The 140,012-nt window shown below is 47.1% G+C and overlaps 7 protein-coding genes, 1 long non-coding RNA gene and 1 other non-coding gene across 25 annotated transcripts; 6 read left to right on the top strand and 3 right to left on the bottom strand.

Annotated features, from left to right (window-relative positions):
• The first annotated feature begins 22,937 nt into the window (after positions 1–22,937).
• Positions 22,938–23,010, top strand: TRNAG-ACC (transfer RNA glycine (anticodon ACC)). The gene has a single exon. It is a non-coding gene; the product is annotated as a tRNA-Gly (tRNA).
• A 36,268-nt stretch (positions 23,011–59,278) lies between these two features.
• On the top strand, positions 59,279–71,110 carry ALOX12 (arachidonate 12-lipoxygenase, 12S type). Of its 4 annotated transcripts, XM_060133002.1 has the most exons (14): positions 59,448–59,682; positions 60,279–60,480; positions 61,776–61,857; positions 61,944–62,066; positions 62,183–62,286; positions 62,540–62,700; positions 63,574–63,717; positions 64,507–64,716; positions 67,158–67,244; positions 67,466–67,635; positions 68,127–68,248; positions 70,093–70,193; positions 70,316–70,486; positions 70,602–71,109. In XM_060133002.1, the coding sequence occupies exons 1-14, from the start codon at positions 59,548–59,550 to the stop codon at positions 70,779–70,781; spliced, it is 1,992 nt and encodes a 663-aa protein (XP_059988985.1). In that variant the 5' UTR covers positions 59,448–59,547; the 3' UTR covers positions 70,782–71,109. The 4 variants fall into 4 exon arrangements, with proteins under 4 accessions (XP_059988983.1, XP_059988985.1, XP_059988984.1 ...); XM_060133001.1 differs by having other exon boundaries at positions 59,539–60,480; XM_060133000.1 differs by lacking the exon at positions 60,279–60,480 and having other exon boundaries at positions 59,279–59,682; positions 61,776–62,066; positions 70,602–71,110.
• A 1,886-nt stretch (positions 71,111–72,996) lies between these two features.
• RNASEK (ribonuclease K) lies at positions 72,997–74,711 on the top strand. Its single transcript, XM_060134368.1, has 3 exons — positions 72,997–73,200; positions 73,868–73,944; positions 74,323–74,711. The coding sequence occupies exons 1-3, from the start codon at positions 73,123–73,125 to the stop codon at positions 74,462–74,464; spliced, it is 297 nt and encodes a 98-aa protein (XP_059990351.1). The 5' UTR covers positions 72,997–73,122; the 3' UTR covers positions 74,465–74,711.
• Positions 74,712–74,858: 147 nt separating this feature from the next.
• C20H17orf49 (chromosome 20 C17orf49 homolog) lies at positions 74,859–77,741 on the top strand. Of its 3 annotated transcripts, none has more exons than XM_060134365.1 (6): positions 74,859–75,035; positions 75,223–75,317; positions 75,957–76,058; positions 76,740–76,930; positions 77,173–77,277; positions 77,476–77,741. In XM_060134365.1, exons 1-6 carry the CDS (start codon positions 75,015–75,017, stop codon positions 77,538–77,540), a joined length of 579 nt encoding a protein of 192 aa, XP_059990348.1. In that variant the 5' UTR covers positions 74,859–75,014; the 3' UTR covers positions 77,541–77,741. The 3 variants fall into 3 exon arrangements, with proteins under 3 accessions (XP_059990348.1, XP_059990350.1, XP_059990349.1); XM_060134366.1 differs by having other exon boundaries at positions 74,886–75,035; positions 77,480–77,741; XM_060134367.1 differs by lacking the exon at positions 75,957–76,058.
• LOC132511291 (uncharacterized) lies at positions 75,125–79,853 on the bottom strand. Of its 2 annotated transcripts, none has more exons than XR_009537575.1 (3): positions 79,604–79,853; positions 76,457–76,590; positions 75,125–76,204 (listed from the first exon to the last, which is right to left on the bottom strand). It is a non-coding gene; the product is annotated as an uncharacterized LOC132511291 (long non-coding RNA). The 2 variants fall into 2 exon arrangements; XR_009537576.1 differs by lacking the exon at positions 79,604–79,853 and adding an exon at positions 77,433–77,744.
• A 3,453-nt stretch (positions 79,854–83,306) lies between these two features.
• Positions 83,307–89,160, top strand: BCL6B (BCL6B transcription repressor). 5 transcript variants are annotated; one of them, XM_060135903.1, is made up of 9 exons: positions 83,354–83,455; positions 83,940–84,130; positions 84,351–84,572; positions 84,682–85,029; positions 85,350–85,474; positions 86,035–86,199; positions 86,290–86,420; positions 86,538–86,675; positions 87,067–89,160. In XM_060135903.1, the coding sequence occupies exons 1-9, from the start codon at positions 83,453–83,455 to the stop codon at positions 87,181–87,183; spliced, it is 1,440 nt and encodes a 479-aa protein (XP_059991886.1). In that variant the 5' UTR covers positions 83,354–83,452; the 3' UTR covers positions 87,184–89,160. The 5 variants fall into 5 exon arrangements, with proteins under 5 accessions (XP_059991885.1, XP_059991886.1, XP_059991887.1 ...); XM_060135902.1 differs by having other exon boundaries at positions 83,307–83,389; positions 86,035–86,420; XM_060135904.1 differs by lacking the exon at positions 86,035–86,199.
• Positions 89,161–90,590: 1,430 nt separating this feature from the next.
• SLC16A13 (solute carrier family 16 member 13) lies at positions 90,591–95,448 on the top strand. The gene is made up of 5 exons (XM_060135912.1): positions 90,591–90,913; positions 91,025–91,925; positions 92,076–92,219; positions 93,205–93,942; positions 94,588–95,448. Exons 2-5 carry the CDS (start codon positions 91,727–91,729, stop codon positions 94,785–94,787), a joined length of 1,281 nt encoding a protein of 426 aa, XP_059991895.1. The 5' UTR covers positions 90,591–90,913; positions 91,025–91,726; the 3' UTR covers positions 94,788–95,448.
• Positions 95,449–95,783: 335 nt separating this feature from the next.
• Positions 95,784–98,060, bottom strand: SLC16A11 (solute carrier family 16 member 11). Of its 5 annotated transcripts, none has more exons than XM_060135907.1 (5): positions 97,942–98,060; positions 97,492–97,699; positions 97,080–97,223; positions 96,148–96,915; positions 95,784–96,060 (listed from the first exon to the last, which is right to left on the bottom strand). In XM_060135907.1, the coding sequence occupies exons 2-5, from the start codon at positions 97,691–97,693 to the stop codon at positions 95,831–95,833; spliced, it is 1,344 nt and encodes a 447-aa protein (XP_059991890.1). In that variant the 5' UTR covers positions 97,694–97,699; positions 97,942–98,060; the 3' UTR covers positions 95,784–95,830. The 5 variants fall into 5 exon arrangements, with proteins under 5 accessions (XP_059991890.1, XP_059991891.1, XP_059991889.1 ...); XM_060135908.1 differs by having other exon boundaries at positions 97,492–97,717; positions 97,942–98,052; XM_060135906.1 differs by having other exon boundaries at positions 97,492–98,026.
• Positions 98,061–98,999: 939 nt separating this feature from the next.
• Positions 99,000–136,769, bottom strand: LOC132510852 (C-type lectin domain family 10 member A-like). 3 transcript variants are annotated; one of them, XR_009537446.1, is made up of 11 exons: positions 136,147–136,769; positions 135,145–135,333; positions 133,719–133,835; positions 133,305–133,409; positions 133,146–133,217; positions 132,970–133,041; positions 132,723–132,809; positions 132,483–132,634; positions 131,889–131,995; positions 100,084–100,195; positions 99,000–99,141 (listed from the first exon to the last, which is right to left on the bottom strand). XR_009537446.1 is itself a non-coding variant. In XM_060133299.1 (10 exons), exons 2-10 carry the CDS (start codon positions 135,209–135,211, stop codon positions 131,604–131,606), a joined length of 936 nt encoding a protein of 311 aa, XP_059989282.1. In that variant the 5' UTR covers positions 135,212–135,333; positions 136,147–136,769; the 3' UTR covers positions 131,487–131,603. The 3 variants fall into 3 exon arrangements, 2 of the variants coding, with proteins under 2 accessions (XP_059989282.1, XP_059989283.1); XM_060133299.1 differs by lacking the exons at positions 99,000–99,141; positions 100,084–100,195 and adding an exon at positions 131,487–131,760; XM_060133300.1 differs by lacking the exons at positions 99,000–99,141; positions 100,084–100,195 and adding an exon at positions 131,487–131,760 and having other exon boundaries at positions 133,314–133,409.
• Positions 136,770–140,012: the final 3,243 nt, after the last annotated feature.

Here is a 140,012-nt window from a genome sequence, read left to right as displayed (position 1 = left end):
TGACATGAAAGGAAAGAGAGATTGCGAGGGAAACAAATATTTTCCTTTTCCTTAGTTCTTAGTCATTCTTAGTTCTCTAATAAAATGAGTGGATTTTATTGCATTTCATTAGAACTTATTTTGTTGTTCCTAAGATTAAGGTTTATTCTATATAATTTAAAATGTGTTCCCCTCCCCCCTTATTATTAGGACTGTAAGCTTCTGATCATTGGGACCTTTAATCACAAAGATGTCCTTTAGAGATGAAAATACTTAATTCTTTCAGCAACTTCATTCAATCTGCCTCAGGAACACAACTGATGCTGGTTTGGGAAATGAAAATGTCTTGGTCTGTTCAGGCTGCTATAACAAATAACACCAGTAGTATTAGCTGACACCTCCACCACGTCACGTCGTTATCATTTCTTTTACGTGGTGAGAACATTTAAGACCTGCTCATTTAGCAGCTTTCACGTATATATATAGTACAGTATGATTATCTATAATCACAGTGCTGTGCATTACGTCCCCAGAACCTATTCATCTTCTAACTAGAAGTTTGTACATTTGACCAACATCTCCCCATCCCCCCCCACCCTTGGTAACCACCATTCTACTCTTTGTTTCTACAAGTTCAGCTTTTTTAGATTTCACATATAAGTGAAATCATACAGCATTTGTTTTTCTCTGACTTATTTCACTTAGCATAACACCCTCTAGGACCATCCATGTTGTCACAAATGGCAGAATTTCATTCCTTCTCATGGCTGAATAATATTCCTGTGTGTGTGTGTGTGTGTGTGTGTGTGTGTGTGTGTGTGTGTGTGTGTGTGTACTCTTCTTATATTTTTGTGTTCCTATTTGGAAACATTCCTTACTGCTTAAAAAACTCCTTTTAGTATTTGTTTTTGAGCAGATATGACAGTGATGAATTCTCTGTTTTTTGTTTGTCTAAAAATATCTTTACTTTGTATTTTTGAAGGATATTTTGAAAGTTATTTTCTCCTAGCACTTTAAAAATATCATTCTGGGGGGCTTCCCTGGTGGCGCAGTGGTTGAGAGTCTGCCTGCCAATGCAGGGGACACGGGTTCGAGCCCTGGTCTGGGAAGATTCCACATGCCGCGGAGTGTCTGGGCCCGTGAGCCACAATTACTGAGCCTGCACGTCTGGAGCCTGTGCTCCGCAGCAAGAAAGGCCGCGATAGTGAGAGGCCCGCACACCGCGATGAGGACTGGCCCCCGCTTGCCACAGCTGGAGAAAGCCCTCGCACAGAAACGAAGACCCAACACAGCCATAAATACATAAATAAATAAATTTTAAAAATATAGCATTCTGTTGTCTTCTGGTTCCCTCATTTTTGTTGGGAAATGGAGATGACACCTCAGCTATTGTTCCTTTTGTTATCTTTTTTCCCCCTCTGGCTGCATTTATAGTTTTCTATTTTTTGTTTGTTTTAGCACTTTTGCTATTATAAGCCTGGCAGTAGTTTTCTTTGTACTTATTCTGCTTGGGGGCTTGGGGTTCACAGAGATTCTTGAATCTCTGGGTTGATATCTTTACTCAGTTTTGAGAAATTTTTGGCCATTATCTCTTCAAATTGCTTTTGCCTAATTCTCTTTTCTTCTAGAATTCCACATGTTAGAACATGTGTTCTAATTGTGTTCAACATACCTATGCTCTTTATTTTCTATTTTTCCTTCTTTCTCTACTATGTTATTTTCTATTGACCTGTTTTCTGGTTTATTAATCCAATTTTTTAAAACATCTTTATTGGAGTATAATTGCTTTACATATTAATCCAATTTTATGCTCGGTTTATGTGCTATAAATCTACCTAATTGAAATCGTTATCTCAGCTGTTGCATCATTCAGCTCTAGAGTTGCCATTTGATTCATTTTTATTGATTACAGTTCTCTGGTGAAATTTTTTATCATTTCACCTATTTTCTTCAACACATGAATCCATTATTTTACAGTCTTTGTTTTGCTAACTCTAATGTCTGCGATTCTCTTTCTTTGACTTTTTTCCTCTTGTACTTTTGAATCCAGTCCCGTCTCTTGGCTTGACTAGTACTTTAAAAAAAAAAAGATTTAATTTTGGCTGCATTGGGTCTTCGTTGCTGTGCGCGGGCTTTCTCTAGTTGCACGGTGAGCGGGGTCTACTCTTTGTTGCGGTGTGTGGGCTTCTCATCGCGGTGGCTTCCCTTGTTGCGGAGCATGGGCTCTAGGCGTGCGGGCTTCAGGAGCTGTGGCATGCGGGCTCAGTAGCTGTGGCGCACGGGTTTAGTTCCTCCACGGCATGTGGGATCTTCCCAGACCAGGGATCGAACCCATGCCCCTGCATTGGCAAGCGGATTCTTAACCACTGCACCACCAGGGAGGTCCCACCCTGGGAGTCTTATCTGTTGCTCTGACAAGCATTTAGTCGACCCCGGATGTTGAATTGTCACCTGTTTGCTATGACTTAGATATTTAAATTTTAGTGCTTTATAGTTTGTGTGTTTGTGTTAACAAAGCAATTCTTTGTTTAAAAACAAAAACAAAAACAAAACCCAAGCCTCCTACCTTTTAACCTAAGGAGGAATACAATCTAAAATTATAAGTGTTTCTTTTAAGAATGTTGCAAAACGTGTATCTTGCTTCCTGGCAAGATTACATATTAAAGGAAAAAAATTAATTTCAAAGCAAATATATTTCTCGGTTCCTCGGTATAAAAAGCATTTTTTTTCTTTTAGGAAGAGAATACTTTTTCTAATATCAGAATAATATTAAAAAAGTAATAGTTTACTCTTTTCTTCATGGACATTAAGGAGCCTCTGTTAGTTGTTTCAGATTAATGACATTTAAAGATGTGTATCAATCAATGTAAAAACACCCGACAGTAAGCTTATTCAGCTTTTCTTAACGGGGCTTTGTTTGTTTTCAAATCTCATAACAGCCCAGTTTGTCTTGAAGGTTTAAGATGAACAATTTAAGATTCAGCTTCCCCTTTCAGTAGAAATAAAAAGTGATTCTGATGGTGTTGAAAATATTAAATACAGTGCATAAGCTTGTTTGCTTAGTTGTTAACTCTGCCAGAGATATCCCTCCACCCTTTTCCCTTTCCCAGTCCCAGTGTATCCTTAGGGTTTTCCCTTCAGGCTGGGAGTGGAGCTCCCTGGGCAGTGCTCAGCCTCTCAATGCTTCCCTGGCACTGGGCAGGCTTCGATTACCGCTAGCATCAGGGACTGCTAAAGGCAATGCCTGGGGGAATTGGAGCAATGGCTATAGCACACCTGGATCAGCGCACTTGGGTTCCCTGGCTATACTTCAATCCACTTCCTCTTGGCAATTCAGAGGAGGAGGCGGAGGGTCACTCAAAATTCGCAGCCCTCACTGGGGAAGCAGGCTGCTTAGAGATAAAGCTGGACCATTCTGAAGCACCAGTGCTTCCAGAAGGGTGAGAATTAGTCCAGGCTGGCGGAAAACATTCAGACATTCCTTCTTCCATCCAGGATCCGACCTCCTGACCTAAACTGTTAGAACCTATGTCAAAGAACCAAGCCAAGATACTCATGACACTGGCCATGGTGGTCCAGCTCCAGCTGTGGCCCCAGAATAGATGCTGGTGCTCTGGGCGCCCAGCTTGGCTCTGGTGGGCGTGATCTCCTGGCCACAGTGGTAGAAACACAGCTCTCTGGGGACGACGCTCAGAGCAAAGCCAAGAAGCGGAGGCTGGGAGCCAGAGAAATATGGCGCCGCTCCAGCGCCAGGATCTGAGAAGGAGAGAGGAAGCCATTGGACATCGCTGATCAGAGACACGTCATCCAAGTGTACAATGCTGGTCCCTGCAGAGGCAGATCCACCCTTAACTAGGGAGCTGAAGAGAGGCATTTGTGACTGGGGAGGAATAATAAAGGCAAGAAAAAGGGCAAAGACCTCTCTACCCAATCTATCCTGCTCACCCTGACCTTGGGCCATAGACACACACACTCCTGATGCCTGAATTTCCACCATTATCTGGACTTGAGCCGCCTTCTTCTCAGTTAAGAAACAATTCCTCCGAGACCGACGGACATTGTGCCTCATCTGTGAGGAGTGAATCGCTTGAGTAGGGCACTTAACCATCCTGGAATTATTTGCCCTGTATCATCCCATCCCCACCTCCCACCCTCCAGCAAACATTCTCACACTTCTTTCTCTTTGTACTTGCTGTTCCGTCCGTCCCTGGGAACAAAACCAGGTTGTGGGTCTCCTCCATGTGCAACACTCCCCGGACGTGACAAACAGAAGTAACCTGAGTATTCCATACCTCGAGCCCTCCTATGTCTGTACCTGAGGTTGACTTTTCCACACACATGACAGTTCAGAAGGCATGTCTTAATTCACTTTTTTTGCTCCCTCCCCATTCCTCCACCCCCATCACGTAAGGCTTAGAGAAGGGCCAGGCATGTGATTGGTACTCAGTAAATTTAAAAAAATGTATTTATTCATTTATTTGGCTGCGCTGAGCCTTAGTTGCAGCACGCGGGATCTTCATTGCCCTGTGCAGGATCTTTAGTTGCGGGGGACTAAAGATGCATGTGAGATCTAGTTCCCTGACCAGGGATCAAACCCAGGCCCCCTGCATTGGGAGTGCGAAGTCTTAACCGCTGGACCACCACGGAAGTCCCGGTACTCAGTAAATATTAAATGAGTGAGGTAAGGAAGGAAAAGATGTCTTTTTCTCCGTGCATCTGGATGATCTCCAGCCAGCCCCTTAACTCTGCTCCCCAGCTCTCTGGGCAGGCATCTGTAGGTTGTAGGTTGCAGCCCACACACAGGGAAAGGCCCCTCTGAGTCTAGGCTCTCTAGGGAGCAAAGGGCCTGGCAAACTCTGGGCAGAACGTGAGAGGAAGGGAGGGATGCCAGGTGTCACTGGGAGCTTCTCACCCGGGCTGTGGTCGCTGCCCTAGCAGGGTTCATTTATAACCCAGCTGCTGGCCCTGCCCTCCAAACAGCCCTGCTCCTGGCTGCACCCTTCCTCTTTCCCTTCTCCCCCCCCCACCCCTCTGAGTCCACCCTCTATCCTGCTTGCCCACCCAGGGTGGCTGGCAGCACTTAGAATGGACAGAAGGAGAGTGCTGGCTACAAGGGCACAGGCATTTAGGGTTCAACGGGGCTTTAGTAGAGCACCCTCTCTGGGTGTGTTCTGGCCTTGGACACTGGAGGCCACCCTAAAGGCACCCTCTTCATCTCCCTGCAGCCTTGGGATGGGCTCTGGGGTCAGCAGTCCTGACACTGGGGCAAGGCTTGCCTCAGCCTAACCTATTTACATAGTAGCGATTTTTTCATCAGCTCAAAAGTGTTTGTACTCCAAGATTCCAACTCAATGGCCTGGTTATATTTACACGGACTGACCCTCTGTACCTAGCAATGGGGGTTGGGGAAAGGGAGGGAGATGGAGTGGGGGACGGGTAGGAATGGAACCGACCTCTTCTTGGTTATTTGTTCTCTATCTTCATAAGGTAACTGGCAAATCCAGGAAGGCTTTTTAGCCTACTTTGACCTTTGAGCGCCACCTGCTGGCTACCAAGCAGTACTAGATGGGGGAGCCTCCCGGTACTCATAAAGCCAAGAGAAACAGGCAAGCTGTGGAAACCTCAGAGCTGGCGGAAGAACTCTGGAACACTTTGTCTGCCTGTGAATAAAACGAGAGTGTCCAAAAGGGCCTGTATTTTCCTTCTGCTGGTTACAGATGGGCTGCACATGGTGTCTTACGTATGATGAGAGGTCCATGAATACTTAATTTCTCTTTTTCCCAGATCCAGCCTCCCAGCCCCAGCTCCCAGACCTCATGACTGTTCCTGCCCTCAGATCCTCCACTTGCCTGGCTCCTGGCAAAGTCCTGGGTCCAAAATTCAGATTTCCAACTGCACCAGCTCCGATGTCATCTGCCGAACACCCATCTGCTGGCTGAGGTCACCGCTGAGGCCACCATGAGGTGCTTCCCGGGGCTGCATCCTGTCTTCAAGGTACAACCTCTACCCTCCACGTCCCCCTTCACTCAGACCCCAGAGAAAGGAAACAGCCCAACAGTTGTTTAGGATTTTAAAAGCCTAAGCCATCTGGCTGGAACGATGTAAACAAAGATGCTTCAAATTCAACAAGCATTCGTACGTTATTGTAGCAAAGAATCTTTACAGCAATTTGTGAATGGAGGAGAGGAAGTGTGACGGATGATTGCGTCAAAATCTTGAGCCTTGCGTTTTTATTTTCAATGTTAAACTCTTTTTATGTTGAGCTAATTACAGATTCACATGCAGCTTTAAGAAATAAGACAGATGGGCTTCCCTGGTGGCTCAGTGGTTGAGAGTCCCCCTGCTGATGCAGGGGACGTGGGTTCGTGCCCCGGTCTGGGAAGATTCCACATGCCGCGGAGTGGCTGGGCCCGTGAGCCATGGCCGCTGAGCCTGCGCGTCCGGAGCCTGTGCTCCGCAACGGGAGAGGCCACAGCAGAGAGAGGCCCGCGTACCACGAAAAAAAAGAAGTAAGACAGAGAGGTCCCATCTGTCCTATTAAGTCAAGTTACTTTGCATTTATTCAGTACATGTTGCAGGGCAGCTCTCCAGAATTCTCTAGCAATCAGTATGAAGTAGAGTAGGAATATAATTTCTTAAACAAAAGTGTTGGTTCTGCTTTTGGAGAGTTACCATTTTGCTGGGAAGAAATGTGGTACATATGGGGGGGAAGAAAACAACCAACAACAGCAACCAGAGAACAATATTTGGAAACAGAGTTGAAATCAAGAGAGATCACCATAGACACTATAGGATCGCTGTAGAATGTTCCACAACAACTGAGAAATCTTTAATAAAGTAGGGCAAAGAGAACAGCCCAGATTATTCGTGCCTACCCAAGGAGAGAGGTGGCTAAAGTCCTGCATGAGGGTGACAGGAGTGGAAGAGAGAAATCAAAAGTCTGGTGATGGAGGAAAATCACTGCAGCATGCCTGAGTGCAAGAATGAGAAAGCTAGAACAGAGGTCTAAGCTTCTGCAACACACAGGGGCACACAGGAATGGGTACTGTTGTACTGACATAGAAATACTAACATTTTATAAAAGTGAGTCCAGTATGTATTGCTAGGTGGAAGGTAGCAAAATAAAACTTACTCTTGCCTAGAAAATATTCTCAAAATCTTGAGACTTTAGATATGGAAGAGAAGGGGGAAAAAAGGATACAAGCTGATGAACCGAAGCAACTGTCAGCAACAGTAACGGCAGGAGAAGAAGCCAGCTTGGGAACAAAGATGAGGTGCTCAGTTTTAGATACAAGGAGTTTAAAGTGTTGGTAGGATGTGCAAGTTAGTGTTCGGCAGGCAGAACAACTGAGTTGTATTTCTTTTGCCAGTCCCCACCTCCACTCCCGAACCTGGCCATGAGTAGCAGTGGCCCCTCTGGGGCCATAGTTCCATAGTTCCTATATGGTTGCAAAACGTTCCATAGTACCTCAGAGTTCCAAGATTCATTCCGTGTCGACAAACATTCAAATACCCGCTATGAATGAGCCACGTAATCCAAAGGCCAGGACCCCCAGGACTCCATTCCCTCTGTGTTTATACACATTTCTGGTCTTTCTATCCCTTTTACTGTCTAACCTCTGGTCTCTCAGCCTCTAAGTCTTCTGATTTCCCCATATCCTTAGAGAGCCCTAGCTCAGCCATGTTGCCTCCATGTACATCTTGATATGCACTAGTCGGTGTGTTTCTGCCAATCTGGGCCAGGTAACCTGTAATAGGGCATCCCTCGGAACACAGAATAGGAGGATCAAATGCAAAGGTCAGCAGCCTGAATCCCTAAGTGGGTGCAGCTAGACTAGCACTCCTGGAACCCATGTACCATGTGGAAGCTCCCATTTTTCTCCAAGAACACAACAAAAAGGGACATTGTAGATTTACTGCTGTTTCCACCAGGCCCATGTGCTTAGAAGGGTTAAAAAAAAAAAAAAGCATAACATATAACCAAATCTAACAAGATCAAGGGCCAGTTGAGAGGAAGAATCAAAGCTAGGATTAAGAGCATATGAGCAAAACAGTGTATAAAAAGATAACTCTTAAAACGTAGAGACCAAAGGCCCAATCTGGAAATTATTGGTGTCATCTCAACGTGAGGAGCCTGCCCTGGCCTGGGGTACGGGCTGTGGGATGGCAAGGACATGACAGATACAGAGAGTCTGAATCCTTGAAACATCTTACACATTTAGTTTATCTATGCCCCACAGCTTTCCACAAATATTTGAGGAAATTTAAATAAGGTTAACATAATACAGTTAATAAAGCAGAAACAGACACGTATGATCCATTAAAAATCACCTCCTGCCGCCAACCTTTCAGCAACCCACTCACTACCTCACCAAGCAAGAGGTGGAGTTTTAGCTTAGAACTTGCCGTGTCAGATGGGTAATAAAAGACAGTCTCGAGAAATCATAAACTCTCATAATTTTTGCACTGGCCACTTAGAAGTTTTTCTGGAGAAACTTTGTGAGGTACAGATTGAAACAACCTGAAGACTGACTCAGTTTCAGAAGAGGAGTGAATGAGGGACATTAAAAGACTGAGTCTGAGGTTATGAGTATTAGCATGATTGGGCTAGAGAGAAGAAAAATTGTTTAAATTAGAGTAACAGTGGGACACTTATGGGAAGCAATTAAGCAGACAATTGAAAAAGGGGTCACTGACATCCAAATTAAACTATCAAGACTGAATGTGGGGGACTTCCCTGGTGGCACAGTGGTTAAGAATCTGCCTGCCAATGCAGGTGACACGGATTCCAGCCCTGGTTCGGGAAGATCCCACATGTCGGAGGAACTAAGCCCGTGCACCACAACTACTGAACCTGTGTTCTAGAGCCCGCGAGCCACAACTACTGAGCCAGTGCTCTAGAGCCCATGCTCGGCAATAAGAGAAGCCCCCGCGATGAGAAGCCCACACACCACAACGAAGAGTAGCCCCTGCTCACCACAACTAGAGAAAGCCCACACACAGCAACGAAGACCCAATGCAGCCAAAAATACTAAATAAATAACAAAATTAAAAACAAAAAAAGACTGAATGTGGGTGGGCCAAGGACTCACTCCAGTCTTCAAATCATTCCACCATAATAAACAACAAGGTCCCACTGTATACCACAGAGAACTATATTCAGTATCCTATTATAAACCATAATGAAAAAGAATATATTAAAAAAAAGATATATATATGTATAACTGAAGCACTTTGCTGTACAGTGGAAATTAACACATTATAAATCAACTATACTTCAATAAAAAATAATTCCACCCTAATCTACCAGGAGAGTCTGGTGCAACGAGTCTTCTTTTACTGGGACAATCTGCCCAGGAATCACTGCATATAAGAGGCTTACTATTGCCTCTAAATCTTTAATGGTGATTCCCATTTGGACTACACACCCCTAATTTTCCCATCAATCCTCTCTCTCCCTTCTTTTTACACCAGGCTCAAAATACCTTTGGGGGGTTTCCCTGGTGGCGCAGTGGTTGAGGGTCCGCCTGCCGATGCAGGGAACACGGGTTCGTACCCCGGTCCGGGAGGATCCCACATGCCACGGAGCGGCTGGGCCCGTGGGCCATGGCCGCTGGGCCTGCGCGTCCGTAGCCTGTGCTCCGCGACGGGAGGGGCCACAGCGGTGAGAGGCCCGCGTACCGCAAAAAAGAAAAAACACCTTTGGGAATCTTGGTCACATTCCTTTGATCTGACTTTGATCACTTCTTACCCCTCACTCCATCTGTACTCTTGTAGGGCTGCACTGCTGCACAACTCCAGGTGGGCACTCACATTGGATCCTCTGTGAATGGTTTCCACTGCAGTGTGTGACATGGTGGCCATCTGTAAACAGTAAGAGAAAGGATCAAGAGTTCTAATGCCAAGTCTTCTCTTTTACCTAGAAGCTCTGGTCTAGAGGTCACCATTTTGTCTCTCCCTCTTCTCCACAATATCCAAACAGCAGCTCCTGTCATTCCACTGCTGCCCCCTAGAGGGCTCTCTATTTAAACCATGAGGAATAAACTGAGGAATTAAAATGTGTGGTTTTAGTGTCTCATCTTCAGACCAGGTGGGTTATATTTTCTACTTTGTGGACTAGCTGAAATCAAAGCAACAATAACTACTTAAAAAGAGGACCGTTGACACTTAACTGAATAAAATGTTACAGCATGGAGAATTCCCTGGTGGTCCAGTGTTTAGGATTTGGCACTTTCACTGCAGGGGCCTGGGTTCGATCCCTGGCCAGGGAACTAAGGTCCCGCAAGCCACGGCATGGCCAAGAAAACCAAACCAAAACAAACAAACAAAAGAAACAAACCAAAAAACCCCTAGATGTGTCAGGTAATGATGAGGTTCAAACAACAGGCTTTGTAAATTACCAGGGACTCCTAGAGCACTCCCTCCTGTCTATCCCTGCTGCAGAGTTACTACTTTTTTTTTTTTAAGCCTATACTGTATAAGTAGTGTTTCTTTCATTCCTTCTCATGGTTTATTCCTACTCTCTCACTTTGTGAAAAAAATAAAGCTCGCTTGAGATTTGCTTATTTTACTGGTTTATTTTTTAAATGTTTTATGTGTATTCTTGTTTCTCCACTTCCTACATTATCAATTTGTGTTATTTGTTTCCTCTCACTCTCTTCACGTTTAAAGCTTTATACTAACGTAAGATGTTAACAATAGAGGAAACTAGGTGTGGAGTATATGAAAACTCTCAGTACAACCTTCAATTTTGTACACTTTTTCTGTAAATCTCAGTACAATTTTTCTGTAAATCTAGAACCACTCTTAAAGTTTATTTTAAAGATTAAAACATTGGCAAGGGTATACAACAAGTTTTTTAAAGCAGAAGTCATGATTTTAATAATTGACAAGGTGGAATTCGAGCCAAGGCAGCAAGGTTACTTTATAAAGCTAAAGGGTACAACTGGAGAAAATCAATTACAGGAAAAAAACTGTAACAAACACAAATACATGGAGGCTAAACAGTGTGTTACTAAATAACCAAGAGATCACTGAAGAAATCGAAGAAGAAATCAAAATATACATAGAAACAAATGACAATGAAAACACGATGACCCAAAACCTATGGGAAGCAGCAAAAGCAGTTCTAAACAAAAAATCTTAAAATCTGTATGGAGACACAAAAGACCCCGAATAGCCAAAGCAGTCTTGAGGGAAAAAAATGGAGCTGGAGGAATCAGACTCTCTGACTTCAGACTATACTACAAAGCTACAGTAATCAAAACAATATGGTACTGGCACAAAAACAGAAATATAGATCAATGGAACAGGATAGAAAGCCCAGAGATAAACCCATGCACCTATGGTCAACTAATCTATGACAAAGGAGGCAAGGATATACAATGGAGAAAAGACAGTCTCTTCAATAAGTGCTGCTGGGAAAACTGGACAGTTACATGTAAAAGAATGAAATTAGAACACTCCATAACACCATACACAAAAATAAACTCAAAATGGATTAAAGACCTAAATGTAAGACTGGACACTATAAAACTCTTAGAGGAAAACATAGGAAGAACACTCTTAGACATAAATCACAGCAAGATTTTTTTTTTTTTTTTTTTTTTTTTGCGGTATGCGGTCCTCTCACCGTTGTGGCCTCTCCCACTGCAGTGCACAGGCTCTGGACGCACAGGCTCAGCGGCCATTGCCCAAGGGCCCAGCCGCTGCGCGGCATGCGGGACCCCCCCCAGACTGGGGCACGAACCCATGTCCCCTGCATCGGCAGGTGGACTCTCAACCACTGCGCCACCAGGGAAGCCCCAGCAAGATCTTTTTTGATCCACCTCCTAGAGTAATGGAAATAAAAACAAAAATAAACAAATGGGACCTAATGAAACTTAAAAGCTTTTGCAAAGCAAAGGAAACTACAAACAAGACAAAAAGACAACCCTCAGAATGGGAGAAAATATTTGCAAACGAATCAACGGACAAAGGATTAATCTCCAAAATATATAAACAGCTCATGCAGCTCAATATTAAAAAAACAAACAACCCAATCAAAAACTGGGCGGAAGACCTAAATAGACATTTCTCCAAAGAAGACATACAGATGGCCAAGAAGCACATGAAAAGTGCTCAACATCACTAATTATTAGAGAAATGCAAATCAAAACTACAGTGAGGTATCACCGCACACTGGTCAGAATGGGCATCATCAGAAAATCTACAAACAACAAATGCTGGAGAGCATGTAGAGAAAAGGAAACCCTCTTGCAGTGTTGGTGGGAATGTAAATTGATACAGCCAATATGCAGAACAGTATGAAGTTCCTTAAAAAACTAAAAATCGGGGCTTCCCTGGTGGCTCAGTGGTTGAGAGTCCACCTGCTGATGCAGGGGACATGGGTTCATGCCCCAGTTCGGGAAGATCCCACATGCTGCGGAGCGGCTGGGCCCGTGAGCCATGGCTGCTGAGCCTGTGCGTCTGGAGCCTGTGCTCCGCAGCGGGAGAGGCCACAGCAGTGAGAGGACCGCATACCGCAAAAAAAAAAAAACAACTAAAAATCAAATTACCAGGGCTTCCCTGGTGGCGCAGTGGTTGAGAATCTGCCTGCTAATGCAGGAGACATGGGTTCGAGCCCTGATCTGGGAGGATCCCACATGCTGCGGAGCAACTAGGCCTGTCAGCCACAACTACTGAGCCTGCGCGTCTGGAGCCTGTGCTCCGCAACAAGAGAGGCTGCAATAGTGAGAGGCCCGCGCACCGCGATGAAGAGTGGCCCCCGCTCGCCACAACTAGAGAAAGCCCTCGCACAGAAACAAAGACCCAACACAGCAAAAAAAAGTAAAATTATATTAAATTTTTAAAAAGATCTTAAAAAAAAAAATCGAATTACCATATGACCCAGCAATCCCACTACTGGGCATATACCCAAAGAAAACCATAATTCAAAAAGACACATGCAGCTCAATGTTCACTGCAGCACTATTTACAATAGCCAGGTCATGGAAGCAACCTAAATGTCCATCGACAGATGAATGGATAAAGAAGATGTGGCACATATATACAATGGAATATTACTCAGCCATAAAAAGGAATGAAATTGGGTCTTTTTTTTTTTTTATGCGGTACGCGGGCCTCTCACTGTTGTGGCCTCTCCCGTTGTGGGGCACAGGCTCCGGACGCGCAGGCTCAGCGGCCATGGTTCACGGGCCCAGCCGCTCCGCGGCATGTGGGATCCTCCCGGACCGGGGCACGAACCCGTGTCCCCTGCATCGGCAGGCAGACTGTCAACCACTGCGCCACCAGGGAAGCCCGAAATTGGGTCATTTGTAGAGACGTGGATGGACCTAGAGACTGTCATACAGAGTGAAGTAAGTCAGAAAGAGAAAAACAAATACCATACACTAACGCATATATATGGAATAAAAATGGTACTGATGAACCTAGTGTCAGGGCAGGAATATAGACGTAGACATGGAGAATGGACTTGAGGACACGGCAGGGAGGGGAAAGCTGGGGCAAAGTGAGAGTGGCATTGACATATATACACTACCAAATAAAATAGTTAGCTAGTGGGAAGCAGCAGCATAGCACAGGGAGATCAGCTCCGTGCTTTGTGATGACCTAGAGGGGTGGGATAGGGAGGGTGGGAGGGAGGCTCAAGAGGGAGGGGATATGGGGTTATATGTATGCATATGGCTGAGTCACTTTGTTATACAACAGAAACTAACACAGTAATGTGAAGCAATTATACTCCAATAAAGATCTATTAAAAAAAAGGGTACAATTGGCAATGAAAATGTAACGATTATGATTATCAATGTACCAAACAACATAAAAGTAACCTTCACAAAGCAGAAATTACAAAATAAGCAAGAAGAAGGAAACAGAAACGTGCTAATAAAAAAGAGGCTTTAAATTACTTGTTTCATCCAATCAAAAACAAATAATAATTTTTTTTAAAACTAAAAATAGGGAAGTTCCCTGGCGGTCTAGTGGTTAGGACTCAGCACTTTCACTGCTGGGGCCCAGGTTCAACCCCTGGTTGGGTAACTAAGATCCTGCAAGCTGTGCAGTGAGGCCATAAAAAAAAAAATAGTTAAAATAAAAACCCTAAAAATAGAGTTGACCTAAACAATATAATTAACAAAGCAGACCTTACTGATATATATCAAACTCTGCATCCTAAAAGCAGAGGATACTTCATCCTTTCAATTGTCCAATAATATTTATTAAAATTAATCATATTTAAGTCTTTAAGAAATATTTCAAACACCCCCAAAACAGAAATAATGCAGAAAATATCCTATAATCATATTGCAACAAATGAATTTAATAAGAAAATCAAAGAGTCCTCTCTGTCCTGGAAGTTAAAAATAAAGCTCTCTTTCATATAATTGGGTCAAAATGGAAACATAACCCAAAACAAAAGAATTAATGGAAATAATAAAAATAATAATGTAAAGAATATATACCAGAATCTATGAAATGTGGCTCAAGTAGTACTCAGAGGAATACTTAATCACCTTAAATACATATTTCAAAACAAAATGGAGAAATAAGCATCTTTTTTAAAAGATAGAAAATAATAACAAAATAAACCAAAGGAAAGCTGCAGAAAGGAACAAACGAAGAAAACCAAATTATAATAAATTAGAAAACAAGAAAAACAGAACTACTATATAAATCTAAAATACTTTTTTTAAAGGTAAATAACTCATTAGCCCAATCAAAAATGAGGAAGTAAGAAAGTGCAAATATACAAAAGAACAAATAATGGAAGGAAATAAAGAGACTCTGAAAAGTGGTACTAGCATGTGGATTGAGGAGTTAAGACCAGAGTGCAAACTGGCAGTGAGTTTACTATTTTTTTTTCCCTTCCAGTAGCCCCTAAACTGACTTCAAGGCAGCCTAAAAACTGGAAGTGTAAATCAGCATGGACAGAGAGAGCTTCAGGGGAAGCTCTCAGGTCCGGCTTAGATCGTGGGAAAGGGATCACCTGGGAATGACAACGGTAGCAGCAAGGACCTATAGGTACTCACAACTCTGAAGAAGTGGAACTTTCCTCTCCAATTAGAAGAGGTGTGGTCCCAAGAGGATGGGAAAAACCCCACGGACTTTTTTTCCTCTCTGTCCTCTTGCTGCTTGAACCCAGACGAGGGCACAATTGTAATAAATGTACAGCAAAGTGGGGTAAATTAAGCCCTAATTTTCTGGCTGGAGGACCGAAAAGGGAAATCCCAGGGAACTTGAAAGCACTGGGGTTACCACAGAGAGGGAAGATCTTAGGAAAGAAACCCCAAAATGTTGTATATGAACTCCTGGGCTCACTCCTGAACTGCACAAGTAAGGATCAGATCACAAACAGGAGAACTGAACAAAGTCAACAGACTTTGAGAACTGAATTAAATGACAGGCTACCACTGGCCACTGGGTGGCACAAACGTGGGACAGATCCAAATAGCATTGCAAAGGCCTGGAAAATAGAACTGTCATTGAAACCACAACCACAGAACACTGATTGGAATTTGTGACCTGAATCCAACCAGTTCAATTGCCTGAGAAAACAAAAATACTAGCATGCTCTATAGGACTTAAACAAGATTGAGTCTTATAACATAATATTCAAAATATCCAGATTACACTCCAAAATTACTCGTACCAGGAATATCTCAACTCACATGAGAAGAGACAATAGATATCAATGTGAAGATATTGGGACAGATGTTGGGATTATTTGACAAAGACTTTGAAGGAATGATTATAAAATACTCCAACAAGTAAGGGCAAACACTGTTGAAATGAATGAAGAGATGGAAAAATCTCAGGAAAATAAATAGAAAATATAAAGAAGAACCAAATGAATATTCTAGAACTGAAAATTACAATAAGTAAAATTTTTTTTAAAATTCATCAAATGAACTCAATGACAGAAAGGAACTGATGAAAGAAAGATTCAGTGAACTTGAATACAGATAACAGGGATTTCCCTGGTGGTCCAGCGGTTGAGAATCTGCCTTCCAATGCAGGGGACGTGGGTTTGATCCCTGATCGGGGAACTAAGATCCCACATGCTGCAGGGCAACTAGGCTGAGCCTGTGCACCACAACTAAAGAGCCTGAGTGCCACAACTACTGAGCCCACATGCTCACACAACTACTGAGCCTGCATGCCACAACTAGAGAACCTGCACGCCACAACTAGAGAGAAGCCCACACACTGCAACTAAGACCTGATGTAGCCAAAAATAAATAAATAAAATAAAAAGTATACATATATTTATAGAAACTATGCAATTTGAATAACATAGAGGAAAAGAGATTGAAAAAAGTAAACAGTGCCTCAAGGATATGTAGGACAAAACCAAAAGGTCTAACATTCATGTCATCAGAGTCAAAGAAGCACAGGAAAGAGAGTGTGGTATAGGAAAAAACTTCTTAAAAAGAAATAATGGCTTAACAAAGCTTCTCAAATTTTATAAAAGACATAGACCTATAGATTCCAAAAGCTCACCAAATTACCAACAGGATAAAAAACCAACCAAACAAAAAATCGTCACCCAGGCATATCACAAGCAAACCACTGAAAACTAAAAACAAAGAAAAAATCTTGAAAGCAGAGAAAAGAAACACACTTCTATAGAGAAACAATGATCCAAATGAGTGTGGAGTTCTCATTAGAAACAATGGAGGCCAGAATAAAGTAGAATAATATTTTTTAAGTGCTGAGAGGAAAAAAACCCTGTTAACTCAGAATTCTATATCCAGCAAAAATATGCTGGAGAAATGATGATGAAATAAAGACATTCTCAGATGAAGAAAAACTAAGAGAATCCATTGCCAGCAGACCTGCTCCAAAAGAATTGCTAAAAGAAGTTATTCAAACAGAAATGATATGAGCAGGAAACTTGGGTCACTGGGAATAAAGGAAGAACAACAGAAATTTCAAATATCCTCTCCTAATGAATTATTAAATATGTTTGATGGTGGACAGCAAGTATTCTAACATTACTAATGGGTTTTAATATATGTAGATGGTGATCTAACTGGATGACCTCTGATTCCATCTGCTTCTCACTCTGAAAACAACTGCTGCTTCTCCCTCTGCTCAGCATGTCTTTTTTCTGCCATGTGGCGTCTACTTTTTTTGTAACTTCTGTTTCCTATGGCCAGCTTGGCCTCTCTGGCTTCTCTCCATCTTTGAAGGTATGGCTAACTGCCCGATTCTCTCTGGTTTCCCATACCACCACCATCATCACCACCACACACAGAGACATACTCACATCACAGTGAGCAAAATGGCCCTGCTCCTTCTGGTTTTGACAGTGGCTCCGCTCAAGTATACCTCTTAGGCTGCTAGACAGCGTATGATTTGTCTCTTTTGGGGTGAGTGGCCACCTGTGGCTGAACAGCAGTTTCATTTTGTGTAAAGCAAGAACACTCAGAGCTTTCCCTCAGCAAGGGATGTGGATGTGGAATATTTCCTTATAAGGGGATGGCAGGCATGATGATTGCCATGTGGAGTACAGCTGCACTAAACTGTTAGTCTGAGAACCATGTCAGACACTTTCACCCTTCTAGGCCTTTATTTGGTCTGTTCCTTCCTTCTGGAATGTCTTTTCCTCTTCTCTGCCTAGAAAACTGTAAAACCCAGCACAAGGACTGAGTAAGTCACTCCCTCTCCCCCGAGTCCTTATTGCCCTTACATCCAACTTCTATTCAAGCGTTAATATGCTGTTTGACACTGTTTGTGCATGCATTTGTCTCCCCAACCAGACAGTAAGTTCCGAAGGGAGGGATTCAGGAGCTATTCATTGCTGTATTCTCGTTACCAAACATGTTCGTTCATACATTCAGTTATTCATTCAACAAATATTAATTAAATGTCCACTGTGTGTCAGTCACTGTACCAGGCACTGGGATGCAAATGTGAACAAGGCAGATAGAGTCCCCTTGGAGATGAGTGTGTGTTGCAGTGTGGCACATAGTAAATGTTCAAGAACTTATTCTGAATTGGATTGCACTTGCTTATAGTCACTCTACCAAGGATTCTTTTGACCTTTCTCAGACATCAAAGCTTTACATATGCAAAGCAGTGGACAGTGAAGTGGGCCATGAGGTACTCTTCTACAACTCCAAGAGGTGCTTCAAACTTGATTTGCCAAAAGCCAAGTTTATCGTATTTCCCAATCCTTCCACTCCTTATGTGTCCCGCATCTCAGTAAATGATACCATCATACACCTACTTGCCTCAGCCAGGAACCAGGAAGTCCTACTGGATCAGCCTCTCTTGCCTTCTCTCCCCCTTTTCCACACTCTCTCTCACATCCTTCTCTCCATTCTCTCCCTACCATCACCAGTGGAATAAGTCTTGACAATTCCACTTCCTTAGCATCTCTTTCACCCTCTCCTACCTCTATTCCTGCTAACCCCGCCTTGTTGCTGGCCCTTATCATCTCTCACCAGCACTCCAAAGAACTCTTCTCATGAGTCTCCTGTTTCCTTTCCAACCACATCACTTATCTCTTCCTGATCCCAACCTCATGAATTTCCCTGAAATTACACCAGCTCCCTGGAACTCTTGTTGCCTATTTGCCCAGAGTGCCTCCCCTCTCCCCAGCTCTCCTCTGTTCCCACCAACCTGGCAGATGCCTACTCAGATTTCAAGGTTCAGTTCAAGTTGTTCCCCTGAGAAGTCTTTTCTGTCTCCACAAGGTAAACTGACCCATCCCTGCTTTGTGCTCCACACCCTATATAGAATTCATTCTTATAGTAACATACGGTTGCATTTTTTTAAATCATTTTGTTTCCCCCACCAGACTAGGAACTGCTTGAGGACAAAAATCTCTGTATTCTTGGTGCCTGGTATATAATAGGTGCTCAACAAACATTTTGTGAATGAATCCAGTAAACAAAATACTTTCCTATCTTTACCCTTCCTTTTCTGTGAAACAAGTAACCAGGCCTTCTAGAAGGTGCTTCTTTGAGTCTCTGTAAGAGTTAAATAATTCATTGGCTGCCTGCCACAGTAGAGCTGAGAGAGCCAACTTCACCTAATTCTCCCTAGCCCGAGGCCCATCACACAACCGCCTCATGACCACATCTTGATAGGGCCTCTATTCCTGGGCCCTACCAAAGACAGGTGGGAGCACGATCTTCACTCAATCTCATGTTTATATCCTTCATTCCCAAACACCCATTTCTGCCCCTCCTTCAACCTCTTCTCTTTGTCCTCTGCCACAGTTTTATTCCTCAACTCTTCCCATAATATCCCTCTTTTTCATCCCCCAAACTTTATCTCCTTTGTCTCCACACCATCGACATTCTATCCCCAAGCATAATCGTTTCATAAAAGCTACTGAACATCTGTGATGCCCAGGCCCTGTGCCAGGCACTGAAGGTAAACAGAGGAATGGAGTATAGTCGCTATACATGGGAAACTCAAAGAGGCCAAACAAGTATCTAACGAGATAATATAGAAAGACCAATCTAGTCTCTCAATAATCAGTGTCCTTAGGTTCTGGAAGGGATGGTACCACCGACAGTGGAGATGGTCAGAAAATTCTTCTTGGAGGAGACAAGGCTTGACTTGGTTTTGAACTAGGGTTCTTGGACAAGTTCAGAAAAATGGAATCAGAATTTAAGCTGAGTTAGCAGTTTGAACAAAGATCCAGGAGTCAACAGGTAAAAGGCGTTTTCAGAGAACAGTGATTAAATTATTTGGGCTGGAATGGAAAGGAGGTATAGAAGAGTCATGGTGATGAGATTAGAAAGATAATTTGGTGCTAGACTGTGAGAGGTATCATCACCAGGTTGAGGAATTGGGACAGTGGCAGCTAAGCAAGAAGGTGAGGAATTCTATGTTGAGGAGGAATAGAAGATTAAGATGTAAATAGTGTTTTATAGGTTGGTGTGCAGCTATGAGGATATGGATAAGGGCAGGGAGGGATCTGCGGCAGGATGACTGTCATGGTGTAGGTGGTGAAAAGAGGGAATGAAAAGATGATATGGGGACTTCCCTGGTGGCACAGTGGTTAAGAATCTGCCTGCCAATGCAGGGGACATGGGTTCGAGCCCTGGTCAGGGAAGATGCCACATGCTGCGGAGCAACTAAGCCCGTGCGCCACAACTACTGAGCCTGCTCTTCAGAGCTCGCGAGTCACAACCACTGAAGCCCATGTGCCACAACTACTGAAGCCTGTGCGCCTAGAGCCCGTGCTCTGCAACAAGAGAAGCCACCGCAATGAGAAGCCCTCGGCAACTAGAGAAAGCCCGTGCACAGCGATGGAAAACCCAACACAGCCAATAAATAAATAAATAAATAAATAAATAAATAAATAAATAAAATCTATTTAAAAAAAAGATGATATGAGGAGAAAGATATTGAGAGAAGAAACAATTGGACCAAAGCCAGGGTTCTGAGCACATGAATTTAGGGGAATATAAATGACAAAAACAGGAAATCTGGAAGAAGGAGCCCTTTTGAGACAAATGGCTGACCTTGGTTGTAGACAAGGTCCAAGTGAGAGGGGTGGGTAAGAGATCAAGGAAGAGATGTCCAGCAGGTTGTAGGAGATACAGACTCGAAACTCTTGAGATAAGTCAGGTATTGAAGAGGAAACTGGGGAAGTCATCTGCTTGGAAGTGATCTTCAAGAGCAAAGAATGTAGAGGGAAGAGCGGGTAGCCAAGGACTGAGCCTTGAGGTTTATTTCCTGTTAGGGGTGAGGAAGAAAAAGCAAGAAAGCTAATGTGGGGGTTAGGAAGAGAATTAGCACAGGGCCTAAGAAGGCAATGGTAGAGAAGGATTCTAGGTTTAGGGAGGTAACTGTTGTTTGCTGTGAATTTAAGTTTGTACTATATGTGTTATGTATGCATTGGGAAAAGTGTGAAAGGACATACACCAAATTATTAGGATCAGTCACCTCTCCAAAGTGAAAAAGAGTTGAGGGCTTTCCCTTCTGTTATGCATGAATTTCTACAATTAGTTGACATTACTTTTATAATTACCATTCACTCCCACTCTACCCAAAGAATAGTGAGAAAACCACTTTTCTCTCCCACATCTTTCTATCTCTCTTTCCAGCCATCCCTCTTAGCTTCTTCTCAGCCAGTGTCCTCACCTCTCCCCCAGCACACCCCTAAAATCCCCACTCCAGCCTTTAAACTCTCCGCTCTGATTTCCTCAAAGTGTTGATCACCTATTCTTTGCAGGGGGAGGGTAAACTGTCCCAGGTGGTAACATAAAAAGAGAGCTTGTTTCTGCCTCTGAAGTTTTGTTTATGGTGGTTCCCATGACAGTTCCTTCCCACCTAGCTATTGTTTCTATCTTTAATGACACCTTCTACAGGAAGCACTCCAAGATTACAACTATCTGGCTTTGACTGAAGCTTTACTCTGATCTTCCACATCTTGATACTTACTAGGCAAAACAGTAACAATCATACAGTGATATCTTACCTGTGGATGATGTAAGTGATTTACAAAGCACTCTCACTTGCATTATTTCATTTGAGCCTCACCTGGGAGGTAAGCATGACATGTTTTTCCCATGGAACAAACAAAGAAACTAAGGCTCAGATGACTACAGGCTACAGAGCCTGTAAATGATAGAATGGGAACTAAAATGCAGAATTTCTGACTCACAGTTTAGTGCTTTTTATATAACATCTCATTGTTTATATAGTGTGACTTCTTTAATATTGTCATGTCTTCTTTGGATACGCACCTTCATCTTCTTACTCAAGTTGCAAAAAATAGTAATAATAAGTGACATTACCTCAGGATGAGGACATCTTCTCATTTGACTGAAGCTTTATTTTCAGACTGAAGCAATACCATTTTTATTATAACTTTAGGTCATCTTTAATGTCTTGTTATTCTTACATACCACACCCCCATGTGCAATGACTAGATTCTAACACTTGTTCCTATTACAGTATCTCTTAAATTCACTCTTCCATCCTCACTACTAAACCCACCTCTTCTTTCTTTGAAAGAAGGGTTTATTCAAAGGTGGGTTTATTATATTTCTAAGAGGATAATTATGTTCTCAGATTTGTATAATAGAAAGAATCACAAAGAAAATAACAAGTAAAAAGCTGAAAACTTGGTAACTACTATGGGACTTGCCCTCCTGACATTAAAAAAAAAACCCGGAATTTATGCAAAAACAAACATTTTCAAACACAGAAAAACGGGTAGTACGGGACTGTGAAGGGAAACTAATGAGATGAAAGCTACAATTGCCCAGGCTTTCTGCCTGCAGGAAGTTTCTGGACTGCAACATAGGAGGGGAATCTCAAAAGAGCTTCACTGAACTGAGGAAACAGAGATCAGAGTTCAGGGAGGTCGAGGGGGCAGAACGCCAGACAGGAGGAATATACACAGAGAAAGAGCTTCAGAAACCTGCACGGGGGTCTCCTTGAGTGTTGGGCTCAAAACCAATCTGACCAAGGGTGCAATTCCATGAGGCTAGGCAAACAATTGCCAGAAAGAGGACAATTACTTGCGGATTTGTAAGTCAACATTTCTGCCCAAAATGGAGTTGCTTATGCTAAGTTCCATGTCAAACCGAGACTTGATCATAGTTTCAGCTTCCTCAGAAATGGAATTAATGCAGTCAGTCTAAGATCACTTGATCAGCATTAGTTAGATAACCTGCCTGATAGACCCCTGCCATCCCTTAAAGGAAAGTAACTGCAATAACCAACCCGATTTTTCGCCTAGTCTAGTTTCCTTGTTCCCACTCCTCTCTGCCTACAAACATCCTTCATTTTGTACAGCTCCTCAGAGCGCCTTTCTTTCTGCTAGATTGGATGCTACCTGATTTGAATAGATTTTTGCCCAAATAAACTTTAAAAATTTTAATATGTATCAGTTTATCTTTTCACACAACAAAATCAAGCATCCAACAGCATAAAATTCACAATATCTGGAATCCAGTCAAAAATTACTAGCAATGCATGGGACTTCCCTGGTGGTCCAGTGGGTAAGACTCTGCACTACCAATGTAGGGGATCCGGGTTTGATCCCTGGTCAGGGAACTAGATCCTGCATGCTGCAACTAAGAAACCACATGCTGCAACTAAGAAGTCCTCATGCCACAACAAAGTTCCTGCATGCCACAACTAAGACCTGGCGCAGCCTAAATAAATAAATAAGTAAATATTTAAAGAAAAAAAGTAAGAGACAACCTAATAATAACTAGGCAAAACACTTGGACAGGCAATTCACAAAAGAAGAGATCCAGGGACTTCCCTGGTGGCACAGTGGTTAAGAATCCGCCTACCAATGCGGGGGACACGGGTTCGATCCCTAGTCCAGGAAGATCCCACATGCCGCAGAGCAACTAAGCCCGTGCACCACAACTACTGAGCCTGCACTCTAGAGACTGTGAGCCACAACTACTGAGCCTGTGCATCACAACTACTGAAACCTGTGTGTCCTAGAGCCCACACGCCACAACTACTGAGCCCACATGCTCTAGGGCCCGTGTGCTGCAACAAGAGTAGCCACCGAAAAGAGAAGCCCACGCACTGCAACAAAGAGTAGCCCCCGCTCGCTACAACTAGAGAAAGCTCACATGCAGCAACGAAGACCCAACGCAGCCAAAAATAAATAATAAAAAAAGAAGAGATTCAAATAGTAATAAGTATATTTTTAAATTCCCAACCTCATTAATAATCAGAAAAATACAACTTAAAACTTCAATGAGATACAACTACATGCTTCTGGAATAGCTAAAATAAAAACACTCATAACACCAACGATTACTGAGGATGTGGAACAATTCCCATTTACTGCTCATGAGAACTTAAATTCCTAGAGCCACTTTGGAAAATCATTGGCATTTTCTAAATAAAGTTGAATTTGCTCATATCCTACAAACTAGCAATTCCAATTCTAGGTACACACTCATGAGAAACTCTTGCCCATACACAGCACATACATGAAAAAGATGACATTATTCTTTCTTTTCTTTTAAATTAATTTATTTTTTATTTATTTATTTTTGGCTGCCTTGGGTCTTCGTTGCTGCGCGTGGGCTTTCTCTAGTTGCGGCAAGCAGGGGCTACTCTTCTTTGCGGTGCACGTGCTTCTCATCGTGGTGGCTTCTCTTGCTGCGGAGCACGGGCTCTAGGTGCGCAGGCTTCAGTAGTTGTGGCACGCTGGCTCTAGAGTGCAGGCTCAGTAGTTGTGGCACACGGGCTTAGCTGCTCCACAGCATGTGGGATCTTCCCGGACCAGGGATCGAACCTGTGTCCACTGCATTGCCAGGGGGATTCTTAACCACTGTGCCACCAGGGAAGTCCAAGATGACGTTATTCTTAACAGCTATTAATAGGTAATCATCCATTGTCCATCAACAGTGAAATAGATATATTAATTGTGGTATATTCATACAAAAGACACTGCAAAGCAATAAAAATGAATGAACTACAGCTATATGCAGCAACATGAATTAATATTACAAATACTGAGCTAAGAAAGCAAGATAAAAATAATTTACTATGATTCCATTTATATAAAGTTCAAAAACAGTCAGAACTAAATAATGCATATCTACATGGAAAAGCTATAAAGATAGGCAAGGAAATGGTTATCACAAGATTAGAAGAGTGGTTATTTCTGGGAGAGGTTTTCTTTGGGGGGAGGGTGGTATAGATAATAGGATACTGGCAATATTATAATTCTTGAACTGGGTTATGGTGACCTGGTGCTTTTTTTTAAACTAATTTGTTTATTTTTGGCTGCGTTGGGTCTTCGTTGCTGTGCGCGGACTTTCTCTAGTTGCAGTGAGCGGGGACTACTCTTTGTTGCTGTGCGCAGACTTCTCATCGTGGTGGCTTCTCTTGTTGTGGAGCATGGGCTCTAGGTGCGCAGGCTTCAGTAGTTGTGGCACGCAGGCTCAGTAGTTGTGGCTTGCGGGCTCTAGAGCACAGGCTCAGTAGTTGTGGCCCATGGGCTTTGTTGCTCTGCAGCATGTGGGATCTTCCCGGACCAGGGCTCAAACCCTTGTCCCCTGTATTGGCAGGCGGATTCCCAACCACTGCGCCACCAGGGAAGTCCCCCCCTGGTGCTTTTTAATTGCTTTAATTTTCTTCTTTAAATTTCACATGTGCTCTTTTGGATTTTTAAAAAATATTTATTTATTTATTTATTTTGGCTGCACGGGTCTTAGTTGCGGCACACAAGATCTTTGTTGCGGCATGCGGGCTTCTTAGTTGCAGCATGCATGTGGGACCTAGTTCCCTGACCAGGGATCAAACCGGGCCCCCTGCATTGGGAGCATAGAGTCTTACCCACTGGACCGCCAGGGAAGTCCCTCTTTTGGATGTTTATACAGTCCATACTAAAATAGTTTAAGAAAAGAAAAAGTCATGACATATTTAAGGATCACCAACATAAGTTAAATCATTGAGGAACTTAAAGCTCACAAGAAAGATTTAAAAGAATATCCAGAAATTGGTTGTCCAACCAGAAAAATGTGTAACCAAAAAGAACAAAAGTGGGCTTCCCTGGTGGCGCAGTGGTTGAGAGTCTGCCTGCCAATGCAGGGGACATGGGTTCGTGCCCCGGTCAGGGAAGATCCCACATGCTGCGGAGCGGCTGGGCCCGTGAGCCATGGCCGCTGAGTCTGCGCGTCCGGAGCCTGTGCTCCGCAACGGGAGAGACCACAACAGTGAGAGGCCCGCGTAACGCAAAAAAAAAAAAAAAAAAAAAAAAGAACAAAAGTAACAGAGAGACACACAGAATGGTAGGAAATGTTAAGGCCTTGGCAAAATCAATTCATACTCTACTGGTTAGAAATACAAACAAGGAACCGTGTGTATCAAGTTAGATCAAGGTCAGAGACAGGACAGACCAGTGGCTCTTAGCCTTTTAGGGACACCCATTTCTGAAGAATCTGATGAAAGTTAAGAACTCTTTCTCCAGAAAAATCACATTTATGGAAATTTATTTGCAATTTCAAGGGATTCACAGACACACTAAAACTCAACCATGAACAGAGGGTGTTTGGACCCCAGGTTAAAAACCTTTGCTGTAAAGGATTAATCTCCAAAATTTACAAGCAGCTCATGCAGCTCAATATCAAAAAAACAAAAAACCCAATCCAAAAATGGGCAGAAGACCTAAACAGACATTTCTCGAAAGAAGATATACAGATTGCGAACAAACACATGAAAGAATGCTCAACATCATTAATCATTAGAGAAATGCAAATCAAAACTACAATGAGATATCACCTCACACCAGTCAGAATGGCCATCAAAAAATCTACAAACAATAAATGCTGGAGAGGGTGTGGAGAAAAGGGAACCCTCTTGCACTGCTGGTGGGAATGTAAATTGATATAGCCACTATGGAGAACAGTATGGAGGTGCCTTAAAAAACTAAAAATAGAACTATCATATGACCCAGCAATCCCACTACTGGGCATATACCCTGAGAAAACCATAATTCAAAAAGAGTCTACCAAAATGTTCATTGCAGTTCTATTTACAATAGCCAGGAGATGGAAACAACCTAAGTGTCCATCAATGGATGAATGGATAAAGAAGATGTGGCACATATATACAATAGAATATTACTCAGCCATTAAAAGAAACGAAACTGAGTTATTTGTAGTGAGGTGGATGGACCTAGAGTCTGTCATACAGAGTGAAGTAAGTCAGAAAAAGAAAAACAAATACCGTATGCTAACACATATATATGGAATCTAAAAAAAATGGTCATGAAGAACCTAGGGGCAAGAAGGGAATAAAGACACAGACCTACTAGAGAATGGACTTGAGGATATGGGGAGGGGGAAGGGTAAGCTGTGACAAAGTGAGAGGGAGGCATGGACATATATACACTACCAAACGTAAAATAGATAGCTAGTGGGAAGCAGCCACATAGCACAGGGAGATCAGCTCGGTGCTTTGTGACCACCTAGAGGGGTGGGATAGGGAGGGTGGGAGGGAGGGAGATGCAAGAGGGAAGAGATACGGGGACATATGTATATGTATAACTGATTCACTTTGTTATAAAGCAGAAACTAACACACCATTGTAAAGCAATTATACTCCAATAAAGATGTTTAAAAAATAAATTAAATAAATAAATAAAATGATATCATGGAGATAAGTTAAAAAAAAAAAACCTTTGCTGTAGAATCTAAGTTTAAAGTCCCCATTCTAAGGGAAGACTTCACAAGAACATGGGCCTGGAAACCAGCAGTTTCTCTCAGGCCCACAGTGGTAATACAGCAGCCTCCTAGGCCACAGGAGGGCCCTCCGTGAGGGACAGTCACCCAAAACCAGTCTTCTGAAACCAGAAATAGGATAGAAAAGACTAGGGACTACCTCAGAAACCTTCCTGTAAGTGATGGACTGACAGGTACTCACACACCATTTTCGGGAAACTTGGTAGTAAAGAAATTCTGCTTGTGAATTTGGAGAGAATGAAATCCTTTGGTCAGACCCTGAGGATGGCTGCCAAGCCATTCAGTAGCTCATCAATGAAATCCAAGGGGCTGTCAAGCCCTGCTGATTTCAAAGGGCACCGATTGTGTCACTTTGGTTTGCACTGTCCTTAAAGAGAAGAAGTGATGGTGAGCTCAGTGTGAACAGTTCCTAAGTCATGCTTTAAGGATGCCCAAAGTAATACGGACATTTTTTAGAGATACTGTATTGAAAACAACAGCAACTGTGGTGTGGAAATGGCAGAGTAAAAGATACAGGTATATAAAACCTGTAATTTACAGCCTTATGATTTAAAGCAAAATATATCACTCATGGACTTTTGATGGATACTAATTTACACTTGGTTATAGGCTACTGGCTTATTGGTTATATTGAACTTATTACCACAAGTTCATTGGAACAGGAGCCCAGCTACCGTGAAGCCCTGGAACTTCGTGAGCTCTTAAGAATTTCTGTTCAAAAAACAGATTCCTACTTTCCACTCAATGTGGAAATCTACAGATTTAATGCAATCCCTATCAAACTACCCATGACATTTTTCACAGAACTAGAACAAATAATTCTAACATTTATATGGAACCACAAAAGGCCCAGAATTGCCAAAGCAAATCCTGAGGGAAAAGAACAAAGCTGGAAGCATAGCCTTTCAGACTTCAGACAAAACTACAAAGCCACACTAATAAAAACAGTGTGCTGGGCTTCCCTGGTGGCGCAGTGGTTGAGAGTCCGCCTGCCGATGCAAGGGATGCGGGTTCGTGCCCCAGTCCGGGAAGATCCCACATGCCGCGGAGCGGCTGGGCCCGTGAACCATGGCCGCTGAGCCTGCGCGTCCGGAGCCTGTGCTCCGCAACGGGAGAGGCCACAGCAGTGAGAGGCCCGCGTACCGCAAAAAAAAAACCCAAAAAACCCCCAAAAAAACAGTGTGCTATTGGCACAAACACAGACATATAGGTCAATGGAACAGAATAGAGAACCCAGAAATAAACTCAAACATCTATGGTCAATTAATCTCTGACAAAGAAGTTAAGAATATACAATGGAGAAAAGACAGTTTCTTCAACAAGTGGTGTTGGGAAAGCTGGAGAGCCACGTGTAAATCAATGAAATTAGAACACTCCCCTACACCATATACAAAAATAAACTCAAAATGGTTTATTTTGACCTCAATATAAGACATGACACCACAAAACTTCTAAAAGAGAACACAGACAAAACATTCTTGGATATAACTCATAGCAATATTTTCTTAGATCAGTCTCCTAAGGCAGAAGTAAAACCAAAAATGAACAAATGGGATTGAAGCAAACTTAAAAGCTTTTGCACAGCAAAGGAAATCATCAACAAAATGAAAAGACAACCTACAGAATGGGAGAAAATATTTGCAAATCATGTGACCAACAAGGGGTTAATATCCAAAATATACTAACAGCTCATACAACTCAATACCAAAAAAACGAATAACCCAATCGAAAAGTGGGCAGAGGACCTAAACAGACATTTTTCCAAGGAAGAACTACAGATGGCCAACAGGCACATGAAAAGATGCTCAACATTGCTAATTATTAAAGGAATGCAAATCAAAACCACAATGAGGTATCGCCTCACACCGGTCAGAATGGCTATCTTTAAAAAGTCTACAAATAATAAATGCTGGAGAAGGTGTGGACAAAAGGAACCCTCCTACACCGTTGGTGGGAATGCAAATTGGTGTAGCCACTATGGAAAAAAGTATAGACGTTCCTTAAAAAACTAAAAGTAGAGCTACCATATGATCCAGCAATCCTACTTCTGGGTATATACCCAGAAAAAACAAAATCTCTAATTCAAAAATATAGATGTGGGCTTCCCTAGTGGCGCAGTGGTTGAGAATCCGCCTGCCAGTGCAGGGGACATGGGTTTGAGCCCTGGTCCGAGAAGATCTCACATGCTGCAGAGAAACTAAGCCCATGTGCCACGACTACTGAGCCCACGAGCCACAACTACTGAGCCCACAAGCCACAACCGCTGAAGCCCGTGCGCCTAGAGCCCGTGCTCCACAACAAGAGAAGCCATCGCAATGAGAGGCCCGTGCACCGCAACGAGGAGTAGCCCCTGCTCGAGGGAACTAGAGAAAGTCTGCAGGCAGCAACGAAGACCCAACGCAGCCAAAAATACATAAATAAATATATAAAACTTCTAAAACAAAACCAAACAAACAAAAATATAGATGCAACCCAATGTTCATAGCAGCACTATTTACAATAGCCAAGACGTGGAAACAACCCAAGTGCCCAACGACAGATGATGGGCTTAAGAAGATGTAGTATATGCATACAATGCAATACTATTCAGCCATAGAAAGGAATGAAATACTGCCATTTGCAGGAACACGGATGGACCTAGAGAATATTTTACTTAGTGAAATAAGTCAGAAAGAGAAAGACAAATACTATATGATATCACTCATATGTGGAATCTAAAAAATAATACAAATGAATCCCTATACACAACAGAAACAGACCTATGGATATAGAAAACAAACTGATGGTTACCAAAGGGGAGAGGGAGGGAAGGAGGGACAAATTAGGAGCATGGGATTAACAGATACAAACTATTATACATAAAACAGATAAGCAACAGGGATTTACTGTATAGCATAGGGAATTATATTCAATATTTTGTAATATTCTATAATGGAATAGAACCCTTAAAAATAGATATAGATATAGATATATCTGAGTCACTTTGCTGTACACCTAAAACTAACACAATATTGTAAATCAACTATACTTCAATTTTAAAAAAAAGTTGAACTCATAGAAACAAAGAATAGAATGGTGTTTGCTAGGGGCTGGGGGTTGCAACAAAAGGGGAGATGTTAGTAAAAGGGTGCACACTTTCAGTTATACGGTGAATAAGGTCTGAAGATCTAATGTATAACATGGTGACTATAGTTGATAACGCTGCACTGTATAATTGAAATTTACTAAGAGAATAGAACTTAAGTATTTGTACCAAAATAAATAAATAAATGGTAAATATGTGAGACGATGGAAGTGTTAACTCAATTGTGGGAATCACTTCACAATGTACATGCATAGTCAAATCATCACAGTGTACACTTTAAATCTATTACAACTTTATTCATCAATTATACTTCAATAAAGCTGAAAAAAATATTTGGGAGCCAAAGTACTCTTATGGGGGTTAGCCACTTCCATATCCTCTGATATATCTTATTGAGCACAACATCCTCTCATTTGTTTACTAAATATGGCATGCTAGATTTTTTCTTCATGCCAAAAACAATCCATGTCTGTTGCAGAAAACATAAGTAATGTGGATAAACAAAAAAGAAGAAAAATAATATGAAAATCTCCCAAAATTCTACCACCCAGAGATGTTACCTTTTTGTACATTTCCTTTCTATGTAACCAGGGAGGAGACCTACAGTGCGTACTCCTCCTTCTAAAGGAATTTCCCCTCTTATAGCCTCTGTTGCTAATGCTGCCTTAGTTTATACCATGTAACCCCATCCCATAGGTCACTGGGATTAGACACCCTGCCTGTATTAGTCAGGGTTTAGTCAGGAAAGCAGAGGCCAGCCTGGGTTTTTCAAACCAAATAAAGGAAATTGGTTCCACAGGAAATGGAAAAGCTGAGAAGCCAAACACAGGATGGTAAGGCAACTGGAGGTTAGCAACAGCCAGAAGTTAAGTGCTGCCCTAGGGCTGAAGGGATGGCAGGAGAAGGAGGTTTTATCAGAGCACAGAGGTTGGGGCCAGTCAGAAGGAGCCAGAACCAAGGAGGGGGATTTCCAGGGAGCTGGAACCACAGAGGCAGGGTCTGTTTGGGGTGGGGGGGAACAAGAGACTTCATAGGAGAGAAGGAAACGAGAAAGAGAGGGAAATATCCCAGCCTTTCCACTTCTCCTATTCTCCAATCATCTGTCACTGTCTCCCCTTGGCCAAACTTACACAGAAGGTTCTGGGCTAAGGAGACTGGGGAATGATGGGGGACAGGATAAGAGAAGGGGGATGGGAGTGAGCACAAATAGGCAACTGGCCAGCAATTGTCTAAGAGCAACCAATCAACTGGCTAGCCACACTACATCACCTATGTAGTATTCTCACCAAAAGGTTTAAGCTGAATCTGCTCATGAGGAAATAATCAGGCAAATCCAAACTGAAAGACATTGTGCAAAACAACTGGCCTAGACTCTCCAAAAAGTCAATGTCATAAAGATGAAATACAGGGACTTCCCTGGTGGTTCGGTGGGTAAGAATCCATGCTCCCAATGCAGGAGGCCAGGGTTCGCTCCCTAGTTGGGGAACTAGATCTCGCATGCCGCAACTAAGAGTTCACATGCCACAACTAAGAGTCTGCATACTGCAACTAAAAGATCCCGTGTGCTGCAACGAAGAGCCGGTGCAGGAAAATAAATAAATAAATATTTTTTAAAAATATATGAAAAACAGCCAGAGAACTTGTCTAAATTAAAGGGCACTAGGGAGACATGACAACAAATTTCTACGTGTGATCATAATTGGAATATTGGATCCAAAAAAGTCATATATAAAGAACAATATTGGGGCAATTGTGGAAATATTAACATGGACAGTACATTAGATTATAGCTGTATATAATTGTTCAATTTCTTGAGTATGCTCATTTGATTGTGGTTATGTAAGAGAATGCCCTTGTTCTCAGAAGATATATCCCAAAGTATTTAAAGACAAAATGCTATGATGTCTTCAACTAACTGCATACGTTCATGCATAGAGAAAGTGTGATCAAGCAAATGTGGCAAATGTTAAAATTGGTGACTCTAAGTGAAGGGTATATAGGCATTCAGTGTACTAGTCATGCAACTATTCTGAAACAATGTTTTTCAAACTAAGAACTTGAGAAAAAAAATAGGCTTGGACCAGTGGCATGAGGTGAAAAGATGAACTGAACCAAACAGTTCTTATGAATTTGAACTTAAAAACACAAAACGAGCCTGCTAGTTGGCAATAAAGTTGTAGGTGACAGAAAAACATGGGTGGAGTTAAGGCAACAACAAACTAAAATTATACGCAAATCAAAATTATGTGGTGGGAGGAAAACTATCGTTTGCAAAAACAGCTGCCAAGTGTTCTTCCCACCTCTGTAAGCCACGTCCCCCATCAGGAGGTGAAGCCTATCTCTCCTCCCCATGTGTTCTTCCCACCTCTGTAAGCCACGTCCCCCATCAGGAGGTGAAGCCTATTTCTCCTCCCCATGACATGAACTTTCTTCGACCAACAAAATGTAACAGAAATGACATGGTGCCAGTTCTGGACCTAGTGCTTAAGGGGCCTGACAGCTTCTGCTTTACTTCTTCTGGAGCCTTAAGTCACCATGTAAAGAAGCCCTGCTGGAGAGATTGGTCCAGCCAGCCCCTCGCTGTTCTGGACGCCTTAGCTGAGAAGCCACACATGTGAGTGAAGCCATCAGCACCCTCCAGCCCCAGTCAAGCTGACCCGGCCAACACTTGATGGAGCAGGGATGAGCTGTTCCTGCCAATCCCTTCCCAAATCACAGCATCATGAGCCAATAAATAAATGGTGATTTGTTGTTTTAAGCCAAAGAATTTGGGGGAGGTTTACTATATAGCCAATAGGGAGCAGAACAAACAGACAGGGACACAGAGATGCCTGTAGAGAGAGTGAAAAACTACCTGAGTTTTATCATTCCAGTTCATTCCACACGTAGACTCAAAACAACCCCAACTCCTTTCTTGAGTTAAATTAAGCAGGGGTGGGGGAGAGATGGATTGGGAGTTTCGGATTAGCAGATGCAAACTGTTATATAGAGAATGGTCCTACTGTATAGCACAGGGAACTATATTCAATATCCTGTGATAAACCATAATGAAAAAGAATGTATATATACATATAACTGAATCATTTTGCTGTACAGCAGAAATTAACAATATAAATCAACTGTACTTCAATAAAATAAATTTTTAAAAAAATGAATAAATTAAGCAGGTCTCTGTTCCCTGTAAAAGAAAGAGCCAGACACAAGTGTCCCCTCCTGTTTTTTCTCTTTGCAGGTGTTTTCGTTTTTCAAAGATTCTAGAAGAACATTTCTTAGTTCTGCTTGTCTGCATTCATTTCCTTATTTATTGAGTAACAGCACCTGATTTTTTTCAATGGTTTGCTGTGAAATGTATCATACAAACAAAAAGGGGAATAAAATCATTTGTGCAACTTAAATGTAATAATAGGATAAACAGTGATCCACTGTACCATTTTTCTAGATTCCATATATATGTGTTAATATACGATATTTGTTTTTCTCTTTCTGACTTCACGCTGTACAGATGAACCGGTTTGCAAGGCAGAAACAGAGACATAGATGTAGAGAACAAATGTTGGACACCAAGGGGGAAGGGGGGGTGGGATGAATTGGGAGATTGGGATTGACATACATACACTAATATGTACAAAATAGATAACTAATAAGAACCTGCTGTATAAAAAAATAATACAATAAAATTCAAAAACAAAAAAAGCAATCATCCACTAATTTTGAGATATAAAACACAGCCAGTCCTTCCAAGGCCTCTGTTTACACCTCAGTTGCAGTCTTTTCTCTACCCCCCAGCGCTAACCACTGTGATGACTTTCGTGTTGATTTTCACTTTTCACTGTTGACTTTCACTTTTCCTTTTTAGTTTTCCACCTAGATATGCCTCCCTAAATATTACTGAGTTTTGAAAATCTGAGTAGTAAGCACCAAACAAGGAGGGTAAGGAAAGGGTGACACTGGCACTGTAGAAGGAAAAGATAAGCTGAACTGTCTCTGGGTCACTGCCTGGCTTCAGCTTCCCTGAGTATTTATAAGAGCCTTTTATGGGAAAATCACTGAGTAACATGATGAGTAACACTGGGCATTGGGCTCAGCGCAGCTGAGACATGTGGCAGCACCACAGCATGGGCCAGCTTTTAGGTGTTTGGCCAGGATACAGTCAGAGGGAGAGGCTGTTCTGTATTTTCTGTTCACCAGGACTTGCCCTCCAGCTCCTAGAAGAGGTCTAAGCGGAGCATTGCGAGACACTATCCACAGCAGATCAGGCAGCAGGTCATCCAGGAGTGATGAGCATATTGACAAACTTCAGAGGAAAATGTGGGTCAGACTCTCTGGACATTTTATCCTTGATTTAAAAGTCTGCATGATGGTGGTGGGGCGAATGGTGGTGTCAGTCCTCAATTCATCTCTCTCTCGGGTCGCACTGCTTCAGTCTGAATTTGTTTCCTTCTGCATCCAGTGCACAGCTGTCATCCTGGAATCTCCCATTACCCTCGCCCTGAGGATTCCCTTCACCTTTCTCCTGTGTCAGATTCCTATTTATTGTATGTCATGCCTTCCTCTTGGTTTATTCTCTTGTTCAGAAAGCACAGTAAGGGGCTTCCCTGGTGGCGCAGTGGTTAAGAATCCGCCTGCCAATGTAGGAGACACAGGTTCGAGCCCCGGTCCGGGAAGATCGCACAAGCCGCGGAGCAACTAAGCCTGTGCACCACAGCTACAGAGCCTGCGCTCTAGAGCCCGCAAACCACAACTACTGAGCCCACGCGCCACAACTACTGAAGCCCGTGCACCTAGAGCCCATGCTCCGCAACAAGGGAAGCCACCGCAATGAGAAGCCCGTGCACCGCAACAAAGAGTAGCCCCCGCTCGCCGCAACTAGAGAAAGCCCGTGCGCAGCAACAAAGACCCAATGCAGCCAAAAATAAATAAATAAATTAATTTTTAAAAAAAAGGTACAGTAAGGACTTCCCTGGTGGTGCAGTGGTTAAGAATCCGCCTGCCAATGCAGAGGACACAGGTTTGATCCTTGGTCTGGGAAGATCCCATGTGCCGCAGAGCAACTAAGTCCGTGAGCCACAACTACTGAGCCTGTGCTCTAGAGCCCACGAGCCACAACTACTGAGCCCACGTGCCACAACTACTGAAGCCCACATGTCTAGAGACCGTGCTCCACAACAAAAAAAGCCACCACAATAAGAAGCCCATGCACTGCAATAAAAAGTAGACCCCGCTCACCACAACTAGAGGAAACCCGCAGGCAGCAACGAAGACCCAACGTAGCCAAAAATTAATTTATAAAAATAGCACAGCCTTCAGTAGCTTCTTCAGAAAGGATGCATAGGAGGGAAATGCTTTGAAATGTTGCATACTTGAAAATGTCTTTATTTACCCTCAGAGTTGATTGATAATTTAGCTGGGTGGAGAATTCTAGGTTGGAAATCATGCTGCTTCAGAATTTTGAGGGCATTGCTCTGTTGTCTTCTTGCTTCCAGTGTTATTCACTGAAGAATGAAAAGTCAAATCTGATTCCTAATCTCCATCTCTCTTTTTCTCTCTCAAAGATTTTTTAAATCTCTTTGCCCCCATGTTCTGAAATTTCATGATGATGTGTCTTGGTGGGTCTCTTTTCATCCTTTTTTCTGGGCATTTGAAGGACCCCTCAATCTGGAAACTCATGTCCTTGAGCTTGGTAAATGTTTCTGTATTGTTTCACTGATGACTGCTTCCCCTAAATCTTCTCTGTTCTCTCTGTCTGGAACTCTATTATTCAGATATTGAACCTCTCAGACTTATTGTTTTAATCTTCTCATCTTTTCTCTCCTATTTTCCATCTCTTCATCTTCTTCAGGATTTCCTCAAGTTTACCTTCCAACTCTTCTATTACATTTTTTGGGCCTACTATCCTGCTTTAACTTTTAAGGGCTTTCTTTTTTCTCTTAATATTTATAATTATATCATCCTGTTCTTATAACACGAGTGCAATATATTCTCTTACCTTTATGAGTATATTAGTGATAGATTTTTTAAGTCTTCACATCCCTGTATCCTGAGTGGTTGTTTGTTTTGTTTCATTTTGTTTTTCTTTTGTTTTGGGCTCTGTCTTCAATGTCAGAAGCAGCATCTGATTCTTTTGGGAGGAAACTGCCTCCACCCATATTTTCAGTCCATGCAGGTGGACTCACCATTTGCTAATTCTTTTGTCATGCATAATATACGTAACCTGCCTGGGCTTCAGTTTCTTCATCAGTTAAATGAGGATGATGATAGAATCCATTTTATTGGAGTTGTCAGGAGGATTAAGTGAAATAACACAGAGGACACTGATGTTGAGTCCTTTTCAGGCTTGGGGAGGCTAAATTGCCCAAGGTTACACATCTAATCACAGAAAATTTAGACTCAGATTCATGATTTACACATAATTAGTACTCAATAAATTTTAGCTATCTAAACTACTATTAAGGTGGCACTCACACCACCTCTCAGCTGAAGAAGAGGAGCACGTGACCCAAGCCTGGCCAAAGAGATGCAGCATTGGGATTTTTGCTGGAATGATTTGAAAGGAAAGACTCTATTTTTGTTAGACTTTCGCATTGGTAAAACATAATCCCAGAGCTGCTACTAGCCCTCTGTGATGGTTAATTTTACATGTCAACTTGACTTGGGCCACAGGATGCCTGGATAGCTGGTTGACCCTTATTTCTAGGTAGTCTGTGAAAGTGTTTCCAGAAGAAACTAGCATTTGAATCAGTGGGCTGAGTAAAGCAGATGGCCCTCCCCACTGTGGGTGGGCCTTATCCAATCCGTTGAGGCTGAATAGAGCAAAAAGGTGCAAAGAGGTTGAATTTGCTCTCTGCCTATTTAAAGTCCTGTCCTCAAGCACTCCTACTTCTCAAGCCTTCAGACTCAGACTAGAATCTACGCCATCTGCTCTCCAGCTCTCAGGCCTCTGATACACCATCAGTTCTCTTTGGTTTCCAGCTTACAGATGGCAGATCATGGGACTTCTCAGCCTCAATAATCATAGAAGCCAATACCTTATAATAAATCTCTTTTTAGTATTTATATTCATATATAATTTATAACAATATATAACTTAAGGTTTCCTAATTTACACAGACAGAGATCTGGGGAACGTGGAGGAATGGACACTAAGGGTGTGGGATAATGGTAGAAGGAACATAAAATTGGATCAGGCCAAATTTACTGATACGGGCTCACTAGGCAGAGATTCTGCATTTAGTTTGCAGCTTGGGAAGTTAGAACAGTTTGGTTGGTTGGTTGGTTGGCTGAAACATGGGCCAAAAGGCGGCCCACAGTGAGTAAACTGGAAATGATGAACCTGCCTTGGTTTAATGTCGAGGAAAGGATTCAAAGGATTAGGGAGATTGGAATGTTACAGGGCATTTGTCATTTAAGGCCTACTCACCCACTCTGGGAGGGTCTGGAAGACAGTGAGAAGGAAGTTTGTGAGGGGAGCCCCAGCAGCCTGGAGGAGCTCTGAGATTGCTCTTCTCTGTAGGCCAGATCTCCCAGTGGGAACTGCAGCCACTGAATTGGGAACCCTAAATGTGATGGGAGTAACTGGATCCCAGGATGGTGGAGGCCAAGTGGTAGCACTCAACCACCCAAAGGCGAGATGGGCTTGGCTACCATAATGGATAGCAGAGTCAAAGTATTAATAGAACAGTCTGACTCTCATAGACCTAGGTGGCTAGTTGATGGTGGTGTTCCAGAAGTGAAATAGATAGGAAGCCTACTAAATGCTTACTTGATCTATATGAGCAAAAAAATTCCAGGTCTGGTGAACAAAAGTCTAACTGGAATAATGGTCCCACAGTCAATTCCCAGACTTGAGCCAGTTTACAGACCCAGAACCCGTTGAATGAAGGGGAGGCCAGTCCCCTTGAGGAAGGACCCTCGTAAGCTACCAAAAATTTATGCTGTTGATCTTTCTCTCAGCCTTCCCCCAAAGGGACCTTCAGCCTTTGCCAGAGTAATTGTGCGTTGGTGGAAAGGAAATAATCAGACCTTTCAGGGACTTCTGGACACTGGCTCTGAACTGAAATTAATTCCAGGAGACCCAAAATGTCACTGTGATCCACCAGTCAGAGGAGAGCTTGATTTAAGTCAGGAGATCAATGGAGTTTTAGCTCAGGTCTGTCTCATAGAGGGCCCAGTGGGTCCTTGAACCCACCTTGTAGCTATTTCCTCAGTTCCCGAATGTGTAATTGGAATAAATATACTCAGCAGCTAGCAGAATCCCCCCGTTAGTTCCCTGACTTGTGGAGTGCGAGCTATTAGGGTGGGAAAGGCCAAGTGGAAGGCACGAGAGCTGCCTCTACATAGGAAAATAGTAAACCAAAAGCAGTACTGCATTCCTGGAGGTATCGCAGAGATTGGTACCACCATCAAGGACATAAAGGATAAAGGGGTGTTAATTCCCACCATATTGCCATTCAACTTGCCTTTCTGGTCTGTGCAGAAGATAGATGGGTCTTAAAGAATAATAATGGATTATCACAAGCTTAACCAGGTGGTGTTTCCACTAGCAGTTACTGTACCAGATGTGGTTTCATTGCTTGAGCAAAGTACTGTGTTGCCCAAAAAGTTCCTTCGGTTTTAAAGTAAGAATAAGACATTTTTCATTTTCACCAAGAGCTGTATTGAACAATGTATTCACCATTTTGTTCCACTACCTTCTGCCATTTTTCAGGCAACTTTATAATTCCATCTTCCTAAAACTTTTTATTTCTTTGAGCAAAGAACTGTCCAGGTGCCTTTTATAGTCTTCCAGGGAATTGAAGTTTTTTCCATGAAGAGAATTTTGTAAAGACCAAAATAAATGGAAATCTGAAGGTGCAATGTCTGGTGAATACGGCGGATGAATCAGAACTTACCAGCTAAGCTGTATCAGTTTTTGTCTGGTTATCAAAGAAACATGTGGTCTTGCGTTATCCTGATGGAAGATTACACGTTTTCTGTTGACTAATTCCGGACGCTTTTCATCAAGTGCTGCTTTCAGTCAGTCTAGTTGGGAGCGGTACTTGTTGGAATTAATCGTTTCGTTTTCTGGAAAGAGCTCATGATAGAGGACTCCCTTCCGATCCCACCATATACACAACATCACCTTCTTTGGATGAAGACCAGCCTTTGGTGTGGTTAGTGGTGGTTCATTTCGCTTGCCCCACGGTCTCTTCCATTCCACATTATTGTACAGTATCCACTTTTCATCACCCATCACAATTTGTTTTCATTATGTGTAAGGAGAGAATCACATGCAGAAATACAGTCAAGGAGGTTTTTTTCGCTTAACTTATGTGGAACCCAAACATCAAAGCAATGAACATAACCAAGCTGGTGCAAGTGATTTTCAGCACTTGATTTGAATATTTTGAGTATGTCAGCTATCTTCCGTGTGGTATAACGTTGATTATTCTCAATTAATGTCTCAATTTGATTGCTAGCAACTTCAACTGGTCTACCCGACCATGGAGCATTGCCCAGCGAGAAATCTCCAGCACGAAACTTAGCAAACCACTTTTGACAAGTTCGATCAGTCACAGCACCCTCCCCATACACCGCACAAATCTTTTTTTGCATTTCAGTTGCGTTTTTACCTTTCTTGAAATAATAAAGCATAATATGCCGAAAATGTTGCTTTTTCTCTTCCATCTTCAATATTAAAATGGCTATACAAAAATTCACCAATTTTAATAAGTTTTTTTAAAAAAATGCATGCTGATATGATAGCTTTCATAATACAATCTAACAACATTGTTTCCAATGAAGTTAAAGACAACTAAGCGCTACTAGAGCCATCTTACGGAAAAGACCGAATGAACCTTTTGGCCAGCCACATCTCCTGGCACCTCGCATGCAGCTACTGATCTGGCAAATGCCTTTTTCTCCACCCTGTCAAGCAGTCTGCTTTCAGCTGTCAAAGCCAACAACAGACCTTTCCGATGCTACCTCAGGGATACACCAACTCTCCAGCCCAATGTCATAATTTAGTTCTCAGGAATCTTCATCACCTTTCTCTCCCACAAAGCTATCACTATGGTCCACTGCATTGATGACATTAATCTAATCAGACCTAGTGGGCAAGAAGTAGCAACTACTCTACATTTGGTAAGACATTTGCATGCCAGAAGGTGGGAAATAAATCCAACAAAAATTCAGGGACCTTCCACCTCAGTGAAATTTCGAGGGGTCCAGGGGTAAGGGGCATGTCAAGATATTCCTTCTTGACATGCGATGCTGTTTGGAGCATTTGACAGCCCCCTGTAGGTGAACTGCAGTGCAGGCCCTTAGGATTTTGGAGCAAAGCCCTGCCATCCCCTCCAGATAACTACTCTCCTTTTGACAAACAGCTCTTGGCCTGCTACTGGGCCTTAGCAGAGACTGAACGCTTGACCAAGGACTCCCAAGTTGCCATGTGACCTGAACTGCCCACCATGAACTGGGCGTTACCTGACCCACCAAGGCACATAGTGCACGGCGGCACTCCATCATCAAATGGAAGTGACATATACATGATGAGGCCTGAGCAGGCCCTGAAAGCACCAGTAAATTACATGAAGATGTGGCCCAAAGGTCCATGGTCCCCACTCCTGCTGCCCCTTCTCTCTCCCATCCTGCACCTATGGCCTCATGGGGAGTTCTCCATGGCAGCTGACAGAGAAAGAGAAGACTCTGGTCTGGTTTACAGATGGTTCTAGAAGCACAATATGCAGGCACCACCCAAAACTGGACAGCTGTAGCACCATAGGCCCTTTGGGGACGTCCCTGAAGGACAGTGGTGTGGGCAGAACTTCAGACAGTGCACCTGGTTGTTCACTTTGCTTGGAAGGAGAAATGGCCAGACACGTGATTATATACTGATTTACGTGTCCAGTGGTTTGGCTGGATGGTTAGGGACTCAGAAGGCACATGACTGGAAAATTGGTGATGAGGAAATGTGGTGAAGAGATATATGGGCAAAAAACCATGAAGGTATTTGTGTCCCACGTGAATGCTCACTGAAGGGTAAGCTCAGCAGAGGAAGATTTTAATAATGAAGCGGAAAGGATGACCCATCCTGTGGATGCCAGTCTCTTTCCACAGCCAGCCCAGTCATCACCCACTTGGCTCATGAATGAAGCAGCCATGGTGGCAGGGGTGAAGGCAATGCACAGGCTCAGCAACACGCACTTCCACTCCCCAAGGCCAACCTGGCTGTGGCCACTGCTGAGTGCCCAACCTGCCAGCAGCAGAGACCAACACCTAGTCGTTGATACAGCACCATCCCCGAGGTGATCTGCTAGCTACTTTCCGGCCTGTTGACTATACTGGACAACTTCCATCACGGAAGGAGTACCATTTTGTTCTTCCTAGAATAGACACTTACTCTGGATACAGATTTGCCTTCCCTGCACACAGTGCTTCTGCAAGAACTACCATCAGTGGACTTGCAGAATACCTTATCCACTCCCATGGTATTCCACACTGAAATGCTTGACCAAGAACTCACCTCACACGTTAAAAAAAAAAAAAAAAGAACTTCACAGCAAAAGAAGTGCAACAATAAGCCCACACTCATGGAATGTACTAGTCTTAACGTGCTCCCCACCATCCTGAGGCAGCTGGTTGGATAGAACAGTGGAACGGCCCTGTGAAGACTCAGTTACAGTGCCAGCTAGGTGGCAATACCTCTCAGGGCTGCGGCCAGGTTCTCCAGGAGGCTGTATATGCTCTGAATCAGTGTCCAATATACAGTGCTGTTTCTCCCACAGCCAGGATTCACGGATCCAGGAATTGGGGTGGAAATGGGAGTGGTACCACTCACTTTAACCCCTAATGACCCACTAGCAAAGTTTTAGCTTCCTGTTCCTGTGACCTTATGCTCTGCTGGCCTACAGGTCTTAGTTCCAGAAGGAGGAATGCTTCCACTAAGAGATATAACAATGACTCCAATGAGCTGGAAGTTAAGAGAGCCACCCGGCCACTTTGGGCATCTCATGACTGAATCAACAGGCAAAGAAGGGAGTTACTATGCTGGCTGGAGTGATTGATCCTGGCTGCCAAGAGGAAATTGGACTATCCACGATGGAGGTAAGGAAGAATATGTGTGGAATACAGGAGATCCCTAGACATCTCTTAGTATTACTGTGTCCTATGATTAAGGTCAATGGAAAAGTACAGTCCAACCCAGGCATGACTACTAATGGTGCAGACCCTTCAGGAATGAAGGTTTGGTCATCCTACAAGTAAAGAATGATGATGACCATCTCAGGTGCTTGTTGAAGGCAAAGGGAATACAGAATGGGTAGCGGGAGAAAGTAGTTATAAATACCAGCCACGTGGCCAGTTAGAGAAATGAGGATTGTAACTGTCATAGAGGATTTCCTCCTTATTTTGTTATGATCGTGTGGGAGTATCTTTGTCTTCTTTCCTCTCTTATTTCCTTATCATGCAACATAAGATGTATTGACTTTAAATCATAATATTTAAGTATTGTTAATTCTACATCATACTGTTTACGTTAGAGGGTGACAAGGAGAGTAAACATCACTCAAGGACTTTACCTCCTCTTCTGAGGAAGGGGCTAGTGCATTTTCAGTTGTATGGAGAGTTGTGTTGTGTCAGGTGGAATTAAGCCTTTGTGTTTTTTTTGGTTTTTTTGTTTTTTTTGTGGTACACGGGCCTCTCACTGTCGTGGCCTCTCCCGTTGCGGAGCACAGGCTCTGGACGCGCAGGCTCAGCGGCCGTGGCTCACAGGCCCAGCCTCTCCGCGGCATGTGGGATCTTCCCGGACCGGGGCACGAGCCCGCGTCCCCTGCATCGGCAGGCGGACTCTCAACCACTGCGCCACCAGGGAAGCCCAACCTTTGTTATTCTTTACTTGGAGATTAGTATGGTTTAAGGAGATATGTATGAGTGTCAACTTGACAGGGTGTGGACTTGTGATGGTTAATTTTATGTGTCAACTTGACTGGGCAACAGGGGTGCCCAGATAACTGGCTAAAAATTATTTCTGGGTGTGCCTGAAGGTGTTCCAAGAAGAGATTAGCATTTGAATCAGTGGACTGAGTAAAGAAGACAGCCCTCCCCAGCGTGGGTGGACCTATCAAATCCATTGAGAGCTGAATAGAACAAAAAGGTGGAGGAAGGCTGAGTCCACTCTCTACCTGACAACTTGAGTTTGGACATCAATCCTTTACTCTCAGCGCTCCTGGTTCTCAGGCCTCAGACTCAGCCTAGATCTACACCATCAGCTTTCCGGGTCCCCTTGGCTCTGTTTCTCTGGAAGACACTGACTAATACACCCTCTTTAACAGCTCTCATGGAGAGTCTATGTGAAAGTAAAACCAACACAAAATACAAATTAAGAGATGGAAATAGATTTCTCGTGATGATCCATGAGTGCCTGGACCCAACTTGCCTGAGGTTTACACGCCCTGACTTTCTAGTACTATGAATCAGTACATTCCTTTTCTTTCTCTTCAGTCACTTTTAGTTCAGTTTTCATCACTTGCACAGACAAATGGCAATACAATGAGAACACACCATTCTGAACCTATGTATTTCACTTAATGTATCGTTATCATATTTTCATATGATTAAAACTATTCTCCAACATTATTTTGTTTGGTATTATAGTTTATTTTTATCAAGCCCATAGTGGTGAACAGATACATTGTTATTAATTTTTCAATATTATAGATAACATTGATATTAATATCCTCATAGCTAAATGTTTGTGCCTATCATGATTGTTTCCTGAAAATAAATTCCTAGAACTGGAACTTCTGGGCCAAAAGTTATGGAGGATACTAAGACTTTGTTACATATAGTAAAAGCGACCCCTCGAAAGGTGATGCCAATTTATTCTCACACCAGAAACATATGGGAATGCCTATTTCCTCCATCCACTGCCTACAGTGGGTAGGATCTTTCTTAAAATCTCTGCTAAGTTAATCACATACACACAAAAGTGATATCTCATTTTACTCTGCATTTCTTTACTGAGTCGCCTGCCTTGTATAGATTTTTCAGTATTGTGCTAGATTCAGTTTGTTAACATTTAGGAATCCTGCATCTATATTCTGAAATTGGTTCTTCTGGTATTCTATTTTCTCAGGCTTATCAGGCTTTTTTCTAGCTTTATAAAATAAGAAATACAGAGGTTTGAAGACGGACAAACCTGAGATGGAGTCTAAATTCCATGATTAGATGTATAACTTGGGGCAGTTTAATCTTCCTAACCCTGAATAGGGGTGCCCACTGGGAAAGGAGCCAATTAAACCTCACAGAACCTGGAAAGGCTCAGCCCTTGGAGATTCTAGGTACCACAAAAACCGCAGGTGAGACATGAGGCTAAAATGAGGAGGCGCTTGGACATGTGTTACTGAGGGATCAGACCACTACCTTCCCTCATGTTCCATATTTGCAGGCTGGCACCTTCTGTACAAGAGACGGGAAGTTTACCTTATGAAGAAATGAGATGCTCCAGATATGCGGAGACCAGGTAGAGTAGAGGAAGTGGGGTGAGGGATGGGACTGAACATAGGGAGATTAAGTGAAACTTAACACTGAACGGTGGGGACCCCAGTCCTTCCCCAACCAGCTTCTCGACTTGTGAGCAGCTCATAACAAAGCAGGAGACGGGGCAGTTCTTTTCTGCAGAAGGAAACTGCTCCAGAGGAAAGCCCTCCCTGCTCTAACACTTAAGGATATTCCCAATAACAGAGCCCTTTCACTTACCAGTTTCCCTGTGTGAGGTCCGTGTGTCCACAACCCTGCCCACGTACTCAGAGCTTCCAGAGTTATAATGCTGCACACCTGTGTGAAGAGATAGCCAAGAAACTAAGATATTTGAAGAGAAAACAAATACGAGAATTTTTATTTTTTATTATAACATTTTTATTATAACTTCTTAATTATATATAGTATATAATTATGTAACATAAATGTATTATAACTCATTCTTTTAACTTTACTATAATTTATATTACGACACTATAACAAAAAGAAATAGTCAACTGAAATAAGTTAGGGGGAGAGGAGATGCAGAATAAACCCTTTAAAACACCCCTCTTTATTTTTTTAATTAGTTAATTAATTATATTTATTTTTAGCTGCGTTGGGTCTTCGTTGCTGCGTTCAGGCTTTCTCTAGTTGCAGCGAGCGGGGGCCACTCTTCATCGCGGTGCGCGGGCCTCTCACTATCGCGGCCTCTCTTGTTGCAGAGCGCAGGCTCCAGACACGCAGGCTCAGTAGTTGTGGCGCACGGGCTTAGTTGCTCCGCGGCATGTGGGATCTTCCCAGACCAGGGCTCGAACCCGTGTCCCCTGCATTGACAGGCAGATTCTCAACCACTGCGCCACCAGGGAAGCCCCTAAAACACCCTTCTTGACAGAGGTGAACACTTGTCCCCTTCTCCTGATATTTCTTTGATGAGGAAGAAAGTTAATCCATGCAAAAATGACATATCTCATTGGTAATTATGGGAAGATTAAAAGGGAACCCTTGACTCAGCTCCACCATTTTTTTCTTCTTGGGAGCCAGTGGGCCTACAGGGACCATGAGTTCTCCATCACTGCCCTCCAAACTTTTAGTTGTACAGAGAAGGGTGGAAGACTCAGTTTAGGACTGCGTTCTGATTACTATTGCTTTATAACAAGTTAACCCAAGGGAACTATACTCAGTTTTGTTTTGTTTTTTCTTGGCCACACCACGTGGCTTGTGAGATCTTTGACCAGGGATCGAACCTGGGCCCTTGGCAGTGAGAGCACAGGGTCCTAAACACTGGACCGCCAGGGAGTTCCCTATACTCAATATCTTATAATAACTTACAATGAAAAAGAACCTGAAAAAGAATATATATATAACTGAATCACTTTGCTGTATACTTGAAACTAACACAGAATTGTAAATTTACTATACTTCAATAAAAATAAATAAATCGAATAAATATGAATATAAAGATGTGTATATGTATGTATGTATGTATATAACAAGTTAACCCAAAACATAAAGGCTTAAAACAAACATTTTCTTTTGCTCCCAGATTCTGTGGGTCAGAGATCCAGACGGGGCCAGCAGAAAAGGCCCGTTTCCGCTGCACGACCCCTGGGGCCTCAGCTGGGAAGGCTCCAGGGCTGGAAGGCCTGACTGCTGGAGGCTGGATTCACATGGAGGCGCCTTCACTTCCATGTCTGGTGTATAAGGCTGACTGTCTGCTGAGACCTCCGCTTGGAGCTATTGATCGTAGCACCTACACGTAACCTCTCACTATGGCCTGGGCTCAGACTTCTTACCTTACAGCTCAGGGCTCCAAAACCAAGTGTTTGGCAAACAAGGTAGAAGCTGCAAGCATTTATTCTTGGCCTCAGGATTCACACATTCGTCATTTCCATCACACTCTATTGATTACAAGGGAGTTACAAACCCGGCCGAGGTTTGGGGCAAGGGAAAGACATAGATCCGCACCTTTCAAAGGATAGTCTCACAGAATTTCTGGGTATCTTCTAAAACTGCCTCAGGGCATAATCTTAAAGACCGTAACATCTGATGCAAGGGACAAAAACATTAAAGAAATAAATGAGGAGGGGCTTCCCTGGTGGCGCAGTGGTTAAGAATCGCCTACCAATACAGGGGACATGGGTTCGAGCCCTGGTCTGGGAAGATCCCACTTGCCGTGGAGCAACTAAGTCCGTGCACCACAACTACTGAGCCTGAGCTCTAGAGCCCAAGAGCCACAACTACTGAGCCCGCGTGCCACAACAACTGAAGCCCGTGCGCCTACAGCCCGTGCTCCGCAACAAGAGAAGCCACCGCAATGAAAAGCCCGCGCACCACAACAAAGACCCAACGCAGACAAAAATAAGTAAATAAATATTTTAAAAAAAGAAAGAGGGCTTCCCTGGTGGCGCAGTGGTTGAGAGTCCGCCTGCCGATGCAGGGGACACGGGTTCGTGCCCCGGTCTGGGAAGATCCCACATGCCGTGGAGCAGCTGGGCCCATGAGCCATGGCCACTGAGCCTGCGCGTCCGGAGCCTGTGCTCCGCAACGGCCACAACAGTGAGAGGCCCGCGTACTGCCAAAAAAAAAAAAAAAAAAAAAAAAAAGGACTTACTCCTTTATAAAATAAATCACTGAATATATATATAGTGTTGACGCTGTGGCCTGAGCAGGAGTTGTGACATTTTTGGAACATGAATCGGTGAAACCTTCATGATGTTACCGGCTTTACATGCCACTTTTTGATGTTGGGTGGAGACCACAAAACTGCTCACAGATTAGTGCTTTAGAGTGGATTTGTGGAAGAGAGATTTAGAAAACCGCACTCAAAATACACCCCCCAAAACATACTGGTTAACTATTGTCACTGCCCACAAAAATGTTTCCAGATGCCAGGAACTATGGGAAAGATAACAAATATTACTATGAAATTAACATAAGCTAGTTGGCCAGTGGACAGGGGCTCTCTACCTAGTGATGAAAAAGATTCGGAATATTATCTGTGAACAAATACAATTGGAATGGGAGAGCCACATCCCAAAAAAGGAGACCTACTTCTTTTTTTATTGAAGTATGGTTGATTTACAATGTTGTGTTAATTTCTGCTGTACAGCAAAGTGATTCAGTTAAACATACATATATTCTTTTCCATTACAGTTTAATCACAGGATATTGAATATAGTTCCCTGTGCTATGCAGTAGGGCCTTGTTGTTTATCCATCCTATATATACTAGTTTGCATCTGTTAACCCCAAACTCCTAATCCTTCTCTCCCCCACCCCCCCTCCCCCTTGGCAACCACAAGTCTGTTCTCTATGTCTGTAGTCTATTTCTGTTTCGTAGACATGTTCATTTGTAAGAAGACCTACTTTAAAGTAGTTCCTCTAGGACAGCTGGTGGACAGAACTGCCTTGCCACCCCTCCTAAGCTTAGCAGGCAGGCACCAGGGCAAAACCTCACCACCGCCAAGCCCCCTCCAAAACCAAAAAACAAACAAACAAAACACCCACCACAGTTGTCCAGAAAAAAAAAAAACAGAAAATTTCTACTTCCAGTTATATATAAGGGGGAAAAAAGAAATATTAAATAGTGAGCCAAAGTGAAAATATAAGGCCAGTCACTGGGCAGTCTTCCCATACCCAAATGCAGTGGCTTTTAAACTAACAGACTCACCCAGAGAGGTTCTAGAAATAGGGAAAAAGCCAGGAGATGCCAGGCTCCCGCCCCTGAGAGGAGAAGGTCCCAGCAATTAAGAAAAGAGTACCATCTGGAAAAGGACCCTAGGAAGATAGTGAGAAATCCACATCCAAACTCACACAGATCCTGGGCTGCCTGGGGAGAACACCGTTCACAGGCTGGCACGTTGTTTTAAGTCACTATCTCTTAGACCCAGATCACAGGCACCCAGGTGCTCCAGCCTACAGACTGTGTCACTGTCTTACCCCTTGCATTTTCCAGGATTCTTTATATCCATGTAATAGAAAGTCAGTTCAAAGTGGTTTTTAAAAAAGAAAAATCTCTCTTTGTGACTTCCCTGGTGGCACAGTGGTTAAGAATCCGCCTGCCAGTGCAGGGGACACAGGTTCGAGCCCTGGTCCGAGAAGATCCCACGTGCCACGGAGCAACTAAGCCCATGCGCCACAACTACTGAAGCCCACGCCCTAGAGCCCATGCACCACAACAAAGAGTAGCCAGCCCCCGGTTGCCACAAGTAGAGAAAGCCCGCGTGCAGCAACAAAGACCCAATGCAGCCAAAAAAAAGGAAATGACAGGACTTCCCTGGCGGTCCAGTGTTTAGGACTCCATGCTTCCACTGCAGGGGGCATGGGTTTGATCCATGGTCGGGGAACTAAGATCCCGCATGCTGCGTGGTGCGGCCAAAAAGATAAAGAAGGAAAAGACATTGATGACATTGATTCGTTCCTGTAATTTGAAAAGTCAGGAGCAGTCATGTGGCTGGATCGAGGGGTTCAAACAGTAACATCAGGTCTCAGTCTCTCTCTCTCCCTCCACGACCCAGCTTTGCTTTCCTCTATGTTGGCTTTATTCTCTGTTAGGGTTTCTCTAAGTGGAGCGCACTGCAGTCAACAGGCCTATAGTCTACAAGCTTGGGAGCCACGGTGGAAACACAGAGACTTCATTCTCTGCATTTCCATCCAAGTCCCAGAAGTAAGCATCTTTGGCTCTGATTGGCCCAGCTTGGGCCATGTGTCCACCTCTTAACCAATCACTGTCCAAGAGGATATGATACTCTCCTTGACTGGTGTTCAATGGGTCACTTACCAGTAGACAAGGATCAAAATCATTAGGCAACCTGAGATTCACCAGCAATCCATAGTTGATTAAGGGCAACAACAGTCAACACACACACACACACACACACACACACACACACAAAACACACACCCAGGAATCTCTGGCAGACTGAGAAGACTTTCAGATTTTGCTCTCCTCAAGATAATAATGACAAGTACTAACCCACTACACTTAAAAAGCTTCCCTGAGGAGTCTGGAGTTATTATGAGCTAATACATGTAAAAAAGCACTTAGAAGAATGACTGGCCCAAAGTAAATACTACAGAACTGTTAACTGTCATCGTGGAAGAAGGATCCTGGAGACGGAAAAACATCCTAATAGGCAGGGTGGAGGTAAAGAATAGTTTAATCTAAATATTGAAAGGAGGGACTTCCGTGGTGGTCCAGTGGTTGAGACTCCACACTTCCACCACAGGTGGCACAGGTTCGATCCCTGGTCTGGGAATAGGATTCCCTGGTCCGGGAATAGGATCCTGCATGCCATGCAGTGGTGTGGCCAAAAAAAAAAAAAAAAAAATTGAAAGGGGTGTAACCTAATTTTGTAACAAACTGGTAAAACAGGATATATTGGTTAAACTACTTTTTGCTTCTTTGATCAGAGTTTAAGAATAACAAGACTGTTTTAAAATACCTCTTTGGTCATCGCTACTGGGGGATTTGGTAGAGAATAAATACACAATACTGATTACAAGATGATGAACTGATAGATGCTGGAGTCCACCCTCCTACAGCAAACTCAACCCATAATGGAAATGAATCTGAAAAATACACACACACACACACCCCTGAATCACTTTGCTGTATACCTGAAACTAACACAACATTGTAAATCAACTATAGTCCAATTTTTTTTAAAAAAAAAAGAATAAATAAAATAATGGATGATTAAGAAAAAATGTCAAATGGCTCCAGGGTGTGCATGGGGCAATCAGCACAGATCCCCAGAAAGGCTCAGAAATTAGAGTACCAATGATCCCTGAAGACAGGGGTGTAGGTAAGACTGAACACAGTAAGACTGATTGAAAATCTGTATGAGAAGCAAGCAAACGGCCCCCATTAATCCTGGGTTGGGTATGAGGGTACTGGGGGTCAAGTTAGCCAGAGAGCAATTTCTGGTGGCAGAAACAATTGCAAAAAAATTTCAGTGGACTTCCCTGTTGGCGCAATGGTTAAGAGTCCGCCTGCCAATGCAGGGGACATGGGTTCGAGCCCTGGTCCGGGAAGATCCCACATGCCATGGAGCAACTAAGCCCGTGTGCCACAACTACTGAGCCTGTGCTCTAGAGCCCGTGAACCACAACTACTGAGCTAGTGTGCCACAACTACTGAAGCCCATGCCTAGAGCCTGTGCTCCGCAACAAGAGAAACCACCGCAATGAGAAGGCTGTGCACCACAACAAAGAGTAGCCCCCGCTCCCCGCAACTAGAGAATGCTGGTGCTCAGCAACAAAGACCCATCGCAGCCAAAAATAATAAATAAATAAATAAATTTATTAAAAAAAAATTTTTCAGAATATATGTAGATGCCTAATATTAAGTCTTACAACTGATCCTGTCTTTAAAATTTTAATATTTTGTTGATTGTGGATTTTTCGCATTAATTTTGATTTTTTCAAATATTTCATTAAAATACTATTTACCTTGATTACCGGGTTTTGGAGTGCACCTTAAATGCTGCACTCAAGGTACGTGCCTCACTCACCTCACCCTAGTCCCTGCCCTGGCTACTGCCTTTTCAAACCCTCAGTACAAATCTGTTACATGGAACAGCTCTGGGTTAGTGATCACTTTATTTATTTATTTGTGTGTGTATTTGGCTGCGCCGTGTCTTAATTGCGGCATGCAGGATCTTTTAGTTACGACACGTGGGATCTATTCCCTGACCAGGTATGGTACCCAGGCCCCCTGCACTGGGAGCGCAGAGTCTTAAGCACTGGACCACCGGGGAAGTCCCTAGTGATCGCTTTTTTTTTTTTTTTTTTTTTGCGGTACGCGGGCCTCTCACTGTCGTGGCCTCTCCCGTTGTGGAGCACAGGCTCCGGACGCGCAGGCTCAGCGGCCATGGCTCACGGGACCAGCCGCTCCGCGGCATGTGGGATCTTCCTGGACCAGGGCACGAACCCGTGTCCCCTGCATCAGCAGGCGGACTCTCAACCACTGCGCCACCAGGGAAGCCCGTGATTGCTTTTAAATATGGTTCAGCACAGGGTAGAGCAAAGAGCTTCATCAGCAGTAGGTAAGACATGAAAATTATCTGGAAATCGGTGTGATTAAGAGATCTGAATACTACAGGATTATAAGGTAAACGTTAGAACAAAGAGTTTAGGCTGGTTTAGGGATGTTGGCAGGGATCCCACAGAAGGAGTAGAATTTGTGTATCCCTTGTACCCTCTGATGAACCCCACAACTCATTTGTCCCTTAACCTTTGTTTCTCTAAGATGGAGTGAGAAGTCCGAGACTCCATGGGTCTGGCCTTGCAGTTCAGTCCTGAAAAGAGAGGTCAGGGGTTGGAGATTGGATCCCTGAGAAACAGAGAATAGCAGTGGGGTCTGGAGGAAGGCCTAGGATTAACCTCTCAACCTCTTTACAGAAATGTTGAGAAGAGCCAGCTTCAGAACAAGTAAATCCAAGTAGTTTCAAGATGTCAATCTCATGGAAAGGGAATCTAGGAGGCCTTTCTTAACACCATGTTTACATAATATGCTAACTGGTAACATGCAAGTGTGGGTCCATACCTGTTCTACCACTGATGTTGGGGAGATAAGCACAAGGGAGGGGCTCACGTCAGCCTCTGCCAGACGGAGCCTCAGAATAATGTTCTGGATGATTCCAACCTTTGATTTGTCTTGCATCAGCAACCAAGCAGAGTACTGCTAGGGAAGTCACACCCCAAGTCATGTCTCTCTACCGTTTTTTCTATGATTGCCCCTTTACAAAGCCTTTAAGACACCTTTATTTCCTGATTGCTTTCTGCCCCTACTACATGAGATTTTAACACCTTGGTGTATCTGTTTGTGTATGTGGCCCTTCGAAGGGCCACACACCATTGTAATGTCTACAGTGGTGTGGCCCCACCCCCTGTGAGCATCCAGGATCTACAGCCAGTTCCTCCCCACGTTTTCTGGATTTTATTTCTTCCCTCGGGGTCTTCCCCTCAACACTTAACAATCCCATTCTCCGGCATCTCAACTTCTACCTCTCATGGTGCCTACTGGTCACCCATCTCCAGCCATGGCCCCCTCTCTGTTTCCTTCCCGGCCTTATTTCTCAAAGGGCACACCACACTCTGATCTGCATTCTGCCTCTGTCTCTCTACCGAACCTGTTCTCCATAATATCATAACTGAACTCTGCGCCCCTCCCACACACATACTCTTCCACCCAGCAATCCCATGTAAAAGAAATCTTACCAGCACCTGTCTAGGAAATACCAAAACTGAATGCTGTTTTTCACCACAACTCTTTCTAACCAGTCGAAGATTTTAAATGGTTATGAATATTGAGTAACACTGCTATGCCCAATCCTTAGTGAACCTAACTTAAGACTCTCTTGGAATGATGGGACTTGTCTTCACCAACCGTGTACAAACCTGTGGACTCTCTCCGGTCTCTCCAGGGTACAAGCTTGCAACTTTTAATCAGCATAAACATTATGAACAGCCCCTTTCTAGCAGTTAGAAATCCCTGACTTATGCCCCTCCGTGAAAGAGTCAGTCAGTGTCTCCCCTGGTGGGTTCTTCTGCCTGACAAGAAAAGACACTCAGCTCTGTGGACTGCTTTTATCTATTCGTTTTATTTTGTGCTTGTTTTTGTTTTTTTATTTGGTGGTATTTTATCCTTTGTACCTTTTCTTGTACTCAAACCCACAGAAATAAAACCACCAAGTACATAAGGATATAGATACAAACATGAGGGCTTCCCTGGTGGCGCAGTGGTTGGGAGTCCGCCTGCCGATGCAGGGGACACGGGTTTGTGCCCCGGTCTGGGAAGATCCCACATGCCGCGGAGGGGCTAGGCCCGAGAGCCATGGCCGCTGAGCCTGTGCGTCCAGAGCCTGTGCTCCGCAACAGGAGAGCCACAACAGTGAGAGGCCCGTGTACCGCAAAAAAAAAAAAAAAAAAAAAAAAAAAATACAAACATGCCCTCTGTAGCATGTATCATATGTCAGAAAAAGTGGAAACTGAATGATCATCAGCAGAGGAGTGGTTAAAACCACTGTGGAGCACCATGCAGCTGTTAAAAGAACGAGTCCAAGGAATTCCCTCCCTGGGGGTCCAGTAGTTAGGACTCCGAGCTTCCACTGCAGGGTCACAGGTTTGATCCCTGGTCGGGGAACTAAGATCCCACGTGCTGCACAGCACAGCAAAAAAAAAAAAAAGAATGAGTCCAAGGTATAACTACTGAACTACAGAAATGGCCATGAAACAGATCTCTTAAGTGAGAAATGCAAGCAGCAGGGCAAAGTGTACAGTATGGCACAGATTTTTTAAACAACCAGAGCCAGCCACTCCTAGAAGTGTATTCATGATTGAAGATGATTCCATGAACCCACAGAAACTTGAGCAGACTCTTTGGGCTTGACTTGGGATCGGGGTGGCAGAGGTGGGAGGAAGAGTGGGATAGGCAGCAAGGGGGCAAGGATCTGCCAGTTTTCTTCTCTCTGTAAGTACATAGCTCCCTGGGAGCAAGCCTTCTTTGACTCTCCTCTGAGTCTTAAGTGTCCCCTCTCCAGCACCCTTTGAGGTCCCACAAAGGCTCTCTCCTTCCCATCACACCCTCCCCATCTCCCACCCCTACCCCAATACTCCCTTGGTCGGCAGAGCTGGTGGATGAGGAGGACGGGGCAAATGGACCTCAAGGGCCCAAGACACTACCTGGTAGGAAAGAGAGTGAGACTGGAATTCTTTTTCACACTGTTTAATATTAAGTAAGTTATCTCTGAGAGACTGAGAAGGTTCTAACAGAGATCCAACAGGAGGAAAGAACCCTAAAGGTCCCGAAAGGGAAGCCTCTGCGAGCAAAGTCATCTGGTCAAATGGCCAGGCTCAATACCAGTGCCTAAAGGTTTAAGGGGCTGAGGCTGGACATGGCCCTGACCCAGGGCCCTGGCACCACAGTCACACTGGAGGACCCTGCCCAAACCTGTGTGAACTAAGACACGGGTCCCCAACTCCCGGGCCATGGACCAGTACCTGTCCGTGGCCTGTTAGGAACCAGGCTGCACAGCAGGGGGTGAGTGGTGGCTGGGTGTGGCTGGGCGAGCAAGCGAAGCTTCATGTCTATTTACAGCCACTCCCCATCGCTCGCATTATCAGCTGAGCTCCGTCTCCTGTCAGATCAGCAGCGGCATTAGATTCTCATAGGAGAGCAAACCCTACTGTGAACTGTGCACGCGAGGGATCTAGGTAGTGTGCTCCTTATGAGAATGTAATACCTGATGATTGACGTGGAGCTGAGGCGGTGATGCTGGCGCTGGGGAGCAGCTGCAAATACAGATTATCCTTAGCAGAGAGGTCTGACTGCACAGAGACCATAATAGATCAATTGCTTGCAGACTCACTTCAAAATCCTATCAGTAGGGACTTCCCTGGTGGCGCAGTGGTTAAGAATCCGCCTGCCAATGCAGGGGACACGGGTTCGAGCCCTGGTCTGGGAAGATCCCACACGCCGCGGAGCAACTAAGCCTGTGCGCCACAACTACTGAGCCTGCGCTCTAGAGCCCGTGAGCCACAACTACTGAAGCCCGCATGCCACAACTACTGAGCCTGCGCTCTGGAGCCTGCAAGCCACAACGACTGAAGCCCACACACTGCAACGAAAGGTAGACCCCGCTCGCCGCAACTAGAGAAAGCCCGTGTGCAGCAACGAAGACCCAACGCAGCCAAAAATAAATAAAATAAATAAATTAAAAAAAAAAACCCTATCAGTAAGTAGCAAGTGAAAACAAGCTCAGGGCTCCCACTGATTCTGCATTATGGTGAGTTGTATAATTATTTCATTATATATTACAATGTAATAGTAATAGAAATATAGTGCACAATAAATGTAACGTGCTTGAATCATCCCGAAACCATCTCCCCACCCCGCCACCCCGGTCCGTGGAAAAACTGTCTTCCACGAAACCGGTCCCTGGTGCCAAAAAGCTTGGGGACTGCTGAACTAAGAGTTGGGAAGCCCGAGTGTGCATCACTGTTGTGGCCTAGGCAGTGGTCCCCGTGGCACTAGAAAATGACCCATCAGATTGTGTAGGAACAATGTGTCCCTAGTTCCACCAGTGAACAAGAACAGAAGCAAGTAACAGCACTCAGAGCGGGGTCGGGGTGGGGAGTGCTGGGCTTCCTGCACATAGGGGCAGGGGGTACTCAAATTACTAAGTGGAAAAACATGTGATATGTCTACCCTGAAATCAGAGCCTATGTTTAGTTTAAAGTTACACAGTTTATAAAGCCGTGTTTGTATGTCCAATTTGTCCTCAAGGAACAAACACAGATTTCTCTAGCCCCGTGCTAAATACGGGCTCCAAACACTCATATAGCAGGGACAGTGGAGTTATCCTCGAGCCGACCTAAGTCTGAGCCACACTAGCACAGGAGAAAGGAAGGGGGTGAAATTATTCTTGTGTTTAGAACACTTTAACAAGACTTTTCGGCTATGAAATGCAAGGTCCGTCCCCCTCACCCACAGCCCCTGGGGTATAACCTAGCGAGAGAAGCTTTTTTTTTTTTTTTTTTTTTTTGTGGTACACGGGCCTTTCACTGTTGTGGCCTCTCCCGTTGCGGAGCACAGGCTCCAGACGTGCTCAGCGGCCGTGGCTCACGGGCCTAGCCGCTCCGCAGCATGTGGGATCTTCCTAGACCGGGGCACGAACCTGTGTCCCCTGTATCGGCAGGCGGACTCTCAACCACTGCACCACCAGGGAAGCCCAACCTAGTGAGAGAAGCTTTGATCAAGAAGTTGAATCTGGGACTTCCCTGGTGGTCCAGTGGTTAAGACTCCATGCTTCCACTGTAGGGGGCACAGGTTCAATCCCTGGTTGGGGAAATAAGATCCTGCATACTGCAGGGCACGGCCAGAAAAAAAAAAAAAAAAGCTATTAAATCGTTCTGCAAAGAGAGGTCATGGGAATGTGGGATGAAAAACAGGGCCCTGGAAGTCTAGAAGAAGAGGAGAGTCTAGCTTTGGGGTGTACACATGCGCTTCCCTGCTGCAAAGGGCCCAGCAAAACCCAGCCCCTGGTCCTTCCTGTGGTAAACAGAAGAACAAAATGGTAATTTTACAGACCAATAAACATTTTAAAATAAGAGGCTTAATTCTCCCTGTTGAAAATAAGAGACTTCTCCCCCCACCCCTTTCTCAGAGCACTAACTTTAGAAAACTTGTAAGCTCTTTCTCTGCCTCTTTGAAATGTGTGTCTTTTTAGAAGCTAAATCAGCCTCGTGCAGCTTTAGGATCCAGGGATGTCTCTCCCAAGGCCCTGGGAGCCATCTCTTCGAAATGGAAATATTAGGAGAGAGCGCATCCCTATCTCCCAGTTCCTATGGGAGGGTAGGATCCTAACTGAGGTGGGCTCCTTGCTCCAAGTTGCAAAACTACCTCCTGTCATAAAGATACTTTGTTTTTCCTGCAATTAAGCCTATTAATAACACAAAGGATCACCAATTACCGTAAAGTTAGGATGAACGTGTGTGACAAATGGTGCTCTCAAGCCTCTTACTTGAGGACTAGTTACTGTTTATCTTGAGAACATGCGTGTAATGGCTGTATCTGTTTGGCTCTATAACAGGGTGGGATACTTTATCTCTACAATCTCTTAGCAGATGGCCTGTGGCGCACATCACATTCTGGTAATGCTTATTCAAATATAAAACTGTTTTCTTTCCTCCACTACCTTTGTGGAGAGGTTTTCCTGGGTTGGGAAATTTTGTTTTTAATTATATTCCCCAACATAATGCATGTGCTTAAAAAGGAAAAAAAAAAAAGTGGGAAGGTTTTGAGATGTAAGACCCCTAAATGGGACAGACATGGAAAACCAGTGGGGAGAGAGAGAGGAATTTCTAAGAGTGACGCTGACATTCAACTGAAAATTGTTTCCAAAATGTAAATAATAGCATAATAGCAGCATATACATACAGAGACTACTGTCAGGCATCGTTCTAAGTGTTTTACACATTAACTTAATTAGCTATATAGTAGTTTGGATTACTGTTCTTAATTATTCACCCCCCACCCTGCCTCTGAGAACTCTCCAGTGGGCAGAAAAGGTATCACGGAACAGCAGAGAAGCAGGCTGAAGTTTGGACTGGTTTTGGAAGTAGGTATGATGCAAACTCTCTTTTCTAGCTAAAAGTGACCCTTGAAGGGCGTGTGTGGAAAGGCCAGATTCAGCTACTCCATAAGATGGGAATGTGAGCCACTCTATTCGGATATTACAAGATATCCCAAACTGGAGGACACTGGGGGCCAGCATATGGCAGACACCAGCCCTGAGCACTGAGGATGTAGTAAGCAGGAGTGGGCCCAGAAGATAAGAAGGGGAAGGGCACTCAGTAAGGATCAGACACTTCCATAAGGTTTGGAGGCTGGGAGGCAGGACTGGAATCCCTCATTCCCACCAATGACCAACATGTCAAGTCATTTTTGAGGGTCTGGCTCAAGAAAGCAGGATTACCTTGCCCTGGCCTAGCCCAGCTGCCAAACACACCCACTGTGAGCCAGATGCTTAGAATGACTTGGGTCAAGAAGACCTGGAGAGGGACCTGCAAGAGGCTTCCTGGGTGGGTGGTAAAGCCTGAGCCCTGAATCATCCTTCTGACATTTACAAAGTCCTTAACCAGCACTGGCCCCACCGCTGCTCCCTGGTTTCCTGCCCTGAGTGCCACAAAGGACCAGGAAATAGTGGGGGGGATGGGGGGGGCAGTGAGCAGTACAAAGACAAGAGGGAAGACGAAAGAAGTAGAACTTCATGACTAATAAAATCTTTACACCTAATTTTTTAGAAGGAAATTGAATTCTGGTGGGGAAAGCAGGCACCACGGTCAGTGAGGCCGGAATAAAAATTTACCTGGAACCTAAAGAAGGGAAAGAGGCTGCATTCATTTGGAAGGGACAAAGTCCATGGTAACTGCGCACAGATGCTGGGTCCCCTAAGTGACTCCATACTGCGGCCTAACACCTGGTCCCTAACATTCTCAGCAGCCACTATGAAGGTTGGACAAAAGGAGGCTTTCACTGCCCTGCCTCAGTTGGGCTTCCCTCAGTATCTGGTGTGCCCAGGGTCCTAATCCAGCCATGTTTCAAATGAGGTTGGGGGTGGAGGTGAGGGGGCAAGTCTTTCAGCTGTTACTTTTCCAGGTTTTAGGCAGCCTGGGGCACCTCTGGTCATTTAATGAAGGACTGGGCTCAAATGAGGTATAAATCAGGAACTGAAGACTTACTGGGCTGCACTGGGTCCAGAGCAGGACATTCCGCATGGGCCCAGCACAGCCTAGCAGGCCGGCCTTCCAGGGCTCAGCCCATGGTCTTTCCCGGGTCCCAGCCCAGAAAAGCGGAGGCTTTCTCCTGCGTTTGGAAGACTGACTCAACCCCTCTTCCTCCTAGCTCTCCTAAAGGCCGGGAGACCTCAGGAAGTGTCCTCATCCTGCTGCCTTCAACCCCGAGGCGCCTGGCCCCAGGCCTCCCCCGGAGGTCCAGAGAAACCCCGGGCGCTTCCATGCTCTCGGCCTCACCCAAGCGGAGGCCCCTTCATCGCCCCACAGCTCCACTCGGCCCGGGAGGGACGGCCCTTCCCCGCAACCGGCTCAGCGGCTCGCAGGTTCGGGCTAGTCTGGGGCGGGGACTGGGAGCGTCTGAAAGTGGTGAGAAGGGCGGGGACGCGGGCCTCTCTTTAAAGGCCCGGGACCTGAGGCGCCTCGATACCGGCCGGCGACCCCGAGAAGCGCGCCCCATCCGGCTCCCTTCGCCTAAGCCGCCGGGGCTGCCATGGGCCGCTACCGCATCCGCGTGGCCACCGGGGCCGCATTCTTCGCCGGGTCGCACGACCGCGTGCAGCTGTGGCTGGTCGGGGCGCGCGGGGAGACGGGCCTGGAGCTGCAGCTGTTGCCGGCGCGGGGCCAGGTCAGCGGGCGGAGCGGGGACAGACCCCGGCCGGGACGCGGGAGGCCGGCGAGGGGCGGGATCCGAGGGCGAAACGACTGCGGAACCGTGCCTGCTAGGACTTCCAGGTGTTGGGACGCCCGGGCGGCTGGGCCAGGAGAGGATCGGGAGCCAGGACCCGGGCTGAGCGCATACCCCTTCTCCCTTCCCGCCGGCCCTGGTCCTCGCAGCCTCCAACTCCTTCTCCAAATGACCCCAGTCCAGTGTCAATATAGGATCAGAAGTCAAGTGGGACGCTCCTAGGAATGAGGGAGCGGGGAGAGCTCAGTTAAAGGACCGATGAAGGTGCTGATACTCAGACATCAATTCAAGACACTGCGGGCCACGCGCCACGCTCCCTCTTCCTCCCGGTGCGATGGGGCGTCAGACACACCGCGCAGATGTCCGGAGGAGGGAACGAGGGAGGCTGTCTTTGGAGGCCTTGTCAACGGAGGCTCCACAAAGGTCCCCTCCTCTCCTGTCCCCACCGCACCTCTGACCCCCCAACCCCACCCCCGGCAGGCAAAACGGCCTCTCCTGGGACCCTGCTACTAAGTCTCCGGGTTCTGGTCCCACAGGAGAAGGAGTTTGAGCATGACATTCCCGAGGACTTGGGACCACTGCAGTTCGTGAAGCTGCGCAAACACCACTCCCTGGTGGACAACGCGTGGTTCTGCGACCACATCACGGTGCAGGGCCCTGTAGCCTTCCAGGAGGCCACCTTCCCGTGCTACCGCTGGGTGCAGGCCGACAGCGTGCTGTGCCTGCCCGAGGGCACCGGTGAGGGGCAGTGTCGGGAGAGGGGATGCAGGGCCTGGGGAACTGCTGGGGAAGGGGTGGGGGAGGGCTGCGGAAGGTCAGAGGGCCTTGATGAAAGTGAGTGTTCAGCAGGTTAAGTGTGGAGAAAGGACCTTGGAAAAAAGTTATAAAGTACCAAATTTATACACAGAATAAAAAAGGCTGCAAGTGGGGCTGGACAGGGACATAAGTGATGGGCAGATCCCACCCTCCAAGAAGATGAGGACACGGGATGGGAGCCGCAGCAATGATGGGAAACAGGAACAAGTTAGGGCAGGGACAAGTTAGGGCAGGGCAGGTAAGGGTAGCACATGGAGTAGGGGATGGGGGTGACCCCTAAGAGGAGGCAGCTAAGGGAAACAATAAGCAATATGACTTGGAGAGCTGATTTGGTTGGGAAAACATGGAAGAAAACCACGAGGGAGAGGGTGCACACTGACAGGTGGGTGGGAATGAATGAGGACAGCAAATACATAATTTGTTACCGTGGTAAATAAGTAAGAAAGATGATTACAGAGGCAAATGAAGGCAAGGGCAATTAAGGATGGAAACACGAAATACATCACTTTGAGCCAGGTGAGTATAAATGCGGATAAGAACAGGAACAAGTTGATAATATAGACTCTGATGGTAAATCTCAGAAGAGTGAAGTCAGGGAAAGAAAGCAAACAGCTGTTCCTAAAGCCTTTTGAGGACGGTTGAGGTGTGGTAGGTGAGGTTCAGGAGATGAGAAATTAACCAAAGCAATATATAGTAGAAAATAGGTATGGGCATATGAGTGATTGAGATTTTATCACCTTTTTTTTTTTTTGGCCACGCCGCATGGCTCGTGGGATCTTAGTTCCCTGACCAGGGATTGAACCTGTGCCCCCCCCGCCCCCCCAGCACAGTGGAAGCACAGAGTCTTAACCACTGGACCACCAGGGAATTCCCAAGATTTTATCACCTTACTTAAGGTGATTTTTTCCAACCATAGATACTGATGAAATAGGATCAGGTGGGGAAAGACGAGTTAAGGGACAAGAAAGGGTGTCAAACATGAGATTGTTGTCTCAAGACAAGAGACGAGGGTTGAGATTAGCAAAACCCAGAGTGCAAAGTTGGCAATGATAAGATAAATGTGTCTCAGGAATCAATGGAGTGAGGCAAGGCCAGAGATAAACGCAACAGAGCTTGACTGAACACATGGCCTATGATGGCGAAAAGCAAGATGAGGACGAGCAGAGGAGAGCACAGGACCACACAAACCGTGGCCAATTGTCTTAATGTCTCCCCAGCCCGCCTGGCAGGAAACAACGCGTTGGATGTGTTCCAGAAACATCGAGAGAAGGAACTGAAAGAAAGACGTCAGATATACTGGTGACCACCCACCTACAGGGCCTCTCAGTGGTACCCCCCGTCACTGACTTGGACACCCTCCCTGAAGCCTTGTCCCCATCTCCTAGCTGGGCCACATGGAAGGAAGGGTTACCCCTGACAATAGCTGCAGGCTGTGAGGATGATCTACCTGCCAATATGAGATTCCACGAGGAAAAGAGGCTGGACTTTGAGGGGACACTGAAGGCAGGGTGAGAACAGGCCTGGAGCTCAGAGTGGGGAAAGGGCTGGGAGATCCAAAAACGGTGGTCAATGGTGAGCGGCTGAGGGATTGGCAAATGGGTTCATGGCTCGATTCCTGTCCTAGGGCTCTGGAGATGGTCCTCAAACATGTTTACACCCTCCTGAGCTCCTGGAACTGCTTTGAGGATTTTGATCACATCTTCTGGGGCCAGAAGAATACCCTGGCTGGTCAGTGGTTCCCCAGGTCTCTATAACCCCTTGCTGGCCCCTTTTGATGACCCGACCTTCACACTCCACAGCCCCTCACGAGACCTCCCAGATGAGAATATATTGTGCTGGGTCATTTCTCAGAGGCCCCAGATGAAAAGGCAGGGGCTGGATATGGGATGGTCACGTGCCTGGATCACTGGGGTAGGGCCTGGAGGAGGGACATCCCGGCTGTGTAAACATCCTCCTCCTACACTCCACCCCGACCCCACAGAGAAGGTTCGCCAGCGCTGGCAGGACGATGAATTGTTTGGCTACCAGTTCCTCAATGGCACCAATCCCATGCTGTTGAGACGCTGCACCTCTCTGCCCTCCCGGCTAGTGCTGCCCTCCGGGATGGAGGAGCTACGGACCCAGCTGGAGAAAGAACTCCAGGTACCCCTCCCACCCTGTGTTGTTCTCTCCTTGGCGGTGTGGCCAGAAGCAGTGAAGGGCAGGGACCAAAGATGAGTCAAGGAAGGGAGGCTGTGGTAACCTACAGCCCCTTGGTCCAGACTCCAGTGCTAGAAAAACCTAGAAGTGATACAGTATGTAGGGAAAATTATGAGAGGCTCCCGGTGTAGAGGGGAAACAGGGTAGATTCCCAGGGTGCAGATGGGGCCAGAGGTGTCAGCAGGGACAATGACATTCCCTGGCTGACGTCAGTGCTCTGGACAGCAGTGTTCATGGGCAGGGAGAAGGGTAGAAAATATGCCATCAGATGGGGAGAACTGCAGGGGTTACTTGGGTTTGGAAGAGGTGAGCTACATGTGAGGAGGACGAGCGAGGCAGGATGTGAGCATGCCGTGTGCATGTGTGCACATGTGCGCTGGCCTCTGCGGCAGGGCTGGGCAGGGGAGCCTCTGTGGATTACTTGGCAGAGAAGGTGAGTTTTAGGGAGTGAAAGAGTATTTGCTGAGCTGGTGACAGCTAAACACAAGGTGTTCAGATCATCGAGGGCTAGTGGGGAAGAGACCTGGCCATCTCGACAAGGGAACAGCTTGCACACGGGACTGAGCAGGCCTGGTTCTAAAATCAGATCTGCCACCACACATCCCTGGGCAAGATGTCTACCCTCACTAGGCTGTTTCTTCACTTAAGATGAGAGGAATCGGGCCAGATGCTCTGGTTCTGCCGATAGGACTCTGCAACCGACATAGGATGATGGCAAGAATTCAGATACAGGTCTTGAATGTCTTCCCCCTTTGCCCTGGCCCTCTCGGGTTAGACTTCGAACTCTAACGATGGATACATTCCTCCTTTCCCCAGAACAGTTCCCTGTTTGAGGCTGATTTCATTCTCCTGGATGGAATTCCAGCCAATGTGATCCGAGGAGAGAAGCAGTACCTGGCTGCCCCCCTCGTCATGCTGAAGATGGACACCAGTGGGAAGCTGCTACCCATGGTCATCCAGGTGGGGCGCCCTCAGCATCCACCTCCCAACACTGCTTTCTGTTCACCTCCACCTCTGCTCCCGAGGAACCAGCCCCCTGGCTCTTGACTCCCAAACCCCATCCTCACACAGTGAGACATGTTCTCGTGTCACTCCGCTTAAAGCCTGGTTTCTCCTGACTCACCCAACTGGCAGGACTTGTTCAAGAGTCATAATGGCCTTTTGGAGTTCTCGTCCTATATCCGATGGTTCTCTAACTTTATTGTGTATCAGAATCACCTAGACAGCTTGTTAAAACACAGCTTGCTGGGTCCCAGCATGAGACTTTCCAATTCAGTAGGTCTGGGATGGGGACTGAGAATTTGCAGTTCTAACAAGTTCCAAAGTGATGCGGATGCCGCTAGCTTGGGAACACACTCTGAGAATCGCTATTTAATCTCTCAGTCCCCTCTCTTTTCTCCCACTGGTCTCAATAGTTAGTTAACAAATACTGTCAATTATCTCCCACACACAGCTTCCCTTTCCATCCCCCACCATAACTCAGACCCCCATCACGTTTCTCCCAGACCACTGGGATCTCCTCCCTGGACTCCCTGCTTCAGACTCCCCTGCATTCAACCTGACGACCATGGTGCTCGCACAGTGCCACAGCTAGTGAGAGGCAGGGTGGGAGGGGCCTCATTCCTCCTCCTAGATTATACCTCCTGGACGCGATAATCGTACTTACTCATCTGTTTCCCCAAGACTGCTGGCCATGATGTCACACATAAAGTGGGAGTTCAATGAAGGCTTAATTTCTCTTTTTCCCAGATCCAGCCTCCCAGCCCCAGCTCTCCGACCCCACCACTGTTCCTGCCCTCAGATCCTCCACTTGCCTGGCTCCTGGCAAAGTCCTGGGTCCGAAATTCAGATTTCCAACTGCACCAGCTCCAATATCATCTGCTGAACACCCACCTGCTGGCTGAGGTCATTGCTGTGGCCACCATGAGGTGCCTCCCGGGGCTGCACCCGGTCTTCAAGGTACAACCTCTACCCTCCATGTCCCCCTTCACTCAGACCCTAGAGAAAGGAAACAGCCCAGTATCAAATGATATTGCAGCAGCAAAACAAAATTTTTATCACTCTGTGAAAGAAAGAGGTGAGAACAGAAGGAAGACTGCATCAATATTTTGAGACTTGTGTTTTAATTAAGTCAAGTCACTTAAGGTTTCTTCAGGACATATTACTAAGGAAACCCTCTGAAATTCTCAGAGATCTGACAATCTAACAATGGGCCTAGAGTACAGCCGGAATATTGCTAGTAAAACAAAAGCCTTGATCCTGCCTAAGGAGATTTACGATTTAGCCAGAATGACAAATGGTGCCCATAAGAACTACCCAGAGAACAACAGCTGGATCTAGAATCTGAAACCACAAGAGACAGCGATAAACACTAGAGTACTGATGGAGTATGTTCCACCCCAACTGAGTTTGCTAAGTAGGAGCAGGTCAAGAGGCAAGGAGAGCGGCACAGCAGAATCAGAATTGGGAAAGGGAGGGAATAGTAGCTGCCGCAAGCCTGGATATCAGACCGGAGACAGAAAGGTCAGAGGTCTAAGCTCCTGCAACACCCAGAAGCCCAAGGGTGGGTATTGCAGACTGACCCAGAAATCTTGTCATTTTATGAAAGAGTGAGCTCAGCATCTATTGCTCGGCAGAAGGCAGTGACATAAGGCTTGTGCTTGAGTAAAAATGTCCTCAAAATCTTGATGACACTTTAGATATAGGGAACAAGACAGAGAAGGGATGAAACTGATAGAAGCTTATGAACCAGAGCAATTGTCAGAAACAGGGAAGCCAGGAAAGACGCCAGTTGGGAAGCAAAAATGAGGTTCAGTTTGAGGTACAGGGAGTCATAAATGTTGGTAGGACATGCAGGTGAGCACCTGGCAAGGAGAACGACTGAACTGTGTTTCAGCCGGGGGCCCCGCCCGACCCCCAAGCCTGGCCAGCAGTAGCTGTGGCCTCTCTGAGTCTGGGGTGACACAGACAAGATGGAGACCAGTGTGATGAGCAGCATCTTGGATTTTACTGATCTCACGGTGCTCCTGCACCACCGTCTCCTGCTCACCCTGAAGAGGCTAAGCCTCTAGGCACACTGAAAATCCCCCTTTACGAGTTCAGCCCTCTGCCCAACTATCTCCATTCCCACAGCGACGTCATGGCAAACAGCTGCATCGTAATCAGTACACACAGGAGAGCCAGGCCAGCAATGTCCCAGAGGTGACCTGCACAGGCTCTGGATTCGGACTGCCGGGGTCTGAAGCCTGAATCCTGACCTCTGTGCTTCCCAGACGTGAGCTCAGTGTCCTCAGGTCTAAATGGGGATGACAGGAGGCCCATCGTGGGGTTGCTGAAGGCTGAAACGACCTAATAGTGTGACACAGGCTAAAAGCTAGAAAAAATTAGTTCTTGCAATGATTTGTTAAGAGTTGTTTGTCCCAAGGTATCTCTGCTCCTCATGTGGACTTTGGGCTTTCCATGACACTCAGCACCTTTCATGAACTTTGTGAAAAGTTTCAGTCCAATGTGAGCTGCTTTAACCTCCTGGCACCAGAGTTATCTCTGCCTCACACCCTGTGTCCACCAACAACTCAGATAAATACCAATGCTACGTGAAACCTGTACATAAACTGGGTGTAAATGAAGACAAAATAGCCTGAGATAAAAAGAAATGCATGTGAGGATGAGATAGCCGTTTGTAATAGCTAGGGAAAAGCCATTTCTTGAAAAGCTATAAAATATAGACGGGACCTCACTGCCTAATTGGGGGTGGGGGGAGATTTGACGACAGCCGCTCTGCTGCTTACATATGTGGCTCAGTATGGCTCCTCTATCTCCCTAAGGGAACCCACCCCCCAAAAAACCAACAGTGAAGCGACCAGGGGGTGGAGGCATGGCTTTGGTAACGAGTAGAGAGGCTAATTTAAGCTGTGAGGTTGTAAGTGACAGAGTATAAAAGCAAATTAAAAGGGGCTGATTCTCAAAGGCCACCTACACCCCAGGTGGAAATCATAAAGATAAGCGATAACAGCTAGTATCTAAGGGCTTCTGTGTGGACTAAAAACTCTTCATACATCACTCACATAAGCATCACCGCAGCCTCCTGAGACAAAAGACCCAATTATCACCCGCTGTTGACAGACGAGGGGCTAGACAGGAGATAGGTCAACACTTAGAAGGTCTGGTACCTTGGATGAGTATCAAAGTGAGTGCTGAAGTGCAGAGTGAAACCCAGGTCAGTCTGGCTCCAGAGCCTGACTCACAGGGGCGAAAAGATCACGAGAGTGAGTGATCACAGAAGCAGGCAGAGAGGAGCCTGTCAAGGGAGGAAAGCATCAAGAGTAGGCACCATGCTGCCTACAAGGAAGGACCCAAGCATGTCCTCCATAAACCACCACCTCTAATCTCCCCCATCCCAGCTCCTGATTCCACACATCCGCTACACGATGGAAATCAACACCCGGGCACGGACCCAACTCCTCCCAGACGGTGGTATATTTGATAAGGTAAGGAGGGGATGGGGCATGGGGCTGCCTCACCGTCTGACTCTCTACGATTTCCTGCCACTTTCAAGATCCCAGACCAACCTGGGTGAATGTCCTGACCCTTAAACCCATGAGCCTGTCCCTTTATATCTATGTCTCTAAATGTGAAAATGCCACACCTGAACCCCTTATATACTGTGTGCTGGCTTCCTCCTCAAGGCCTCGCATCTCTCTTGTCCCAGGCAGTGAGCACCGGTGGAGGGGGCCACGTGCACTTGCTCCGCCGGGCCCTGGCTCAGCTGACCTACTGCTCCCTCTGTCCTCCCAACAATCTGGCCGACCGCGGCCTGCTGGGAACCCCGGGTGCTCTCTATGCCTGCGATGCTTTACGGCTCTGGGAGATCACTGCCCGGTGGGTGAGACGGGGAGCCGAGAAATGCGGCAGGGGAGAGGGCGAGTGGGGCTCTGGCCTGAGGTCAGCATGGGGCAAAAGGAACCTGAAAACAAGAAGGTCCAGACAAGAGGAGCAAAGGACTGGATCCTGGGGAGAGATGAGGAAGCGTGAGTCAGTGCGTACGGCCTGAGAAGGAGAAGGCTGGGGACAGAGAACCTACGTTGGGAAAGCTGTGGACTGGGAGGCTGAGGGATCTGGAAAAATCAGGGGTTTTGTCAGGGAGAATGGCTGTCAACCATGTATAGGGATCCTAGAACTAATGACCCACGTGTCCTTCCTCTCTAGACTAGTTTGTAGAAAGAGTTGGGAATGACCCAAAAGGCAGGTCTTGAAGAATCTATACTCAGACATATTGAGAGTCAGCTGGGCAGAGACCATGGAAAAGTGCAGGGGTCAAAGGCCGAAGCTTTCTCCTCTCAAGGAGCTCACCTCCCTTCTCCCCTGGGCAGCTACGTGGAGGGGATCATCCACCTTTTCTACCGCGGGGATGACATCGTGAGAGGGGACCCTGAGCTGCAGGCCTGGTGTCGGGAGATCACTGAGGTGGGGCTGTGCCAGGCCCAGAACCGAGGTGAGAGCCCTCCCCAGGGACAGGAGCTCCTTGGACACTCTGCCCAAGCAGAGTCTGGGTTCAGGACCCCAACCCCTCATGCCACCCCCTCTCCCTCCACACGTCAAACATCTGAATCCCATTCCCACCTCCTAAGACTCAGGACAATTCTAGATACCCCAGGATCATCCTCCGCAGAGACCCTGGCCATCAACCTTTACTTCCACCCCATCCCCTAACCTGCCACAGCATGTGACGCCACAGGGCCAGAACCTGAGCCAGCAAGGGATCTGCCCAGGCCCTGCTGGGGCTCACATTCTCTCCTCATGCTTGTCTATTCCTACTTGAGGATATAAATGGGAAGATTCTTCCACCAAAGCCCTTCTGTTCTCCCTCTTCTCCTCCTGCTTGCTACTGTCCAGCACACGCATAGAAAGTCCAGGCCTACTGCACACTGACCACAGTGCAAGGTCATTTCCAGATGCAAACACAATGCTCTGCACGCTTTGGCTCAACCCTGAACTCGGTGCCCTGCCCCTTGAGGCTCACATTTCTTTGGCCAGTCCAGCCTCTCCCCACCGCTGCTAGGATCCAGCCACCGTCTTTAGCACCCCACCTGCATTCTAACCTCTGGGGAAGAAACAGCCTTTCTTGAGCTCTTCCTAGATTCCTCCTCCTCTTTCTCTCACACGTGGGTCAGCCTGGATTCTGCTCCAAATTGTCCTTGCGTCCCCGCCCCTCATACTTTGCACCAACATCTCTGCCTCTGTGGGACAACTACAAACATTTGCTGGGGAGCCGCTATGGCCGGCCTCTGAGGGTGCCGTGAGCAGTAACACAACACCCGCCCTCTGGAGGGAGCATCTCCCTAGGGAATCTGTGTCTGCACCACCCCCCTTCCAGGACCAAACTTTCTCTAGTACATCTCGGTATGTCCCTTGGGCTCCACGTGCTACCAGGAGACCCCTCCTCTCCCTGGCCATCTTTTCCCCAACCAGTATCTACATTTGGAAAATGAAAATAAACATCCACATGTGAACTTTAACCTCCACTAAGTGCCTCTCATTCTCTCTTCCTCCACTGTCCTTCAGTTCTCATAGCTCACCTTCGCCTCACTTTCCCAACAGACTCTTTGGAGAAAGTGTGCTAAAAACGGCCTGAGATTAGCAGTCAGGAACCCGAGTTCAAGATCAGCCTCTGCCTTCTCCCAATTATGCAGTCCTGACAAGCAGTTTAATCTCTCTGGTCTTTGGTTTTTGGTTTTTTTTTTAATCTACAAAAGGGAAGTGATTATATTTGTTCCACTAAACTGACAGGATTTCTGGGTCTCTGAACCCCCCACCTCCACTGTGAATTGAATGGCCTGACATAATCTTTGCGGAAAGCCTCTCTTGGCTATGACCCTATTAATCTATGACTTCTCTTATCCTTCACATTATAATTCAGACACTTGTAATTCCCTACCTGGGAATAGGAGGAAGCATCCCTAAATTCTCAACCACTTTTTGAGGCAGAGGATTTTTGATCATTCAGAACTTTTCAGCCCCCAACCCTTCCAAAATAACAATACTTATTATTTATTGAGAACTTGTTCCACACCAGGTGATTAGCTCATTTATAAAATAGGTATCACCTACACTTTACAGGTCAAGAGGTTGAGGTTCAGAGACGTTAAGTAATTGGCCTAAGGTAACCCAACTCTATTACTTGAATCTGAATTGAAATCCATGTCTGATGCAAATATATTTGAATAAATGAACTAAACAAACAACAATCAATTCCAAAACGTAGACATCCCAAGTCTTCGGCCTTTATTTCTCTCTTCTCAGACTGCAGCCTCTAAATCCTGTTTCTTTCCTGCCCAGGTTTCCCCATCTCCTTCCAGTCCCAGAATCAGCTCTGCCATTTCCTTACCATGTGTGTCTTCACGTGCACTGCTCAGCATGGGGCCATCAACCAGGGCCAGGTATGGAGAGCTGAAAGCCCAGGTCCTTGAAGGCAAGTGTCTGGACCTTGGGATGCCCAAGGGAGAGATGCGGGTTCAAATCCTAAGTACCAGGATCCTAGGGTTGCAGTTTCTTCCCCCAGCTGGACTGGTATGCCTGGGTCCCTAATGCCCCATGCATAATGCGGATGCCCCCACCTACCACCAAGGAAGATGTGACAGTGGCCACGGTGATGGGCTCACTACCTGATGTCCGACAGGCCTGTCTTCAAATGGTCATCACATGGCATCTGGGGCGCCGCCAGCCAGACATGGTAAGAGAGGACCCTGGGGAAAGGGAAATGACAGTTGGAAGGGAAACATAAGAGTGAAGGGCTAGGCTCTAGGTGTGTCTGACTCAAAACTGACTGATCCTTTGTTCTTTCTTAGGTGCCTCTGGGGCATCACAAAGAAAAGTATTTCTCAGACCCCAAGGCCAAGTCTGTACTAAACCAATTCCAAACAGATCTGGAAAACTTGGAAAGGGAGATTACAGCCCGGAATGAGCAACTTGACCTGCCCTATGAATACCTAAAGCCCAGCCTCATCGAGAACAGCATCACTATCTGAGCTCTGGGACACCCCCACCGGGAAGACTGCAGATCAGCTCTGGGACTGACAGTTCCATATTGAGTTTCATGGTTTCCTAGTCTCTGCTGCAGAGGCTCTATTTCCTCCCCCAATTAAACCCCCTACATCTGCATCCCATGAGCCCAAGGGCCTTCACTTTTCTGTAAAGGGCCTGAGAATATGTTAGGCTTTGTAGGCCACACAGTCTGTCACAGTAACTCAGCTCTCCTATTGTAGCACGGAAGCAGCCACAGGCACCGTGTAAATGAATGCTGTGTTCCAATAAAACTTTATTTACAGAGAGTGAAATATGAACTTCCTGTGTCACAAAACATCCTCCTTTCGGTCTAGCCAACCATTTTAAAATGCAAAAACACACAACAAAACCCTGTGCTTCGCTACAGGGATGTGCACAGGCTACAGGCTGGATTTGGCCCTGGATTTGGGGCAGTACCTGCACAACGGTACCCTGCCGTAGCCTGAGGCACTGACCTTACTTGCAAAACATCCAGAGGATGGTAGGGTGGGTGGGGAGGGTGAGGAAGATTTCTTGGAGAAATCGACTACCTCAACTAATTCTCCTTTCCCAGGAGCTTGACTTCATGCCTGGCCAACTTAAAAATTCCTGACTCTTCTTTGGCAACTTTCTCTCCACCCCTGTGTCTCCTATTCACACACCTACCCCAAAAGTCCCTGAATGAGAATGGTGCCCCTAAGGCAAAATAAAAACTTTCACCCCCAAATGGCTTCCTTCCAAACAGTCTCAAACAAAAGAGACACGAGGGCTTCCCTGGTGGCACAGTGGTTGAGAGTCCGCCTGCTGATGCAGGGGACACGGGCTCGTGCCCCGGTCCGGGAAGATCCCACATGCCGCGGAGCGGCTGGGCCCGTGAGCCATGGCCACTGAGCCTGCGCGTCCGGAGCCTGTGCTCCGCAACGGGAGAGGCCACAACAGTGAGAGGCCCACGTACCGCAAAAAAAAAAAAAGAGACACGAAATAATGTCTCAAGGCCACTATCCCAGGCTCTTCAGTACTCTGGGGTCTCTAAGTGTTTCCCAGGTTCCAAGTTCTCTTTCACGACCCTTTTAAGAACAATCTGCACAAAATAAATGTTAAAATACCACAAAGTTATGCTAACCACTGACAGTATTTGTCTGGTTCTGGGGTCTTGGGATCAAAGTGACCCCTCTCAATTACGCTATGACCACTGTCCTCACTAGAATGGGTACAACATACTCAGTGCAAAACTGTGTTCTTCAAACACCACTATTTCCCTGAATAATTATTACAAATCTGTTTTTCACCAGTGAGGTGTACAAACTTTTTCTTTGGATGGTATGACCCATTCATATTTTTAAAATCTTGTACTCTACCTTGTTCAAAGGACCTATGATCCGCTTCCTTGGTTTACGGTAGGGAAGAAAATTGACATTTGTGTGTACTTATTCCTTTCTCCAGCACATTTGGCAGGGCCACTCACCTTAACAGCTTGTTCATTGAATCTGCTTTCCTTGGACTTTTCCTAACGCCCATATTTTTCCTGGATTTGGCAACCACAACTCTTCAGTATTTCGTGTTTGGTAACAAAACGTTACTTAAGTATATCCAATGCCAAGAACCCTCAGCAATTTTAAAGCGTTCTAGCCAGAACAGCACGCTTGGGCTCGGGAAGGGGCTCAATGTCTTCTTTTACTGTGTCAGAGTGTCTATTTTAAAGGGTAGGGATGAGTAGAGAGGAGATAGAGGCGTTCTCTCTCGGTGTAAATCTCTATGTCTCACTTACCACGTCTCCATCACAGGACACCACCCGAGACTAAGGTATCTGAGAGAAAAATGACATAATTTCAATCCTCGGCTGCTGAGAGCGCATCGCCAAGGTTACCAGGAGCTCCGCCAGAGATAAAAGCTTTCCTGAGGCCGGGCTACCATTTCTTCCTCGTCACGTGACTTGCCAGACTTGGTCACATGATATACTGGCTCCTCCCATTCCAAACTGGAGAGGGGGGAAATCCAAGAAACCGGAGAACTTTGCTCCTGCAATACTCGCACCCCAGCTACATATGGGTCAATAAGGGATTCCCGAGGGGCCGCTACGATTTCAGAAACACCGCCCTTTCCCGCCGAAGTCCGAGAGGACCCGGAGGCGCCAGCGTTCTCCGCCTGGCGCCCGCCAGCCCGATGGTTGGGCCCGGAAGCCACGCCCCCTCAGTCGCTCTCCCTGCGCTCGGTCCTCCGCGAGCCCCCAAGTCCAGCTCTCTTCCCCCCACCCCGCTCATCGGGGCTTCCTCTCACCGCCTTCCTATCTGGCCCACATCTAGGCGATCCCCGACTCCCTTCTTCATGGCGTCGCTTCTGTGCTGTGGGCCCAAGCTGGCCGCCTGCGGCATCGTCCTCAGCGCCTGGGGAGTGATCATGTTGGTGAGGGGACTGCCCGGCGACAACCGGAGAGGAGAGGGCCTGAGGGGCCCGGGTGTTGGAGGGCTGGAAGGCTAGGAGACACCAGGCGTTTGAAAGCAGCAGACAGGCCGGAGGGGGTGGTTGATTAGCCGCTGGAGAACGAGACAGAACTGAATTGAGAAATGGGGAATTGGAAGGGAGAGGGGGAGCTGAAGCTTGGAATGGGCCCGGGGGCTGGTCAATTTGGAGTACCCTCAAGGTAGGAGGAAGAAGAGCTACGTTCTTGAGAGATCCTTGAGCTGAATGGAGGGCAGTGGGGAAAGGGAGAGCTTGTTTCCCGAGGACTCTACCCGACCCACTTCAGGAAAAAGTAATATGGAGAAGTGCCGATTCCCTTTGACCCCCTCCTCCCTGTCCCGTGATAATGACGCCTCTGGAGAGGATGAAAATCTGGTTCCTGGTTGCTCATTATTCCTAACCCTTGCCCCAGCCAAGTCTTCTCTATGTCACCATTCATGCCCTGTTCCGGGTGACTGGAGTCCAAATCCGGCAACAGCCATCCCTAATCCCAGCTCATTCTGGTAATTCCCATACCCAGATGTTGTGGCAACATTCGAAGTGGGAGGAGTTCAGGCAGTGACCAGGTCAGGTGCCTGAGTTCAACAACCTACCCTTTCCCTTTTTGCAGATAATGCTCGGAATCTTTTTCAATGTCCATTCCGCTGTGCTAATTGAAGACGTTCCCTTAACGGAGAAAGATTTTGAGTAAGTGGAGAGGCGGGGGAAGTGGTCAGAATTATGGGCGGGGAATTGCAGGAGGCTGGATGCTTGGGGCCCAGAGGCTAGGGAACTGGCTGCTCTGTTTAGCGCACAGGAGCAGTCTTGGGAGTCAGACCTCAGCGGCCATCCTAAACCCACCGCTTTAGGTGTGGCTTCTTTAGGTATTTTCCTTGATTTCTCTGTGCCTCCTCCACCTATGCAAAGTGTATGCTATAACAGAACTCACCCCATAGGGTTATGAAGATTAAGATAATACACGTAAAAGCGTTTAGAACGGTTACCCGGCACATAGTAAGTGCTCTGTAAATGTTGGCTGCTGTTAATAATGTTTCCGATATTTCTCTGCCTAATCCCCACCCCTAGGAATGGCCCCCAGAACATATACAACCTTTACGAGCAAGTCAGCTACAACTGTTTCATCGCCGCGGGCCTTTACCTCCTCCTCGGAGGCTTCTCTTTCTGCCAAGTTCGGCTCAATAAGCGCAAGGAATACATGGTGCGCTAGAGCACCGTCGCGTTCCCCCTCTCCAGCCCCCTCCTCTATTTAAAGATTCTCCCCACCCAGTCACACCCGCCCCACCGCCAGTCTGGCGCCCTCTGCGGACTGGGTTTCCCTGGCGATAGACTGAATCCCTTGTTCTTCAACCTCTGGCGCCCGGCTCCAGTGGAGGGAGGTCGGGGCTGGCCGTTCCCCGTCCCTCCGGCCCCCTCGCCTTGTCTCGTTACACAATAAAGAGAAACTGCTCTCTTAAGCCTCGTGTGTGTGCATGGGTTGCGGGGCAGGCATCCGGGCTGGAGCTCGGACTCCAAATAGGGAGTCCCGACCCCTCGACGGAAGTGGAGTGAAGCCGGGCCGGAAGCGAGGCAGTGTCTTCCACTCTCCTTCCCGCGCGCCGAGGCGGTGAGGCGGTGAGCGGCCGAGCTGGAGCCAATCAGCTGCGGGAAGGGGCGGGACTTCCTGCGCGGGGGCCGGAGCCGTCGATCGCCCTGCTCTCCGTGGTCCCGGCTCCGAGGTAGCGGCGGCGGCAACGTCTCCGTGAGGAGGCGCGCGGGCCATGACGTCAGCGTCTACAAAGGTTCGACCTCCCTCGCGGACAGCGCTCCCTGGCGGCCACGGGAGGGCGGGGCCCCCAAGTTGGCTCCCGGCTCTTCCATCCCGGGCGAGGGGCGGGCGGGAGTCCAGCCTGGGTTGGGGCTAGGGGCTCCGGGCGGTCCGGCGCGGCACTGTGCGCCGGCCCCCCGTAATGCTGCCCCGCCCCCCAGGTTGGAGAGATCTTCTCCGCGGCGGGCGCCGCCTTCACGAAGCTCGGGGAGCTGACCATGCAGCTGCATCCCGTGGCCGACTCTTCCCCCGCGGGGTACGTGAGCCCGGGCTGGGAGATGGACGCTGAGAGCGGACGCTGGGTCTCGATCACAGACACCGACACTCTCTAGGGCAGGGACAGATGTTAGTTTCCCTTTGTGCCTGGCACAGCGCAGAGTAGGTGTTAATAAATGATTGTTGAATGAATGAATGACAGATAAACCACAGACCGAGGCTCATAATCCGGACTCATTTCACAGCTCTACCCTGCTGCGAACTGGTAGACCATAGACCGCCACCACTACCCACACCACACCACCCCCCAAATCATGTGGAATTCTGTCAGACTGCAGCAGACTGTGTTTAGAGGCTCTGTCTGTAAGACCCCCACTTGTTGGATGGGTTTCAGTGGGCTGTGTACATAAGCAGCTGTTTCACGTTGATGGGGGAGAAGTTTTCTTCTAAGGTGGCGGTTGTTACAATATCGTGTGGTTGGGGGTCCGCAGGGTTCCCACGGCGCCTTAAGAATTTTGTTTTTTGCTTTTGTTTTTGTTTTTCTAAGGAGGACCTCTTTATGCAAGGGGCCCCAGGCATCGCGGGGAGGAGGCTGGTTGCTGTGGAATGCGTAGCCTGTGGGCTGGCTCCACACCCCTCTTCCTCCCACTTTCGCTATTCCCTTCTCCCCTTCTGACAGTGCCAAGTGGACGGAGACGGAGATAGAGATGCTGAGGGCTGCTGTGAAGCGATTTGGGGACGATCTTAATCACATCAGCTGTGTCATCAAGGAACGGACAGTGTGAGGGAGGGTTGGCTGGCAGAGAAAGGGCGGGTGGGCAGCTTTCTTCCTCCATACCCATTGTTCCATCTTCCTCAAACTCCCTTCCAGCTCAACATCTTTCCTACTTTGTTGCTAGTTTTGTTAGCAACAAAGTCCCTGGAGAACTGAAAGAATAAAAGAATTGTCACAATTGGTCAGAAGTCACTAAAATGCTGTGGTGATCAGGACCTTACAAGAATTTGATTTTAGGTTTCCAGAGACACCCAATAATTGAATTTGGTAATAGGAAGTCCCTGGTTATTTATACAGATCTTTTGAGACTCTACTGTGGTGTTTCCAGGGATATTATGGTTCTGAGCTAGTGGATCAGGATCTATTAATAAGTCTCAGTGTCCCGGTAGGTCACCCAGGCTTACCTGGTAGCCTTCCACATTCATACATCTCTCCCAGAAGAGAAGTAGAAGACGGGCCTTTCCCACTCTCAGTTGGACTCCACTCTTCAGGCTCCATTTGCCCTAAGTGACTGCAAGGCTTCAGGAAAACGAGGACCCTAGCAAAGAGTCGGGGCCCTCACCTGGATTCTTATGAAGGGGCTCCCCAGTGTTCTTTCAGAGTTGCCCATTGCCCCTGTCCTCCCCTCCCTGCTTCCCTTAGCCTCTCTGATGACTCCCTTCCTAGCTTGCTCTCTCTTTTCTTCAGGGCTCAGATAAAGGCCACCGTGAAACGCAAGGTATATGAAGACTCCGGCATCCCCCTTCCAGCTGATTCACCCAAGAAAGGGCCCAAGAAGGTGGCATCTGGTGTCTTGTCGCCTCCTCCAGCTGCCCCTCCACCAAGCAGCTCCAGTGCCCCTGAGGCCGGCGGTCCCCCCATAAAGAAACAGAAGGCTGGTAAGGGCTGTGGAGTTGCTGCCTGGGGATTAAAGGTCCCATCTGAGGTTCAGTGAGAGAGTAGGGCTTGGGTCAAAGGACAGATCTCTTTTCCTCTCCCAGTGAAGGTTCCCAGAGGGTGGCTGGGGTAGGGGAGGGAGGGAGGGAGGGAGGGAGAGCGGGAGAGCTTGAAACTTGGGGAAGTGGGCGGGTTGGGGGGGACCATCAGGGAACCTAGAACCTAGGTTGTGCCCCTCTCCCAGATGTGACACTCAGTGCTCTGAACGACTCGGACGCCAACAGTGACCTGGTGGATATCGAAGGGCTAGGAGAAACTCCTCCAGCCAAGAAACTCAACTTCGACCAGGGTAGGAGTCCTCCTCCTCCCACAACGGCTGAAGGGGTGGGGGAGGGTCTCAGCAGGATCCCCCTCCCAGGGGCTGTGGAAGAGAAGGTTCCCTCCTGTGCATGCAGGGGATTGGGTCTGCAAAGAGCTGGTGCTCTAGGGAGGTGGGAGTCATACTTGGGGCTCGCCCCATCTCGGCCCATTTTACTTCCTGTTCCAGACAGCCTGACCCTGGATTCTGGCCTTCTCTTGACCTCCGCTGATCCTCCTCTGCTCTCTTGCTGAGCCTTCCACCTCTCACCCCTCTCACTGTTCACCCTGGACCTGTGGACCGGTTGGGACTCTGAGCAAGGCCTGCATGAGAGAGGGTGGAAAGGCTGCCGGGTGGCCCACCTTGCTGTTGCTGTATGAGCATCTTCCTTCAACCCCTATGACCCCCAACTGATGGACATTTTTATACGGAAAACAGTAAAGATCTCCCTCTCAGCTTGGTGCCTTCAGCCTGACATTACTGGAGTGCAAGGGACACCTCCCTCTCTCCTTAGACCCCGGGGCTCAGCCCCTCCTCAGCGGCTCTCACCACCCTGCCTGGAGCAGCACAGCCAATATTGGCAGGCTTTCTTCCCAGTGCCAATATTTCTGTGCTGCTAGAGCCAGGGGAGCTGGGTGTGGGCAACAAAGGCTCCACTTTGCTCTCTGAAGGCAGCACTTACTCCGGGGTCTCTGGCAGGCAGTACTCCTGAGACTACCCTGGGGATTTCAGAAGGGCAACTTCCAGTCATTTCACACCTCCATTTCCACCCTCATCCCCCACCCCCGCCACCTCACCAGAAGGCCCCAGATGTTTTTCGTGTCGCTTCTCCAGGGTGGCCTCCCCGGCCAGGCCTCAGCGGTGCCTCCCCCACCCTCGCTCTAACACCACAGTGTGGTTTGGACGTGGCCACAGTGCCGTACAAACCACAGTGTGCTGCTGGGGCGGGAGCAGGACTGGGGTGGGTTGAGAAGAAGGGAGCACGAGGCAGTGCTGTGAAGACCCCTATCACCAAGGGTGGGAAGGCTTAAAAGGCAAACATGGCCCCAAGAAGCGTTGGGGAAAACAAGAAACCAGAGCTAGAAGCTGAGCAGGCAACTGGAGGGAGAGGGGCCTAAGGGGTGAGCTCGCAGTGTAATAAGACTGGAACCATCTTCCTTGTAGGAACTCTGCTCAGGGGATCCCTAGGGTGGGGTCAGAGGCAGAGGAAGCAGGGAATGACTGGGGGGGACCAACAGACTGCCTCTCGACTCAGCAAGGGCAGGGACCCAAGGCTTCCTGTGTCCGTTCCTCCCCTCCCTGGGTCAGAACCCAAGAGAAAGCAAGGAGAGACAGAAGGCCAAGGACAGCAGGGTTGGGAGTTGGCAGTCCAGAGGTGGTGGGGCCGGAACATGGTCGGGAGAGGGGGGCCGGAAGTCGCCCTGGGCCCTGGGCCTGCCACAAGATGGAGGCCAAAGGCAGGAAATGGAGGCCAGGGGGAAAGGGGAGCAGCAGGGCACAGGAAGAGGGCCATCTGGACCTGGGGGCCAGGTAGTCCACCCCCAGCACTGTCCCCACTCCCCGTGGACCCCCAGGACCCAAGTCCCACCCCCTGCAACAACCCCCCCCAGCCCCTTCACCAGGCCCAGGAAGGCAGGCCCACCCCAGAAAGCCACGTTTAAGCTGAGACAAACATGCCTCTCCCCACCCCCACCCTAGGCCTTCCCTCAGCCTTTTTCTCCTGTCCAGGACTTGATTTTTAAAAAACACCCACCAGAAAGCAAAATCCAAGGGCCAAGACCCCTTCCGCAAATCACAATAACATCCCCTAAAACCCAAAAGTTATCCTCCTACCTCCCATCCCACCCTTTACCACCCCCACCTTCCGACACACCCCCCAAAACTCTTAGCAATCAAAAAGATCTAAGATGGTGGTGTAAGCAGAGTTTTCAGGCCCCGGGGGATGCCGGACCCCCTCGGTCGAGACCCCTATCTGTCCAGCATCAAATCCTGCCAAGGCCTTCTGCTCCTCACGCCACCCCCCGTACCCCCCAAACCGAACAGCTGCCCCCAACTCCCATCCTCGGCAAAGCCTTTGTGGGGATGAAACAGAAATCAAACACTATACTAACGGCTGGGGATGTTGGGGGGCCCTCTGGCCTGTCTTTGGTTTCCATCTGGGGGACTCCAGTTTCGGGGTGTAAGAGAAAGCCTCTCCAATCATCCCCCCAGTTTCAAGGCTGACAAAGCCCGACCCCACCCCAGCACGCACCTCCAAACCTCCCCCCCAACCGCCACGTCTCTCCTGAAAACAGGGGACACTTTCCTCCCCACTTACCTCAGCTACTCTCCCCTGAGATCCTGGTCCCCTATTTTGAAGGGAACAAAACTTGGGGTGCATCCCTCACATTTGGGGTGCAGGAGAAAGGAGCCGCCCCAGTCGCATCGCTGGCCTCCTTCCTCTCGGCTGGCTCAGGGAGTGGGGAGTGCCCTAGGGAGGGGGGACCCCCACAAGAGAGCACATGAGGGGGCTCCTCCACTCCCAGTCAGAATTGGGGACACCCCCCCCAAACCCGTCCCAGCCCATCCGTCTCCAACTCGGCGGGAGAGGCAGCTGCAATGCCCCAGTCAGATTCCCCCAACACTACATTCCTCACCCCATCTAGAGGGGTCCCGGGGGCCCCAAAAAATCCCAAAAAAATCTAGGATGTTGGCTGGACGGTTCTGGACTAGCTCCCCAAATTTGGGGTCCTCAGATCCCCCCGTTTTTTCAGGAAAATTCCGTCTTTCACCTGCCTCCCGCCAGCCCTGCTCTGTCCCGATGCCAATTTTGGAAGTCACTCCCTCCTTCCTCCTCCCCGTCTCTCCAGGCCCCCCCCCACCCCCCCGCTCGGGGGCTAGGGTCCAGGACACCTGGCTTCCAGGCCGGGGGAGGGGGGCACTCCTCGAAGGGCTAGGGGCCAGGAGGTCAAGCTCATAGCCCCAGTCTTAGGGAAGCAGGAAAGCCCGATCCTCCCTTCCCCTCCCCCCTGGCTGGTCTCCGTGGTGGTTTAGGAAAGCCTGGAGGATTGGAATCTGCCATTGCTGTTGCACAGGCAGTTTTTTTCCTTGGGTTGGGGGGGTGGGCGGTGGGAGGGAGAGAGGGGAGGAGAGCCAAAGAGAGCAGGGACCGGGGTGTGCAGAGCTGGCCTGGATTACCCCCCAGCCCCTGCTGCCGTGGGGAACCCCCCCCATCTCACCCACACTCCCAGTCCTCTGTCTGCTTTCTGTTTGGGGCTCTTATCCTAGAAAATCAGGGTACAAGATTCCCCTCCTTGTACCTCACTACCACCTCTCCTTGCACAGTTCCAACAGATTGCCCTAGTCAGGGGTGTCCACTTTACCACAACACACTCCATTTCCCCCCCATCTGCCCCCAAACCAAGGTATGTGCCCTTAAGAAATTGGGGTTCAGAGTTTGAAACCACCTTTTCTCCCTCAGATCTATCCAGGCCACATAGAAATAAGGGGAGATACACTCCCTTTCCGAATTTCGTCCTTCAAATCCTGGGAATATTTGGAGGTTCACTAAAGAAAGAGACTTCTAGAATCTGGGGTGAGCGGGAGCTATAAGCAAAGGACATCCCAAAGCAGCATCATGGTCCAAATTAAGTGAACCCTAAAATCAATCTCGCCTCACGATCCATCACTCAGTTACACCAAATGCACCCAAAGAGTGGCAAAACACCCCAAAATAAGGACACCCCAAAACTTTAGTCTCCTACCCTGGGCCCTCATCTTGTTTCTCCCCCTGGAAAAAGCCTCCTGGCTCTCAGTGCATACACAGAAATATCCCCCTCCTCAAAGTAAGTTTGCACAACATTCAAATATAAAGCTTTGCTCCCCGGCAAGGACCCACAACCACAGAAGGCCTTCAAACTTGCTCCCAGGTTCCTATTACGTTCCACCTCAAGCTAATAAAAACCCCAAATTGAATTTCATGTCCCCCCAAATATAATCTGAACCTCAAAACTTATCTGGCACCCCAAAACAGACTGCACCCCAAAACCAGCACAATTACTCCACTTGAAATCAGATTGTCCACATACACTGATGACTATGAATCCCCAAAGCAAAATCCTCATCCACCTCTGAAAAACACCTAGCAGGTTCCCCTGATATTTCAAGATGACAAGCTCCAAATTGTGGGTGTCAGAACCCCTAGAACTAACTAACGTAGCTTCAAAATCAGCTCCATACCTCAGACTTACTACTGGCCCTCAACCCTGAATGCAGGCTTCAGGGCCCAGAACAAACTAACTCAACACCCCATAGTAAACTTGCACCCCACAATTGACAAATTGACCAGACAACACAAAAGTAACTCCATCCTGATATCAAAGGGAGCCCCCAGTCTAACTCCCACCTCCAACTGGGCAGAGACCAAAGCAACCCTCATTTGCAAAAGCCACCTCACCACCGTGAATCCCCAGTGGTTCCCCATTCCCAGTTTCTCAGCAGTTCTTTCCTGTACCCAAATAAAGACACCCTCACGTCTGAAGGGGAGGGCCCCAGGCCTCGATATGCAGCTCCACGGATAATGGTCAGTCATTACTGGGCAACGGTAGACTCTCCTGAGCCCAGATGCAAGTCCCGCTTTGCAGCTGAACTCAGCTCTTGCCCCACTTCTCCAAATGAACCTTGCCCCACCAACTCTCCCCAAACAAAATACGAGGGTGTGACCCGTGCTTATCTTCCAGATCAGGGACTTAAATTGGGGTTATCAGCCCCTCCTGCCCTCTCTCCCTTCTTTTACCCTGAGACCCTTCCTGTTTCCCCTCTGTCTGTTCACTGCACCCAACTTTCATATTAATGTTCACTAAAAAGTCACCTCTAAAGACGGATAATAGTATCTAGCTTAAAAGAATAGAAACCCTCGGCTCCCAGGACTCAGATCCCGCTCCTTGTCCCACTCATTTCCCTCGTTCCCAAAGCCCGCGGATTTCTCACCCCAGATAGGAAACCCATCCTCGGAGGAAAGTCCCCTCTGTCGCCTAACTCTCCCTCCCTCCGCCCAACCCTAGTCCCCTGGACAAAATAAACCAGAGCAAAGAGGGGGAGAACGAAGGTTTCAGCCGCTCAGACCTAATCGATCCTGCGCCCCCGTTTGAGTAGACCCCCAGCCGGGTGGAGAAGACGGGCGAGGCGAGGCTAGTGCTCGTCCGCCCCCTCGTGGAAGGAGCCAAACATTGCCGAGCTTTGCCTACTTGCCGCGCTGGACCCCGGCGTCCCGCCAGCCTCCAAGCGTAGCCGACGGGCGGATGCCCGAGGCCCTAAAGATCTGGGACTGGGGGAGGGCGAAAGGGCTTTGGGCGGGAGTCTGTCTCGCTGGATCCCTAAAAGGATTCAAAAGAGAGTCGGGAGCGAAAGACCGGACCCTAGGTCTCCTGAGCGTCGTCTCTCGGCCCCCACCAGGGGCTTTCCCCACCTCCTCGAGGGGAAGCAGCTGGCGGAGCCGTCCGGTCGCAGGACAATGGAAGGAAACGAACTAGAAATCATATCCGCCCCCTCCCTACCGCGCCCGGCCAGAGCCCCTCTTTTGCAGGCCCCGCTAGAGGAGCCTGTTGAATGACCACACCCTCCCTCTGTCTGAGACCCCACAGGAGCCCACTATCACCTCCCCAAACCTAGTTCCTATTTGGGCTCCCCTTTATCTCCCTTAATACCGTACACTGGAAGGGGGAGTTTTGCTGTATTCACTCTCCTGTAACACGTTCCTTCCTAAAGCCAACACACCAATTGTCGCTGTCCCAGGCCCCCCGACGACCCAGGTCACCCATATTTCCAATCTCAATATCCCCAACCTCCTCCCCAATTCCAATGTCCCATCAGTTCCACTTTCAGTGGCCCAAGACCCCTTACGTTACGACCACCTAGTGTTTCTGAGGTCCCGCCCTGGAGCCGGAGACCCCGCCCCGGGTTCGCCATCTGGAGAGCGAGGGAGGAAGGAAGGATACAGACCCAGGCGTTCACCCCACCTCCACCCCCGCCCCCGACATCCCGGCCAGATAAAGGAGCCGAGGCCAAGAGGGGAGAGAGACCCCGCCCCCCTTGAGAAGAAAGCTGAAGCCCCTGCAGGACGGGGGTAAGAACCAGAGACTGAGGGAGCCAGACTCCTGGGTCCCCCTAAGAGGGCTGGGGCTTGTTGATGGTAAGAAGACAGAGGCCCAGAAATTGAGCTAAACTAGGGATCCGGGACTAGAGAATGGACTTTCGTGATTCGGGGAAGGGAGCTTCGATTGGGATTTGGAGGGGTGTGGACCACGGGTCATCTGGGGTCTCCAGGCAGGATCGGACTCCTGAGACCAGGCGCGCGGTGGGGCAGAGGGGAAATGGGGGTGCTGGAAGGGCACTGGGAGTCTAAGTAAGGGCGCTGCGGGCCGGATTCCTCACACTTGCCATCGACGCCGCGGTGTGGGAACCTTCAACTCGCTCCAAGCGCTGTGGAATCTAGAGGAGGAAAGCGAGCGATGCTGTGGTTGAGGGTAGAAAGAACAAGATGAATTAAGTGAGGCTGCGTGAGCCGGGGCCGGGGGCTTGGCTCTAGCTGCACCTCAGCAGGAAGAGGCAAACTGCGGAAGGGCAGGCGTCTTAGGACGGCCTGGATCCCTGAGCCCTCTCCTTGGCACCCGCAGGCCTGCGTCGCCATGGGCTCCACCGCTGCCCCGGAGGGAACGCTGGGCTACGTCCGCGAGTTCACTCGCCACTCCTCCGACGTGCTCGGCAACCTGAATGAGCTGCGCCTGCGCGGGATCCTCACTGACGTCACGCTGCTGGTTGGCGGGCAACCCCTTCGAGCTCACAAGGCAGTTCTTATCGCCTGCAGGTTCGAGGGGTGGCTCAGGGGTGGGGTGGGACCAAATGGAAAAGGGGCGGAGCCCGAAGGTCTTTGGGAGGGAACCCGAAGCCAAACCTTCCAGAAGCAGGAGGCGGGGCGTCCGCGAATTGGGGGCGGGGTGAGAGTGGGGGAGGCGGGGCTTTGTACAGGGGCGCGTGTCTCCCTTGGTTCCCCAGCCCCTAACATGACCTATCTTTCCTCTCTCCAGTGGCTTCTTCTATTCAATTTTCCGAGGCCGTGCAGGAGTGGGGGTAGACGTGCTCTCCCTGCCCGGGGGCCCCGAAGCCGGAGGCTTCGCTCCTCTTCTGGACTTCATGTACACTTCACGCCTACGCCTCTCTCCGGCCACTGCACCAGCCGTCCTTGCGGCCGCCACCTACTTGCAGATGGAACACGTGGTCCAGGCATGCCACCGCTTCATCCAGGCCAGGTGAGGGAGCCCCAACTCGGTGTTCCTCATGGGTGAAGTGGCATCCTAGGTGTCAAGGGCAAAGGCCAAGATTAGGAAATAGCACTAATGTCCATCGCACTTTTCTCAGCTATGAACCTCTGGGCATCTCCCTGCGGCCCCTGGAGGCAGAACCCCCCACGCCCCCAACGGCCCCTCCGCCAGGCAGTCCCAGGCGCTCCGAAGGGCACCCAGACCCACCTACTGAGTCTCGCAGCTGCAGTCAAGGGCCCCCCAGTCCAGGCAGCCCAGACCCCAAGGCCTGCAACTGGAAAAAGTACAAGTTCATCGTGCTAAACTCTCAGGCCTCCCAAGCAGGGAGCCTGGCAGGGGAGAGGAGTTCTGGTCAACTTTGCTCCCAGGCCCGGCTCCCCAGTGGAGATGAGGCTTCCAGCAGCAGCAGCAGTGAAGAAGGACCCATTTCCGGTCCACAGAGCAGGTACAGAAACTGGAACCCCCCGCAATTTGTAGAGGCAGCCTCAGCTCAGAGGCACAGCCATTGGGCCTGGGTGGTCAGGAACAGGGAGTGAAGGAGTGGGCTTCAGAGACACCAGCTCACCTTAGGGAGTTGGCCAGAGGTCAGGCTTACTCTGTAGGGTGGGACTTGGGCAGTGAAATTGGACATGGCACATTGGTCCATAGTGGCTCACCTCCAGAGGGTAGGCCTATGGCAACAAGTCTTCCAGGGGAGAACCCCACCACCGCCGCCGCCATATAATCTCTCCTAACCCTTGTCTCTGGGCCTTGACATCTGCCTAGGCTCTCTCCAACTGCTGCCACTGTACAGTTCAAATGTGGGGCTCCAGTCAATACCCCCCATCTCCTCACACCCCGGGCTCCAGAGACCACTGGGTCACACTCTGGGCGGGCTCATCCACCACCAGGTAAGAGCCCCTCCTTTTACCCCCTTCTTGGATTTTCTCCCATGGCTGCTCAAGGCCAGTTTAAAGGCCCAGTCCATTTCCTGCTGATTAGAATCACCTAGGGAGCTTTTAAAAATCCCATTGCCCAGGTCACACCCCATAGATCAGAAAGTCTGCAAGTGGGAGCCTGGCATCAGTACTTTTTAAAGCTTCCAGTGAACAGCACTGTTTGGGAACTTCTGGCCTATTTCCATCCAGGCCTGAGTGGTCAGCCCAGGGCTTGGCAAGGCCCCTCTGGCAAGCTGTCATCCAGAGTGGTGCAAGAGAGGAGAGAGAAACAGAAACTTCCACCCACGAGTAGGGGCCTCCACCTACCACCACCGCTATTGGAGTGATTAGCAGAGTACTCTGGAATCAGACAGACATGGAGTCAGATCTTGGCTTGTCCTCTCAATAACCATGTGACCCCAAGCAAGTCAAATGAGCTCCAGAAGCCTTAACAGTAAATTGGGAAAAAGAAAACCCGCTACCGTGTGGTTTGAGGATTCACTGGTATTGTCATTACCCACCACCCTTCCCAGGAAGTGAATTTTTCAGCTGCCAGAGCTGTGAGGCTGTGGCTGGGTGCTCATCGGGGCTGGACCCCTTGGCTCCTGGGGATGAGGATAAGCCCTACAAGTGTCAGCTCTGCCGGTCTGCCTTCCGCTATAAGGGCAACCTGGCCAGCCACCGCACGGTGCACACAGGTAGGGGAGGAGCAGGGAGAGGGCCCTGGCCTTGGTGCCCACAGCCGTCCCCTGGTAGAGTCCCTGACCTCCCTTCCTCCCTGCCTCCAGGGGAAAAGCCCTACCACTGCTCCGTCTGCGGAGCCCGCTTTAACCGGCCGGCTAACCTAAAAACGCATAGCCGCATCCATTCGGGAGAGAAGCCCTACAAGTGTGAGACGTGCGGCTCGCGCTTTGTACAGGTACGGCGCCCGTTTCAGAGACGGCTCGCAGGCAAATTTCCGAGAGGGCGAGGTGGGCCGAATGGGGAGGGTTCTGTCCCTCCCATTGGCGCTGTCTGAGGTCCCCTCCTCTCCCAGGTAGCGCATCTGCGCGCGCACGTGCTGATCCACACCGGGGAGAAGCCCTATCCTTGCCCCACCTGCGGGACTCGCTTCCGCCACCTACAGACCCTCAAGAGCCACGTTCGCATCCACACGGGAGAGAAGCCGTACCACGTGAGTACCCGACCTGGCTTGACCCAAAGCCTTGGAATTACCTTCCGTTTACCGAGGGGCGGAGCTCTGAAAGGAGCCGGCCCAGCGGTTCTAGACCTCTTCGAGGTGGGCGGTGTCCTTGTGAGTAAGGGGCGGGGGCCGAGGGTAGGGGTGGCAGGTATAGAAGTTAGGCTCCTGGACGGGGCGCTACCCTCCTGGAGAGGAGCTGACGGATGGAGAAAGCTTTGCTGAAGAGGGCGGGGCGTAGCTCCTAGGCCTTCCCCTGAGGATTTGGGAGCATGTAGGGACTAAAGAGCTTCTCTAAGATAGAGTGCTGGGCGGTTCTCCTTTGCTCAACACCTAAAAGGTGGTCGTGGTTGGGGAGGGACCTGACTCAGCTGTCCTCCGACAGTGCGACCCCTGCAGTCTGCATTTCCGGCACAAGAGTCAACTTCGGCTGCATCTGCGCCAGAAACACGGAGCTGCTACCAACACCAAAGTGCACTACCACATTCTGGGGGGGCCCTAGCTGAGCGCCTGCCCAGGCCCCACTCCCTTCCTGGAAGACAGGAAAGCTGCGGCTCACGCCTGGGTTCGCTGTCAGGCTTGGGCATAGGGGTGTGCAAGGCCCCTCGATGTCAGCGACTTGCCACCACCTTAATTTCTCACTGGGGAGAGCAGGGGTGGCAGATCCCAGCTTGATCTGCCTTTGTTTTGCTGGTCAAAACCTCTTCCCCACGATCACAATTGTTTCTGAGGAGAGAACGAGCTAGGAGCTGGAGGAGGGGAGAGACTGGAGGCCTGGTTTCCACCTGCAGCCCCCATCTCATCCGGTTTATCTGTAAATATAATTTATTGAGGCCTTTGGGTGGCACCAGGGCCTTCATTCTATTGCATTTCCCATGTCCCTCTTCCACAAGTGTGATCAAAAGTGACCTGAAACACAGAATGTGAGGTCATGGCTCTGCCGGCAGAGATTAGCACTTGGCTGCCTCCTTTGGCGTGAGTGTTTTGTATTATTATTGTCATAACTTTTATCTTTAGAGTTGTTCTTTTCCTATTTGCTTGTTGGTTTGTTTCAAATGGAGAAAGGGGTTCTCTGTGTCCTACCCCTCCAATTCTAGGTCTGGAAACGTTATTTGTTCTAGGGCAGCTCTGGGAACATGTGGGTTTATGGAATCGGGTCAGGAACCCTCTCTGGTATTCTGAATGTTGTAGGTTTTCTAGCAGGCCAGCACTGGATTAGACTTTTTCTGTTCTTCAAGGGTTACAGGAACCTATGGTGAGCCTGAAGTGGAGGTAATAAGTACCTCCTAGAGGCAGTGGGTGTGGGGCCTTTGTCAGTCTTGGAACTGGGGTGATGATTACAGAGGCTTTCTCTTATGTTCCTAACTGTCCCATTCGTCTGATCACCTAGGTCTGGCTCCACTGTGTCTGTTTGATAGAACTCACCCAGGAGCTTGAGTTGGGCCCACAATCCTCCCACTAGGGCCCGTTCTTAGCACTGAGTTGATCCCTCCATGCAGGAGAGATCTGAAATTCCTCACCAGAGATGATGCAATCTTTTCTGATTCTGCCCAGTCTCTAAGAATGTTATGACCTAGGGGAGAATTATGAAACCCTTTATCTTGACTAAACAGTAAAGAGTATGACTCATCCTTTACTGCAGAGGTGTCTGGGTTTGAATGTTCCTTGGGGTTCTACCTGAGATGAACCTCTTCTTCCTTTAGTAGGTTTTCGGACATCTTCTGGCAAGTGTCCAGATTCCAGAAACTTCTTTGCCACTAGAAGTCACAGCTGCTTGGTAACTTTCTTACCTTAGAAAAGCTGGGTCTGTGACCTGGTCTTCCTGTCACTGCATTCCTGTCCGGAACCAGTGAAAGCACTAGAACCTTCCACAGGGAGAGAAAAGGGGTTGAGTTCCACTATGGATTTTCTGTAGTTTGGGATAATGATCGGAATTACTGTTGGGATTAGAGATTTAGAAGATTTAAAAGACTGACTGATGGACCCTCTAGTTGACCAAGTATCCAGGTAGGATTAAGAGGTTGGTTGAGGGGCAAAGTCTCTGGTGTAGGCCAAGTAGGTAGAAGGTTAGGAATGGGTTGCTTCTTAACTGTGTGGAATGTCTGGAATGTTAGATGATACTCTGAAGCCTTGATTTACAGTCCTGCCCCTGTTGCCCTGGGGGATTAGGGACATGGGGTGGAAGGTAAAAAGCACTTTGAATTTGTAGGGTGGAGGTTCCTCAAGACAGGTCAGTACTAGTGGCTGTCACTTGGGGACTGGTGAGAGAGCTACTCTTCTCCCTCTTTGCCTCTTACTCTCCACTGCAGAATTGAAGGAGGTAGGGAAAGCAGAAGAGAGAGCTGAGAAGGAACCATGATTTTTTTTTTTTTTTTTTTTTTTTACCAGATTGGATGGGCAGGTGGAGAGTGCCAAGGGGTGGAGATGTTAGATCTTGCAAGATCAGAATCATGGAATAAAGAAGCCTCTCTGTGCTGCCTGTTGTGTCCTGGGTTCTTGCCTGTGGGGATCTGGGGACTGAGGGTTCTGAAGCTGGGGAAAGAGGGTATCCTATCCTTCCTGGATACCATCTTGGATTCTGTGCCCATCCCACTGTCCCATCTCACCAGACATTTTAAGTGGCCCTTGTTCTCCCTTTCCCTGCCCTTGCCTTCCGGATCATTGTGTAGGAACCAGTGACTTCATGAAGTTTCTCCGGAGCCACCTGCATCCTACTGCTCTGAAGTCACTTCCTGCCTGAGGTGTGGAGGCAGCAGGGAGAAACCAGGAAGCCACTAATAATACCAACATGTTGCGGGATGCATCTGTGCAGGGGAACTTAATGCCTGGACACCCTCTACCACCACAACCACCACAGAAAATGGATAGGACTTGGGTGCCCTAAGGATAATAGGAGCTGGAGGTGGCAGTGAGAAGGCTGTGTGGTTAGAGCCAGCGTGCCAGCTCTACCCCTCCCCCAGCAGTGGTGTCTTGGAATCCATCCAGTGCCCAGTACACACTTCTCTCCCACCCTTTCCCCTGTCCTGTGTGTGTCATGGGTGCACAGCCTTGTTCTACCCAGAGGTTAAGGGGTCACTAATTCTGATAAGTGGACTTAAATTTTGGACTTAAATTCCTTTTGGACTTAAATTCCTCATCCATGAAATAAGTCCATTAGCATGGAAGGAATAAGTTCCTTCCAACGTTTACAGTTTGTGGTTGTGCTTCTTAATCTTTTAAAACCCATGACCTGGGTTGGATTTTTTTTTTTAAGCACAAAACAAAGAAACTAAACTAAAACCTTCCTTCCCCTCCCACTGTAGCTTATCCCCTGTTTAAAATAAGACCAGCTTAAAATAAAATAAGACCAGCTAATATTACTTAACTCCTACTACATGTCAGGCCCTAAACTAAACATTTTAGTGTATAGATTTTCTAATTCAACTCCCCTGACAACCCTAAAAGTAGGTACTATCATTAGCCCCAGTTTACAAGTGGGGAAACCAGCTGAGAGGTTCAATGTCTTGGCCAAGTTAAGAAGTGATGAAACCAGGATTGGAACTGTGGTTTGATTCTAAAGACTGCGCTCTTAACCCCTCTGTTATACAGCCACACCAATTTCTACATCTTTGGTACAGTCCCCACCAGCCAAAGTTCTAACTCCACTTAAAAAAAAAAAAAAGCTTCTTGGTATGATTACTTTTATTTCCCACGTATAAAATTATACGGCTCAATATGCTTTTTTAAATTACACAGCCTCCCTCCCCACCCCAGCCCCACTTGTCTGGGTATGACCCCTTGAGTTCAAATTTCAAGGTCAGTGTCCTAAGGATCTTGAAGCCAAGTCATTAGTGCTCTATAAGGCTGGAGGAACTGGGTACTGGTTGGGTAGGAGGGGCTGATTGCGCCAGTGGTCATGGCTTGTCTCTAGTCTATCCCATCATGAGATCAAAAGCTGTGATTAGGAAGTGGTTGTTACTAGAGGTCAGAGGAAAATGTTCCAGCCCCACTGAAGACGAGGGCTGGTGGGGCTCTGAGTGAGCTCAGAGTTGCACTTCCTCTCCCCAGTTATTTTTGGTCTCTGTGACCCGTAGGTTTCCTGTTAGTGGGAACAGAAGGGACAGGAACGAGTTCCCAATACAGAAATCAACGCCAAGAGTCCAAGAGCCCAGTCTCCTCTCTCTTTCCTTGGCCTTTGAACCCACTCAGGAATCCAGGCATCTAGATTCTAGTGGCCTCAGGCGCTTGGCCAGGTATTTTATCTTATCTCATAATCCCTCCGCACCACCCACCCCACCCCCGCCCCGCTTTTCAGCTCCCGGCCCCCTCATCAAGCAAGTATGTGTTTTCCTCTCCTGAACCAGTTTACCAACTACTAACGCCCACGGACTCCTTACGTGCGCATCTCCGTGCTGAAATCTGGTCGAATTGGCCCGCTAGTTGGACAGGAGACCGAAGCTACCTCCTGGTTGGTTCCTGGGTCACCTAGGGCCCGTCTATTTAGCCTGCTAAAGTCCCCTCCTCACGCCTGCGCCCCACTCACTGCCCCAGAACAGGTTCTAAAGCCCGCCCTGCCCTTATGGCTCCGCCCCCTTCTGAGGAGTCCCGCGTTCTCATTGGTGAGCTACAGACAGGGATGTTGGCCGGGCTGGCCAGGTGCAGACACTTCCAGTGATAAGATAGATAATCCACCCTGAGACCTCAGGGATGGGGCCCAAACTCAGTGCTGCCCCCTGGCTCCTAGACCGAAAGTCAGCCCTCTCCTCCGTCTGTCCCGCCCAGGCCTCGACTCTCGACTCACGGCCGGCGGAGCCACGCCCCCCGGCGCTGAGCGCAGGGCCAAGCGCCCGCCTGGTCTCCCTACCTATATCGCCCCCGCTAGGGGAAGGGCGCAGGCGCCTCACGCAGCCTCTCTGCAGCTTTCAAGCCCTCGTTGGTACTTTCCTCTCTACCATCCTCTCCTCCCTGCTCGGCTGCGAGTGGTCCGGCTGGGTGGTGGGCAGAGGTGGAACGTCCTGAGCCCTGCTCCGGAAGGGGCTTAAGGCGGCAGTCCTGTTACCTCCCAGATGGCACTTAGGGCCGAGCCCCCCGACGGGGGCTGGGGGTGGATGGTGGTGCTCTCAGCGTTCTTCCAGTCGGCGCTGGTGTTCGGAGTGCTCCGCTCCTTCGGCGTCTTCTTTGTGGAGTTTGTGGCTGCGTTTGAGGAGCCGGCAGCGCGAGTCTCCTGGATCGCCTCCATAGGAATCGCGGTGCAGCAGTTCGGGAGTGAGTGCTGCGCCTGGGTCCAGAGTCCTGTGACCCTCGACCCTCGGAAGGGAGAGGAGGTGCGGGGACGGTAAAGGAGATGGTGGGGGTGGGGTCAGTGCTGGAGAAGGACGCCTGTGATCTTCTCTCAGAACACTTCCTCTTCTCCAGGCCCAGTGGGCAGTGCGCTGAGCACCAAGTTCGGGCCCAGGCCTGTGGTGATGGCTGGGGGCATCCTGGCTGCGTTGGGGATGCTGCTCGCCGCCTTTGCTACCTCCTTAACCCACCTGTACCTGAGTATTGGGCTGCTCTCAGGTGAGACCCTGGGCAAGGGCGGGTCAAAAGCCTGAGTCTTTTTGGCCTCTGGACTTTTACCTTCTTCCTGCTCCTTCCAAAAGGCTTAGGGAGACGCTGAGAGAAAGTTTTGGCTAGCACCTGTGCCCAGAAGGCAATTTTGTTTTTAATTACATCGGTTTATTTATGGCTGCGTTGGGTCTACGTTGCTGCGCGTGGGCTTTCTCTAGTTGCATCGAGTGGGGGCTACTCTTCGTTGCGGTGCGACGGGCTTCTCTTGGCGGTGACTTCTCTTGTTGCGGAGCACAGGCTCTAGGCGCGCGGGCTTCAGTATTTGTGGCATATGGGATTTATAGTTGTGGCTCGCGGGCTGTAGAGCGCAGGCTCAGTAGTTGGGGTGCACAGGCTCAGTTGCTCCCTGGCCCTTGCTCCTTCCCAGACCAGAGCTCGAACCCGTGTCCCCTGCATTGGCAGGCGGATTCTTAACCACTGCGCCACCAGCAAAGTCGCCCAGAAGGGAGTTCTTAAGAGAGGTGACTAAAATGATAAACAGGTTAGGGGAAATCAGGGAATTCAAAGACACAAGCCCAGGGCTAGTGGGACTGGAGTGTAAAAGGAAGAATTACTGTAAAATTGTGTCAGATGTGAAAGCTGTGAAATAGATATCATTATCCTATTTACAGATGAGGAAAGGCTTTAAGCTTATGCAACTTGGCAAGTGAAGTTCACACAGCCAGAAATGGTAGAGCCCAGGTCTAACTCCAGAGTTCTATGGTAGTTAACTTTGCAAACATTCCAGAGTCCCATAAAGTATATTACCCCCATTTTGCAGATGAGATTGAGGCTAGGAGATTAAGTAAATAGACAAGGTCATACAGCTAGCAAGTATCAAGCTAGGATTGTAATTTACACCTGTGCTACATTCTGCTGCTGGGCAGTGTTGGGATGATTGTGTGCCCTGAGCTCCTTATGGGTCCCTCAACCCCCATTTCTTCCTTTTTGACAGGATCTGGCTGGGCCTTGACCTTCACTCCCACCCTGGCCTGCCTGTCCCGTTACTTCTCTCGTCGGCGATCCCTGGCCACTGGGCTAGCACTGACGGGCGTGGGCCTCTCCTCCTTTGCTTTTGCTCCACTCTTCCAATGGCTGCTCAGCCAGTACGCCTGGCGGGGGGCCCTGCTGCTGGTGTCTGCCCTCTCCCTCCACTTGGTGGCCTGTGGTGCTCTTCTCCGCCCACTCTCCCTCGCCGAGGACCCTGTCGTGGGTGGCCCTGGGGCCCAACTTGCCAACCTTCTCCATCATGGCCCCTTCCTCCGTTACACCGTTGCCCTCACCCTGATCAACACTGGCTACTTCATTCCCTACGTGCACCTGGTGGCCCATCTTCGGGACCTAGATTGGGACCCACTGCCTGCTGCCTTCCTACTCTCAGTGGCGGCTATTTCTGACCCTGTGGGGCGTGTGGCTTCTGGGTGGCTAGGGGATGCAGTCCCAGGGCCTGTGGCAAGACTCCTGATGCTCTGGACCACCCTGACTGGGGTGATACTGGCCCTGTACCCTGTGGCTCAGGCTCCCACAGCCCTGGTGGCTCTGACTGTGGCCTATGGCTTCACATCAGGGGCCCTGACCCCAGTGGCCTTCTCCGTGCTGCCTGAACTGGTGGGAACTGGAAAGATATACTGTGGCCTGGGACTGGTGCAGATGGTAGAAAGCATCGGGGGGCTGCTGGGGGCTCCTCTATCAGGTAAGGGGACTGGGATTTCCAGGTGGGTGCGGGCTGCCACGTCATACCATTCAGGGAGGGAATTGACATTATAGTGTATGTGAATACTGCCCTCTGGTATGGTACATACACAGCCTGCATGGTCAATCACAGCAGCCCTGAAATGGGTCCAAAGTGGCAGGGTACCTACAGTTGGGGTTTTCAGAGGACCTGGTCAGACCTGGCCAGACATAACATGCCAGTGTCTGCCTTTTCCCTTGGCCCACTGGGCCCCAGGCCAGGGGTCTGAGCCATCTGGTCAAAGTTCTCCAGGCTCCTGATGCCAGAACCTTCAGACCCTTAACATTTTCCTAACTATTAACTGAAGGCATGGAAGAGAAGGCCACAGCTACTGGAAAGAAAGGCACAAGTGTGCCTGACTCCATCCGGATCCCCAAATCCCCACTGGCTGGTTCAGAGATCCTTTCTGAAAGCAGGAAGGTGGTTGAAATGGCCTTTTGAGGCCCCTGGGAAGCCTGAGTTCTCGAGCTCATCCAGTCCTACCTTGAGAGTTCTAATTCTCCAAGATGATGGGTTAAGGATTATTTTCTTCCCTCCACCCCAAAATGTGTCTGAGTCCCAGGAAACAGATCACCCATGTGTATTCTTTTTCTCTCTTGAATCTAGGCTACCTCCGGGATGTGACAGGCACCTACACAGCTTCTTTTGTGGTGGCTGGGGCCTTCCTTCTTGCAGGGAGTGGAGTTCTCATCACTCTGCCCCACTTCTTCTGCTTGTCAGCTCCTACCTCCAAGCCCCAGGACCCTGTAACAGAGGCACTGGATACCAAAGTCCCCCTGCCCAGGGAGGGGCTGGGAGAGGACTGAACTCCAGGAAGGGGGAGTCAGACCCAGAAACCCAGGGGTTGTTGGCTCCAGGTCTTCTGCCCCATCTTGGCACCCACAGAACCACAGTGCCTTAAGCATCGTTATCTGCCTCCTCCCCCCCAGAGCAGGCCTGGGGCTCCTGCGATGTGTGTGCCAACCCTTTGTATTTTGTCTTATCTCTTCTTTGCTCGCACAACCTTTTTTGAAGGATCCAGGAGTTCAGCCTGCTCCACTGAGCTGTGAATCGACTGTGGAAACTCAAAGGCCAAGAGACTTATCATGTTTTACATGTGATCTCTGGTGTTGCCTCCCACATTTCTTCCCTGAAGACAGATCTTTGGGAAAGAGGGATGCCCCTTTGAGATAAAACTGAATAAGAAAACCGGACAATAATCAGAACCTCAAAAAGAATTGGGTCCCATATGCCTGGGTTGGCTGAATGGGGTCACGCTGGGGACTGGAGGGGAGGTATCCAGGAGCTCTGGTGACCCAGAGCATTTAACCCTGGACTCTGCTCTCTGGATCACAGTTCCTCCTACTTGCCCACTGACCTCCCTGTTTCCCACTATCCCCTGTAACTTAGGAAAGAAATTAAGAAAATGGTGAGGGACATGCGGGTGGTGCTAGCTGGGGAGGGGGAGATAAAGCTAAGAGAGCTGAAGTCTGGGTCTGGGATTCTTATGTTTTCATCAGGCCAGTAGAAGGAGACTGAAATGCAGGAGAGAGTTATCTGGGAAATGAGGATGGGGCAGCTAGCACCCATGAGCACCCCCCTCCTCCAACAAACTGAAGCTGATAGGCAGACAGTTTCTCAAAGATTTCCTGTTATAATGGCAAGAACTTGGGCAAAGAGAAACGGACTGACTAGACAAACACCCTTCCTGCCTCGCATGGCTTAGGGGGATCCTGTTCCTATCAACCAGCCTTTTTGGATATTTTAAGTAGAATGTTTGCAGCATCCTAGATTGCCTAACAATTGGAGATTGCCTAACAAAAGCAGATAGAAAGTCTTTATTGGGGGCGAGGCTCAAACAAGAAAATGGTCAACAAGTGCTGTCCAGAGTGGAGTGAGGGCCTCCTGGGGGGAGCAGGGCAACCTGAGGGCTGGGGAGCAGCTCCCCCCTCTCAGGGGGTGGGGTGCCTGGACGTGAGGCTGGACGGCAGGAGGGCAGCGCACTGGGCAGCCCCATGTAGATGAAGCTGCCAGAGAGGATGAAAGAGCTGCACACGAGGAAGGAGGCGGTGAAGTCTCCTGTCTCATCCCTTAGGAAGCCTGAGAGGAGGGGGAAAGGAACTCAGAGGCCTCCGTGCCCAGGTGCAGAGGAGGGGTGCGAGCGGATCTGCTGGCTCAGGCCCTTACCTGACAGGGGAGGGCCCAGAAGCCCCCCCAGGCTCATCAGCATCATCACCAGCCCGGTGGCCTGCACCACACCGCCGACGCCCACCAGCCCCGGGAGCACGCCGAAAACCAACGGGGCGTAACTTCCGGCGCTCAGCCCGTAGGCCCCAGCCGCGGCCAGCAGGGGGCCCCCCCAGCTCTCCTCGTTCCCCACCACCGGCACCAGACCCACCGCCAGCAGCCCTAACCCTGTCAGGGCCCCGAACATCGCCAGCAACCGCGGGAGGGGCACCCAACCCTGGTCCGCCAGCCACCCGCAGAGCAGCCGGGCGCCCGCGTCCCCCACGGCAGCCACCGTCACCACCAGCACCGCCCCATACCCCCCCAGGCCCCGATCTAAAGCGTGAGGGGCCAGGTGCACGTAGGGGACGAAGTACCCGCCCCCCACCAAGGCCGTGCCTAGAGCAAAAACTAAGAAGGCCCGGCGTGTGAAGAGACCTAGGCCGAGGGCGGCTAGCGGGCTTCGGGGTGGGCCCAGGGGGTCTCCAGGGAGCGCCAGGGGTCGCAGCAGGGCGCCACAGGGGGTGAGGTGGAGGGTAATGGAGCCAAGGAGGAGCAGGGCGCCCCGCCAGCCGAAATTATCGAGGAGGAGCTGCAAGGCGGGCGCCAGAAGCAGCGAGGAGGCCCCGTTGCCCGTGAGTGCCAGCCCCACGGCCAAGACTCGACGGCGGGAGAAGTAACGGGAGAGGGTCCCGAGGGCAGGGGCGAATACCAGGGCCCAGCCGGAGCCTGCGAATGGATAGGACCGGGTGAGGACAGGAGCTGGGGATGCCTGCCCCCACCATCCCAGCTCGGCTGCTCGCAGGAGACCCTCGCGCCCTTGGCCTCCCGCTCCCGACACGCTCTATCTCCACCATCACCCCTGAAGAACCCGGGAATCCCTCTCTCCTCACCAGCAAGGACGCCCAGGCCAAGGTAGAGGTGCAGCAGACTGCGGGCGAAAGCCGAGAAGACGAAGCCGAGCGAGGTGAGGACGCCCCCAACCATCACCACGGGGCGCGCCCCCCAGCGGGTGCTCAGGGCGCTGCCCACTGGGCCTGGAAGGAGGCGGAGTCAACGGAAGACACGCTCCTGGACCCCCAAACTCGCTCCAACACTTCTCATTGGCTGTTTGCCTGGCCTAAACTTCTCCCCCTGCCTAATAGCCTCTCCGCCTTGACCTCAAGACCCACTATATTCTAGAACTTAGGTACACTGGTCGACCTTTCTTACGTTGTCTGGTAATCAACCAGGTGTGTCCCCCACCACTGCACTCACGGCCCCTCCACCCCGGTTCCCGCCTCCCACCTCGGGGCCCCCCCTCACTGGCTGCCTGCTGCACGGCCAGGGCCAGGGCGCTGACCCACGCAGTGTCCTGAGCGCTTCGGTCAAAATGCTCCGCGAGATCAGGGAGGGCGAGGCCCAGGGAGCGTAACAGTCCGTAGGAGAGCCCATTCACCGCGAAGGCTGCGGCCGCCACCACCCAGCCCCAGCCCCCGTCCGGGGGTCCGGCTGGCTTGGGGGTCATCACCGCCTGGAGGAGGGGGACCACCTGTGAGAGAAGTCTCCAGGTCTGTGCCTCCTTTAGGGACCCGGGCATCCCTGAGATCCAGCTTCTGGCTCTTTGCCCAGGGTGGGCACGTCACCCTGAGCACGACAGGACGGAGACGGAGGAGCCTAGGGACAGAACTCCCGGGTTCGCGCGATCCCGGGACGGGATGACAGCCGGATCCCCCAGGCCTGAGACTCCCCCTCCCACACACCCGTCTCCCTTACCCGACCTCTCCGGGCGGTGCGGGGAGAGGAAGGGCTCGGCCCGCTTTTCTCCCTGCTTCCGGGGCGGGCGGGGCCCCAGAGGGAGCAAATGTAGAGATGGAGCCCAACTTGGACGGGCTCTCAAGGTAAACAGAGAGCTCCACAGGGGGCTGAGCCACCTGGGACGGGGGGGGTACGGAGGGCGGGGGCGAGCTGAGACAGCCAATCCGCCGAGCCGCGGGTGAGGCCAGACGCCGAGTCCTACGGGGATTGAATTATCCACTTACACCCCCAACCCCGGGGAAGGGAGGGGTGAGGAATGAATGCCGCCACGCCCACGCCCACGCACCTGCCGCCGGCTGTGCACCCGGGAGACGCGTGGATTGCAACCTCCAGCCTGCCCAACGTCGGTAGGCAACGCACGGAAATAGCGGTAGTCCTCCCAAAGCCTGAGTGGATGAGTACTTTCGTTCTCAGGGAACGTTGCTGGAGAACCTGGTAAAAGCTCTCGGATGTTAAATCACCTCCACGGAGTGTATGTTGCGTGCTTAACAATAATATGCCCTCAAGGACGGAGGAGAAGGAAGAGGACTTCCTTATGATGGGCCAGGGACATGTACACATGCCATCTTTCATCTTCACAATCACCCTGTGAAAAAGATGTTCTTCCCATTTTACAGATAAGGTAACTGAAACTTAGGGAGGTTAGGTGACTTGCCCAAATCACTCAGCTTAAAAAAAAAAATGGTGGAAATATTTGAATTTGGGTCTGTCCAACTGCGGAACCATACAAGAAGAACAGACCTAGGACTGAAATAGAATCCGCCACCATGGAGGGAAATGGCCTGGAGACAGTTTGATGCCAAACTGACCTGGAAATGGTAGAGCCTTTGCAGAGCCAGAGAGTTTATGATTCTGAGATAGGGGTTACTGGGAATACAAAGGATTCTTGAGGTCAGAATCGCTGAAGAGTTAGATTAGAATTTTAAAAACAAAGTTAAGAAATCCGATAATTGAACCCAGGTATTGGTTTCTTGAAAAAATTTTCCTTTTTACATTAGGATTAAGTTTACCATTAATTTACTTCAGCTGTTTGATCAAGGGATGTGTTCTTTGATTTAATTTTCCAACAGTATCAGAGAAATTGGCAGTTTACAGTTTGGCGTATGCAACATCCGAAAGCCACATGGTGGCAGTGTTTCCTAATGGTTGAGAACGTTTCTACAAATAAAGAAAAGAAAAACAGCTTCTTAATCAGTGAAACTGTAAACCTAACAACATGATCTTCGAGGGCTCTCCACTGCCTATAGGAGGTTAAAAAAAACAACAAAATTCTCTACTTTGGGCATAAGGCCTTTCACAATCAAAGGTAGACTATCTTTCCATCCCATCTCCCTCCCCTCTCTCCTACACCCTTCCATCAGCCGCCTGTATGGACATGCCTAGCTTTTTCTCACTCCTAAAGTTTTGAATATGTCATGCCCTTTGCTTGAAATGGCCTGGATGGGGTACAGGAGCCCTGACACACACACCCTAGGAAGGTGGTCTCACCAGCTTCCCTAGCTGGGTGTGCTGTTGTGAAAGGCACCTGGGAGACAGAGGCAGCATGTCCTCAGCCAGGGGGAAGGCACGGAGCCCACGTCCCGACAGGGCCGGTGAGGACTCTGCTCCAAGCTGAATGAGGCCAAGTGAAACAAATCACTCCCTCTCCATGGTGAAGTAGAAATGCAGGGCAGTCAAAGAGGAGACTGGGTCCTCAGGGTCTAGGAGTGACACTGAGCACCTTTACAGGATACTTATGAACCAACAGGGCATCCCAGAGCCTGGGGCTACGGTGATTGGCTGCGAAAGGGCACGTTCATCTTCTACCTCATGTTCCCTGTATTCTTAGCCAACAGTGAGCCCTGAGGGAACTCACGTTGGAAACAGGATGCCCCCTATCAAACCATCAGACACTGCAGCCCTCCACCCCCAACAGTGCACCCTGAGGAGACTCAGGATGAGAAAGCCCAGGATACTGGCCCCAGATGGCTGAGGTGCGTATCAAAGGAATGATTTCAGTGAGCCCAGACTCTTGCATCTTCCCATACATGGAAAAGTGCTAAATTCCTTAAGATAACTGGTTTTCTTTAATTGACATTAATCTTTTGATGTTCCGACTACCTGGTCTTTGTTGCAAAAACTCCTGGATATCCTGGCTCCGCCCCTTGCCTCTTCGGAGCAATCTCTGAGTTATCTGCCATACTGTGTCCTGGGCTTAAGTCCTCAGTTTCGTCTGCTGAATAAAACATAACTCTCAACTTTTAGGTTGTGCATTTTTCTCAGTCAACAAGCAAATATAGCAGTGAGGTTGGGAGAATGAATTCCCAAGCTAGACTTCGTGGGTTTGAAGCCCATCTTTGCCACTTATTAGCTGTATTACTGTAAACAAGTTATTCAACCTCTCTGTGCCTCGATTTCTTCATCTCTAAAATGGGGATAATAATAGTAGCTACCTGATAGGATTGCTATGGGAATAAAATGAGACACTGTGTATACATGTATGAATAAGGGACTCAGAACAGTGCCTGGAACATGATATATGTCAGCCCCTCTTGCACCCCTGCCCCTTCCCCACTGGCTACACCTACTGATGCCACAAGGTTAAAGAACCACATTGGTCTGGTGAGTTCTCAGTAGAACTACACAGCTTTATAAGACGTGAATGGCTACAAAGAGAGGTTAAATGGATTTTTTCTCTTAGTGGTGAGTGGTTTTCTTAGCATTTTCCAAAGTCTAGGAGAAAATGCTGGTCTCCCTATCTCAACTCTAAAAACAAATGAGAAGAAAAGGAGTCAAAATAAGTTTTGTTCATTCGCTTCCTCATACAAAATATTTATAGACACCTACCATGCCAGATGCTCTGCTTAGGGCTAGGGATACAACTATGAATGCTACAGTCTCTCCCCTCCAAGCCCCCACAATCAAATTAAGAGAAAAAGTGAAATAAAGACATCTCAACACAACGAAAGGGACGCAGACACCATAGAGTGGTGCATGGGAGGAATTGACTCATTCTGCTTGGGCCTGCTGGGAAGGCTTCACAGAAGAGGAGCTCTTTGAGCTGGGTCTTGAAGGATGAGTAGGAGTTTGCCAGATGGCTGTGTGGGCAGGGGCATTCCAGGCAAAGGGAACTGCCTGTGGAAAATCACAAAGGCATGAACCAGCTTGGCACATTGTTTATTGTTTGGGGAGCTGTAAATAGCCACTGTGTGGAGAACAGGGAGTGTGTAGGAGAGTAATGTAGGACGAAGCTGCTGGGGCAGAGGGTCCCATCATGAAAGGCCAGGCCAAGGAATTTAGATGTTTTCCCGGGGACTGATTCTTCTCAAAATTACCCCTGATGCAGCAGTCACTAATATCCACTAATACTGGAAGCTGATCACAGAGGGGAGAGGACTCATACCAGAATCAGAAGGGTCAGGGGAGTCTGGGGTGTAGACCTTTTGTGCAGGGGACGTTTCTTTGAACTATCTTGTTTTACATTGAAAATTTTGCATCCTGCTTCATAATCATTGATGCATATCTTCATAGGAAAGTTATGCCTTAAATGACTAGATAAATTATTTAAGTGTTTCTTCCCCAGTCCTCCTCTGGGCAGAAGCCACCTCTGGGAAGTCATCCCAACCACTGATCTGCGTTAGGTGCCTCCCCCTCTGCCTACTCACCCCATCTGAGCACTTTTCAGCCTGCAGTGACATCATCCTTTTTGCCCTCCACCCCTACATTGCCCCTACACCCTGAGGCCCAGGAGGTGGGACCTTGCATTATTGATCTCTGGATCTTTGACACCCAAAGGTGCCAAAGGTGAATACAACTCACTGCATGAGAGAAACACTGAACACGGGACCCACTGAATGTGTGGACTCGGGGCCTCGTGCTCCATCAGATGTGGCGAGATCACAAGTGGTTGCTGATGGACCAAACTGGCAATGTCCACCCACGTAGAGAAAGCTCCAGAAGCAGATGCTGATCCAGGTCGGGTCTAGGGAGATCAGACAAGAGGGGCAAGGTCTGTCCATAATTTGCTTTGGGGACCACGAGATCAGGGAGTGTGTCTGTGTCTGTGAACTCTAAAACTGCTCTGAGGCTTTCTCCTGGGAGCCCCTGTGAGAGGTTCTTAGGTCCTCTGGGGCCTGCAGCCTCTGGGTATCCCTGAGCTGAGCCCAGCCATTGCCTAAGGACACCCACTGGCGGCTCCCTCTGCAGAGTATGGATGGGAAGGAAGGGGCGGACAAGGGTGCAGGGCATCACCCACAGGAAACATGGCTCTATTTGAGGTACACAAAAATATGAGGCTTTCCCATGTTTGGCCCTGCTGATCTTGGGCTTCTAAGTGCCTAATACAGCTGCCTCTCACCCCTCGCCTCCCAGAATCTTCTCCTATCCCAGCTCACCCAAGACCAAGCCATGGGAAGTCAGCATAGACCTCAAAGTGGAAGAAGACCATGACCCAGGAAGGGGCCAAGGACACAAAGGTCAGGGCTTGTGGTTCAGGCCAGGGGAGCACATCTGCTGAGACACTCTGTAATGGGGGTGGGTCATGAAACAGGAAGATGAAAGCGCCCACTCAGTGGGGCTTAGGATGTGCAGAGAACAAGTTTGCTTGGAATGACCACACCTGAATGGGGAACTGAACCAGGTCCCCTGAACCTTGTGCTGGGGCTGGGGCTGGATAAGTGGTTGCTGAGTCTGAGGCCAGGGGAGGCTGGTGGTGGGCTTGAAGTTGGCATAGATGAGACAGAGCTGAGGCTGGAGCTAGGTTGGGGCCAAGACCTAGGATGGGACGGGAGTCCCAACCCCACGTTACTCCTCTCTGAGCCCCTCTACCAAGTTTGTCTCTGGTGCTTCTTCAATCCAGTCCCCAATCCCTTCCCTCTGTCACCCTCCCGCCCCCCACCTCCCCAGCCCCACCACCTGCTGAAGATCTGGAGCGTCTGGCTTTTGCATCTCTCTGGACAGTCCAGCCTCCAGGACAGGAGATCAGGATGGCGGAGGAGCACTAGCTAAAGTCTTTGCGCCTGGTCTGTTTAAAGATCCAAATATGTCTTATTGCAGCATTTTCTGCTTCTGGGACTTTGCCCAACATGTGTGTCAAAGTCCTTAGTTGTAAGCCACAGGCACCAACTCTGACTTACCTAAGGAGAGAAACGATTGATTACAGGATAGTGGGTAACACTCAGAATTACCAAGAAGACTACAGAACTCGGTCTGGCAGGAACACAGACCGGCCACAAGTCTAAACGAGGGGCCAAGGCCACTGCTGTCGCCATCGGACACTAGATGTCGCTGCCCGTCTTTTGCAGCCACTGGACCTAGAAACTGCTGCTGCTGCTCAGAAACATCCTGTTTGTTTGTTTTGAGAATTATCTTTTCTTTTGGTGGACAAACTGAGGACTTAAGTCCAGGAGACAGCCCCTCAGATCGCTCTGAGGGACTGTTCCAAAGAGGTAAGGGAGGAACCAGGATACACAGGAGTTTTTGCAACAAAAACCAGGTGGTCAGAACTTCAAAAAGTACTGCTAACTAAAGAAAAAAAAGACATCTCAAGTTAATGAATTTAGCACTTTTCTGTGTATGGGAAGATGCAAGAGTCTGGGCTCACTGAAATCATTCTTTTGATATGCTCCTTAACTTTCTAGGACTGGTATCCTGTTTTCTTCCATCCTGTATCCCCTGAGGGTGCACAGTCCAGGCAGCTGTAGTGGCTGATGGCTTGATGGCCTTACTTGATGGTCAACAGTTGAAAATATCTTCTCTGTCTCATTCACTTCTAGCTCCAAACTCAAGTCCAGGGTCGTGCTTCTGACCACCTGAGCCTTGGTCATGTGCTCTTATCATAGCTGGAAGGGACACCAGGAGAGTGAGTACCTGGTGTTTTCAGTGTTGACAGGTACATGGGTTCTGCTTCCCATCCAAAATAATAAGGTGGAACATGTCAATCATACCCCAGTAAAGCGGAATCATCATCATCATCACAGGAATTTCTCAAACAAAGGAAGGGTTTTAGATGCGAGACAGCCCAAAATGTCCACTAAAAACTGGTCATCAGGATGGGAATGGGATTCAAATTGAGGCAGCAGGGTGTGTGCATCCTGCAAAAACAACTTGGACACAGTGAATTGTGAAAAACATGGTTCTTGATTCCCAAATCCAACGTTTTCTAGGTATCTATTAAAAGGTGGTAATACTTCAAAGCATTGTTGGTGAGACTTCAAAGAAATAAAGCTTGGAAAGGACCAGCACAACCGCAGGCAGGCACATGGTAGGCATTATACAAATGCAGGTTCCCATCCATTTCATTTCCTCCCATTTTCTGGCCACAGACAGTCACCCCTTCACCTCTACTCTCGTCTAATCTCTATTCTAGTTCCCTGTGCTCCCATGTCTTGATCTGAGAGGGGGAGTCACACCGGAAGGGGCCAGTGATGACATCTGTCTTTTCCCCTCTGTGGTACTATATATATATACCTGTACATCTGTACACATACATATGTGTGTGTATGTGTGTTTCAGGTTTACAGGTATACTATATATATATAAATGTTTCCGGTGTACATTATGATTCAACATCCGTATACACTACAAAGTGATCCCCACCAGAAGTCTAATTGCCATCCATCACCATACAGTTGACCCCCTGCACCCACCCCCTAACCCCCTTTTCCTCTGATAACTGCTAATCTTGTTCTCTGTATCTATGAATTTGTTTCTGTTTTTTCATTTAGTTTATTCATTTGCTTTGCTTTACTTTTATTTTTACTTATGGCTGCGTTGGGTCTTCCTTGCTGCACGTGGGCATTCTCTACTTGTGGAGAGCAGGGGCTACTCTTCATTATGGTGCACAGGCTTCTCATTGCAGTGGCTCCTGTTGTTGCGGAGCATGGGCTCTAGGCATGCGGGCTTCAGTAGTTGTGGCTTGCGGGCTCTAGAGTGCAGCCTCAGTAGTTGTGGCGCACGGGCTTAGTTGCTCTGCAGCATGTGGGATCTTCCCCGACCAGGGATGGAACCCGTGTCCCCTGCATTGGCAGGCGGATTCTTAAGCACTGCCACCAGGGAAGTCATGCTTTGCTTTTTTAGATTACACATATGATATCATATGGTATTCGTCTTTCTCAGTCTTATTTCACTTCCATGTTGTCCCAAATGGCAAGATATCATTCTTTTTTTATGGCTGAGTAATATTCTATTGTGCGTATACCACATGTTCTTTATGCATTCATCCATCGATGGACACATAGGTTGTTTCCATATCTTGGCTATTGTAAATAACGCTACAGTGAACATAGGGGTGCATATATCTTTTCGAATTAGTGTTTTCGTGGTCTTCAGATAAATACCAGAAGTGGAATAGCTGGATCATATGGTAGTTCTATACTTAATTTTTTGAGGAATCTCCATACTATTTTCTATAGTGGTTGCACCAATTTACAGTCCCACCAATAATGTATGAGGGTTCCCTTTTCTCCATATCCTCGCCAACACTTATTATTTCTTGTCTTTTTGATAACAGCCATTCTAACAGTGTGAGGTGATGTCTCATTGTGGTTTTGGTTTGCATTTCCCTAACAATTAGTGATGTTGAACATCTTTTCATGTGACTGTTGGCCATCTGCATGTCTATTCAGATCCTCTGCCCATTTTTTAATTGGGTTGTTTTTTTGTTGTTGAGTGTATGAGTTATTTATATATTTGGGGTATTAACCCTTTATTGGATACATGATTTGCAAATACTTTTTCCCATTCAGTAGGTTGCCTTTTCATTTTGATGATGGTTTCCTTTGCTGGGCAGGAACTTTTTAGTTTGATGTAGTCCCATTTGCTTATTTTTGCTATTGTTTCCCTTGCCTTTGGAGTCAGATCCCCAAAAACACTGCTAAGACTGATGTCAATAGGTTACTGCCTATGTGTTCTTCTAGGAATTTTATGGTTTCATGTTTTACATTCAAGTCTTTAATCCATTTTGAGTTAATTTTTGTGCATGGTGTAAGATAGTAGTCTAGTTTCATTCTTTTGCATGTGGCTATCCAGTTTTCCTAATGCCATTTATTGTCCTGTCCTTTCTCCGTCGTATGATCTTTGTTCCTTCGAGGGTTTGTAAACTAAAGAGGCTGTGACTGGCTCCTGTTACCACAGACCTCTTCTTGTCTGTGCACAGGGTGGGTCTTTTGCCTTTCAGTTCCCTTGCTTTTGAACAGAGTTCTGCTTGTCTGCCTTGAATCTCCTTTGCCCCTGCCTGCACTTCAATGTCATTTCCTCTGCAAAGCCTTCTCCCCTACTTTCAAAGCATTTTAAATCATGCTTAAAGGCTACATGCTAGGTAGCCTTTCTTCCTAAGGGTTCCTTTCCTCTATCTCATTCAGACAAATAGCTTTACCCAGCTTTACCCACCTTTGTCTCAAACTCTGATCATATCTCTTTCTTGATTCACAACCAGGAGTCTCTCACAGTGGGACTGATCCTGGTTTAAAGCAAGTCTGTGAGTCTGATGCCTACTGTGTAGTTTGAAGAGTGTGGTGGCAGGGTCTGGCCTGGAGGGAAGTCACATCTGAGTAGGCCTAAAGAAAGGTGAGGGCAGCTGGTTGACCAGCTGCCTTGCAGGAGCATCTTTTTTTCTTTTTTTTTGCGGTACGCAGGCCTCTCACTGTTGTGGCCTCTCCCATTGCGGAGCACAGGCTCCGGACGCGCAGGCTCAGTGGCCATGGCTCACGGGCCCAGCCGCTCCGCAGCATGTGGGATCTTCCCGGACCGGGGCACGAACCCGTGTCCCCCGCATCGGCAGGCGGACTCTCAACCACTGCACCACCAGGGAAGCTGAGGAGTGTCTTTTTTAAAAATTTATTTTATTTATTAATTTATTTTTGGCTGCATTGGGTCTTTGTTGCTGAGCGCGGGCTTTCTCTAGTTGCGGCGAGCGGGGGCTACTCTGTTGCGGTGCGTGGGCTTCTCATTGCGGGGGCTTCTCTTGCGGAGCATGGGCTCTAGGCACGTGGGCTTCAGTAGTTGTGGCTCGTGGGCTCTAGAGCACAGGCTCAGTAGTTGTGGCGCATGGGGTTAGTTGCTCCGCGGCATGTGGGATCTTCACGGACCAGGGCTCGAACCTGTGTCTCCTGCATTGGCAGGCAGATTCTTAACCACTGCACCACCGGAGAGGCCCTGCAGGAGAGCTTTTGATCCCTGAGGGTTTGCTTAAGTCTTTAGGAAAGTTCCATGCCAGTTCACCTGGGCTGGTGAACCAAAGGAGAGTGTTGTGTGCAGTCTTAGGCCACAACAATGAGAGGAACCATGTACACCTGGGCTTTCAGGATGGAGGCAGAGCTAAAAGAGCCCCAAGGAGAAGGGAAAACTTGGACCAGAGAATTGCTGCCCAGTTTTAGTGCTTCTCCTCCCTGGGCTAATCCATGGAGTTTCGAACTTGGTTTTATTAAGGAAGCTGTCTTCCTAGTCCCTCCCAAAGCTAATTATCCATTTGGGCGCTGACCTGCTGGACCCTTGAGCAGCCTGTGCCTCCGCTGACCATCGCTACCCTACACAATACATACACCTCCTTGACACTCTGTTACCCCTCCAGTCTCTGATGGTCTCTCTCACTTTCACCTTCGGCTTTGTCTCCAGTTAGGGGTCCAACTTCCCATAATGCCATTTGGTATTGGGGATGCTGACGAGAAGTGGCAGTGCCAAAAAAGCTCAGTGGATAGCAGTTCCTGGTAGTACTGTAACGGAGAAGAGCTAAATCGGATTCCACGTTGGATCTGTTTCTTTGACTTTAACCTTTGCTTCTCATTGCTTTTGTTATTATAATCATACATAACCGCCTGCCTCAGGGAACCCTGCCCACCTGTGAATGGCTGCAAGAAAAAAGAAACTAACACATACCCTCACCGAGGCTGGTCATTCTAGGAGATGTTTTGCAAGACTGATGGCCCTTTTACTTTACTTCTTCACCGCCTCTCCCTCTCTGATTCTATAAAAGAAACTGGCATGCAGACCCCAGTAAGACGGTTTTTCAGAGACACTAGTCTGCCGTCTTCTCGGTCTGCAGGCTTTCCGAATAAAGTCGTCTTCCTTGCCTCAACACTTCATCTCTGATTCATTGGCCTGTCATGCGGCGAGCAGAGTGAGCTTGGGCTTGGTAACAGTACCAGCCCCAGAGGGAAGGGAAGATCATTGCTGGCTGCGCGTCATAAGCCCTTCTGGAGAGCATATGCAGTGTGCTCACTGGCAGCACAAACCATCTCTGTTAGTTATGTTTCTTAATTAAAGTTAAGTAAGAAGAGTTCAACTCAACTTGGCTTGAATAATAACAAAGTATATTATCTCATGTATCAATAAAACTAGAGGTAGGAATACCCAAAGCTAGCTAATCATCATCAAGGAATCAGATTCTTCCTATGTTTTCAGTCTGTCACCCTCAGGGTTTTAGTTTTTTCTTCTTAAGGTTGCAACATGGCTTCACCAGTTTTAGATATGGCAGCCAGCCATGACCATATTGCGGAGAAAAATGAGCACAACTCTTCCAGTGTGTCCCCCTTAGTAGTAAAGAAATCTTTCCCTACAGCCCCCAGCAGATAGCCGCTCATCTGTGGCCAGATTTGTATCCCATGCCCATGATTAAACCAGCCATTGGCAAGGGGGATAGGACCACCACAACTGACTTATTCTCATCCTGGAGCTGGATTCACCTGAATCACATGACTGTATGCTGTAGGGTGGATTCCTAAACACCATTTAGGGTCAGTTAGGAAGGAGAAAAAAGAATCCTTGTTGCACAGGAAACCAAGAGTGTTGGCTAAACCATCTATGAACTCCCTGTTGGTGCCTGAAGGGACTTGGGGAGGTCGGAAAGCCAAAGATTACTCTGGAGGGGCTATTCCTCTGGAGGAGTAATTCCTATTACTATTCCTGGGACACTAATGGGGATTTTTTGTTTGTTATTATTAATGTGATTTGTTCCCTCTGATGATTACCACAAACTCCTCCCTCCACCACACATATACACAAGGAGCAGGAAGAACCACCTATACTCCGTGTAAAGGATCTAACATAATGTCTGTCATGAAGTGGGCATCGATATAGCAGCAACAGATAAAAGCATGTCTCGCCTCCCCCAGTCTCAGTGATGGAACCCACATCCTAACTGGTCTTCCAGCCACCAGCAATTCATTCTCTTCACTGCAGCAGTGATTTTTTTTCAAAATTCAAATCTGATCTACCCACAAAGGCTCCTACTGCCCTCAGGACAAACTCAAGACTCCTTACCCAAGAGCACAAGGGCCATTATCATTTGAATCCAGCCTAAAAATCATATCTTCAGAGCTCTCTCTCTCTCTCTCTCTCTCTCTCTCTTTGTATCCTCAGCTTCAGCCTGCTAGAGGGGTGAATGAGTGAAGCATGAATAGGCACAGCATGGTTACAAATTGGATGTAGCATCACACCGATAAATTCTAAGAAGACATTGGATGTGCTTCAGCAGCCATTTTCTTTTCTTTTTAAACTCTAAGTAAAATAGAAATATAAGGAAACTTCTTACATTTAATAAAGTCCATTTCTCCAAAAAAAAGCAGTTATTCTAAAGAGAAAATCGTTAAATCTATTTCATTAAAAAGCATTATCACCATTATTACCCAACGGTGTATAAATGTTTTAGCAGGCACAAAAAAGAAAGTAAATACTGATCAGACTGAGCACCTAGAAGACACAACAGGCTCTAGCATAAAACATTTTCAGAATGAATAAGAAACTTTGGCAAGGTGGCTGGATACAAGATGTAAAAATGAAAACAGTAGCTTTAAGTTCTTTTTTTAGCAGTAGGGCAGCTAAACTCCTACTACAGAATACCTAAAAGTGCTAGATAAAAAAATCTTTTAATTCCTTTTAAATTAGTGTCTTAGCTAGAAAGAAAATAAGAGAGGTTCTTACAGCTGAGCATAATAAATCCAGAGCTGTAAGCAAGGGTTAAGCAGATAACCCTAAAGCTGAATGCAACGTGCAGTTTCAAACGGAACACCTGTGTGAGTGGCAAGTGTCGAAGACTTGGGCCCACGTGAGCTGGGGAGTCAGATCGTAATAGCAGCCTCAGGAAGGACCACAGAAAAGACGTGAGTGAAAAATATCGCCTGCCATTTCAGTAAACAAAGGATGTTGCAAGCCCTCAAGCCATCACTTTACAGTTGCCCCCTGCAGTGAGCGCTGAGGGCACTCAGGATGGAAACAGGATGCCCGCCATCAAGCCATCAGCCCCTGCAGCCCCCCTCTAACGGTGCACCCTGAGGAGTCTCAGGATGGGAAAACACAGGATACTGGTCCCAGACAGCTGAGGTACATATCAAAGGAATGATTTCAATGAGCCCATCTTCTCATACATAGACAAGCGCTAAATTCATTAACTTGAGATGTCTGGTTTTCTTTCATTAACAGTAATCTTCTGATATTCTGACTACCTGGGTTTTGTTATGAAACTTCTGTATATCCTGGCTCCTCCCTTACCTCTTCAGAGTAGCCCCTCAGCGCTATCTGACAGGCTGTCTCCCAGGCATGAAGTCCTCAGAAAGCCTGCCAAATAAAACCTAATTCTCAACTTTAGGTTGTGCTGATTTTTTTTTTTTTTTTTTTGGCCACACCACCCCGTTGGTGAGATCTTAGTTCCCCAACCAGGGATTGAACCAGCACCCTCAGCAGTGAAAGTGCAGAGTCCTAACCACGGGACCACCAGGGAATTCCCCAGGTTGTGCTTTTTTTTTTTTTTTTCCAGTTGACAAAGACAAGAAGAAAGCTGGTCTTCCAGAGAATGAAAGAAGACTCTCATAAAAATTCATAACCACAAGCTTGTCCTCAAGCAGGATCAGGGCACAAATACACACGGCATTTGAGTTTCAAGAAACATCCAGCTGAGTGATTTATTTAAAGTAGTCTCAGCTTGGAAGGACTTTAGGCACCTGGCAGAAGCAAACACAAATCCTCTCTGGAGGAATATACCACCAGACCAGACCCGAAAGAATCTTGAGAGACAAAGTCTCAAAAACTAAGAGCTTATAGTGCAAAAAACAAAACAAAACACAAAAGAAAAAATAGGGCATCAGGAATGACAGTCAGTGGAAATATCAAATAGCAGAATAGAACTTTATGCTTAGATGTTGGAATATTGAAAAAATACAAAATGAATATATCTAATATGTTTAAATACGTAGAAGAGAGTTTGAAAATATGAATATGAAAAAAATTATGAAGAAAAAATGATCAAATGACTAGAGAGACTTCCAGTGGCGAGTGCTCACAGCTGCTACTGCCATTTCAGGCACAACAGTGAGGCTGAGACACCAGCTGGTCCACTGTGGTGTCGATGCTGGGGCTGGTGGGGATGCACACGGCTACTGAGTCTCAGCACGTGGGTGCAGAGATGGCCAAGGTAGGCGACTTCCACTTGGAGGAGCCGAGTAACTGAGCTGAGTCACCTCAGATTCCAAACAGAAGATCAGAAGTTTGATTCATTGCCTACTTTACTGGAATTCTACAAAATGTACTATTTAGACACTACAACATCGATAAAACCAGTTTCCAAGGCCAGGCAGGGAAGTGGAGTGATTCTCAGGCAGGAAGAGCCAGAGGATGTGTTATCCAACCTCTCTTTGACTTTAAGAAAAGAGACATCCTGAAAATCCAAGAAAAGTCTGAAGAGCAGTGGTGGAATGAGGACAGCAAAGGTAAGAGGGAGTTAATTCCAGTCCCTTATGTTGAGAAGTATAGACCTGCCTCCACCTCAGGATTGGCTGTGATTGGTGGTCAGTGAACTGGTAAAGGTCTCAGGATTAATGTGAGTGGTCAGGGGAGTATAATGCAAAGGACTTCACTTCCCATTCAGTCCTGTCCATCTGCTGCTTCAATAGAACCCGATGAGGACTTCAGCAGAGTAGAGCTCAACAGTTTTGCTGACAGAAGGGAACAATATTTTTCAGTTATCTGCAACTGCTGTCCATATAATTTCTTACAGAGGTCTAAGGCAGTTTAGTTTTGTTTTTTGGGTTTTTTTTTGCGGTGCATGAGCCTCTCACTGTTGTGGCCTCTCCCGTTGCGGAGCACAGGCTACGGACGCGCAGGCTCAGCGGCCATGGCTCACGGGCCCAGCCACCCCGCGGCATGTGGGATCTTCCCGGACCGGGGCACGAACCCGTGTCCCCCGCATCTGCAGGCGGACTCTCAACCACTGCGCCATCAGGGAAGCCCCTGGCAGTTTAGTTTATATAAGCATTCTGTTCCTTATGACCTTCTGGGACAGAATTACTCCATTCCTAGTCACAGTTCACCACAGTCAAGATATGAAACTGGAGAGTTTATGTGTTAACTTCTGATTGGCTAATTTTAGGCGGTAGCGGCTATGCCTCTGTGTACAGCAGGGAGAGGTGTCTGCCCCTTATTCTCAGGTAGTGCAAATCGATCTATGGAAAAGTGGTGGAATTAGGAGCACCGTGCACTGCTTATCCTGATTTACTTAATGGTTTTCTTTTCTCATTCTGAAACCATTCTACTAAAGGGCAATAGACTGTTCCCATCCACCTCCATGAAGTAATCATGCACCATGTGAATAATACACAATGGGATTGCTTTTTCACTTACAAAACATGACCAGTTATGACTCATTCTGACATTTCAAATCCTAACAATTCTGGGAGTACAACTAGAGGCATTTATCTTCCTTTCCATCCAATGAGTCATACATTTTCTTCAGATTCTGTTCAGATTCTTGTCCTTTTTCCCCAAACCTACAAGTAGGTTAAATCTAAGAAGTATACGTTTTCATTCCAGATGAGAAGCAGGATGTGGAGAGCACCTTACTCAGTGCACAACATTTAGCCAGTATTAGATCCACTAATCACCCAGCTCTCTGCCTTCCCCCAAGGAGTCACTGTAGGTTCACGCTGCTCCGGCAGTTAAGTAACTCCTTACTCCTGACCTTCCCTTCATAGTCATGTGACTGCTGCCACCACTCCAAACATCATGTCCTCAACAAGGAACCATCCACAGCAGGAAGGCAACAAGCAGGGGTCCTCCCTAGACGGCTTTCTTTTTTTTTTTTTTTTGCCAGGGAAGAAAATCTTTCACAGAAGCCCCAGAAGGTTTCCAGATCCTCAAATGTCATTGGCCAAAACTGAGTCACATGTCTATCCCTAAACCAATCACAGACAAAAGAGTGGGCATGCCCTAATAAGCTTAAACCAGTCATAACTCAGCCCTTAGTAGTGAAGAAGGGAGGGGCTACCCCGGACTGGTTTCTGCCCCACAGCTGTATACCTGAACAAAGGAAGAAGCAAGAAATGATCACGGGAAGTGTTGGCTAAAGAACAGAGAATTATAGTCTGCAGTGAGAAAGAGGACTGAAGTGGATGGTGGAAAGGAAAGAGTCTCTCGAGGTTCCAGGTCCCCTTTCCAGTCTATCTCAGGACTTTAGCCACTTCCCTGCCCTAGAGTCACCTGTTGGTTTCCTAGGTATGGCTGGCTGCCTTAACAGAGTGCTGCTGCAAAAACAACAGAAATGCATTGTCTCACAGTTCTGAAGGCTAGAAGTCTGAAATGAAGGCACTAGCAAGGTTATGCTCCCTCTGAAACCTTTAGGGGATGACTCTTCCTTGCATCTGCCTAACTTCTCATGGTTTGCCTCAATCCTTGACCTTCCCTGGCTTGCAGTTGCCACCCTTTAATCGGCTTCTGTGATCACATGGTTTTCTCCCATGTGTCTCTTCTCTCCTTATAAGGACACTCATCATACTGAAATAAAGACCCACCTTACTCTAATATGACCTCATTTCAACTAATTACGTCTGCAACCATCTTATTTCTGAATAAGGTCACAGTCACAGGTACTGGGGGTTAGGACTTCAACTCATCTTTTTGGAGGACACAATTCAACCCATAACAGGCTGTGTGAGACACCCTTGTGTAATGAATGGTCTTTTGGCATTACCTAAACCCAGAGATATTCTGTAGTTTATAACCGGAGTCCTTTCAATATAGGACTCCAATAGGGATTCAAACAAGTCCAGACAAACACATGTCATACAAGCCCTTCCCCAGTCTCGTCCTCTGCTTACTTAAGACTCTGTTTCCAGAATCAACATAGAAAAGCTTACATGATCACCCAAGAGCACTTTTATCTCCTTTGGACCAAAGTCCTTTTTCAGAAGAGAGTCTTGTATAACTTTGAATAACAGAGGGTTTGTTTGCATAATTAGAGAGCCAGCCTGGGAAGTTTCCCAAAATTAGGGAACAGTCTTCTTTTAAAATATATTCATGCCAGACAGAAGAAAATTCAGGTTGTTGTTGTTGTTGTTTTAATTTGTGAAAATGTAGCTTTTATATAACACGTTTTGTTCAATTTGCAAGCCTCGGCTTGCAAATTCAATTTGCAATGCGTCGGCTATGCCAGATTCATTGTGCTTCCTTCCAGTCCCTGCACCCTTTCTGGATATTGATATTCTTTTTTTTTTTAAATAAACTTATTTATTTATTATTTTTTGGCTGCGTTGGGTATTCGTTGGCGTGCAGGCTTTCTCTAGTTGCAGCGAGCAGGAGCTACTCTTCCTTGTGGTGCGTGGACTTACTGCGGTGGCTTCTCTTGTTGCAGAGCATGGGCTCTAGGCACACAGGCTCAATAGTTGTGGCTCGCAAGCTCTAGAGCGCAGGCTCGTAGTTGTGGCACATGGGCTTAGATGCTCCACAGCATGTGGGATCTTCCCAGAGCAGGGCTCGAACCCGTGTCCCCTGCATTGGCAGGCGGATTCCTAACCATTGCGCAACCAGGGAAGTCCCTGGATATTGATATTCTTAATATTCAGAACCTGTCACAAATTGCCCACCCTCATCTAAGTCAACCCCACTCCAAGCATTCTGACTTTTCAGAGCTGGGACAGTCTCTCCTTTGTGGCACCTGTGACACCATCACACCCCAGTCCTCTCCCAACCAGGCTGGAATTGTTTGATTTTGTCTTTGCTGTGGGGGTGACCATTACCATGTGACCTTGACTCACTTATTCCAAACTTGGAGAGCTTGTGCAAGTTGGGAGAATTTCTTTCTTTTTTTTTTAGGTTATAATGTGCTTTATTAATTAACACAGATCACGACTTCCTTTGTTAATCATTAAATATGCATTCATGGCATGATTTTCATTCCCAACCCAAAATGTTAATCCACCCTCCATTGCTGCCTGTCGTTTGTTTTCAAACAAATCTGTGTTGTAAATAACTTTATGCTCTAGATCTTTGGAAATTTCTAATTAGATATTTTTCAGTGTCATTTATTTGTCGAATTTTTTTTAATTAAAAAAAAAAAACCCTGGGGCTTCCCTAGTGGCGCAGTGATTGAGAGTCCACCTGCCGATGCAGGGTACATGGGTTCGTGCCCCGGTCCAGGAGGATCCCACATGCCGCAGAGCGGCTGGGCCCGTGAGCTATGGCCGCTGAGCCTGCGCGTCCGGAGCCTGTGCTCCACAACGGGAGAGGCCACAACAGTGAGAGGCCTGCGTACCGCAAAAAAAAAAAAAAAAAGCATTATTGGACATAAATGGTAGCACTGTTTTCTTATATCAGTCTCCCAAGGCAAAAGAAATAAAAGCAAAAATAAACAAATGGGACCTAATCAAACTTAAAAGCTTTTGCACAACAAAGGAAACCATCAACAAATGAAAAGACAGCTTATGGAATGGGAGAAAATATTTGCAAACAATGCAATCAACAAGGGGTTAATATCCAAAATACACAAACAGCTCATACAACTCAATACTGAAAAAACAAACAACCCAAACAAAAAATGGGCAGAGGATCTAAATAGACATTTTTCCAAACAAGACATACAGATGGCCAACAGGCACATGAAAAGGTGCTTTACATTGCTCATTATTAGAGAAATGCAAATCAAAACCACAATAAGGTATCACCTCACACCAGTCAGAATGGCCATCATCAAAGGGTACAAATAATAAATGCTGGAGAGGGTGTGGAGAAAAGGGAACCTACTTATGCTGTTGATGGGAATGTAAATTGGTGCAGCCACTATGGAAAACAGCATGAAGGTTCCTCAGAAAACTAAAAGTAGAGCTACCATATTATCGAGCAATCCCACCCTTGGGTATATGTCTGGAAAAGATGAAAACTCTAATCTGAAAAGATACATGCACCCCAATGTTCATAGCAGCACTATTTATAATAGCCAAGACATGGAAACAACCAAAGTGCCCATCAATAGACGACTGGCCTAGAAGATATGTGTGTGTGTGTGTGTGTGTGTGTGTGTTTATAAAATGTGTGTATATATATATGTATATATAATGGAATATTACTCAGCCATAAAAAGAATGAAATATTGCCATTTGCAGCAACATGGATGGACCTAGAGATTATCATCTAAGTGAAGTCAGACAGAGAAAGACAAATACCATATGATATCACTTATATATGGAATCTAAAAAATAATACAGATGAATCTATATACAAAACAGAAACAGACTCACAGACATAGAAAACAAATGTATGGTTACTAAAGGGGAAAGCGAGGTGGGTAGGGATAAATAGGAATATAGGATCAACAGATACAAACTACTATACGTTAAATAATTAAGCAATAAGGATTTACTGTATAGTACAGGGAATTATACTCAATATCTTATAATAACCTACAATAGAAAATAATCCGAAAAATATATATATATAACTGAATCACTTTGCTACACACCTGAAACTAACACAATATTGTAAATCAACTATAATTCAACTTAAAAAAAAAAAGAGCGAGTGAGTCCTTGGTTTGGTTCCTATAAAAGGGATTGGCTCTTGGACTACTGGTGGGGTCAGATTTCTGGGGACAAGGAAGATTGAACGTACAGTGGGCTGGGTTCAACAGAGCAGAGAAGATCTGTGCTTTGCTTCTCAGATGAAGGGCTGGCAAAAGACCTCAGGGCGAAGCCCTCACACCAGTAGGCCCACTGACAGGAAGTAGAAATGACACCTGTGAGGAAAACGTGACGCCCTGCTCCATCAAGAATGATCATCCTGGGACTTCCCTGGTGGCGCAGTGGCCGAGAATCCGCCTGCCAAAACAGGGGACATGGGTTCGATCCCTGGTCCAGGAAGATCCCACATGCCGTGGAGCAACCAAGCCCGTTCACCACAACTACTGAGCGTTTGCTCTAGAGGCCGCAAGCCACAACTACTGAGCCCGAGTGGCCACAACTACTGAAGCCGGTGCGCCTAGAGCTGTGCTCCGCAACAAGAGAAGTCACTGCAATGAGAAGCCCGCGCACCACAATGAAGAGCAGCCCCCGCTCGCTGCAACTAGAGAAAGCCCGCGCGCAGCAACGAAGACCCAACGCAGCCAAAAATAAATAAATAAATTTATAAAAAAAGAAAAAAAGTATTATCATCCCCAGGACGAATAGGGGAAGAGGGAAGGGAGAGGATCCAGAATTGACCTGAGCCTGAAAAGGACAGAAAATCCAGAAGTGAGTAGATTCTTCCGAATTGACAAGGTGATTTTCTGCCATTAGCGATAACATGTGCTCCAGAGCAATGCCAGGATGTTATACAGAACTAAGTAAAATTCCATTTCAGATGTCTGATTCCTGTGACTGTGAAATACTGTGTCTGCTCCTTGGGAGAGCTCCTTCCTCCACCCTCCACCCCATCCCAGGAGCTGAGACTATGTCAGGGAAGGGGCAGGTGTGGCTCTCCCTCCTAGGACTCTATCCTTGAGGCTGGACAGACATTTGAACTAGTAACTGCAAGTGACTGACAGCCCAAAGCAGGAAACCCAGAGTTATAGAGGGATTTATAGCTCGGGAGGATTCTTTATTCTACAGAGGACAGGGGAACCTATCCTGAAGATGTGTCTAACCCAATCCTGAGGTCAGTGGAGAGACAGAGTCTCAATCTCCTCCAATTAATAATTCAATCTGTGATCCAAACTCCCATTTATTTCCAAGAAAACCACAAAGTCACCCTCCCCCATCTTCCCTCCTACTCTCCCTGCCTCCTCAGTCCTGTTATCTGCAGAAAGTTGGAGAATGTGATTCCTGGTTTCCTCAGGCAGCCCAGGTACCAGGGTCTGGAAATTCTGAATGAACGGCCATAAAGTGGAGAGATTCCACATGAGTGACTGAATCCTTCCTGACTGTGTGTGAAGGGCCCAGCATTCTGTACCCTGAGATCCCCTAGCTCCTGACTGTGGACCATAAATAAGAAACAGGTTGGAATACAGGCAAAGGGTTTATTTAGGTAGCAGTGGGGGATGAACCCCACCTGGCACCCTTTTCTCAGGGAGCGTTTCCTCTCCTTTCCCCTTCTTTCCAGCTCCCTGACTTCCTCATTTGGGAGGGGGTGCTAGCAGGACAGGAAGGAGCCAGGGGTGCAGTTTATTGTTTCTCCTCTGCCTCATCTTATTTCACTTCCTGCCTCTAAATTCCCCAGAACTGCTGATGTCTCCAGATATCATGGACTCTGGTCTAGAGGAACCCATTTCTCTTCTCTTGCCCAATTCAGACCTGGCCTGCTAGAATCTGAATCCCTGACCCAGCTTCATCAGGCTTGCCCAGCTCTGGGCTTCCCTGCACTCAGAAGTAGAAGTCAACCAAGGATTCAAGACCATGGGGGGAAGGAGGAGAGAGGGTGATGGAGAATGGGATTTCCTGACTGGAACAGGAGGGGAGGAGCAGGCGACAGTAGCAAATTTTTACTGAGCGTCAAGTCTGTGATGGAGATTGTGTCAGACCACCCCACCCCTACCCCCGGCAACCATCAATCTGTTCTCTGTATCTGTGAGTTCAGGTTTTTTCAGATTCCACATATATGTGAGGTAAGACTGTATTTGTTTTCTCTGTCTGATTTATTTCAAGTAGCCTAATGCTCTCAAGGCCCATCTGTTACCACTAAAGGCAAGATTCCTTTCTTTCTCATGGCTGAATAATATTCCATTATAGATAGATAGATAGATCGACAGATAGATCTTCTTTATCCATTCATCCATCAATGGAAACTTAGGTTGTTTTCATGTCTTGGCTATTGTAAATAATGTTGCAATGAACATTGAGGTGTGGAAATTTCTTCAATATAGTGATTTTGTTTCTGCTAGATAAATACCTAAAAGTAGAATTGCTGGATCTTATGGTAGTTCTACTTTTAATTTTTTGAGGAAGCTCCATACTCTTTTCCATAGTGACTGTGCTAATTTACATTCCCATCAACAGAGCATAAGGTTTCCCTTTTCTCCACGTCCTCACCAACACTTGCTATTTCTTGTCTTTTAGATAATAGCCATTCTAATAGGTGTAAGGCAATATCTCATTGTGGTTTTGATTTGCGTTTCCCTGATTATTAGTGACATTGAACACATTTTTATGTACCTGTTGGCCATTTGTATGTCTCCTTTGGGAAAATGTCTATTCAGATCCTCTGCTCATACTTAAATTGTATTGTTTGTTGTTGTTGTTTCTATTTAGTTGTATGAGTTCTTCATATATTTTGGATACTAATCCCTCATAGAATATAGAATTTGCAAATATTTTCTCTCCATTCAGTAGGTTGCCTTCTCATTTTGATGGTTTCCTTCACTGTGCAGAAGCTGTTTAGTTTGTTGTAGCCCCATTTATTTATTTTTGCTTTTGTTTACCTGGACTTTGGAGTCAGATCCACAAAAACATTGCTAAGACCAATGTCAATGACATTACTCCCTATGTTTTTTTCTAGGATTTTTACGGTTTCAGGTCTTACACTCAAGTCTTTAATCCATATTGAATTAATTTTTGTGTATGGTGTAAGATAGTGGTCCGGTTTCATTCTTTTGCATGTGGCTGTTCAGTTTTCCCAACATCATATATTGAAGGAGCTGTCCTTTCCCCATTGTATATTACTGGCTTCTCTGTCATAAATTAATTGACTATATATATATGTGGGTTTATTTCTGGGCTCTCTGTTCCATTGATCTCTGTGTCTGTTTTTATGCCAATACCCTCTGTTTTGATTACTACAGCTTTGTAATATAGTTTGAAATCAGGAAGTGTGATGCCTCCAGCTTTGTTCTTCTTTTTCAAGATTGCTTTGGCTATTTGGGGTCTTTTGTGGTTCCCAAGTCTTTTTTTTTTTTTTTTTTTGTGGTACGCAGGCCTCTCACTGTTGTGGCCTCTCCCGTTGCAGAGCACAGGCTCCGGACGTGCAGGCTCAGCGGCCATGGCTCACGGGCCCAGCCTCTCCGCAGCATGTGGGATCCTCCTGGACCGGGGCATGAACCTGTGTCCCCTGCATCGGCAGGTGGACTCTCAACCACTGCGCCACCAGGGAAGCCCCCAAGTCTTTTAATATTATGAATTTCTCCAGGGATGTGGTATTGCTCTGGTCTAATATCTTGGTATTACCAATGGCTTGCACTTGGTTCTTTCCCCCAAGAAAGATTAAGTTAAGTCTGTGAAGCAGACTTAACCAAGCTATCATTTCAGCTGCTGTGCTGGGTGCGCATTACTGTCAAAGCATATCTGTAAGCTCTCAGGTACATGGTATATGGCTATTGACTTGACTAATGAATTCTTTTCCATTCCAATTAGAAAAGAGATCAAAAAAATAGTTCATATTACTCAGCCATTAAAAAGAATGAAATAATACCATTTTCAGCAACATAGATGGGCCTGGAGATTATCATACTAAGTGAAGTAAGTCAGAGAAAGACAAATATCATATGATGTCACTTAGCAAAATCTTTTAAAAATGATACAGACGAACTTATTTACAAAACAGAAACAGATTCACAGACTTAGAGAACGAACTTATGGTTACCCGGGGGAAGGGTGTGGGGGAGGGACAGATTGGGAGTTTGGGACTGACGTGTACACACTGCTATATTTAAAATAGATAACCAAAGAATCCGCCTGCCAATGCAGGGGACACAGGCTTCATCTCTGGTCCGGGAAGATCCCACATGCCATGGAGGAACTAAGCCCATGTACCACAGCTACTGAGCCTGCACTCTAGAGCCCACGAGCCACAACTACTGAGCCTCTGTGCCACAACTACTGAGGCCCACACACCTAGAGCCCCTGCTTCACAACAAGAGAAGTCACCACAACGAGAAGCCTGTGCACCACAACAAAGAGTAGCCCCCTCTCGCCACAACTAAAGAAAGCCCACACGCAGCAACGAGGACCCAGTGCGGCCATAAATAAATAAATAAATGTTTATTTTTTTAAATAATAAATAAATAGATAACCAACAAGGACCTACTGTATAGCACAGGAAATTCTGCTCAATACTCTGTAATAACCTAAATGGGAAAAGACTTCGAAAAAGAATAGATACATGTATATGTATAACTGAACCACTCTGCTGTACACTTGCAACTAACATGACATTGTTAATCAACTATACTCCAATATAAAATTTAAAAATTTTTAAAAGTTCATATTCACATGGGACAGACAATATTCACCTACAGTTTTGCCTCAGGGCTATTTAACTCTCTCATCCTCTATCTTAATCTAGTCCTGAAAGATCTGGATATCTGGACATCCCACAGATGTCACACTGATCCGCTACATTGATGACATCATGCTGACTGGACAGGAAAAGCAAGAGGTAGCTAGTACACTGGAGGCCTTGGTAGGGCACATACACTCTACAGGATGTAGGGAGATAAACTCTATAAAAATTCAGGGATAAGCCACTTCAATAAAGCTGTTACAGTTCTTTTTTTTTTTAACATCTTTGTTGGAGTATAATTGCTTCAGGGTTCTTGTGGTTAGGGGATTTCTAGGATATCCCCTCCAAAGTAAAAGATAAATTGTTGCCCACCACCACCACAAAGAAGAAAGCACAGTGCCCAGTGGGCTTCTTTGGGTTCTGAAGGCAGTACATTCCACATCTAGAAATACTGCTCTGGTCCATATACCAGGTGATGCAGAAGGCTGCCAGTTTTGAATGGGATCCAGTGCAGGAACAGGCACTACAGCAGATTAAGTCTGCAATGCAACCAACCTTGCTATTTGGGCCATATGACCCACAGACTTTAAGTTTTGGAGGTGTTAGATGCAGAATGGAGCTTATGGAAAGCTCCAGTAGAAGAGTCACAACACAAGCCTCTGAGATTCTGGAATAAAACCATGATATCTGCAGCAGAGAATTAGATGCACTTTGAGAAATAGCTTTTGACATGTTACTGGACCCTGGAAGAGATGGAATGTTTAACCATAGGATACAATGTAACCATGTATCTGAAACTTCTCATTATGAACTGGGTTTTGTCAGACCTACCAAATCATAAGGTCAGACATATACAGCAACAGTTCATGGTCAGATGGAAATTGAATCAAGCCTAAGCAGGACCAGATCAAAGGGCCCAAGTGAGCTACATGAGCAAGTAACACCCCTTGCCCCTCTCACCCACCACATTTGCATCAGTTCTCTTCCCTGGTTTTCATTTGAAGGGGGAGAAAAAGCCCAAGCTTGGTTTATGTATGGATCAGTTGAGAACATGGGCACAAGCTGAAAATGGACAGTGGCTGTGTTACAGCCACATTAAGAAATGATTCTGTATATCTCAACATAATAAAGGCTATTTATGACAAACCCATGGCCAACATAATACTCAATGATGGAACACTGAAAACCTTCCTACTAAAATCTGGAACAAGACAGGGATGTCTCTCACCACTTCCATTCAACATAGCATTGGAAGTCACAGCCACAGCAATTAGACAAGAAAAAGAAATAAAGTGTATCCAAATTGGAAGGGAAGAGGTAAAATTGTCATTATATGCAGATGACATGATACTATATATTGAAAACCATAAAAACTCCACACAAAAACTACTAGAACTGATAAACAAAATCAGCAAGGTAGCAGGATACAAAATTAACACACAGAAATCTGTTGCATTTCTTTACATTAACAGTGAAATATCAGAAAGGGAAAGTAAAAAGACAATCCTATTTAAAATTGCATCACAAAAAAATACTTAGGAATAAACCCGACCAAGGAGGTGAAAGACTTACATGCTGAGAACTATAAAACATTGATAAAGGAAATTGAAGATGATTCAAAGAAATGGAAAGATACCCCATGCTCTTGGATTGGAAGAATTAATATTGTTAAAATGGCCATACTACCCAAAGCAATCTACAGATTTAATGTGATCTCTGTCAAATTACCCATGACATTTTTCACAGAACTAGAACAAATAATTCTAAAATTTATATGGGACCATAAAAGATCCAGAATTGCTAAAGCAATCCTGAGGAAAAAGAACAAAGCTGGAGGCATAACCCTTCAAGACTTCAGACAATACTACAAAGCTACAGTAATCAAAATAGCATGGTATTGACACAAAAAAAGGACATATGGATCAATGGAATAGAATAGAGAGCCCAGAAATAAACCAACACACCTACGGTCAATCTATGACAAAGGAGGCAAGAATATACAATGGGGAAAAGACAGTCTCTTCAACAAGTGGTGTTGGGAAAGCTGGACAGCTACATGTAAATCAGTGAAATTAGAACACTCCCCTAAACCATATACAAAAATAAACTCAAAATGGTTTAAAAACCTAAATATAAGACATGACACCATAAAACTCCTAGAATAGAACATAGGAAAAACATTCTCAGACATAAATCATAGCACTATTCTCTTAGGTCAGTCTCCCAAGGCAGAAGAAATAAAAGCAGAAATAAACAAATGGGACCTAATCAAACTTAAAAGATTTCGCACAGCAAAGGAAACCATCAACAAAACAAAAAGACAACTTACGGAATGGGAGAAAATATTTGCAAATCATGTGATCAACAAGGGGTTAATATCCAAAATATACAAATTGCTCATACAACTCAATACCAAAAAAACAACCGAATCAAAAAATGGGCAGAAGACGTAAATAGACATTTCTCTAAAGAAGACATACAGATGGCCAAAAAGCACATGAAAAGACACTCAACATCACTAATTATTAGAGAACTGCAAATCAAAACCACAATGAGGTATTACCTCATACTGGTCAGAATGGCTATCATTGAAAATTCTGCAAATAACAAATGTTGGAGAGGGTATGGAGAAAAGAGAACCCTTGTACACTGTTGGTGGGAATGTAAGTTGGTGTAGCCACTGTGGAAAACAGCAAGGACATTCCTTAAAAAACTAAAAATAGAGCTACCATATGATCAAGCAATCCCACTCTTAGGTGTATATCTGGAAAAGACGAAAACTCTAATTTTAAAAGATACATGCAGTATTACTTACAATAGCCAAGATATGGAAACAACCCAAGTGCCCCTCAACAGACAATTGGCGGGCTTCCCTGGTGGCACAGTGGTTGAGAGTCTGCCTGCTGATGCAGGGGACACGGGTTCGTGCCCCGGTCCGGGAGGATCCCACATGCCGCGGAGTGGCTGGGCCCGTGAGCCATGGCCGCTGGGCCTGCGTGTCTGGAGCCTGTGCTCCACAACGGGAGAGGCCACAGCGGTGAGAGGCCCGCGTACCGCAAAAATAAATAAATAAATAAATAAATAAATAAACAAACAAACAGACAATTGGCTTAAGAAGATGTAGTATATACCCAATGGAATAGAAAAGGAATGAAATATTGCCATTTGCAGGAACATGGATGGAGCTAGAGAATATCATACTATAAGTGAAGTGTCAGAGAAAGACAAATATTATATGATATCACTTATATGTGGAATCTAAAAAATAATACAAATGAATCTACATACAAAACAGAAACAGACTAACAGACATAGAAAACAAATCTATGCTTGCCAAAAGGGAAAGGGAGTGGGGTAAGGATAAATTAGGAGTATGGGATCAAGAGATACAAACTACTATACATAAAATGGATAAGCAACAAAGATTTACTGTATAGTGCAGTGAACTATATTCAATATCTTATAACAACCTTTAATGGAAAATAATCTGAAAAAATATATATATAACGGAATGACTTTGCCATACACCTGAAAATAACACAATATTGTAAATCAACCATTCAATTAAAAAAAAAGATTCGTGTACCTCTGCTGTGATGCAAACTCACTGCATCTGCAGCATTCACTGGGGTCCCTCTGAGTCACTCCCTTGGGCTTGGAAGACAAGGGAACTGAAACAAACATGAGGCCCGTGCTGTTTGCTGTATTGTGAATAATAAAACCTTTTCTCTCTGACCAAGTGGTGTCAGATCTTCTGCTCATACATATAAAGTGATGGCAGAGTAGCTCATTAGCTTACAAGAAGGACAAAAATACAGACACTTCAAGGAAATCTCACACTCTTCATATTTCTTGACTTGGGTTATGTTAAAACAATCATTTTGCCACTTTAAAAAGTGTAAAAGGAATGCATGTGGCTATAGGGAGTTGTAGTTGTGTGATCATGAGTCTTGTTGGAGTTTTAGACCCTGGTATATAACAAACAGTTCTCAATCACCTGCCTCCCAGCTTTGTCTGTGAAATTTATTACCTTGACAGTTATAATTAATCAAAGTGGTGGAGACTATCTGAAACAATGATAGCAAAGAAATAGGATTGTGTATGCAAAAAAACGTGATTTTTTTTGTGTGATTTTTTTTAATCAAGGAAAAAAAGAGAGTAGTTTTTTCCTTAAAGTGTTTAGTTGTTCCAGAATGTGTAAATGATAATGAAGGGTAAAACCTGGGTGGATAAAAAGTTGTAGAAGGTTTGTGAAATTAAATTTATTTTCCTTGGACTTTATATAATACCTATAAATAATGGCACTAAAAAGAAGGAATGGAATGTATTAAAACTGGCAAGATTGGTTTTATACTGATGAGTTTATTATAACATTTTTAAAGTATGAGAATATTTTCCTGCCAAATATTATATTAATGCAAGGCTAAAAATTATTTTTCTCTATTAAAATAACAAATCGTTCTGCTCTAAACAAGAAATAGTAAAAGCCATCGTCATCTATTTGGTCTGTTGAGAGAGCAGAGATTATATATCTCATCACAATAACTTTTTGTGCTTTATACTGAATTTATTACATCCTTGCTTATTAAAACCAGCAAGCAAAAGTTCCTCACTGCTGAATGTGTTAAGGTTTCTTACAATTGTGTTACTTTCTGCTATTTTTATTTTTTAAATATTTCACTGTCACCCTTGTAGAAATCTCAACCATTCTTTATTCCAGCATTCATGCTACAACCCTGATCAAGTAATCAACTTATCTGATAACTTTTATTTATTTATTTTTATTTTATTTTTTTGGCTGCATTGGGTCTTCATTGCTGCATGCAGGCTCTTCTCTAGTTGCAGCAAGCAGGGGGCACTACTCTTCGTTGTAGCACACAGGCTTCTCATTGCAGTGGCTTCTCTTGCTGCAGAGCACGGGCTCTAGGCGCGCGGGCTTCAGTAGTTGCAGCATGTGGGCCCAGTAGTTGCAGCACGTGGGCCCAATAGTTATGGCACACGGGCCCTAGAGCATGCAGGCTTCAGTAGCTGTGGCGTGTGGGCACAGTAGTGTGGCACGCAGGCTCTAGGGTACACAGGCTCAGTAGTTGTGGTGCATGGGCTTAGTTGCTCTGCAGCATGTGGGGTCTTCCCAGACCAGGGATGGAACCCGTGTCCCCTGCATTGCCAGGCGGATTCTTAACCACTGCGCCAACAGGGAAGTCCCAACTTATCTGAAAAACTTTAATTTTGCCTTCTCAAGATCAGACCTTAAATTCAGAAAAATAAAATTCTGGGGCTTCCCTGGTGGGGTAGCAGTTAAGAATCTGCCTGCCAATGCAGGGAACATGGGTTCGAGCCCTGGTCCTGGAAGACCCCACGTGCCGCAGAGCAACTAAGCCCATGCGCCACAACTACTGAGCCTGAGCTCTACAGCCCCCGAGCCACAACTACTGAGTCCCATGTGCCACAACTACTGAAGCCCGTGCACCTAGAGCCTGTGCTCTGCAACAAGAGAAGCCACTGCAATGAGAAGCCCACGCACTGCAACGAAGAGTAGCCCCCGTACACAGCAATGAAGACCCAACACAGCCAAAAATAAATAATAAATAATTAAATACATAAATTCTTTTAAAAATACATAAATAAATAAAAATAAAATAAAATTCTGAAGGTGTCTTTTACCCTAAACGATTTTGGGGGTTCCCCAGAAGGTCACTGGATCACTACAAAGATTTTTTTCTTTTCCTTTAGAGAAAGAGAGATGGTAACAAACAAACAAAAAAGGTTCATTTGGTGTGCACCATATTCTTAACTATCTCACCACTATTTTAAGAGCTATATGGGAAGAGCTGTTCAATCAAAAGGGAATTCAGCCATCCCTAGGTTAATATGTACTGGCAAAATGTTAATGGTAATATAAGTGTTTCAGAGATTGTACACTCCACAGATTGGAAGGTGTCGGAGATTTGTCAGTGCCCTCATTGACCACAAAATGTTCTTCCTCTTTGGGAAACATACATCAAATCCTCATAAAATAGTTCTGTATTATGTTCAATAGATAACATTATTCTCCATTATGATATTGGTGGTTATTATAATAAATTAACTGTAGCCATTCAACCTTATCAATCTGTAAGTTTTCTGTTTCCTTCTGCTCTTGCCTGAAGACCCTATTTGTAGCTATGTGGTTTAGAAAAATGTCTTCAACAAAGCAGGGTAGTCTGAAAGCCTCAGGAAAGGCATGGTACCAAGTATTCTTAAATACTATTATTTCAAGGGACACACTCAGGAGTATGGGCTTCTGAGCAGACGTTGCTTAGATAACTGTCAGTTCCATCATTAGACTGAGTCAGGATTTCCAGGACTATTCTAGTCTAGACACAGAGAACTTCATGAGACTTGAATGCTGACCCAACATCCAGCAGAACAAGCATCAATTAAGTGGGACTGCATAAAGTGATGAGGGAAATGACCTGGGCGTTATTGGTTTGGAGTATTATTGGTATGGTTTTAATGTTCTGTGCCCTTGGCTACACTGGGTTCCAGTATTTTGTGGCCACAGAACTCACTGGGTACCGCTGTCCTTATGGAATCTCTTGCATATTGCGCAGTGTCTTCTGGACCCATCAGTTCCAGGTCCCCTCAGAGCCCTTTCCATCAAGACCTCTCTCTGCCCCATCCTGATGATTTTCATGTGATGCTGGTGGGCAGGGTAAAGTGAAAGGGTGCTGCTTCCTGGGAGCTAAATTTTGTTTTTCCCATACCTTCCCTCTGACATCACCCTCTTTAATTTTAATTAACATTAACTGAGACACTCCTATATGCCAGGCAGTTTTCTTGGTACCAGTAGAGTAATGAATGGGTCCTGTCCTCTCTTAATGGGAACCTTTAGCTTTGAGCTGTTTCTCCATGATTGACATGCTTCCCCTGGTATGCTAGATTGTTAGAAAAATAGCAATTTCCATCCCTCCCTATACACATTCTCTCCACAATATGGCTTTGTAGTTCCTCCCATCAAAAGGTGGAGTCTATTTCCCAACTCTCTGAATCTGGGCTGCCTTGTGATCTACTTTGGCCAATAGGATGCAGCAGAAGTGATGCTTCAGTTCCAAACCTAAGGCTCCAGAGTCCCTGCAACTCTTCAGATTACTCTCTTGGAACCCTGCCCAAACACTATGCAAACAAGCCCAGGCTAGCCTAACATGGTCCATTACCCCAGCCCATAGCCAGCCAAATGTCAGACACAGCAGAGAGGCTGTCCTAGACCAGCCAGCTCCCAGCCAACCCACCACAAATGCATGAACCAGTCCAGCTAAGATGAGACACGCCTAGCCAGACCAAAAAACCACCCAGCTGATCTACAGACCTGTGAGGTATAATAAATGCTTGTTGTTTTAAGCCACTGAGCATTGGGGTGGTTTGTTACATAGCAATAGGTAGCCAATACACCTGGGATCTTATCTACTTTTCCCAACAATTCTGGGATCTTCAAAGAAATGAAAGAATTACCTTTCCTTATTACCCTAAGTTTACCTGACTTTTAAGTGACAGAAAAAGAATTGAACTCAAATCTATATGAAAGGAAAATGCTCTTTTCACAATAACATAGGACTTTCCAAGACCTCACCTAGCTTCTCCATTCTGCCATTTTAAGGTTGTTAAAAATCAGGTGACATGAAATACATCAGATTTCACAAAAGAGTATATACTGTGTGATTTCATTCATAAGAAATTCTAGAGTAGGCAAAACCAATTAGCTGTGAAAGAAAGCAAATCATTAGCTGCCTGGGGACAAATAAGTGGGTTAGACCGCAAAGGGGTATAAGGGAACTTTGGTGGGTGATGGAAAATGTTCTATCTTGATTGGAGTGGTAGTTACCTAGGTATTCATATTTGTCAACAGTCATCTCTACTCTTTAAGTGGGTGCATTTTATTGGGTAAGAATTACACCTCAATAAAGCTGATTTTTAAGGTTAAAAAGAAACAGAAGTTGGTGAGGATGTAGAGAAAAAAAGAAACCCTTAGGCACTGTTGGTGGGAATGTAAACTGGTGCAGCCAGTATGGAAAGCAATATGGAAGTTCCTCAAAAAATTAAAAATAGAAGTACCATATGATCCAGCAATTCCACTTCTCGGTTTATATCCAAAGGAAATGAAAACAGGATATCAAAGAGATATCTGCAGTCCCATGTTCATTGGAGCATTATTCACAATAGTCAAGATATGGAAACAACCTAAGTGTCTATCAGTGGATGAATGGATAAAGAATAATATAATATTCTACCATATATCCATTATATATATGTATATATAAAATGATGGAATATTACTCAGCCATGATAAAGAAGGAAATCCTGCCATTTGCAACAGTATGGTTGGAACTTGAGGGCATTTATACCAAGTAATATAAGCCAGACAGAGAAAGACAATACCGTATGGTATCACTTACATGTAGACTCTTTAAAAAAAAAAAAAAGTTGCATTCACAGATAGAAAGTAGAAGGGTAGTTGCCAAGGGCCGGGAGTTGGGGGGAACAGGAAAGGGTTGGTAAAAGGGTAGAAACTTTCAGCTATAAGATGAATAAGTTCTGAGAACCTAATGTAAAACACAGTGACCATGTGACCAACAAGGGATTAATTTCTGAAATTTACAAACAGCTCATGCAGGTCAATATCAAAAAAAAACAACCCAATCAAAAAAATGGGCAGAAGACCTAAACAGACATTTCTCTAAAGAAGACATACAGATGGCCAAGAGGCACATGAAAAGATATTCAATATCACTAATAATTAGAGAAATGCAAATCAAAACTACAGTGAAATACCACCTCACACCAGTCAGAATGGCCATCGTCAGAAAGTCTATAAACAATAAGTGCTGGAGAGGGTGTGGAGAAAAGGGAACCCTCCTACACTGTTGGTGGGAATGTAAATTGGTACAGCCACTATGGAGAACAGTATGGAGGTTCCTTAAAAAACTAAAAATAGGGAATTCCCTGGTGGTCCAGTGGTTAGGACTCCACACTGTCACTGCCAAGGGCCCAGGTTCAATCCCTGGTCGGGAAACTAAGATCCCACAAGCTGCGTGGCCCAGCAAAAAAAAAGAGGGAGAGAAAGAAACTAAAAATAGAGCTACGATAAGGTCCAGCAATCCCACACCTGGGCATATATCTGGAGAAGAACATTGTTCAAAAGGATACATGCACCCCAATGTTCATTGCAGTGCTGTTTACAATAGCCAAGACATGGAAGCAACCTAAATGTCCATCGACAGATGAATGGATAAAGAAGAAGTAGTACATATATACAATGGGTATTACTTAGCCATTAAAAATAATGAAATAATGCCATTTACAGCAATATGGATGGGTCTAGAGATTATCATACTAAGTGAAGTAAGTCAGACGAAGACAAATATCATATGATATTGCTTACGTACAGAATCTTTAAAAAATTATAGAAATGAACTTATTTACAAAACAGAAACAGACTCACCAACTTAGAGAACGAACTTATGGTACCAGGAGGGAAGGGTTGGGGGGAGGGATAGGTTGGGAGTTTGGGATTGACGTGTACACACTACTCTATTTAAAATAGATTAATAATAAAATAAAATAAATAACCAACAAGGACCTATTGTATAGCACAGGGAACTCTGCTCAGTACTCTGTAATAACTTAAATGGGAAAAGAATTTGAAAAAGAATAGATACCTGTATATGTATAACAGAATTGCTTTGCTGTACACCTGAAACCAACACATTGTTAATCAACTATACTCCAATATAAAATTTTTTTAAATAAAATAATTATAAAAACCACAGTGGCCATAGTTGATAGCACTGTATTGTATAATTGAAATTTGCTAAGAGAGTAGAACTTAAGTGTTCTCACCTAAAAAAATAGATAAATATCTGAGGTCATGGATATGTTCATTAACTAGATGGGGGAATCCTTTCACAACGCATACCTGTATCAAATCACGATGTACACTTTAAATATCTTACAATTTTGTACCTAAGTTATACCTCAATAAAGCAGAACTTTTTTAAAAAATACCTTAGGAACTCTAGATAATCTTTTAAAAGTTAAGGGGGAAAAAAAAAAACCAACTCCAAACAATGGCAGTGCTCCAATCTCCCAGGGATTATTCCTCTCCCACAAGGAGAAGGTCCCCCTCCCCCAGCCCCGCCATTTCCTTGGCCAGGTGGTCCGCTCCCCTAGCTGCCCTTGCTCAGCCCAGCCTCGCAGATCCAGTGGTAGGGTCTCTGGCACGCGTCGTCATTCCACTTGCCATCGGGGTGGAAGTGGGCACAGTCCTCGCCCCCACCCAGCCCGTGCCCTTGCCAGTCGTCCGGCTGGCCTGGCTTCCAGTTCCTGAGGGGAGAGGACAACAGGCAGCTAGGGAGGCACAGAATCCAGGTCAGGGAGAAGGGGCTGAGGGTCAGACCCTGGAGGAACCGAGCTGAACGAGGAAGAAGGGCACAGAAACCCGGGGCACTCACTTGAAGTTGGTCTCATAGTCCGTCCCATCCGCCCATTTCCAGACTCCATCCAGATCACTGAGGCCCATCCAGGTGTAGGAGGAGCCTATATGGGCCTGGACAAAATCCTGGGACAACAGAAGGGCAGTGGTGACTTCTCCCCACCCTGCCAACTCCTTGGACTAGCAGTTCTGAACTTCACGTGTTCATGAAACCCGTCAAGGAGATTCGGGGTGTTAATCCCAACGCCCGGGGCCAATTAAACCTCTGAGGGTCTGGCTCAGATGGCAGTCGTTGTTAAAAGCTCCCCAGGTCGGGCTTCCCTGGTGGCGCAGTGGTTGAGAGTCCGCCTGCCAATGCAGGGTACACGGGTTCGTGCCCCGGTCCGGGAAGATCCCACATGCCGCGGAGCGGCTGGGCCCGCGAGCCATGGCCGCTGCGCCTGCGCGTCCGGAGACTGTGCTCCGCAACGGGAGAGGCCACAGCAGTGAGGCCCGCGTATCGCAAAAAAAAAAAAAAAAAAAAAGCTCCCCAGGTGATGCCAATATGCAGCCAAGGCGGAGAACCATGCTCTTCAATGGGACGTGTCTTGGACCTGCGCTCTAGGGGCCTCACCTGTTCCTCTCTGGAGTTGATGACCACCAGGTAGGCATCCTCCTGCTGGCAGTACTTCTCAGCCTCGGGCCAGGGCTTCCCCGAGGAAGAGAACCAGTAGCAGCTGCCTTCATGCTCCAGCCAACTGGTAGGACAGCAGTTGTTTTGCGAGCCTAAGGGGCCGGGGCAGGGGAGGGTCTGAGATGCTGTCTGTGGGATGTGGGCAGACGCTGGGGCCGGCCCACCCCAGGCAGCCCTCACCATTGCTCTTGAGAGCAGCCATCTTGCAGGTCAGGGAGTTCAGGTTCTTGACCAGCTGTTGGACTCGCAAGAGCATTTCGGAATAACCTGGGACGCACACGGATGGGCAGTGGGGACAATGCCCTGGGTGTGGCTTCTGCTCCTTGAGTCCCTGGAGACCAGAGGTCCACGCCCGGGGCCCCAGCCTAGGAACCCCCTTGCCCTCCCACACGCCTCATGCCCAGGTGGAGGGGAGCAGGGGCCTGACCTGCTTTGAGTTCCTGCAGCTGGTTCTCCAGGCTGCTCTCCAGAGAAAGCACCTTGTCATTCAAGCTACGGGCTGGAAGGGAGGGCACTCAGCACCACGTGACTGCTCCCATTTCTCCCCCCGCCCTGAGTGCCTGGCACTCACCCCTCCACACACTCTCCCGAAGGGTCTCTCACCTGCTTGCAGTTCCTGCTTGTGACTTTCCACCTCAGCTTTCAGAGATGTTATCATTTCTTGCAAACTTCCACCTGGAGAACACAGGAACTCAGGGCTCAGGAGTCAGTTCCTCCCCCTCTCCCACCGCACCCCACCCCAGTCCAGAGCCCCTTCCATACCAGGCTCACCCTGGGATTTCAGTGCCTGGACCTCAGCCGTGGTGTTTGAAGTGAAGTTGCTGAAAGTTGTTCTCAGGGTTGCCAGGTCCCTCTGAAACTTGGAATCTGACCAGGCGGATGAGACAATCAGTGCTAAGGGTTATCAGGTCCTCTGTGCCAGCACTGGGCAGGGCACTTGACATGCATTGTGTCACTGGGTCCCTACAGCGTGACCCCACCCAAAGGGATGGGTGCTATTGTTATACAATATTGCAGGTGAGGAAACTAAGGCTTAGAGAGGGGACGTAATTTGACCTCATTCCCCAACTGATGTGACAGGGCCAGCAGTCATCCTCATTTATCACTCTCGCCACCAGTGCCCCCACCACTGCACCCCATTATTTCTCTCTTCCCTGCCCACCCTGTGCCCCTCACTTTGGGATCCGATCACACAGATGCCGACCAGCAGGAGGAGGCTGAGGCCCAGGGAGAGCAGGAAGGAGCGGGTGCTGGAGAGGAGCCGCTGCAGGAAGGTCTCGAGGGCAGGCAGCCCTGCAAGAGGAGAGGGTGTCAGGACGAGGAGGGTCCAGGACGTGAGAGACGGGGAGGAGGATAGGGCCACGGGGACCTGCAGGGAGGAGGGTGCTGCAGCTGATGCTGGGGGGAGGCTGGACAAGGAGAGTTGTGGGCGGGGGGACGTCCAGGCCACTGACCCCTCATGGACCAGCACAAGTGCTCAGTCATACGGGCCCCTCACACCCCTGGGGACACATGTACACAAAGACACACAGATAGGGGATGATGGCGATGTATAAGGTCCTATCATCAGAGCTGGGGCACCAGGCAGGAGGACCCAGGGAGAGAGACGGCAACTACCTTAGCAGGCTCACACTCATCAGTGAAAACAAGTTAGAAAATGGGTTTACTAATATGGGGCACATTGCCCTTGCCCATAAGGAACACACACTGCTGACCTCTGGATTAATAAGTAGAAGTACAAGTAGGGCACATATATAGGAGAGAAGAGATTTACTGTTGGCCATTAAGGTAAAGGCTCTACGAAGAAGTTATTCCTCAAGACTTTGGAAATAAGGGCTTCCCTGGTGGCGCAGTGGTTAAGTAATCCAGCTGCCAATGCATGGGACATGGGTTCGAGCCCTGCTCCGGGAAGATCCCACATGCTGCAGAGCAACTAAGCCTGTGAGCCACAACCACTGTGCCCACATGCCACAACTACTGAAGCCCACGTGCCTAGAGCCTGTGTTCTGCAACAAGAGAAGCCACCGCAACGAGAAGCCTGCGCACCACAACGAAGAGTAGCCCGTGCGCAGCAACGAAGACCCAATGCAGCCAAAAATAAATTAATTAATTTAAAATAAAGACTTTGGAAATAAAAGAAGGAAAAATAAAATTCTGGAAAATGTACACTAGGTGCTTTTAACATGCCCAGGCTGGGAGGTAACAATCATTATGGCTGCAATGGTTTTAAAAGACAATATTAGCAATTTCCTTCAGTGTAATTAATCTGGGTCTACGTTTTGTTATTCCTGGATGTGTCCATAATAATAATAGCTACAATAAATAGCCAGTAAATCTTTTAGGTGGCAAAATTAAAAAAAAAAGAGAGAGAGAAAGAAAATGGGTTTACTCTCATGCCCTTCCCCAGAGCACAGGAAGCCAGGACTGCTGTGGACCTTGAATCGTGTTTATATTGGGGTCCCCAGAGGCTGGGGCCTCCCCTTCAGAGTGAGAGACCCCACCAGTACATATGGTAGAGGTGCAGACATGACACGACAGCAGAAATCCTTCTAAACATATTCAGAGGAGATTTTAGGAAAGACCGTTTCCCCATTCATCTTACCATCTGTAAACCCCTGGCTTTTCCCTTCACTCTCCAAGTACTGGAGGTCTTCATACTTCACTGACATGTTTGGACCAACACGGCCTCTGAGGCTGTCAGAGCTGAAGTAGAGGCAGGGCCAGCGGCCAGGCTGGGGAAGGAGCTGGGATAAAGATGGAGGCTGGGACCAGGTAAGACCCACGTGCAGGGCTGGAGATAAGGGAAGAGATGAGGGTTGAGAAGAAGCCCAGGGTCAAGGCTAGCAATGGGGGATGGGCTTGGCTTTGCAGCTGAGGTCAGAAGTGGGGTCAGGATTGGGCTTTGAGCTAGGGTCAGGTTGAGTTTGGGGTTGACAGTGCAGGTAAAGTTGGAGCTAAATGTATTGCTAGGACTGGGTCTAACACTGGGAGCTGGAATCGAGGTTGCGTCTCCTGCTAGGACTGGGATCAGTACTCATGTTGAAGCCATGGATGGAGCTGGACCTAAGCTTGGTGCTGAAGTTGGAAATAGGAGAGAGTTGAGGTTCAAGCTTGGGTGGGGGCTGGTGTTAAGATTCAAGCTGACTTGGGACTTCCCTGGCGGTCCAGTTGTTGGGACTCCCCGCTTCCACTGCAGGGGGCAGAGGTTCAATTCCTAGTTGGGGAACTAGGATCCCGTGTGCCACACTGCACGGCCAAAAAACCCACAAAGGTTCAAGCTGACTCTGGGGGTGAAGATGCCATTGGGGTTAAAGAAGGAACTGGGGTTGGTATGGGGTTCGGCTGGAGTGGGGGCTGAAGACAGGGCTGGAACTGGGCTAGAGAAGGGGTTGAGTGTGAGTCTCAGTTTGTGACTGAGGTTGTGGCTGCCACAATTCAATCTGCATCCAGTGAAGGGAAGAGAGTCTAAAATCTCTGCTCGGTCATTAAATCCCCAAGCTGCCCCCTTATATATCTTCCCATTCAGTCTCACAGTCCCCTCTCCCTGCTTTCTCTGACATCCTCCCTGCCCCCTTAGTCTCACCTGCATCCCCAACCTGGTTACCTGTGAAAAGTCCAGAGGCTATGATTCTTGAGTTCTTTGTGCAGCGGTGACCAGAGCTGGAAAAAACTAAATCCTGCAGAGTTGGGATGGAGGTGACTGAAGGAGGAGCCACCTAAGTGACTGGAGACCTGCTGGTCTTTGTGTCTGAAAGACCAGGAGTCTATAATCTGGGAATCTCCCGTTTCCCTGATTGGGGCAGTAAATAACAGGATGGAATTGAAATCAAAACGCAGGCAGACGTGGTGTGCACAGGGCAGCTGGATACGGGGCCAGCTCTGCTTTCCTCTTGCAGGGAGTGTCTACTCCCTTTCCGCTTCTTTTGAGTTCCCATGACTTCCTCAATTTTATCATTTGGGAGAGAAGCACTGGACCAGAAGGAAACAGAGGTGCAGTCTGCCCCACACCTCCTTTCACTTCCTGCATCTGAAGACCTCAGAATCCTTGGTGTCTCCATCACTGCAAACCCGGGTCCAGAGGAGCCCATTGCTCTGCTCTCGCTCAATCCTGACCTGGGGTCCCTGGCATCTGAGCTTCCTCTGGGGCCTCAGCCATCATGCTCCCCTAGCTCTGGCCAGCTCTCTTCACTTCGCTCGGAAGGAGGGAAGCGGGTGGTGGAGAGTAGGATTTCCTGGCCGGAATGGGAGGGGAGAAGCCAGGGGAAAGAACAGAATTTATCGAGCACGCAAATCTGATGAGGATTGTGCCAGACACTTGCATTAACCATTCAATTTCCACAAGAACCTTGAGAGGAATTTTGGATGATAGACTTAGGGTCAGAGCCATTGTGTGACTTGCCCAAGATCTCACCCCTGGTAAGCAAAAGAGCCAGATTTCCAGCCCAGTGCTGCCGGACACACTAGCCTGGGCTCTCTCCACATACACTGTCCTCACGAAAGGGATTCAATTTAATCCTGTCAACTCTGTAAATCCCTCTAAGGGGGCTGCTCTGAATTCACACACACAATCTTTTCACAGTTAAGAAAGATTCTTAGTGTCTTAAAAGGGGAGGAAGGAAAGCAAATACATTTCAGTTTCTATTTTCTAATTAAATGGGATTGTGTTCTGCTACTTGCTTTTTAAAATTCATTTAACAATGTATCAGGAACATTTTACCATATCAGTTCATAAAATGTCCTTTATTCATTTTTCATCTTCATCTCATTTCATAATCTGTGCCATAATTTATTGACTAAGCTTTTCCCTATTGATAAACATTTAGGTTGTTTCCAGTTTCGTTTTGTTTTCTTGCTTTGCTTGTATTTATTTGGTATTTGAATTAGTATTTGTTACAGGTTGGGTTATTGGAAGCCAATTTGGGGTGCAGTCTATTTATTAGGGATCCACATCTGTGAAAGGATGGGGAAAGAAGAGGAGGAGGCAGAGGAAGAAGTTAAACAGATGCAAAGACCCCACAAAACTTTAGCCAACCCAACTGCACCGCCTGTCAGAGCTGCCCATCACTGGGCTGAACCAGGGCCTTTATTACCTGACGTTGCTCAGTCACCAGATGCTGCCACCGCAGCAGGGGTGAGACCTCAGGGGAGGTGGCTGTGTGCACAGGTTACACTCCCCACAACTGGGCAGCAAGTCCTTCCTGGGAGCGGGGTCTGGGTCTCTCATCTCTGTGTCGACCCCAGTACTGTATTAGTTTCACACCTTAATTGGGGATAATCAACATTTTTGCTTATTATTGAATTATTGATTATTATTGAATTAAAGATTATTGAATCTTTCTCACAAAGAACATGGTATGTTTCTCCATTCACTCATCCAAGCATTTACCCATCCATTCAACAAGTATTTACTGGGTGTTGATAAAAGAAATTTTCACATATTGAGGTATGGGGAAGTCATTCTGGCTTTTTCATGAGCTAACTTGAATTTTATGCTAACTAAAACAGCCTGTTTGCGGCCTATCAAATATACATTGTGGGCTTCCCTGGTGGCACAGTGGTTAAGAATCTGCCTGCCAATGCAGGGAACACGGGTTCAAGCCCTGGTCCGGGAAGATCCCACATGCTGCGGAGCAACTAAGCCTGTGCACCACAACTACTGAGCCTGCGCTGTAGAGCCCAAGAGCCACAACTACTGAAGCCCGTGTGCCTAGAGCCTGTGCTCCACAACAAGAGAAGCCCCCGCTCGCCACAACTAGAGAAAGCCTGCACACAGCAACAAAGACCCAATGCAGCCAAAATTAAAGTAAAAATAAATGGCCCTTAAACACACACACACACACACACACACACACACACACTGTACATCTGCTTTAATTAGTAAAGGAAAGCGTACACTGACCAGAAGTAAAGAATGTCCATGTTAAAATAAAGATTAAATGCCCCTCTTCTTGGGATGCCAATGCTGGTCCTCCTTTGATGATAAGACTCCCTTCCCAGGTGCCAAGGCCATACTGACTTGCTGTGTACCTTTTGGTCTGGCTTTTTTGAAACCTTGAAGAAACATATCCTTCAGAAGTAAACAAACAGGTAAAAAAGGCCCTGGTCACAGAGCTTATATTCTAGTGGGTGACAGATAAACAGAATAAATGAGCAAAATATAGGGACATCCCTGGTGGCACAGTGGTTAAGAATCCCGCCTGTCAGTGCAGGGGACATGGGTTCGATCCCAGGTCTGGGAAGATCCCACATGCAACTAAGCCCGTGCACCACATGCAACTAAGCCCGTGCACCACAACTACTGAGCCTGTGCTCTAGAGCCCGTGAGCCATGACTACTGAGCCTGCGTGCCACAACTACTGAGCCTGCGTGCCACAACTACTGAACCCACAAGCCTAGAGCCCGCACTCCGCAACAAGAGAAGCCACCACAATGAGAAGCCCTCACACTGCAATGAAGGGTAGCCCCCGCTTACTGAAACTAGAGAAAGCCTGCACACAGCAATGAAGACCCAAAGCAGCCAAAAATAAATAAATAAAAATTAATAATAATAAAAATATGTTGAGTAAAATATATATAATGTCACACGGTGATAAGTGCTGTGGAAGAAAATATAGCAAGGAAGTGGGTAAAATAAGGTCAATTTTTAACAGGCTGTCAAGACTAGGATGTCAAGAACAGCCTAGACTGGGAAGATGATTATCTGAGCAAAAGTCTGAAAGAGGTGAGGGAGAAGTAGATGAATCATAGCGGGAAAACCTGGAGCTCCAATTCTTCAGGGCCTGTAGGCTATTGTCACGGATTTGTTTTTACCCTTAAGAGGGGCAGGCTTTGGAGGAGGGGTCAGAGCAGAGGACTGAGTGAACTGATTTACATTTAAACTGTAACAATGTGACTACTGTGTTGTGAATTTCATGACCCGGGATCAGAGTGGCAACCCAGAGTCGGGGAGAGGGACAAATTCGGAGGTTGGGATGAACAAACACACACTACTATATATAAAATGGATAACCAACAAGGACCTGCTGTATGGCACAGGGAACTCTACTCAACATTCTGTAATAACCCATATGGGTAAAGAATCTGAAAGAGAACGAATATATATATACGTATAACTGAATCACTTTGCTGTACACCTGAAACTAACACAACATTGTAAATCAACTATACTCCAAGAAAATTTTTTTAAATAATAATAAGAGCCATTGTAATAGCTGGGTGAGAGATGATGGTGGTTTGTGCTTGGTGGTGGTGAGAAATGTTTTGATTCTGAAATACTGTGAAGGTAGAATTGACAGGATTTTTGCTGATAAATTGCACGTGGATTTTACATACACACACAAAACAGTTCTCCTTCTAGTCCCAAAAATAAATGAAACTTTGAGCATTTCCCATAAATTGCTGACTCTCTAGGAAAAACAACTTTCTCCCTGCCTTTGTAATGCTGATGCCTTAAGATCTCTCATGACATTT

The sequence above is a fragment of the Lagenorhynchus albirostris genome, chromosome 20 (genome assembly GCF_949774975.1).
Source record: "Lagenorhynchus albirostris chromosome 20, mLagAlb1.1, whole genome shotgun sequence".
Taxonomy (NCBI): domain Eukaryota; kingdom Metazoa; phylum Chordata; class Mammalia; order Artiodactyla; family Delphinidae; genus Lagenorhynchus; species Lagenorhynchus albirostris.
This window is presented reverse-complemented; position numbering and strand designations above follow the sequence as displayed.

Excerpts from the sequence above, each read along its gene's own strand:
- ALOX12 (XM_060133000.1), top strand. The coding sequence starts at position 59,279 with ATGCTCTCGGCCTCACCCAAGCGGAGGCCCCTTCATCGCCCCACAGCT. Across the intron at positions 62,067-62,182 it reads GAGGGGACACTGAAGGCAGG|GGCTCTGGAGATGGTCCTCA; the intron begins GTGAGAACAGGC and ends TTCCTGTCCTAG. Across the intron at positions 63,718-64,506 it reads TGCTACCCATGGTCATCCAG|ATCCAGCCTCCCAGCCCCAG; the intron begins GTGGGGCGCCCT and ends TCTTTTTCCCAG.
- RNASEK (XM_060134368.1), top strand. The coding sequence starts at position 73,123 with ATGGCGTCGCTTCTGTGCTGTGGGCCCAAGCTGGCCGCCTGCGGCATC. Across the intron at positions 73,201-73,867 it reads CCTGGGGAGTGATCATGTTG|ATAATGCTCGGAATCTTTTT; the intron begins GTGAGGGGACTG and ends CCCTTTTTGCAG. Across the intron at positions 73,945-74,322 it reads TTAACGGAGAAAGATTTTGA|GAATGGCCCCCAGAACATAT; the intron begins GTAAGTGGAGAG and ends CCCCACCCCTAG.
- C20H17orf49 (XM_060134365.1), top strand. The coding sequence starts at position 75,015 with ATGACGTCAGCGTCTACAAAG. Across the intron at positions 75,318-75,956 it reads GCCGACTCTTCCCCCGCGGG|TGCCAAGTGGACGGAGACGG; the intron begins GTACGTGAGCCC and ends CCCTTCTGACAG. Across the intron at positions 77,278-77,475 it reads GAAACTCAACTTCGACCAGG|ACAGCCTGACCCTGGATTCT; the intron begins GTAGGAGTCCTC and ends TTCCTGTTCCAG.
- BCL6B (XM_060135901.1), top strand. Across the intron at positions 84,573-84,681 it reads CACCGCTTCATCCAGGCCAG|CTATGAACCTCTGGGCATCT; the intron begins GTGAGGGAGCCC and ends CACTTTTCTCAG. Across the intron at positions 86,676-87,066 it reads CGGGAGAGAAGCCGTACCAC|TGCGACCCCTGCAGTCTGCA; the intron begins GTGAGTACCCGA and ends GTCCTCCGACAG.
- SLC16A13 (XM_060135912.1), top strand. The coding sequence starts at position 91,727 with ATGGCACTTAGGGCCGAGCCCCCCGACGGGGGCTGGGGGTGGATGGTG. Across the intron at positions 92,220-93,204 it reads GAGTATTGGGCTGCTCTCAG|GATCTGGCTGGGCCTTGACC; the intron begins GTGAGACCCTGG and ends CCTTTTTGACAG. Across the intron at positions 93,943-94,587 it reads GCTGGGGGCTCCTCTATCAG|GCTACCTCCGGGATGTGACA; the intron begins GTAAGGGGACTG and ends TCTTGAATCTAG.
- SLC16A11 (XM_060135906.1), bottom strand. The coding sequence starts at position 97,765 with ATGCCCGGGTCCCTAAAGGAGGCACAGACCTGGAGACTTCTCTCACAG. Across the intron at positions 97,224-97,491 it reads GGCCGTGCAGCAGGCAGCCA|GCCCAGTGGGCAGCGCCCTG; the intron begins GTGAGGGGGGGC and ends GCCTCCTTCCAG. Across the intron at positions 96,061-96,147 it reads TCTGGGCCCTCCCCTGTCAG|GCTTCCTAAGGGATGAGACA; the intron begins GTAAGGGCCTGA and ends CCCTCCTCTCAG.
- LOC132510852 (XM_060133299.1), bottom strand. The coding sequence starts at position 135,211 with ATGTCAGTGAAGTATGAAGACCTCCAGTACTTGGAGAGTGAAGGGAAA. Across the intron at positions 133,836-135,144 it reads AAGCCAGGGGTTTACAGATG|GGCTGCCTGCCCTCGAGACC; the intron begins GTAAGATGAATG and ends CTCCTCTTGCAG. Across the intron at positions 132,635-132,722 it reads GGCTGCTCTCAAGAGCAATG|GCTCGCAAAACAACTGCTGT; the intron begins GTGAGGGCTGCC and ends CCGGCCCCTTAG.